The sequence below is a fragment of the Polyodon spathula genome, chromosome 18 (assembly GCF_017654505.1).
Source record: "Polyodon spathula isolate WHYD16114869_AA chromosome 18, ASM1765450v1, whole genome shotgun sequence".
NCBI lineage: Eukaryota > Metazoa > Chordata > Actinopteri > Acipenseriformes > Polyodontidae > Polyodon > Polyodon spathula.
The window spans coordinates 26,461,666-26,605,844 of record NC_054551.1 but is presented as its reverse complement, the minus strand read 5'-3'; the positions used below and the strand labels follow the sequence as shown (position 1 = coordinate 26,605,844).

Below are 144,179 nucleotides of genomic sequence, written 5' to 3'. Positions count from 1 at the left end.
CTTGAACAAGGGGTCTGTTTTTAAATGAGCCTTAAGATTGAAAGTTTTCTGGCTAGGTATGTCAATGGATGGGGGGCAGGAGAGTCTGCAGCAAGTAGAGCTTCAGTAGTTTGGTGTGGATCTTCATGGGGTTGATCTTCCTCTGTGACAGAGGCTGATGCAAAATCTTCATCAGTGAAAATAGTTGCATCATATGGCCACAAACCACAGGTCTGAAAACCGTTGTCTGCTTTTTCTGGTCCAGCTGTTCACAGGAAAGCCTTGGAAAATATGGCAGCGAATGGTAATATGTCTCCCTGGATTTGACACCATCCAGTTGTCAGCAGCTGCATTGTATGCACTTTTCAAAGACTTGAAGTATGTGCGATCTAGTGGTTGCATTTTGTGTGTGCTGTGAGGTGGCAATGTAAGTCGATGAATGCCATGTTCACTAGCATAGTTTCTTGTGGCTATAATGACCACCCAACACAGTAATGTGTGGACTTTCTGTGGATGCATTTATGAAGTTTACAAAGTGTTGCAACCCCTTAAAAAACAATTCTGCATCAGTCCATCCACTGGGAATACCAACTGATGGGGTGGTGCTCCATTTATTAGTGCTTCTGTCATCCACTTGCAGGGGAAAATAAACATTGGAGGCAGGTAGATGCCTGCAGTACTCATCGCACAGAGCACTGTAATTGTAGTTCCCTGTTCACCACTGGTCATTTTTCCTACCTGGCGTACATCCTTGGAAGGAACAATTCCAGTTTCATCCATGTTCAAAACACGGGCAGGTGAGAAGGTAACTGTTTCCGATCCTTCTTTATATAGATCAAAAAACTGTTGCACCTTTGGCCTGTTGAAGGCCACTGCCCGGGATAAGTTATTTTCTTGTGGTTCTCTAATGCTTAGATCTTGATGATGGGAAAAGAAGCCAGGGAGACTGTCTTTGCCTGCTATTGTGCCTACTATTTGTGTTTACCAGAGCATTTATACTTCTAAAAAACATAGAAACATCATACTTCACCAAAACAAGAAGTTGTAAACAGCAAAGATCATGAGCAACACAAAGAGACTCAATCAAAATCTTGCGTGCATACAGGTGGAAAATGTGGACATGATAGATTCTGTGGGGTTTTTTTGTTTTCCATTAGTGGTTCACTTTGATCTGCTAAACAAAGACTAAATAAACATATACAGTGGTTTAGGGAATATATAATATCTCTAAAAAAAAATTCAAGATCATTATTTTCTGTTACTTTAATTTTTATTTGTGCATTTCTGAGTTGTCCTGCACACACCCCATTAGCCCTTAGAAGTACCCCCAGGGGTACGCGTACCCCCAGTTGAAAACCACTGCTGTAAGGGGTATGTCAACAGATTGAATGGGTTGTAAACATGAATACAACGGAAATGTGAAAAAGAGGTGAAAAACAATGTACCACTGAAAAAGTTAATGTTCACTGAGCACCACTTGTAATGTAACACGAGTGGAAAAATATGGGCCCTTTTGGACAGCATTGGGAAAGAATTACAATAGCACAAGTTGTTCTCTAGATATACACTGTGCAGGTCTGGCATATTCAGAAATGTGTCTTCTTGGGTTTCTTCCCCATTAGTTTTGGCCATCATGTTACCATGTAGTCCTTGTACCATGTAGCCGTTTGTAATACTGCATCTTTTTTTTTTTTTTTCGTCACCACCACCACCAAGGATAGTTGTATTACTGTAAGCATGGCAACAGCTACAATAAGTGAATACTCTTCTGATTTCTCCTGACTTGCTAACCTGACAAAAATAAATTCATTAATAAAAGATGACAAATATACAGCACTTTGTTCACCAAAAATTCACAGTTAGCCCAGCTCCATTCCCCAAATGAATGCAGATAAAGACTTCTCTAGACAGACAGTGATTAAATGGTCTTTTGAAAATGAAGGTGATGTTGTGGTCTCAGCTGCTGCTTGTCAATAGCATGAGTTTGCCTCAATATGAATGGACAGAGAAAACCAGAGAAGACAGTCTTCCAAAGATTGTTCTGTTAAGCTGAATATATTGTATATTAGAAAATTAGTTCACTCATTCCTGAAGGATCACTGACAATGGTAAATAGAAAAGCTTTAAAGCTTAATCAAGGACAAACCTAACATATTGTCTTAACTTAAATGACATAAGAAGTAAGAAATGCAGTGATGGGCATCTCAGCAGAGAGCTTGGATATTGCACTATTCTTGTGATTTGCTCATTCAAGCCAAGTTAATATTGCTCCACATTTTCTCTATTCATTGCCTGAACTTTCTTAGCTAAAAGGTTAATTGAGTTGAGACCAAAGGTAGGAATATGCACACTTGCTATTATTTAGAACTGGTGATCTGCATAGTCTACTGATTTTTTTTCTCCAACTCATCAACAATAGTGGGCCTCATTTACAAAAGGGCATTAAGTAGTGAGCCTAACGTACACCATAAATCAAAATTTACTGTCCCATTTACTAACAGAGAATGCATTAATTTATGAGCTCACTATTTGGCTAATTTACATACCATAGTGTGCACACTACATGTATTGTGAGCAATAATTTAATGTGCACGATATCGACCAAGACTTACCCGTGACCACCATGATATAAAAAGGCCCAGCAGCCCAGGCATATCTTTTGGTTAGTGGCTTATTGTGAAAGGTGGAAGTGGCTTACATTGACCAAAAATGAGCGATCAACGGATGCAGCCCTACGACAGGCAGAAGCAACGCAAACTAAAACTGCATGCAGAGGGAGGTTGTTTTAAATTATAATTCCTTGTTTGGTCCAGTGTTTTATTTAACCACTCTATTATTTGTACCAATGTAATGAACTATAAAATTAAATCTAAGCAATTATAACATTCATTCATGTTTATTCATGCTTGCACACTAATTGGAATTAATGTGCACCATAATGTTTAGTGGCCTTTCGTAAATGAGGCCCTATGATCCAATAAAAATCTTAAATTTCATTCTGTTCAATATTAAGGATAGAATGAAAAGGAACCCTCCTTTACATAAATGTTAATTCTAATATAAAGCATCTTGGTGTTGGAATTCATTCACATTTTTTAAGCATCCTCAATCCTTCTAACTTCAAAATCTTGCTGTAGATCAAGATGTCTTTCAAAATTACTTCCAAGAGTCTTTGGCATTTCAAGCTCCCAGTTTTTAATAACTGTTGACTATGCAGATCATCCTGAATTCATCCATTATTTATTTTAGCTGCAAGCTTTTTTATACTTTCTACAAAGCCCTCCACTCCAAACTCTTTCCCAAGTGGTTATACTGTATTAGTTTAATGCTTTAAGATATTTTCAGCTGACACATTCTAAAATCAGTACATCATAAACAAAGCCTTTCTTTAAAACAGTGTTCCTTCTGGAATGTTAAGGCTGTGTTTTCTATAATAACGCTGTCAACTCCAGCTGTGGCATTGCTACTAGCTATTGTCAAGTTCTGTAGCTACATTTATGGAGCTGGCAAATTATTTAGTATTAAAACCTGTGGTCTGGCATATCCATGATAACACAACATTAGTGGTAATCAGTACCCGGAAAGAATCAATGGTTTTAATCAGATGCTGTCATAGAATGCTATTACAGTTTTTCTGACAGGTGTTAGGTCACCATGCAGTTGGAATGTGCAGTTTCATTATACTAGTGGCTATGCCCCAATATGCTTGTCTCAGTAGATCAGTGAGATAATATCTGTTAATTGTATTTTTCCCAAAATCTGTAATTTCTGTCATGGTTCGTACACCTTTATGCGTGTCACTATTCTCTGCCAGGATACGTACTTTCTGAGATTTATAGTTTTACAGCTGTCCAGTGAATTGCATGTAAGGATTATTCTATCTCAACTACATAGAACTGGTAGCTTCCCTGACAGAGATTTATTAATTGTCATAGAGAAGCTAACCTTGTTTAAAAACACTGCCAAACTTAAAAACAAAAAATATATACAGTTGTAGGGAAAACATACAATGGTGCAAGCAGGATCACATGCGAGCACCTCAAATCAATGGTCAGATAATACAGCAGTCTGTAAACAGTAAAAGGCAGGCAGTTGTATTCCCTAATGCTATATCCTTTCCCTAATTGTTTCCCTTGTCCAAACAAAACTTGAATATTTATACCTCTAGGAAGATGATTCCCCAAATTATAGATTTACCTTACACATAATTACTGCAGGAAAAACGTTGTGTTTCAGGTATTGTTGGTAGCCTAGTAGCAGGGCATAGAGAACTGGGCATAAGGTGCAGGGAAATAGATAAAAACAACAAACAACCAAAAAATATAAATATATTTGTTTTTGTTTGTTTCAAAAGAAAAGTAATCTATGCCCGAAACAAAATGATACTATGCATCACAATTTGACATCCAATCTAATTAAAAATAATGTTTTTAAATGTAATGTTTTAAACTTGAGTAAATAACAGCAACTCTTTCTCTCCTTTCTTCTTCTTAAAAGCCTTAAAGAGGTTTTGACAGGGTGGTATAAAAGCTGTTAGAAGAAAAATACATTTATATGCACAAGTTAAACCTCACGTTTACTCTCAGTTGGGTACTGTATTTCATTTTCCCAGTCTCACTTACAAAATAATAATATTCATCTGTTAGAGTTGATGATATAATAAGGAGCAAGTTTAACAAGTTTAGAATCCTTTGGGAGATTGAGTTGGGGTTTTTGATTATGTATTCATATTCAGCGAAAACATTTTCTCATTTAAAATGCAAAGTTAAAGTAAATGTGAGCCTTGGGACACCCCAAGGTAAACAGTATTTTATTAAAGTATACACACAAATATTCTTTAGTTTTCATCTGAATATGTTCATTTATATTATGATTATATTTATTCATTTTCATAGTCATGGTGAAGGAAAAGGATTACAGCTAACAATAATATTAAAAGTAAAGCATCAATCTTCAGTTTATTTATTAAAAATGATCAATAATGCTCCATTACTGAACATTAAACACAGTCAATGTTAATGTATTCAGGAAAAAAAAGGTTTTGTCAGTAATACATTTTAAATAACAATTCATTTTGATGTCATTTTTTATTTTTTAATGTCATGCTGCTTATACAGTATATCACATTTTATTTTCATCATAATATTACTGGTACAGATGTACTCCATCACAGTAATTCTTGGAATTCGTTCAACATTATTTATTTTCTTACTTCTTGACTTGGTTGTATTTGCTCTAATTTATTAATTTCTCCATCGGGCCCTGTAATGCAATTATAATACAATGCCTGTCATCTGTTAGTTTCTATATGAAACAGTACATGGACAGCAGTATTCTTTATAACTCTATATCACCAAGTCCTTTAATTAATAAAATAAATAATAATAATACAAATCATTACAGTACACCAGCTATGTATTTTAAAGAAAATGCACCACTATAAAAACAGGATACACTGGTGATCCTACTTTGTTTACACAAATATAATCAAGAAAAACAACTTGGTTGGTAATATCTTTCCTCAAACATATTTACATTTGTGTCAAGTACACAGTATAAATGACGCACTTAACACACCAACAGCTTAAACTGTCCATATTATTTAACCATGACTAATCTTATCACTTCTTTTTCATTTCCCGACTGTATTTCTTCAGAGCTGAGGTATCAGATCTCTTGAGCTGATTAAGTGTAAAACCGACATAGATATTGGAAAATACCAACCCAATTAATTATGCATTTATTAAGCCAAGGTACTGTATAAAGAACTACTAATGATAACCCAACATTAAAGCAACTGAACCCAGAATGAATGAACAGTGTAATCAGAACAATTGCAAACATCATTAAAAAAAATATATTCAAATGGCCCCTACAGCTACTATTATGCATATGCTTAAAAAGCAAGGGATTATTTTGATAGTCAAGTTACTCAATGAAAAATAATTGAAAGTGCTGGGTTAACAGGCAGTTAAAAAAAAGTGTGGCAGGGACAGGGTTAATGTCTCTGCCAGCAACCACAGGTGAGGCCACTCTCCAGTTAAGGCAGATTGATGCTAACTGGGGAGTGGCCACTTGCATAAAGCTGGCAAAAAGGGTGTGGCTTGGAGAGAGGAGTTTGATGAGTAAATCGTTGTTAAAATACAAGATGGTTGTCCAGTGAAGGCGAATGCCCATCCTGACATTTTGTTGGTGTGTTCTTAAACCTTTATTTTGGCCCGTGTGCCTTTTTGTTTGTATTTTTGTGTTATTCGGTGTATTAAAAGTGTGCTGTAGCATTTAAATTGCAGCCTTCCTTGCCTCTGAATCTCTGTCTCGCCGCTACCCTGCAACAATTGACAACCTGGCAAATGATCAAGTGACTCAAAATTGTCAAGCAAAGCAAGCATAATACTAGCTCATGAATGTGAAATGCAAATTAACTATGGTGAGGGCAGTGGGGGCACTTTTTTTAACAAAAAAGAAAGGAATTAATGAGGAAGGGGATTTAATGGTGTTGAAAAGAAGCATTGTAATTTCAATTCGCCAAGGACAGGTATGATTATATGGGTCGTATATTAAAGCTGCCTTTTATGTATACTTTACTGAGAACATGGCACCGTATGTGCAATGCCCAAAGGAATTGCTCCGACATTGTTTTTTTGTTTTGTTTTTTTTTTTTTTTTTTTAAATAAAAAGAACACCAGTTTTAGATGTGCGACCCAGCAATGCTCCATGAAACTGGTTTCCCTTTTCCTAATCTGTCAGGGGAAAATATATGCTTTTGTTCTGCGTTTGAGATTTTGTAAAGATCAGTTCTACATATTTAACCCATTTTGTCTGAAGAACATCACTGAAAAGCAACCTATAATTTCTTTAATTTATAGTGACTGGCCTTACAATTCCACACAGATAAAAAATATTTTGAATTTATTTTTGTTTTTATTTCCTTTTTGAAGGGTGTTTGTTGTATTGTGTTTATAGGTTATTTTTTCAAGTAAGCAATCTGGTAGCCCTTATGGAACAAACATATATTTTTATATATGGTAGAAAAGAGAAAACTGTGGTATTTTCTGGTATACTACCCGCACCTTGCAAAGGACCATATGGACAGCTGGAAATAATAAATCAAAACCAATGGTTGAAGACGTGGTGCACACGGGAAGGCTTCACCTATCTTGATCATTGGACCACTTTCTACAACGAGGACTATCTGTATAGACGGGATGGACTGCATTTAAATAACAAGGGAACTAGTCTACTTGGAGAAAAGATCCTCGAGCAGGTTCGGAAGCATTTAAACTAGAAAGGAAGGGGGGAGAAATCAACAAAAAAACAGAAGGGAGACCGCATCAAAACAAGAACAACAACTCAGGTAAGACAACCATTAAATGTATTTATCTAAATGCTAGAAGTATCAGAAACAAAATTCTAGAACTTGAAGCTACTGCACTAACAGGTAACTATGATGTGATAGGTGTTACAGAAACGTGGTTATCTGAGAGTGATGGGGACGAATATAATATTTGTGGGTATACACTGTATAGGAAAGACAGGCAGGACAGAAGAGGAGGAGGGGTAGCGCTATACATAAGAAACAGTCTTGAAGCCCAGGTGTTAAACCTGGACAAAGAAAATAAAACCGAATCAATATGGGTCAGAATAACAGACAAAAATTCAAAGGGCATAATAATAGGAGCATGCTATAGACCGCCAGATTCAGACGGTGAGCAAAATAATCTGTTATACAATGACATTAGAAATGTGTGTAGCAAAGGAGAAGCCATACTAATGGGGGATTTCAACTTCCCCCAAATAAAATGGGAAAACCCGGTGGGTAGCGCGAAGGATGAAATAGAAATGGTGGAAATGACAAATGACTGCTTCCTAACACAATTTGTGAAGGCACCCACTAGAGGGGAGGCATGCCTTGATTTAGTCTTTTCAAATAACGAAGATAGAATAACTAAAACAGAGGTCAGAGAACCACTGGCAAACTCAGACCACAACATGGTCTCATTTGAAGTGTTTTTTAAATCCTCAAAAGTAAAGACTAAAGCTAAGGTTTACAATTTTAGAAAAGCAAACTATGAAGGCATGAAACAGAGACTAACAGAAGTAGATTGGAGTAAAATAGAGAAAACACCCACAGAAGAAGGATGGTTGTTCTTCAAAAACGTAGTACTAGAGGCGCAAAACAATTATATCCCTAAAGTAGACAAATCTAAATGTAAAACTAAATTGCCAAAATGGTTTAATAGATCAATTAAAAAAAATATTCAGCGAAAAAAGGCACTTTACAGAGCATTAAAAAAGGACCAAAAAGAAAGTACACAGAAAGAGTACACAGAACTGCAAATGCAAGTCAAAAAGGAAGTTAGAAAGGCCAAGAGAGAAATAGAAATGAACATTGCTAAGGGAGCTAAAACCAATTCCAAAATGTTTTTCCAATATTACAACAGCAAGAGAACATTCAAAGAGGAGATTAAATGTTTAAGAGATACAAATGGCAAAATCGTAGATGAAGAAAAAAAAATAGCAAATATGTTAAATGATTACTTTTCACAAGTTTTTACAAAGGAAGATACTGACAACATGCCCCACATGTCATCCAGTTCCTATCCAGTTTTAAATAACTTTAGCATAACTGAGGCAGAAGTGTTAAAGGGACTAGGAGCTCTTAAAATAAACAAATCCCCTGGGCCGGATGAGATCCTCCCAGTAGTACTCAAAGAAATGAAAGAAGTAATTTACAAACCGCTAACCAAGATCATGCAGCAGTCTCTTGACACAGGGGTGGTACCGACAGACTGGAAAATTGCAAACGTAATACCGATCCACAAAAAGGGAAACAAAACTGAACCAGGTAACTACAGACCAGTAAGCCTGACTTCTATTATATGCAAACTTATGGAAACTATAATAAGAGCCAAAATGGAAAATTACCTATATGGTAACAGGGTCCTGGGAGACAGTCAACATGGTTTTAGGAAAGGGAGATCGTGCCTAACTAACTTGCTTGATTTTTTTGAGGATGCAACATCGATAATGGATAATTGCAAAGCATATGACATGGTTTATTTAGATTTCCAGAAAGCTTTTGACAAAGTCCCGCACAAAAGATTAATTCTCAAACTGAACGCAGTTGGGATTCAAGGAAACACATGTACATGGATTAGGGAGTGGTTAACTTGTAGAAAACAGAAAGTACTGATTAGAGGAAAAACCTCAGAATGGAGTGTGGTAACCAGCGGTGTACCACAGGGATCAGTATTAGGTCCTCTGCTATTCCTAATCTACATTAATGATTTAGATTCTGGTATAGTAAGCAAACTTGTTAAATTTGCAGACGACACAAAAGTAGGAGGAGTGGCAAACACTGTTGCAGCAGCAAAGGTCATTCAAAATGATCTAGACAAGATTCAGAACTGGGCAGATACATGGCAAATGACATTTAATAGAGAAAAGTGTAAGGTACTGCACGCAGGAAATAAAAATGTACATTATAAATATCATATGGGAGATATTGAAATTGGAGAAGGAATCTATGAAAAAGACCTAGGAGTTTTTGTTGACTCAGAAATGTCTTCATCTAGGCAATGTGGGGAAGCTATAAAAAAGGCTAACAAGATACTCGGATACATTGTGAAAAGTGTTGAATTTAAATCAAGGGAAGTAATGTTAAAACTGTACAATGCACTTGTAAGACCGCATCTTGAATATTGTGTGCAGTTCTGGTCACCTCGCTATAAAAAAGATATTGCTGCTCTAGAAAGAGTGCAAAGAAGAGCGACCAGAATTATTCCGGGCTTAAAAGGCATGTCATATGCAGACAGGCTAAAAGAATTGAATCTGTTCAGTCTTGAACAAAGAAGACTACGTGGCGACCTAATTCAAGCATTCAAAATTCTAAAAGGTATTGACAGTGTCGACGCAAGGGACTTTTTCAGCCTGAAAAAAGAAACAAGGACCAGGGGTCACAAATGGAGTTTAGAAAAAGGGGCATTCAGAACAGAAAATAGGAGACACTTTTTTACACAGAGAATTGTGAGGGTCTGGAATCAACTCCCCAGTAATGTTGTTGAAGCTGACACCCTGGGATCCTTCAAGAAGCTGCTTGATGAGATTTTGGGATCAATAAGCTACTAACAACCAAACGAGCAAGATGGGCCGAATGGCCTCCTCTCGTTTGTAAACTTTCTTATGTTCTTATGTTCTTAAAAGTATGATCCTTATACTTTTCATAAATAGAAATTGGTAAACCATATACTTTCAAAATATAAAATAAATATATGGATTACAGACTAAAATATATTTTAAATATATTCCATATATTTTAAATATATAAAAATGGGGGGGGGGGGGGGGGGATTTATATATACGAAGAATATAAGGAAGAATATAAGGATTATACTTTTAAATATGTATGTTTTTTCCATAAGGGAGAGGGACTATGCACAGAGTCATGTCAGAATTACAATAGGTAAAGACCTATGAAGTTTTTCTTCCACATTGGACCATTTGAAGTGGTGTTAATGCTTTTTTTAAACTGCTATACTGCTGTTAAGAACTTAAGAAGAACATAAGAAAGTTTACAAACGCGAGGAGGCCATTCGGCCCATCTCGCTAGTTTGGTTGTTAGTAGCTTATTGATCCCAGAATCTCATCAAGCAGCTTCTTGAAGGATCCCAGGGTGTCAGCGTCAACAACATTACTGGGGAGACGATTCCAGACCCTCACGATTCTCTGTGTAAAAAAGTGCCTCCTATTTTCTGTTCTGAATGCCCCTTTGTCTAATCTCCATTTGTGACCCCTGGTTCTTGTTTCTTTTTTCAAGTCGAAAAAGTCCCTTGGGTCGACACTGTCAATACCTTTTAGAATTGTAAATGGTTGAATTAGGTCGCAGCGTAGTCTTCTTTGTTCAAGGCTGAATAGATTCAATTCTTTTAGCCTGTCTGGATATGACATGACTTTTAAACCCGGAATAATTCTGGTCACTCTTCTTTGCACTCTTTTAAGAGCAGCATTATCCTTTTTGTAGCGAGGTGACCAGAACTGAACACGATATTCAAGATGAGGTCTTGCTAATGCATGTATAGTTTTAACATTACTTCCCTTGATTTAAATTCAACACCTTTTACAATGTATGCTATAACGTTACTCAGACTTTTAATGGCACATCGTATGCATAAACCTTGTATGAACTGTGCTAATTAATTACATGAGCAGAAGATACAAATGTATTTGGGAACTTAATAAACTTACGGGAGCACCAGAGCCAATGCTACACTCCTATCTGGAATCTCCAGTAAAGACCGGCAATTTCCCACAGCCAGGACTCAAACCTTTTTTTTACTTCTTAGCATCGTTTACATATTACAAAAGGAAAAATAAAGGCATGTTCCATTATATCAACCAGCATATGACCCCCTTTCAGATGTCGTGCCAACCTCACAACTTCTCGATTAACCTGTTCAATCAAAGTATTCAAGACTCAAGAGCCACTTATGGCAAGCACATAAATGGAGTAACAAGAGGATTTTACTAGTGAATGATTTCTTGGTTGCTTTCACTCCTGTGCCCCTTTGTATACCCTCTGCTGTATAAATGGCTTCAATCGCTTGTTTGGCATTAGCAACAGTAGGCACTGAACCTGGGCTGCATGCCCCAACAATTTAAGATAGCTCTCCAACAGTCATAATAAACGGTCTATGGTACACTTTTATCTGAAGTAAAACAAAATAATAAGTTTAGCAATATTGAACCAAATTATTCTACATGTTCTCAATATTCAGCAATACATCATGGCCAGGTTAATATAGAATGTAAATCACACTTATTTATCATTCTGTCACATGCTCTGTCCTTAAATAATGGATATAGTGAGTATACTGTATACTGCAAGCATAACTTGACTGGAAAGTTGTAGCAACTGTGTAACACTGTAATATAATATCCACATATGAATGGTCTTTAAAACTATTACGTTCTTTGACAGTTTTAGTCAGTGGATCATGATATATGTGTTTTAATAAATAATTAATCATAGTGAAATGAAATCCATTTCCCAGTTTGTGTTAGACTGGAAAGTTGTAGCAACTGTGTAACACTGTAAAAGCCCTCTTAGGTCCAGTCCCTTGCAGCAGGTGCAGATGCTAAATTAACATTGAAAGAAAGAAATACAAGCCTATACTTAGCTTTTTCCGATGCTGGAAAAACAGAAATCTGTATCCCCTGGGGCGCTGCGCATGCTTAAAATGCGATCGTCCCACTGGCACGTCTGATTTTTTCTTTTGTTCGTGTCCAAGGTAAAATACGAGTGATGAGCACTCGTTGAAAGGACCGTGAAAGTTTTCACAAATGTGAGAATTAATTTAATGTTGTTGCTCTGTGGCTGGTACTGTTATGTCTGCAATAAACACGAGTCGATTAAAATTAAAATAATAAAAATGCATAATGTATTACATATAACGTTATTGTTTACAGATATTTGTTTATATATTTCTTCTCTCTACAGTACACGCACAAGGTGTTTACAGTGAGAAACACAAGGGATACCAAATTATACAGTTGACAATAGCAGTAATAATAGTCTATGGCTTTATTATTTGGTATCCCCTGTGTATTTCAGGCAGTGGGGCTCCTAGACATGTCAAATTTGCGCAGTATGTCTACCTGTGCCCCATTATCACACACACACACAAAGGGTTTGACTGATATTTGGTGTATTTACAGAGAGAAACACAGTGGATATCAAATTAGACTCACTCCTATTTTACCTCAGACACGCGCAAAAGAAAAACCAGACGTGCTTTGTGGGACGATCTCATGTTACTCACGCTCAATGCGCTAGGGGATTACAGATTTCTGAGGGGGTACTGAATTGGTTATCACACCTGTACAGTACAAGGTAACTGCTGTGGCTAATAAGAATTCCCTGCAAAGCAGCTTCTTTCTACAGCACCAAGAGGATCACTTGGTGATGTCATTTCCGTTGTCCAGGTCTAAGCATCTCTTCTACAGTCAGTGGCTTTCTTTAGGTCAAAACTTTTACAGTGATATTGCTGAGCTGGGTGTTGTATTGATTGCACCGCAAACGCTCTTGGAGCGGTGTAATGAATGTGGATCTTGCCGTTTTGTTCCACTGGGGCGCTTTGATCGCCGGGCTTATAGTGAAGCTGTGGAGGTCCCGCAGTGAAGATATCGTGAATGATTGTGTGAAGTGAAACTGCTTCCAAACAAAATGCAGGCACTATTCAGCGCCCTGAACCTTCTGCTTTTACTAATGCTGTTCGGATTTTATCCGTCTATGGTGAGTTATTTTTTGTTGCTTTCATATTGTTTCCAATAATTACAATTATATGCGATTTTAAAGTGTGTTTGTTGTGGTCAGCGCTGCAGTCCTCCAATGATTGATTATAGGCATCTGTCTTGTTGTTTTGGTTGTCTTTGTCAGACCAAATTCAGCACATCATTTGATGTATGTTTGGAGAATATGGCAAGGAAGCCTGTTTAACCCTCCAGGATATTAAAGCAGTTGTATTCGTAGCTCGTACTATTTGCATCCTGTACTTGCAAACACAAAACATTATGCTGGGAGAATTCTATTGTGAATATGTATGTCGTATGTTTACCTGTTTTCCTTTGCAGTTATTGAAGGCAGGATAAGTGCTGCATATTTCTTAAGTACGAGCGATATATGCATATTATACCTCGACTGTGTTTAACTTTCGACGTTTCAGGAAAGAGAATAAAGAAATAATATGTGGATTATCATGTCCATCCCGTTATAGACCAGTATTAGCGCAAGATGTTTAACAGGCTCCAAAACGGGTGGGCAAAACAAGTCTACCACATATGAACAGACTTATGCTGTACTCGGTTGACCTGAAAGTATTTAATGTGTCTTGTGCTGAGCCGTAAAACCCATGCACTGTATATTATTTCTAATCAATTATTCGCTGTGGGGTTTTATCTTAAAACAAACCAAAAAAAAATCTAAAGAAATGGCGAAATATGTATTTTGTAGCATCATTTTCTGTTGTAAATCCTAAGCATACAATACATGCACATTCACAGTGTGTAGAATTTTACATAAAATGCAACCTAAAATATTAATGCAGTTGTTAGCATGGAGGTGTTAGTTACACGTATTTTATTTAATCGGAAGGCCAACTTTGTGAAATATCTGATCTAAAAATAATAAATGCAAAAAGATGGATAGCCCTGTGGGAGCTGACATGAATATTTGTGAAAACAAGTTTATATATATATATATATATATATATATATATATATATATATATATATATATATATATATATATATATATATATTATATAGGATAAGCTATAGTTTGCTACAGAATGGCTTCTGTAGGATTAACAGTAACATACACATATAGGAACATGTTAAGTAACGCAACTACAACGTAAAAGCTACATATAGGAGTTGCCAATCTATCTACATGTTCAGCAATGCAAAGCTTGCTTGCCTGTCGCCACCTTATGGATAATGTGATAAGATGCTCATAGATCTGAGTTATAAACAGCGCAAACCAAACTTGAAATAAATAAATAAACGCATTATGACATTATTCCGATGCTGTTGTGTTCTTGGGAAGGTCTTAGGGAAGTTTCTTTACAAAACTATTCCAATTGAGTTATTCAAATATAAATAGGCCATATTCTATGTGCCTTTTTTAAGTAAAAGGTACTTTTTGTAGAATTTCAATATACATTATTTGGGGGCTTGTGTTCCTGTCAATGGTGCTGAAATGTGAAACGCTACTGACAAGAGGGCGAATATGTTCTTGGTTTTGAAAAATGTTGTACAAGTGCTTTTTGTCACAAGTTGCTTTGGAGGTGTGTTGGTTAATGCTTGGTTGTTTTTGATTAAATTGTTAAATCTAAAAAAATATTTTTGATAACGGTTAAACGTATTAGAGTATTAATTGCAAGTAATATTTTATATGCGTTTTACAACAGCCGCTAATCGAGTCTAGTATTTAAATGTATATTTAACACGAATAGGTTCTTTGATAGTTTTAGTCAGATTACCATAATTTATGTGTTCTAATAAACTATTCATCAAAGTATTAAATCCATTACCAAGTTTGTGTTAGGCTACGTACCTGTTTTATAATTTGATACTCCTAGTGAATTAATTTACGTTGAACAATATGCACCCTGCATTACTATACTGGACGGATATGGTTCGATGTATTACCACCTTTTCTGTGTGACTATACGGTTATAACTTATTTTAAAATCAATTAATCTAGTAATCAAGTGGAGAGAGTCATTGTGTTCTCATCACCATTTACATGGATTTAGCCAAGAGGAGAGCACTGTTAGTAATGTTTTACATCCGCTGCTGTAAATTCGAGACTAGATATGCTTTTCCTAAGCCTTTCTGTAATTACATTATCGACTAATACAGCGCTATCCTTTAACTAGCTCATTTCCATGCTCTCTTTCAAATGGCTTTTGAGGCACTAGTGGGAGATAAATAGACATATACAGTACTTAAAGACACGTTTAAAATCGCCATTCATGAAATACTCCAATAGGGTGATACAGTATGCTGGTGTCTTTGTTACCTATTTCTTACATTTTAATTATGGCACTGCTACCCTTTTAAAAATGTATTTTAAAATGTGTGCAATCATTGTAACTGCATTTAACTGCATCTGTTGGGGTGGCAGAGTCAGACATTTAATCTTAGGGTTTGTCCCATTCAGACATTTAATCAAGTATTGACTTGGACAATTTTAAGTACAGTAATAACTTTGCCGTCAAGCAATAGATTCTCATTCATAGTGCATGGTAAGTTTACTGTACCCTACCCATGGGGCAAACAATTGAAATTGTTTTGGTGTTACATGTTGTTTTGTTAGAACCAGCGCAGTTTATGCTATTAAGACTGACACCAGAGAACTGTTTACTGTGAATGAATGACCTCCTCACAGTAAACGATGTTACCCTGTGGCCTGTTTATCAGTCAGTCTGTGAAGTACCCTACCTGGAATGCTGGCGTCATGGTTTTCTACTGCACTTTTTAAAATCTATTTGCATACCTCCAAATGTTTTACACCGCAAATGTAAAAGTCATACTGAATGAAATACTGGAAGACTGGAAACTTTGGTCAGGAAAGTATAATCTAGTAATTCAGTCATGGACATTGTAAGTATAATCTTAACATTTACAAGTGCACTGAATATCAGGGGAGTCTGTTCATTCATTGGTGTAAGAGGGTGCCTGTGGGTTAAATAGTGGGCCAGAGAAGAAAGGATATTCTGCAGTGTCAAGATAAGAAAGAAGGGTAGTCCAATGAGTTCTAGTAATCGGTTTATTATGTGACAAATACATTCACCCAATGTTCAGCTGCTCTCATGGCTAGATACTATAAGCCCTGGGCCAAGTCATATTCTGAAGGTAAAACTTTCCTGTTTTGGGTGGATTTGATCTAAAAAGATTGCACTTGTTCTTTCTGAAAACACACATTTCTTTGCTCGAAGAGACTCTGTCTAACATAATTGAACACATAGAGTGGGGGAGTAAGGATCCAATAAAATTAAATTTTAATTTGTGTTGTTGAAAGTTCAAATGTGCTGCTTGAAAATAAAGACATACAAGAGAACATTATTATTTTAGTCAGATCATGCAAAATATACCCCTGTAACTTATATTAATGAATAGATATTCCAGATGAAGTGTTGGTAAGATAACTGGTCCGTTAGATGTTGGTTAGTGGTGGAGATGCATTAAATAATGGCATGTTAGCAGGAGGCTACACCATACAATATTATGTCAGTGGTTGCAAAAGCAACTGCAGCATAAATCCACAAGCAACATCATGAACCCATTATCACCATGTACAAGTAACATTATTAACCTTTAGCAAAGTGGTCTCTGTGCAGGTTTGTACAAATCCAGACTGCGACCAATGTAAAGCAAGTACTTAAGTCATATCTCCCAGATAATGTGAACACATTTAGATGTTGATGATTTTTATTTAACTAAAACCAATGCTTGGAGGCAACAGCAAGTCGGGACAATAACAAATTATTATACACTGCTGCCTTCACCAGCTAATGGATCTTTACACACTACTACATATTTTCTGTTTCCTTTAGAATTATAGGGAATTTTTGCTTTAAAAGTCAGGTTTGGTAAAATTTCAGGTTTGTTCCTAATGTAATATTTAAATGGTGGCAGTATTTAGATTCCCCCCACCCATTTAAATTAATTCTGTCCTATCGTCACTGCTGTATGTTTAGGCTATAAGATAACACAAGCACAGACTTGATCTCTCTACACAAAGGTTGATTGTCTGACCTTTCAGCATTATCACACTCAATTTTGTAGATTTTCACAGCAACACGGTGAACACGCTAACTGCACTGACTGTTTCGTTTCATCTCCAGATGTTATGATCAAATGCAATACATACAACTGAAAATAGAGGGAGAAAAATAGAGGGTTTAAAATTGAATTATTTGAGTTTAATATGAACCTGCCTTTCAAATGGATTTGCTAACACCACTGGTCATGAATATTCACTTACTTTTACACAAATAACTTCTTTGTTGACAATTGCGCAAAACATTTTGCCTTGAAATACCTGAGGAGTATTTTTTATGTGGAAAAGTGGAGCAAACCGAGAAAGAACCTACGAAGCACGTTGAAATCCCAAAAGGCACAATCTGTCATTTGCTCAGTAAATGTGAAAGGGATATATTTAACAAAAGGGAAATAAAAAGGTTAAGGACATTTGCGAAAGATGAAATGGCTGGATAAAAAAATACATCAAAATAAAGTAAACACAATGGAAATGTACATTAAGACCAGTGGAAATAACATAACAGCAGCAAAAATATCAAGATGAACATAACCATCAGTATATTGGAAGATATAAGATATATACTATAATTATATTATATATAGATATATATATTATCTATATATATATATATATATATATATATATATATATGTGTGTGTGTGTGTGTATATATATATATATATATATATATGTGTGTGTGTGTGTGTATATATATATATATATATATATATATATATATATATATATATATATATATATATATATATATATATATTAGATATATATATATATATATATTATATATATAAGAGTTATGAGTACGCAGATATTGAAATCTTTAGATTGATGCCATTTTCCATAATCATACCTTGGTCATTGGTTTAATTTATGGAATCACAAAAGTGCAATATGACTATTTTTAGCATGGGCCACGTATGCATATGTATAACTTAAACTGTAAACTGTCAGTAAAGTACTCCTCCTTTTAAAACAAAACTCACATGCGCCTGTACTCTGTCTTCTGTAATGAAATGCTTAATCAGGAAGGATCCTTTCTGCAGGCAACACTACTGTATTGTAGTATATGGAACCATTTGCACAGCTGTGGGATAGAATAGTAATAGTAAAATAATCACATTTATGCAAAATAAAACACAAGATAAAGCATATTCTTCAACTAGAATGTTCTTAGAATACATCAATTTGCATTTACTGCTGTTTTAGGTCCAGATTCTAAGCTGGGAAAGCATTTTGTGATATAATCAGTTCTTCATACATTAAACTGAACTACTGTAAGTGATCGATATTGCTAAGGAATGTGAAAGGTTTGTTGAAGGTGTATGATGGAAGTGTTTATTGCTTGTGTTCCGGGCTGAGAGAAGTGATGATGTCTATGAGAATTGTTAGGAATCAATACATATTATAATGTAACTGTACATGATTTGACAAACTGTTTCCAAGTACCACAATGGAGAGAGCTGATTAACAAAATGTTATTGAACATGTTTTGGTTGTAATAGGGAAATTATATATGAGAAAATCCATGCGATCATTCAGTTAGCATATCATTTCTTTTATTTTAATAGTCACCAATTGATTTTTACCCCTTTTCTACCAATTTGAAATATCCAATTGTATTTCAGGTTCAGCTTACTGCTACCACCCCTGCGGTGACTTAGAAGCGGCAAAGACGAACACACGCTGTCCTCCGTCCACTTCTTTTCGCTCTGCAGGCCAGCCATGCAGCCAACCCAGAGCTACAGCGTCGGAGGACAATGCAGCTCAGGGCAGCTTACAGGCAAGCCTGCAGACACCCGGCCAGACTGCAGGGGTCACTGGTGAGCCGAGGACACCCTGGCCGACCTAAGTCAAACTTTAACATGTTGAGTTTTTGGGTTCTGAACTTTCAGATTTTAGATTCTGAAACAGTGGTGCCAAAGTTAAGATTCAGTTCACTGGAGGTTTTCCAAATCTCAAACTTTACTTGCAAACTTTAAAAGTGTTTCAGATGTGGATAACTGCTTTGTACACATACAAAAGTAGTCTGCAAGGGGCTAAAATAAAGAGACCCCTTTTACACCAGTCAGTGTATATGAATAAATACTGAGCATGATTGATGTTGTACAATATTTATATTAACTGATCCACACTGGGGCGCTTTATGGAGTTAGTAAACAACAAGCATTTGCATTATTGAAAACTGTTTTTTAAACTAGCAAATGCACTTACATTTTTACTTACTAGATTCTCAGAGCACCCTGGCAGTACCATAATTAGCAAGTTTAACTTTATCAGCCACTTTGCCTTCAGTATTTAATAATTCCTTTCTTTAAAGTGTGTTCATTTAAACAAGCAAGACCGTGTGTGTTCATATTACAGCTTTGAATACGTCACTAGATCTTACAGACCAAGTCCATAGTTAAGGGACGTTCCTTATATAAAATAGCACATCAAATGTTATTTAGTAGGTTTTGTTTTTATAACATGTTTTATGAAAACATGATTCTGTGTGTATTCTACAGTCTTTTTTATTAACGTAGTTGTAACTATTCATTAATTTGTCTCTACAATACAGAAATGTGTCTGAAAAAAAGTAATAATTGACTAGTCCTTTTACAGCTGACTATAATACGTACATAGTGACCTGGAATACAAACCAGTAAACCAGTAATATACAAAAGTTTCCATTTTGCTTTTGGATCAGTCCATCCCTGGGACTTTGTTGCTTCTGTGATTGCCTCAGAGCCAGGAATAAACTGTAAAATGTTCTAGAATGCATTAAAGTCTATCATCCCAGGAGTGTGTTGCTGTGTTCCTTTTATGGTATTGTCAGAAATTAATGTAAGAGTAGAATGGTTTCATATCAGCTGGCAAGGGAACATAACCTACAGTAGGTGGTATTCTTAGAACTATCCATGATTCTGAATTGTACAGCTGAGCCTCTACACTTGTATAGCCTATTGCAATGTTTTGCTTGTTAGATATATATTATAAATATAGCCAAAATTTTGATATCTTTATTCATTTTTGATACCTTTATTCCACCTGATACATATCCATTATCAATTACATCAGTGTGGGCTGAAATGTAATTAGTATGTTTATTGATGAGCAGTTAAATTTAAAAATCTTTGCAGCACATTTACTTGTTCTCATCATTTAGGGTGGAAACTATTTTAATTAAATTCCACCATTTTGATTTCCATGAACAAGTATAATCAGTTTTGAAGCTGTTTAAACTTAGCTTTCCAATTTACCAGAATTCAAGACTGCAATTGCAAAGAGGCATTAGGTATTTGTACTGGAAACAAATAATACAGCATGCAATGAAGTTCAGCAATTATTTGAAACAACTAGGTCCATAAGCGTAACATGTTTAGATAACTTTAGCTCTCAAACATAACATTTCCAGTTCTGTACATTTGAACATCAAACATTGATTAAGCCATTGATAAACTCTCAATTAACTAAATATGTGCTGGAATAATTTGTTAATTCAGTCACTAAATTAAATGCCCCCTAAGAGATTTTCTTTTACAATTAGGATCCAATGAAATTGTTTGGGTTTTTTTTTTGTTTGTTTTTTTACATAAAAACACAAACCTTTCAAATAAATTAATGCAATTCCACAGAGACGATTATTGGAAGTTAAGTAATGAGAGAAACCCAGATCAAGACACACAAAAAAAACTTTTTGTAACAGTTATAAGGATAACAAAATAAGAATTTTCAACTTCTTTTTTGTTTTTTTATTACTTTGTTTTTTTGGTGACAGAATTATTATGATGAAGTCTTGCTTGGTTTTACAATTTTTTTTTTTTTTTTGTGATTTTATTTTGCATTCAAACTGGCACTACTAGATATCTACACCCATTAACTTGAATACATTCTAAATAATACAATAATAAATACTATCAGTAAACAGTAAGTCTGTCTCAATTATATGTTGTTGTGATTTACAGGGTATATCTGTTAACTAAGTACAATCCCTTTTGCACCTAGACTATCGGTCCAAAGGAAGGCTGGCAGGTGTACAGTTCAGCTCAAGACCCAGATGGTCGCTGTATTTGTACAGTGGTGGCCCCTGAACAAAACCTCTGTTCCAGAGATGCAAAGAGCAAACAACTACGTCAGCTTCTGGAGAAGGTAACTGGCACTTACAGTAACTCTTGCTGTAGATAGATTATTGTGACAAAGACGGCTCTAGTGGGGACGTCAGACCAGAAGAAACACACAGTACTGCAAGATGAAATGATGAATGAATGCGCTGCTGCGTGGTTTATTATTATTAGAAAATAAAACAGTTGTACAAAAAAACAGGACTCGGCACTTGACGCCAAAATAAATGGACAAACAAAACGGACCAACACTTAAACAAACAGTGGGCTAACATACAAACACGGCGAGTCAAAACAACGATTATATATTTACTTTGTTTAGTTCTCGTTTTAAATTCTCTCCTCTCCACACCCGTTCTCCACTCACCGAACCCACAACCCCAGGTGAGTGAAAACATGCTGCTTTTATACAGCTGTACTGAGACTCGATTGATAATCAATCATTCAATTGAAGTCTCGTTACAACTGCACATGACTTAATAAAAGTGCAATTCCCTGTGCTCACATATTATTACGTTTTACCTGCACGTGAAGTGCTGTGCAATCCTTGTGCCTAAATACAAATATACATTTTAAACACTTGTGTGCAATCCCATATTATATCCCATGTACCAATTACTATACACCAACATTAACACACTACACGCAACATACAACACAGAAATATACACAGGGGCGGGGCAACATTGCCACAATCATCCACAACTATTAAACACTCCATAATGCTACGTTTAGAAATGCTAAAATAAACTAAAATTCAATGACAAACGTTAGCAGTCCTTTTTAATAACATGTTGAAGACATTCTAGTCTAATTGTTTGGCACTGAGTTTAACTATTAGTAACTCTTCCAACACCACAGACCTGATTCTGGGCAAATACATTTGGAAGCATGTGCGAGAATAACTGAACATAATTAACCATACATGCAAGCAAGAAGTGATTATATCACCCTGTTAATGTGCTTTCATGACAGAAAGTAAACAGTTATTCAATGTATTTGTTTTTTTACAGGTCCAGAATATGTCACAGTCCATAGAAGTATTAAACCTACGGACGCAGAGAGATTTTCAGTATGTTTTGAAAATGGAGACCCTGATGACAGGACTAAAAGACAAGTTTCGACAAATAGAGGATGACCGAAAAACACTCATGACAAAAAACTTTCAGGTATGGCACAGGAGCTTTATACAACAACTCGGAGTACTGCAGACACCAGACATATGTTTTTGTATTCATTCAGATACATAAGTTGAATTCTTCTTAACCATCTGTAAAGTTTAGACTGAAGTTGTATATTATATTAACTGGTTCTTCTCATACTACTGGAACTCTTAACAGGACCTTAAGGAAAAGATGGATGAACTGCAGCCTCTAATCCCAGTTTTGGAGCAGTATAAAACAGATGCCAAATTAATCGTGCAGTTCAAAGAGGAGATCCGGAATCTGACTGCAGTTCTCATTGCAATCCAGGAGGAGATTGGAGCATATGACTATGAAGAACTACACCAGCGCGTGATCAGTTTGGAAACAAGGCTACGAGGCTGTATGACAAAACTGAGTAAGATTTGTAATTTAAGTGTTAATAAACTAGCTGGTACCAAAACCATGAAATTGACTTGAAGAATCTAGAATCTTATCTTCTAGTGTTCCTTCATTTACAGCATGTGGAAAATTAATGAAAATCACTGGACCTATTACAATCAAGACATCTGGAACAAGATTTGGAGCATGGATGACTGACCCATTATCATCTGAAAGAAATAATCGGGCAAGTATTATTATTATTATTATTGTTAGATTTTTTTAATGCAAATGATTAAATGGGGGGGTATGGTTACACAGTTTTAAAGACTGCAAAAAAAAAAAACAATATTCTGTATTTTTCATAATTCAGAATTAGATATAAAAGACTGAAGCCCTATATGTGCAGCTGGCAACTAACTCGTACTTCTTCTTCCATATTGATACAGGTTTGGTACATGGACAGTTACACCAACAACAAAATCGTTCGAGAATTCAAGTCTATCTCAGACTTTGTGAGTGGGGCAGAGTCAAGGACCTACAACCTCCCGTTCAAATGGGCTGGCACAAACCACATTGTCTACAACGGCTCTCTGTACTATAACAAATACCAGAGCAACATTGTCATTAAGTACAGCTTCGACACCGGCAGGATCCTTGCCCAACGTGCCTTGGAGTATGCTGGATTCCAAAACGTCTACCCATACACCTGGGGAGGCTTCTCAGACATTGACCTTATGGCTGATGAGATAGGCCTTTGGGCTGTGTATGCTACCAACCAAAATGCTGGCAACATTGTCATTAGCCAGATTGATGCACACACACTGGAAGTGCTCCAGAGCTGGAGCACGGGCTATCCTAAAAGAAGTGCAGGAGAGTCATTTATGATCTGTGGAACACTGTATGTTACTAATTCCCATTTAACAGGAGCTAAGGTTTACTACTCCTACTCTACAAAGGCTTCAACGTATGAATATATAGATATTCCTTTCCATAACCAGTACTTTCACATTTCCATGCTAGATTACAACTCCAGGGACAGGGCTCTTTACGCCTGGAATAATGGACACCAGGTATTGTTCAACGTAACACTTTTTCACATCATTAAAACAGATGACATGTAGACCCCTTTTTTCTTTTTGCATAGCAAAAATTATTTGTGATAATAAGCAACTTTTTATTTTTTCCTAATTGGACAGTATGTACATTCTTGTTCCACGATGATGACAATGCCTTTTCTACTTATTTTTCAGCTCATAAAATATTAGAATCAAACAGTTCTCTACTTCAAATATGTTTAAATTAAAAGATTCTAATCATTGGAACCATGGTTTGAAAAACAAGCCTGCTTTATTTGTTTAAGCTAGAGGCTAATAATGACTTTTGTGTATGAGTGCCAAGGATTTTGTTGTTTTTACTTTTTTGCTTTTCTTTCTTCTAACAATCTATCCCTGTCTGCAGCTAACAATGTTTTTAGTAGTGGCTATTATGTTTTAGCTCAGAACCTTTGTTCTTCAGAATTATTTTGTTTAAGTGTAAAAATATTTAAGTCCAAAAAGTTGATCAATAGATTCTTCTCCAACATAAAAACATGTTTTCAGTCATTGCAGTAACCGTTGTATTTTGTCAATGCGTCTGTGAGAATCAACTCAGTATTATTTTTTTATAAAACATAGTGGAATTTAAGTGGCTTCCTAGTTTATTATGTATTTCTGGTCTTATGACTGCTTTCTAGCTTTAAGTATACATGTGGATAATATACTTCCCCACACATGCATTTACACACCAACAGAAATATACAGACTCATATTTACAAGACAGACTGAGTTAATTGCAAAACAGAGATCACATGCCAGCGATGCGGTTGCTGGTCTTAATTGCTTATTCTTTCATAAACTTTTCATGAAGGGTTTGATGTTCTGTACCATTATAGTACATGTGTTAGATTGACACCTGCCATAACATTGTTAATATGGTGTAGGGTCACCATGGGGCATGAATGAGGCTTGACATGACAGTTAAGTCTGCAAGGTATTTAAATTGTTCTAAAGGAATATATGATCACTCTTTAATTGTTTTTGTAATTTGATGAAGTTGGTGGTAGAAATGTATCTGTCCTAAAGAATAACCCTTAGATGCTGTGTGACAGGGATGGCTGAGTGATGACGTAAGGCCAGAGAGACACAAACAGAGTACTGCGGTGCAAAGGCGCTGCGGCACCGTTTTTAATTAAACACAAAAATAAAATAAATATTTAAACACAAAAACACGCTTGCTCACAGAGCGAAATAAAAAAAGCTCACACAAAACATGTCACAAACACTAAGCACACAGATCGGTCAGGCTGGGCAGTAGCCTTCACTGACACAGATTACTTTTAGTTTTCTTTTCAGTTTATCTCGCTCTTGTTCCTCCTTCCTAGAACACCCACCACATACTGAGAGCGCTGCTGGTTTATATACCATGGCCGAAGGGTTTAACTAGTTAGTAATTATTCTATTACCCCTCGGCCACAATCTGCACAAGTTTATTAATTAGTGTGACTGCCGGATAGTTTAACAATGTATTAGCTGACAGCCACACATTACCACAAGGTTTCCTTTTAATGTGGATGGGGCTTCCCATCCACACTATAAAACAATAACCAAACAAGACGCACATCTTTTCACCATCATTTAACATACATAAATTACAAAATAAATAAATCATAATACAAAATAATAAACTGCACAGGGGAGTAGAGGTACCCCATTCTAAAAATAAACAAATACATTTATGGCATGGCTTTGCCCTGCCTCCTTTTCATGTGCAGGGCTCCTCGCCCTGTCACATGCTCAATAACATTTAGGCCAAGGGGAAGAAAGAGTCCTTCAGTCTACTGTCATTAATAAACACTGCTACCATTTGACATATTGATAAGCTAGTTGATTGCCATGACTCTGACTACTTTGAATGTTGTTGCGCTTAAAAAGTAGTTAGTAGTACACAAATACAGTTCTGATGTTTAATGCTTTCAGCCATATAAACTGGTATTTGTGTAGTTTTGGATGAATAATTGGTTGCACAGTAAAGCTACATATGGCAACCCCTTAAACATTGTCATACAAGAACAATGTAAAAAAAATTTCCCACTTAATGCTGGTCTTAATATACATCTCCCTTTCTTTATTTCTATTTGTTCCTCTGTAAATCCCCCAATCGCCATACCCAGCAGAAAAAAAGTACAATTACTTTCCTTTTAAAATGACCTTATCTTACCGTTCTTTTTTCTTCTCATCTGTATCCACCTCTGGCTCCTCGCCCTGCCAAATGAATTCTAATGCACCATGCTCAAAGGGAAATTATAGTGCCCTTTATTTATTCCCCTGGCTCTGTAAAATTCACCCTAACCGCGAATTGCTTGTGAGACACTATTGATTTTTTGCTTTCCAGGGGTTGGGCTGCTAGTGTCATGTATTAGAAGGGGAAATTTCTTTCCATATTAACGTAGAAATTACTTTCTCTGAAGATTACAATTGATTTTTTTTGCTTCTGAAAGTTTCTATCTGTGTCACAGGTAATGTGTATTTCATGCAACAGTTCAAGGAGAATGACTCTCTCACTTCTGCCCTATCAAGGTGGACTGTTTATCTACAGTGCCGTGAAAAAGTATTTGCCCCCTGTCTGATTTTCTGCATTTTTGCATATTTTTGACACTGAATGTTATCAGATCTTCAACCAAAACCTAATATTAGATAAAACGGACCCTGAGTGAACAAATAACACAATTTTTTGATTCTACCATGAATCTAATTATTGCCCAGTGTCTTTCTGATGGTGGAATCACTGACCTTAGCCGAGGCAAGAGATGTCTGCAGATCCCTGGATTTTGTTCTAAGGTTCTTTGTGACTTCCTGGATGATTTTATGCCTTGCTCTTGAAGAGATTTTAGCAGGACGGCCACTCCTGGGAAGATTCATTACTGTCCCAAACTTTCTCCATTTGGGCAATATGGCTCTGACTGTGGTTTGGTGGAACCCCAGAGCTTTAGAAATGGCTTTGTAACCCTTTCCAGACTGATAGGCATTAACAACTTTTTTTTTTTTTTTCGGAGGTCTTCAGGAATTTCTTTTGATCGTGACATGATGTGCCTCTAGAACCTGTGTGCTGACAATTTAACTCTGATGGTAAGGGCCAAAGTTAGTCAAATTTGGCCCAAATCAGGCCTGATTGTTAACCAAAGTATTCAAACAGCTGAACCTAATTATCCCTTTAATTGGGTTGAGTTAACTAAGGGGGGGGGGGGGCAATACATTTTTCACACCTAAAGATTGCGTGTTTGATTACCTTGCACACCAAACAAATGAAAAAAACGCCCTCTATATACTACTACAACCCACAAAAAGATCTGAACAAATTCAATGTGAAAAATGTGCAAAAATGCAGAAACTCAGACAGGGGGCAAATACTTTTTCACAGCACTGCATATTCATCCTATGTCAAGCAATGTAAACCTTGTGTTACAGACATTTTATAACGCTTGCTCATTTTTGACAAGCTTTCTTTATCTTTACTTCCTGGGAGAATATTGATTAACCTTGACTTGGCATCATCCTTTTTATTTCAGCATTTAGCTTGAGAAATGGAAATCAAAAACATATAATGACCCAATCAAGACCATTGTGTCCTATTGAAAAAAGGATTGCATTTCACTGATGATAAAATAGACATTACTGTATGTACACTATACACTGGGTTGTATTCATACAGTATTATTGGACAATAATAATATTTCACAGTAAGAATATTTATTAAACATTTGTAGATAACAGAATTAAACAAAAAAAATCTAAAAAAATAGTTAATAATAAATATAAAATTCTCGGCTCACCGCGCACCAGCGACCCCCAGTAGTGTGGCCGGGCGTCTGCAGGCTTGTCTGTAAGCTTGTCTGTAAGCTGCCCAGAGCTGATTTGTCCTCCGACCCTGTAGCTCTGAGTTGGCTGGATGGTAAGTCTGCAGTGTGAAAAAAAAAATGGTCGGCTGACAGCACACGCTTCGGAGGACAGCATGTGTTCATCTTCGTCGCTCAGGGGTGGTAGCGGTGAGCTGAGCCTAAAAAAATAATTGGATATGCCAAATTGGAAGAAAATAATAAAATAATTGGTGAATACTAAAAAATAAAAAATAAAAATTACACTCTGCCCTTATTTATCTAAAATGATTGACATGTTGACAGTTTATTTACATTCCCAAAAGGTATTTTAATTTTTATTGAAAAAGCCCCCCCACCCCCCTTCCTGCCTACCACTGAGCCAGTCTTTGATCCAAATAGGCAACTTCAGCTTATTCTTGATGCAGTGATGGTTATAAGTTACATGGTCAAGTTCTATCATAGCTCACAAAGCAAAACAGAAATATAAATTGACTATCATTAGTTCTCAGAAGATGTCAACGTATTGTTTTAGCTGATGTTCCTTTTATCAAAAATACTGCATAAATGTTACAATCGTCAGTTTTAATGCAGCAAGAATTGCACAATCCAGACCAATTTTGTAAAATGTTTCTCGCCATGACAAGTTTCAGTCTGCTATAGGGTAAGACATGCAGTCAAAAGGTATGCTAGTAAGGAATGGGTTTCCTTAGCAACATGCTTAAATTCAATCAGGTGTAGACTTAATAAAAGGAACAAATGGTCTTCAAAAAATTGCATTTGAAAATGATTTTTAAGAGTTCCATGTAATAAAAAAAAACAATAAACCCTTATGAGGCCAATGGAAAAATCAATAAAAAAAGATCCAGATTAATTTCTAACAGTTTAATAAGAGTCAAAATATATTTTCCAGCCCCATAGCGTCTAATATAATTTGAGTTCTATTCTTTGAGTCGGCACCAACAAGAACGACAATAGTTTACTGATTTTACATAGTCTGGCAAACAATACATACAATCTAAATAGTTCACAATACATGCAAATGCTGCAGCCTATCCTCTTTTCACAAGTCTGGCTGTCTGACAAAGAGCCTATCCAGTAAGTTTTCCCAGAAGAAGATATACAAAAAAAATTCCAGATAGTTGCCTAGTTTGTAGATAGTTTGTCTTGACTTCATACAAGAGGGAGGCAATTTAATAATGCTATGGATCAAAATATATGTACAGGATAAAGTACACTATGTAATTTTAATTGGTGAAAGCCAGTTTGAAGTGATGTTAATGTTAACAGTGGACAAGACAGATTCACTGACTAACTGGAATCGTCATGGGAAATGATATGTTTTTGTGACAAACAGAACACACAATTACCAGCTTTATAAACATCTAATAATCAATAACATGTCATTCTATCAAAACCATTTTACTTAGTGTTGTTTTTTCAAATATTTACCATTTCACAGAGTGGAGCAAGGCCACCTGTTGTAGTGTTTTAGACATGGAGTTAGTAACATATAAAACATGTAGAGAGAGGGGCTCCACCTCTTCAAGGCCCAACATATAGAAGGGGGTTCCGTCATTGAGGAAACCCGACACACAGGAGGGGGGTTACTGTCTCTAGAGATAACCCACCATATGAAGATGGGTCACCGTCTCTGAGATTACCTGACATACAGAGGCTCGTCAACCAGAAAGAAAAACATAAAGTTAGTAGAGATCAGAACACATAGAGCAGGGTGTTCCGCCTCTTCAAAAAGCCCAACAGAATAGAAAGAGGGTTCTGTCACTGAGGAGACCCGATAGACAAGAGGGGTTCCACCGCTTTGGGAGGCATGGAGAGGCACCGGAACCTGAATGAGAAGAAGACAAAGAATCATACATGCTAAAGGAGGGGTCCCCTCTGACTCATGGTGAACCCTCCTCTATGAGGTAAATGAAGTGGCGCTTAACAAAGGGTTGGAGAAAGTGGAATCACTAACCCCCCCACAAAGGAGACCAAGGCAAAGGCAGTTGAGATTCTAGAGGAGGAGGGAGGAGGAGGAGGAAATGAAAAAAACACAAGACAGATAGGGGTGACTGATGGCTAAAAAAAGGTAGCTTTGATTGATGAAAGAAGATGATAGGATGCAGGTGGGCCTAGCTCCACCCCCCAAACCACAGGGAGGTTAACATTAATTACATTCAAATCAGCAAAGAGTCTACCTTAAAAACAGTTGCACTATAGATGACTTTTTTCCTCCAGATAACTGGACTAAGAAAAGAAAAACAAATCCTCTTAAAATGAGATTGCTCGTGTTGAATGTTCATAAATGTTAAGTATCAACAGTAACTGATTCCAAAGAAGATACATTCAAGTAAAATGGACTTACAAGGAAAATTGCCCTCCCTACTATATAAATATAACCCATTTGTTGTAATGTATTTTTACAGAATCGTGGTATTCTAAATGATTTACAAAAACTTAATATATATATATATATCTGATATATTCATATATATATATATATATATATATATATATATAATATATATATATAATGATATATAGTGGATTGACTCGTTCCATGTATACAGGAAGTTTCACGTGCAGTCTGTCTGAAAAAGACAAAATCCAAAAAATCCAGTCATCTCTGCTGTATAATTTGGTCTGCATAGCCCTTTAATGGTAAATTAGTCTTATAGCAGAGATAATTGAATATGTAATATGTTTAATTCACACTGTTGTGAAAATCCATCTGAGAAGAGAACGGTTACATTGATAAAACCATTAACGAATCTAGGGAAAAGTAAAGAGCTCTTGGCTTCTATTCTTTGTGAGGGAGCTTCAACACTTCAGAAGCCATCCACTTGTTGTATAATGGAAGTAAGAAACACTGATAGTTACCAAATTGCCAACATTGCATTAGCAATGAAAAAAGTTGTACATATAGTGGCAGACTAGGAGGTGAAAAGTCCAGGAGGGGCTAAAGGACTACATTCCCTGGAATGCCACCGGAGAGAGCGAGGATGAGAGTCACCAGTTACACAATACCCGGGTCTTGCTATTGATGCAGACTGCCCTCAGCAAACTTTTTTTCCTTGTGAAATACCTTCCTACAAATTACAGGCAGGTAACAATTGTTAAATATTAGAGCCAGGTGACTCTCATCCTGGCTCCATCCCATGGCATTCTTGGGAATGTAGTCCTTTACCCCCTCCTGGATTACAGAAATGTTAGCAAACACAAACACCCTTGGAACAAAGTGAACAAAAAAATGCCAAAATAGTTGCATATAAAAAAATGTTGATGTGCATAAATTTAACGTGCTCCCATGGAAACAAACAGCAATTCAAATTGATAATGAATATTAGCATAACATTTTATTTTAATGCAAATCTGTTTTGGTGCAAAAGAGAATGTAGCTGAGTCTCACAGGATGACACTGGAAGCCAACGGCTACTAAAATAAAACACTGGCTATAACTTAATCAGCAGCCCATTACACGCCCATTAATATCAGTATGCATTTACAACTAAGATGTTTCATAGTATTGCATTACTTATCTTCAAAGCAATGAAAGACTAATGATTGAATTAAGATTTATTTAATTTCTAAGGTTGCTGTTTCTCCAAATGTGAGTGGAGGGTGCTTTAAGTTCAAGTTAATAAATATAAATGAAAGAGGTAAGTAGAAAACTCTGAAATGCTTTTTTTTTTTTAATTAATAAAAACGCTCTTTTGTTTGTCAGTAAGCATTCTATAAGCATTTTTTACTAGGTTAATGTAGTTAATGTAATTCATAGGAAATAAATATTGCCTTCTCAGGTTCGACTAAATCTAAAAGAAGTGAAGGGTTTGCACAATGGTTATTTCTACTAAACGATGATATATGGATACAAGGGTGAAGACCTGTGTTAAGTAAGACTCCAGGGCAATAGGAAGAAGAGGAGAGAAAGAGAAAGCAGATCCTATGGAAATTAATATGGGAGGGAATTGACAGAGAACAAGAAATGAGATCGCCAATGTAATACATAATAGATTTATACAATACAACTTATATTTCTATAGAGCTCTCAATGCAAGCATCGCCAGAAGAGAAAGTCTGAACTACCCCGAGTCAGCATCACGTCTTTGAGAATCTAGCTTGATAGTCTTGGGGCACAGTTGGTAAAATCAATGGATTAAACCTTTTTTATTTTTTATTTTTTTTAAAGGTCAAAACTAAATGAGGTTTGTTGTTAATTGATTTGAAGACCAGCTGCAAAACAATACATAGCAAAACATTTCCTTCAAGTGAAATATCCTTCAGATAAAAGCTATAAGCTATACTACAGACAAAAAGACAAATATTTAAGCAAAAGTAATGAACTCATCATGGATCAGGGCAATGGAGTCCAGTGAGCTCTAGTTCACGGTTTATGGTACCTGTGACTGATTATTTCATGTGTGCATTAAACCCTAGAACAGAGTTGGCTCAGCATATTCATTATTGTTATTTTTATATTTCTGGCAGCCCTACCTGTAATGAAAAACATGTTTGTACAATCAAAGCTTAAGGCTTCAGGGCACTGAAATGCATCTGTTATATAGAGAATAATAAAGGATTTCAATATCGCTGTGGGGATAAATAGAAAATGTTCAATCTGATAGTGACATTAAGGCTACGATTAAAGTGAAAGTGAAAGGTTTGGCAGGAAGATTGTGATTTATTGTTAGATATATGTTTTATGTGTAGGTGTTGCTACCATTTTCCATAATTGTACCTTGTCATTGGTTTATTTTTTGAATTCCCAAAGGTGCAATACAACTTTTTTCACATCACTAAACCACCTCTTTTCTGTTAACAATTAATATGCCTTGAGCCAAGCTTAAACCTTAGTTATAGGTATCTGCCTCTGAATCTCCATTTGTATACCAGGTATCCGTAATAACATGTGGTTGATAATCAATAAACAACAGAAGAGATATACATATTAAAAATGTAGAGTCGCACAAACAAATCACATGCAGCATTAAAATCAATTTTTTAAGTGTCCCAGAGGCTCTCGAAGTGTTCACTTTTAAGTTTAATTTCAAGACTCCAACATAAAAAAAGTTGCAGTTCATATCCTATGATTTTCTCTATACTACAACTGTATTATCCAAAGTTATGACTTGCTCAAAACTTCTAACCCCAAGTTGACACAGAAGACCTTCTCAAGATACCTACCAAAGGCAGCCCTCCAGGCAAAACATGGTTCATGAATCACTAGACATTTGCAAGACCTTCTCAACATGGCTGCCCACTTACGTTGATGGTTGAACAAAGAAGAAACAACATAAATTCCAGCATCCTAAAATATCTGTTGTGCTCCCAAATTGGAAGCAATATAAATAAAAACATGGCTTAAATAAATCCTTTAATGAAATGCTCTTTCTTTGACTAGAATTATTGTCGATCAGCTCAGAATTGCTGATATGGAGTACATGGCAATGCTTTATACTGGACAGCCCCATTAGTCTATTCTTTATTCTTCTTTAAAGATTTGTTTTAACATCAATGTTTGGCTCAACATTACGCAGGTGCAATCAAGTTATACATTATAACCATCCATTAATCCCAATGACATGTAACATGTTCATTAATTTACAAAATATATCAATAGATAATGTTCATACAGACAAACAGTACATAGGTACATGTTAGCATATAGATCGTGATAAACAGTAACTCTGTAAAAGGATTTACCAAGGCAGGCAGCAAGCAGGCTGGGACCATGTGAGATGCTCGCAAAATAAATCCATTGACATAAATATAAAAGGGCAAAGCCTTCCAGGCCTAGCCTTTTTTAAGCACACTTCTTCACTCAACATTTTACAGTTTAGGCTTGTGCAGCTTCCCTTAGGGCGTCATTCACTATTCAATTTGCTTGGGTAAAATTAAGATATTTATTATTTATTCAACTGTTTCTTGCACTAGATTGTTTGTCTAATTAACTACAAAATTAACTTAGTTTCTAACAGTACTAAAGCATTGAAAATTAGTCAAATGTTCTAATGAATGTCCACTTGCCTGTTGTCTCTCTATTGTTGTTGCACGCGTGTTTGATGCAAGCCTTCTGCCATTTCTGTTTCTGATGCCAATACAGTCCATTTAGATATTTTATTGACCCTTGAGCATTTTTAAATAGAAAAAAATGGTTTAATGTATTAAAGGTTTCCTACTATTCTAAAGTTGAACCCGTTTTCTTCCTCATTGGTTTGACTCATGATGTTTCTTTCCTCCCCTTCCCCTTTGCCTCCTTTGCAGTTAGATCTCCCTTTCAGGGGTTGATGGCCCCATCACCCAGCCTTGGTTGACCTTTGACAACTGATAGCTCATAGGAGGGTGGCTTCTTTCAGGCTGATAGATGAGACACACCTATCATTTTGTCACTTTTCTTACTGACTCAAAACGTCAATACATATTAATGGTGATGCAATACCTGTTTTGAATATTTGATCTTGCAGGGTCAGTGAGATTGTATTTTTGAGAAAATAACCACAACAAATCAAATGCATTCTTGGTACATATTTACCAAATAGGATAAGGATGTCACAATAAGCTGCTAGGCTTCCCATCCTGCTTCTGTTAAGTATTCACATAAATCATCTTTTTTAAATTGATCACAGGCTGTAATCCATCAGCTTCTATTTCTTTTAGATTTGTTCATTCTATTGTTAACACTCATCTGAAAAGTATGAAGGTGGTTATTTAAAAACTCTTTGATTTCCAATAATTGCTTTTCACCCTACTCAGTTTTAATATTCTGGTTCCTTTTTGAAGTTGTTTTCTCCAGTCTTTGCCTCAGAAAATAACATTTTTTTTTTTTTTTTTTTTACATGGGAAAAATAATGTTGTAAAGATATATGGCCAAGTTTGGAGAACAATAGTTCACAGTTCACAGACAAAAGGCAAAGGCTGCATCCTATCCCAGGTTATCTCTTCTGCAGCCCTGCAGGTTTTGTTAAAAAAAGAAGTTTGTGAAGCTAAGTTTGCCATTTACAGATTAGTCAATACATTTTCCATGAAAAGTATCAGTTCAAAAATGTGCCAGAAGAACAATGTAACATCTAATCTATGTAAAACCTGTGAATATTGGACCAGGAATTGCAAAACATTATTTGGCATTTCCTGAATATGAATAAATACAATGGAGGCCATTGTTGGAAGCATTATTACCAGTATCTCAAGAATAACTAAAGCCTCCTTCTTTGCCTTTCTGATGATTTTCAATTATTGCATGTTGATGCATTATGCAAAGGTCACCTGCCGGGCTTAAGTTTGGAAATATAATTCAATAAAAACTAAGGTAAATGCCAAAGGAGGGGCCTGTCCTGGAATTAAGTTGAAGCAGATTTTCAGAATTAACAATTTCTTCACAACACTCTCATGGGGACGGTAAATCTTGCCACACCATTTAGCAATATGCACCGCTGGCTCCTAATGTACTTGATAAATGCAACCATGCCAACCACGGTGACATTTCTCAGGAGGAGTATGGATTTTTGACATGTGCCTTAGAGTCCCTGTTGCCGCTTTGTATTTACCATGAAAAAGTGCCGTTTGTCAGGTGTTTCTTCCAGATATTTAGGACAGTGAGTCCTGATGTCTCAGCCTCCAGGTCCCTTGTTACATTAATGTTTCTGAATCTGTCTCCATTCATATGTGCTTTGCTTTGTTGCTGACCTTTCCAGTGTACGGATAATGGAACTGCCCTACATTTGAGAAATTGATTATTTCTTTATTTTATACATGCTTTCTATTACTTCTTTTTAAAGTATAGGTTAACCAAAGGTATTTATTTACACTCTAATAGAACAGGGTTATCCTTTTTCAAGCTAAGCATAGAAAGATATCAAAGAGATGGTGACAAAGTAGGCCTGGAGCAATTTCAAAGCAAAAGCTCCCATGCCTCCTCCTCTTTGAATTGTGGTACAACACTCAAAGTAGTTTATTATTCTGACTGAAATCACAACCTGAAAATACTACATCTCTAAGTATTATAAACCTCACAGATCATCTCAGTTGATCAGGGTTCGTAGTAGAGCAATTAAAGGGTACATCAACACTGCAAGAAAAATAAAACATAAATTATCCCACCTTGTTCAGAATGTATTTGGTCATTGTATAATAATCTGTACAAGCCCAAACATCTACATAATGCCACATTGCTATGTCCAGAATTACTATTCTCAAGCATCTCTTCTGAGCCAAAAAACATGACTTCCGCATGTACCCTCACATGTGCTCTCAAACGTACTGGTGCATGCCCAATGAAGCGTTGTATAAGCTATATTACCTCCGTGTGGAAACACACTAGTCTGTGTGGTCTGTTTAATCTTTCATAAGGAAGGAAATTGTACCTGCTTTCATTTTGTGTAGTAGACGTCTTTCACAGTGTATACGTTTCCTACGCATGTTGTATTTTGATGTATTATTATGATTACTGTTTCTGTGTAAGTGGTTGAGGGGAAAAGAAAACCCAAGACGGTGTTCTCCTTTCCAACTGATGAAGGGACCTACCCACAATTATTGCAGCAGTGTGTTACTTCAATATATGTCCCCGGTCTTAGATACAGCTCCAGCTGATTCAGAATGTTTGCAGAATGGACACGTATTAAATAAACTAGCAAATTCGGAAACGTTGTATTTCCTTTAGGAATGAGATCTTTGAGGATGATCCGACCTAAAAAAAAAAAATTTTTGCAAAATTCACTTTGAACTGCAATATGCATTTCAATCAGCCTATGCAATCCAGTCCAAAAAAAAATAAATTGGTTTATAGTGCCTTTAATATCATCTGTATGTAACTGACTATAGGCTTGGGACACCTAACTGTCACCACAGTCAATTGTCTATCAGGTAATGTCTACTTCAACAGACATTAATGTTTAATTAAAAATGTTATATTTCTAATAGAATGCCAGCCTACTGTATCTGTGACCATACAGTGAAGCTATATATATATATATAATATATATATATATATATGGTTTCTATGGTGGCAGGGAGCTCATAGGAGGGGGCATCCACACAAGCATACTGAAAAAAACTCTCAACTCTGTTATATATATATATATTCAAGCAGCTTCGTTTGTTTGTTAGTAGCTTAGAGACCTGTTATTTAATCTGACTATAGTGCTAGTGTGGTTTACATGGACTACTAATGGAAACAGTACAGGCCTACAGATTATGCTTTCTGTTATATTAATGCACCTATAGTGAAGATAACATACAGTGAAGCTATGTATAGTAAATAACAATATTCCGTGTAGCTAGTCCCCATTGTTATAAGATATTTTCTAATATTTTAAGCAGTCTGTGCTACTTACACTGAAAGCATGGTTTCTATGGTGGCAGGGAGCTCATAGGAGGGGGCATCCACACAAGCATACTGAAAAAAACTCTCAACTCTGTTCTGGCAAAAGAGAAATAACTGTCACTGATGCTCAGAGCCTACAGGTCTGTGGCTTGGAGAGGATCCAGATAAATCCCTCTGACACTTCACTAGACTCGATGCATTCAGCTGGCAAACTGTGATATTTCCATACAGTCTTCATGTAAATGGTCTTGATAACTCATCCAGTAAAATGTATTTCCACATAGTTACATAAGCAATCCAAACCCTCAGAACACTGCTAGAGGAAGAATCTTTGGTTAACATTCATTACTGAATATTCAGATATTCAGACAGGCTTTTTATCTCTGTCTTTGCTCGTTCCTCTAGGTTCCCACTAATATATTTAGCATCCTTTGTACTATTGTGATGGTGTTTTCAGAAGGTTTTGAGGTCATTTTAAGGTCAAATAGGCATACACTACAAATATATTATCATAAAGGATCTAATTCAAATGTTATTGCTGACAAACATGTGTATGATTTACTGTTCAGTTCAAATGAAGTAAACAATGCTTACATCAAATTAATTTAAAAAAGTAAATGACAGCTTCAGGAAAGTTTAAACCTTTTCTTAGTTTTTCTACAAATGTAAAACTAATGTTAAAGCCAAGATCCAACAATTGATCAATTTCACAATAAGTGAGTCTAGAGTCAGGAATAGATCACCAGACAATGAGCAAAATGCAGTTACTTTTAAGAACTTTACAGCAGTTCAACTGTGATCAATTCTTCTGAAAAGGCACCATGAATCATAGTCTCATTAGTTCAAGGAACTTTCAGTAAGAAAAGATGAATTGCTGCAGGGTTTTAAAAAAGAGAAGAAACAGAGACCCTGTTATATAGTTTGTCTCTATTGGGTAGGTAAAATCGGCATTATCAGAAGTTGTCTGTGGTGTTCCACAGGGCTCCATTATAGGTCCCTTGCTGTTTTCATTATATGTGCTACTGTTAGGTGACATTATCCGCATACATGGAGTGAACTTTGATTGCAATGCTGATGATACCCAGCTATATTTCTTCCTAAAGCCAGGAAATTCTTCTGCCTGAGTGCTATTAGCTACTTACCTTACAGACATCAAGCATTTTCTAATGTTAAATTCAGATAAAACAGAGGTTATGCTAGTGGGCTCACAGAACCAACTGAAAGGAAATGTGGGATTACATAAGCTTGACCCTTGTAGTATCCCATCAAAACTTAAACTAGAAATGAAGAGTTTGGGGGTTATCTTTGATCCTGATCTATCATTTGAGACTCATTTTAGGGAAGTTGCTAAAGTATGTTTTTACCATTTGAGAAATATAACCAAACTTAGACCAATTGTTTCCTGATGTGATGCCAAGAGACTTATGCATGTCTTTGTTTCATCTAGAATTAATTATTGTAATGCACTTCTTTCTGGTACCCCAAAACGTGTGGTATCCTGCTTGCAGCTATATTTCTTTCAGAATACTTCTGCCTGAGTGCTATTAGCTACTTACCTTACAGACATCAAGCATTTTCTAATGTTAAATTCAGATAAAACAGAGGTTATGCTAGTGGGCTCACAGAACCAACTGAAAGGAAATGTGGGATTACATAAGCTTGACCCTTGCAGTATCTCATCAAAACTTAAACTAGAAATGAAGAGTTTGGGGGTCATCTTTTTTACTAGAGAATTCTGACTAAAACTAGGAAAAGTGAACATGTTACCCCTGTTTTGGCTCCTTACACTGGCTTCCTTGTGCACTATATAATTGATTTTAAGATTTTGCTGTTAATTTGCAAGGCCCGGAATGGATTAGCACCGAATTATTTGCAGGAGTTACTGAGCCTGTATCTTCCAAACCGCACTCTGAGATCACAGGATGCGGGGCTGCTGGTTATTCTTAGGGTCAGCAACAGGAAGGAGGTAGGGCTTTTTCTTGTAGAGAGCCTGAATTATGGAATGCTCTGCCTTCATTTGTCAGGGAAGCTGGGACCTTTACAGTTTTTAAGTCAAGACTAAAAATGCACTTTTATAAAATGGCTTTCTTATCTTAGTGGGTTTTAATGTAACTTTAAAATTGTTGCTTTTGTATGATTATTGTGTATCCTGTTATTTAAATCTGTTATTTAAATCTGTTGTTTAAATGGTCTGATTGTGGTAGTTGTATGTGTGACATGCTACACAAGTATTGTGGTTTGTTCTTTTTTTCTGCTATATACTGTACAGTGCTTTGCAATGCTTTTATATAAAAAGCACTACATGAATGCAATAAATAAATAAATAAATATAAAGAGATAAGCAGGTAAATCTCAAATACCAAAAAAAAAAAAGAAACGTTGAGCCATGTAACCCTTAACAAAATCTTGGTCCCTCACATATCATCTCGTTTAGCATAGTGCATATCATTGCATCTGTATAGAACTTTGCAAACTTTGCAGAAAGCAGATTAATGATATGTTACTGTGTCTGCTCGGCGCCAGACAAACAGCTATGTAAATGATGAGGGAGGTTAATGGGGTTCAGATCACAATCTTTCATTAAGGAAAGATGGTTTGCGACACTGAGTACAACAATGGAGATCAACACAAGAACAATTATTAAATTAAACATGGACTAGATGCTTATCAGAAGGTTCATGGGACCTCATTCCAGCTCATGAAAGCAAATATCGGCCAACAATTGACTATACTCTAAGGAAAATGGATCACACCAGCTTATAGGATCAAAATAGCTGCTCATGGGCATGCACAATGGGCTTGGGCCAGCTGCATTATAAATGTCCCACCAATATGTGACATGTTCTCTGGAGTAATATTCAGATCTATGTTCCCTACTACCAATATGTTAACTCACAAGTTACCAAAATACTTTTGCCTAAGTTTATTACAATGAATTAAATAAAGTTTGTCTTTCATTATAGATTTTGAAACTCTTGTTAAAGTAACTAATCATTTTAAATAATGAATATGGCTTGTATTTCTCCTAGTCTTACATTTTTTTTTACAAAATCAGTGGGATTTTCAATTCTGTAGATTTTACAGAATTTTACTTTATAGTTCTGTAAAGAAATGTCTTGATAGCAACAACTGAATACATAAATAAATAAACACAGAAGCAATGTCAAAATACGCAGTAAATTGTCTGAAGTCATAAACTGCTTGCTAGTTTTGTTTAACTACTAAAATTATCTGGCTCCACTAAAATATACTACCTGCTAGTTCCTTCTAAGCCTGCTGTGTATAAATATAGAACGACATCAATACTCCAGCTGAGCTTTCACTGAAAATAATTGTTGAAACAACACAGGTAGAATGCATAAGAAAGGTACTTTGCATAAAAGCCAACAAAACCCCATCTGCTGGACAAAAAAACCTTGCACAACTCCCCCTGGTGGTTAAAATGATACCTCTTAATTCAGGCTAACACCCAGGTATAACCTGACAAACAGTTTTATACCTAATTAACCATGATGCATATTGGGGGTTATTATTTTGAAAATACAATTAGTAAATAACAAGAACTATGAAGATTGTAAACTGTCAATAGTTAAAGTAGAACATTGTCAAAATGCTTGAGCTAATGCCTTCATTACCGGTGTTTGAGATATAATTAATTGAGTGTGAGGCTCCTTGATGTTATGAACCAACCTGTGGTCTATACAGATAGATAGATAGATAGATAGATAGATAGATAGATAGATAGATAGATAGATTAATGTATATGTTTATGATCTATCACAACTTCTTTATTCACTGAAATTTGAAAAATAGAACTTAAACAAAAGTATTAGTAGTACCAGCAGTAGCAGTAGTAGTGCCAGCAGTAGCAGTAGTAGTGCCAGCAGTAGCAGTACCAGCAGTAGCAGTAGCAGTAGTAGCAGTAGTGCCAGCAGTAGCAGTAGTAGTGCCAGCAGTAGCAGTAGTAGTACCAGCAGTAGCAGTACCAGCAGTAGCAGTAGTAGTGCCAGCAGTAGCAGTAGTAGTACCAGCAGTAGCAGTAGTAGTGCCAGCAGTAGCAGTAGTAGTACCAGCAGTAGCAGTACCAGCAGTAGCAGTAGTAGTGCCAGCAGTAGCAGTAGTAGTACCAGCAGTAGCAGTAGTAGTGCCAGCAGTAGCAGTAGTAGTACCAGCAGTAGCAGTAGTAGTGCCAGCAGTAGCAGTAGCAGTAGCAGTGCCAGCAGTAGCAGTAGTAGTACCAGCAGTAGCAGTAGTAGTGCCAGCAGTAGCAGTAGTAGTAGTATAAACAAACTATATTTAAGTACACATTTGGAAAATTGAAAACATCTGGTATTTTCTAAAGCGCTGGCTGCCTCGATTACCTTTGCCAATGTGAAAACAGCAACATGAAAAGCTATTAGAATGAGCAAACTGTAAATTACTGTGATGGTAATTAGAGTGTAAAAAAAAAAAAACTGTGAGCATTTTTTCAGAAGCAAATGTTACGCCACAAGAGGGCGCTTGTGTCCTACTGAACCCCCAAACACCAGTTCAGACCATCTTAACACCAATGAGTGTTGACTCTACAGTCTCCTTCACACGGCCACATAACTCAGTATTTGTACAGAGTTGGTGTTTTATTGAATTACCCTAAATTCGAAACTCATAAACTCTGGCAGCAGTTCTTGCTAAGGTTCAAGGTGGGTATTTCAAATTCTGCCCAATCTAAGAAATTGATTTGAAAGGTTTGTATAACCTTGTAGAAGCTATAGTAAATGAAAATAAAAGCTTAGTAAAATAACTGTAATATCTCTAATTCGAGTTCAAATCTCCATTAACATGTAAAGATCCCTTCAGCAATGCCCATGCATCCCATATTTTTGTATTCCCATGTAACTGGAGGACTGTAAATACAGAAAGGAAGCTGTCGATCCAACGCACAGGTTTGAATTTCTACATGCATGCCTTCATGACAGTTTATACCTCTGCTAAACTGAGAGCTGCACAGCACGCCACACTTAAGTGCATGAGTTAAAAATGAGGAGCAGTCAATCTGTGAGCATATTTTTTAAAGTACTGCTTGGTGAATTCAAACATATTACTTCATGACTTCGATTTTATATGAGGGTTAACAGTATTGCTGTTGCATGAGGCATAAAGGAGTTCTGTTATTACAGAGGAAAGCACTACAACAACATTTAATTATTCATGTATTAACCATTTCTGCGTTTCAAGAGAGGTGAGAATGGACAGTAGTTCTGAGCTGCGTAGGGGGCATTGGGAAGTGTTTTTGAGAAACAACAGAATGGTGGATATCCATATAACTGGCGACCAATCAGTTTTTCCACAATTTATGACTTAACGCTAATAAAACAATGATTAGATGCATATTTGTATGTGTGTGTTTTTTTTTGCCCACGTTCACAAATTTTTTAAAGGATGTAACACTAGTTCTAGAACAATTACAACAATTTGAGATAATCACTAAGCCTCCTAATTAAATGTATCAGTTTAACTCTGGTTTGTTTATTAAAGCTTTTCTTTCTCAAAAAATTGTGATGATAATTTAGATTTAAAAAGATAATCTAGCATGTGATGTTTGGGGTTTTCGCATTACAATTATATGGGTCACCTCAAATAATAGCATTGTTGTTCATACAAATATGTAAACTGCATAAGGATCGAGGTAAAGGGAAGCCGTAAGTTGTATCACATGTAGGCACTGAGATACAAGTAGAAAATCCCATTTTAACAATGCAATATTTACTATACAGAGGACTGAAAGAAAGGTTAAGCAATTAATGAGCACAATATCTATCAATTATTTACTGCCTTGTCTTTTAAAAAATGGACACAGCATTTGAAGAAATTACATTTTTAACTAGAGTAGTTAGTAAGCCTGGTAAAAGATGATCCAAGACAGGCTAAAAGAATTGAATCTTCAGTCTTAAACAAAGAAGACTACGTGGCAATCTGATTCAAGCATTCAAAATTCTAAAAGGTATTGACAATGTTGACCCAAGTGACTTTTTCGACCTGAAAAAAGCAACAAGGAACAGAATCATTCAGAACAGAAAATAGGAGGCACTGTTTTTTAAAATAGGAGGCACTTTTTTACAGAGAATTGTGTGGGTCTGGAACCAACTACCCTGTAATGTTGATGAGTCTGACACCCTGGTATCCTTCAAAAAGCTGCTTGATGAGATTCTGGGATCAATAAGCTACTAACAACCAAACGAGCAAGATGGGCCGAATGGTCTTCTCTCGTTTGTAAACCTTTTTATGTTCTTATGTAAACCTTTTACTACAACTGTACATACTGTGTGTGTGTGTGTGTGTGTGTGTAAATATATATATATATATATATATGTGTGACAAGTTTTTTAAAAATGTACACAAAAAGTTTAAAAGATTAAAAAATCTTTTCTTTTCAGGATGTTTCGGGCAAAAGCCCTTCAGCTGTTTAAAAAGAAAAGTAAACACAGTGCAGTAAACTGTAAAAGTGCAGTTATTCAAGAATTGTAATTGTACTGAAATTCTGTGGGTGGTGTTATGATTATTAGAATAGAATGTTCATTTCCAGAGGTTCCAAAGTTCCCAGTTTGAAGATAAACTCAAAATTCCTTTTGTTTCCCAGCAACTTATGTTCCATAGCACTGATTGATCACACAGACTGTGATGTCTTCAGCAGTGTGATCATCACTGTTGAAGTGACGGGCTACTGGAAATGCAGTGGTGTTAATGCGAATGCTTCTTAAGTGTTCTACAAACCGGTCTGTTAAACGCCTTTTAGTTTCCCCGATATACAATTTGTTGCATTTCTTGCAGATAATGCAGTAGACCATTCCTTTAGATGTACATGTAAAATGTTCATGAATGCTGAATGAAGATTTAATGCCTCTAATCTATCTATCTATCTATCTATCTATCTATCTATCTATCTATCTATCTATCTATCTATCTATCTATCTATCTATATATATACATATACACACATATATACACAGACACTGCCATTGCATTTATTTTATGTTGGTTATTTAGTAGCATGTATCAGCTTAACATTACAAGTTCATTGCCTACATGTGTGAAATGATTATCATTCATGGAGGCACGGAATATGAAAAATAATCCTAGTCATTTAGTTTCTATTCACTCCAGGCTATTTGCAAGTCGAGTTAGGTTCGTGAAAAAGTATTTTCCAAAATAAAAAGTTTTGTGTAGATCAATAGATCAAAACAGTAATATAGCTTTATTTGTTTGTCCACTTGATGTAATTAAATTGCTGATTGGGTTTAAAAAAGAAAGTATAATTTCAAACAAAAGTTGTTCTTTCCATTAATTTATAACATCTGACTTTATTTTGTTTGGTAAACAAATTACAAGAAGGGCAGCATATGAAAAGGACAAGGGTATAAAAGACAAGAATGTGTCCTATAAGTGGCAGCCAAAACTTCAATATCAATCAATTTTTTTTTTACTACTTTGCATCCGTTTTTAATTTTAGCACTGTTTTTAATCAATATATGTCTAAAAATATTTATCACATCTCATAATCCTAAACAACATGAGGTCGATGTTCGACAATGCTAAGTAGGGAAAATTACCTTAAAATAAGCGAAATTGCACAAGAGTACCTTCATTGGATTCAATACACATGCAATAAATAAGAATCTCAGCAAATATAATCTACGTTAGTGCCATTAATGGTGAAACAACTTCAATAGTAAAGCATCACTTGTAGACAAAATGAAAACTTTACAGACAAAATGTAAGTGGGGAAAACACAAGTCACAACACAAAATTGATTTCATATCATAATAAAGAGGGAGTTTGTCATGCACAAAGCATTAATGTTCTTGGAGCTATGCTGGTGTTTAGTACTTCAACACATTAAGAGCTGTGATGTCAGTCTATTGACAGTGCCCATGAGCGCCTAACAATAGAATCCCTGCAGACAAGTGTGTTATATATCTGTTCACACTTGCTTGCATATGCTGGGGGAGGGGTGGAGGGGGTTTTATCAAAACTGTAATTGCTTCCCTAAGGTTATGTTTATATTCAAAAGGGGAGATCAAGACCTCTGAATGGAAACCTTGTGACATCTAAAAGCCACTTGGATAATTTTACCTGAAAAGTCAATATTGATTAATGCAACGCTGACAAAATTCTTCTTGGGCTTGGTCAACCCAACAGTGAGATTTATGGCCCATGACCTTGCCAGGGAAGTTTTTCAATAGCAATGATCCAGCCAGGTTATCCAGGCCAGCCCCATTCTTCAAGAGGAACCAACATTTGATTGGACCCTTGACAATAAAAGGATCCTTTTATATCATCTACTGTACATTTTCATAAGATTAGATTTCTTACCTGTAGAAGCGGGTCTATCAGAGATGTTGCTTTAGTAAGAAATGTACTCTGAACTTGTCTGTGGGGAAAAAAGTCCAAGGAGTCCTGTAGTTTTGCTAGTCTAGCAGGGTTAGATTAAATTCTAACCCCCTTTGTCACCAAATCCCTTTTATAGGAATCAAAACTTGAGAGTGCTGGCTGCCTTATAACCAAAAAAACATATAGCACAAAACATCTCTTTTCTTCAGGTTGGTAGCAGAAATTAATTCTGGAGGGCTCTGCTTAATTTTGCCCCTGTACTGTATGACATAGACTGAGTGTTTGCAAGTGTACAACCAGTAACACTTTACACACCTACATGGATAAGGGAGCAATTCACTTTCTGCCAGGGCTGCAAAGATTATTCTGTGTCTGTTTTCTGTATGAAAGGGTTCACAGCTGCTTCCCTTAATGGGAGTCGTTTTTTGCTGACACAGCTACTGTAATTGGTAAAGGATTAATGTGATAAATTTCCCTGCTGAAATCAAAGAAGGGGAGGCTGACTCAATTAATCTCCCCAAAAATATAGTCACAGACTGTGCTATGCATGTGCTTATTGTGAAGCAGTCTCTTTTCTGTGTCACTACTTGTCACTACACTGGGAGCTGGTGCTGTTCCGAGCACATTCCTTACCATAACTTACTTTGCATTTCTATTTTAACAGCCTCACCCAGTGGAGGGCTTCCCCTCTCCCCAGTGGAGACATGAATGAGAGTGTCAGGTTTCCTCATCGCTGGTGCTTGGAGGGAGGATGTAAGCTGAAAGAAATCTCTGACTCAGTGATTGTCAGGAAAGGGAAAGAGCTGCTGCGATTCACTCCACTGTGAGGGGAAAAAACACCAAAAAAAGAATGAGCAGGGTCACTTTCTTTGAGGTAAAACCATCACTAACCTGGACAATGATTACAAATGCACATGCTCACTTTAGTTCAAGTTCAGTGTGTATGATTTTCGTAGTGTACAATAAGTAATTTTATTTTGTCAGCATGAGTAATATGGGTATCTACTGTTGTGTAGTGGTAAAATGCACGTAGAGATCCGTTACCCAAAGTAATCTGAGCTAATTGGTAATCTGGGCTAATTGCCTATTCTGTGGTAGTTTAATATTCCAGTTATAATACTTTGTAGTATTGATGAATGGTGTCAACTCGGCTAGGGTAAAGTTATTCCTCTAAACTGAAGAGTCCTTTGGTTATTTTCTGAACTTCATTGTTTACACTGATAATTGCTGGTTTTGATGTTTTTACTCCTGATAAGGCATTGTAGTTGTTTAGTTTGTCACTTTAAAATATGGTTATGAGGTATGAAAATGTTTTTCCAATTCATCATAAAATAACTAAACATACAGCCTATGAAGGGAGTTGAATTGCCATAGTCACATATTCAGTGTGCAGCATACTGTATGCACAGTACAGTACAGTATATAAGATTGTTTAATGAAATGTATTTAGTGGTTTAAAGGATGTCCCCATTCTGTGGAGTTGGATATTGGAAGCATGAGCCTTGTCTAAACAATTTAGGGTGCCAGCTGTTGTCATAGTTACAGAGTTTTCTTATTTCCCCTTTTTAACCTGTAATGAAGGTGTTAAACAAACTATTGTCTGCTTCTTAAACTATTGTCTGCATATTGTCTGTTTCAGCTTTTTTTTTTTTTTCTGTTTTCTTAAATACCAAAGACTCCAAAATGCATATCTTTCAAAAAGACAGTCAGGTAGTTGTGTGCTAAATGTTTTAAAAACCCAGGGGAGAGAAGAATACGCAAGTTAAGCCGTGATGCCTAAATATGATCCAAGAACAGATTATAACGTTTTTTTATTGATAATTTAGTTTATTGATTTATGAAGCATGTGCATAGATACAGCACCTGCTTTTTGGCAGCAGGATTTCTTTCATGCACTGTACTTATAGGCACAGTTAATTTCCACGCTTCCTATTGTGAAAGATAAATGCGATTAGTTTAACTGGTCTAAGAGATAACTCCACTCAGAACTGCAGGATGCTTTAATAGCACAGTCGAAATAACTTCACTCAAAACAGCAGACCTAATCTAATATTCTAATCTATGTCTCATATATCTCTGTCCATTTTAATTTATTCTTCAATATAAGACTGAATCAAATTAGTAGGTATTCAGTTTTTCTTTTATATTTTAGGTTATTCTATCGTATCCACTTTAAATGCTGTTATCAATCCACATTTAAAAAAAAAAAAAACATATTTAGGCTGCTGTCCTACCATTGTAAACTTTACATTTCATGTACACTTCTTATTTGTACCTGCTTTCATAAATACACTCTGAAAACATGCTATACACACTTAACACGTGCTATACATATTGTTAATGACACAGCATCGCAATTGTTGTGCCTTAGGCCTTAAGCTTAAGAAGGTCTGCACTGATGGAGGCACTAGCTAAAATGTCTGTCTGGTTGATTACAGTGCAGGTGTAGATTTTAGAACAGTTAACAAAGAGTTCCAACTTGTGCAGGCTGAAAGTGCAATTAACAGGGCATGCAGGGACAGGGAGTTTTGTGATCTCAAGGCCACTCTGCTGACCCTTGTTGTTGACTGACAAGCAAGAGTCAAATAACAGAGAGAGCATACGTAGTGCTTTCTCCTGCCACTCTATAAATGCCTCAAAAACAGCTCCAAAAGTTGAATATATCTTAAGAGTAGACAACAAAATCATTAGGAACACCATGATTTAGCCCTCCCTACCCAGGGCAGTGCTCAACCAATAGTGTGCTGCCCCCTGGGAACCCCTGGTCACTGTGGGCAATGACATAAACTGGATTTGAACCTGCGACCTCCAGGCTATAGGGTGCATCCTGCACTCTACGCGGAGTGCCTTTGCTGGATGCACCACTCGGGAGCCCCTTATATGTGTGTTTTTTATTTAATTTTTTTAAGAAAACCTGTTTGTTTTTTTGTTTTCTAAAGTTTTGGCAACACCAATTTAAAATGGAGTTAACAGTGAATGACATCTACTGTACACCAAACCAAAGGGTTTCAAAGCACAGTGTCACTGTTCAAATGCACATATTAAATCGGAACTGTTTTTGTAAAAATAGAAGTAATTGGGTAAATGTAGTTGTTGCTGTGTGTTTGCTGAGTATTCAGCAAACCTTTAGGCATCCATCAGAAGGTTATTACACTATCCAGTAAAAGAGCAATTTAAAAAGTGGCAGCTCTGCTGAGCTGTATTGGTAAAAGTGCTTTCAGAGCAAATTGCAGCTCGCAGCTACTGTGTGTGTCCTGTAGATCAAGGCTGACACAGAGTAATTAAGATTGAAAGAGCAGCAATGAAACAAAAAACACAGAGTCGATATGGATTCAAAAGTTTGCGTTTGTACTGTACTGTTTTTTGTTTTTTTTACACTGTATCATTAAGTGATGATTTAAAGCTAGTTTATTTTTTTAAAAATGCAGTACAGGCAGGCTACCAGTCACTAGTGGCGCTGCTGGGCCCAAATTCTTGACCTTTATCAGCGGCTTCTAAAACTTCATGTGTCCCAATGCATTAAAACTAAATACATGGTGACCCGACATCCTGATTTCCACAGGATTGACCTCTGGCTTCAGCTTATGATAGCTGGTGAGGATTATTGGCTTACAGCCTTTCACATTAGGCTTGTGATTCCATCAGAAACTAGGCCATGTTAAGCCTGTTCAGAATTGCAGTGAATATCAGGTGTTGCAGGAAGTGGTGCTGGTGGCTCATTATAGCAACCTTTCAGCTGCCTAATGCTGCCATGCTCTGGTGCCTGCTCGTATAGTGCTTGTGTGCCCGAAATGAAAGATGAAGATTTAATATTTAGAGACCAGTGCTGAGAATTGTCAATTGTGTTTAACATTGTATTTTAAAATCAACTGTAATATACCTTAATTGACCAGACACAGTGATACACTATGATAATTAGAATGAAATTAGAGAGCACTGTTGAAAGGGCCATCCTTTGGATAAGACCAGAAACTAAGTTCCCATTTATACTAAAGGTGACTATAATAAATATAGTATTGCCACTTTTACCTCTAAAATTTGGCTGGTCAGAAATAAACACTTACTGTATTTTAATTGAATTACATATTTTAGATGTTTTATTTTTGTCACAAGATATAACTTGATTGGTATCGGGCTGACAATGACTTTGGATTGATTGGCTGTTGTTTTGCATTGCAGTGTGTGTAAGTGACTGGTTATTTGTGATTCAGTAGCTTTATAAAGATCTTTCTAGTGAAACAAATTATGGTAATGGGGTCATGTGGTCGATATGTTGGAACCAGGACAACAGGAAGGGGAAGAATCAAATGTAAAAAGAAAGACATAGAGAAAATATCGGACTTGCAGTATGGACAAGCCATCACTTTGCTGCTGTCTTGTGCCTAGTGGTGAGGTGATGAAAGAAAACCTAGAGGTTATACAGACAAAGACCAAAAATAAATACGATAACATTTTCAAGATCTTGACATGCTTTAACTAATCCTTGGAGGACATCTTTTAAGAGGTGTGCAGATTGTGTAGATTTTCCTTTAAACATCCCATGATAAACTTTATCAATGTCAGTGTCCTGTACTGATTTAGATTTGACTTTGCCTGAAATTCATAGCTTATGGATAAAAGGCACTACACTGTATACTAGCATAGCTGTATATAACACAGTTCAAGGATCAAGGTACCCTGCATTTTTTAATTGCCGTTTGTTGTGATTATGCAAGATAGGTGTCTTGAATTTGTGCTGTTACATTGACTGCAGCGACACTGTAGACCTGGGTGCTAAGCCTTTAGAGACATTACGTATGGTAGCAAAATGTTATGAATCCCAAGTGTAGCTTTACATTATCCTAAATTTCCATATATATATATATAGAGACACACACACAACAATGTTTAGCAACGTCACCAGCAAGCAATGCATCAGACGACCCGGAAGAAAAGGCTGGTTAAAATCTGTATATATGATTCCTTTTGAAGGCCAAGAACTATTACTGTCGTGCACCATATGAAATACTTAGTATATTACCCAGTTCTCCTCGAAGAGCCTTTAAAACAGTTGTTTATTTTAATAAATAAATAAATAAATAAATACAAAACCGTACCTTGCATTGAAGTCTAGAACAGTGACAAAATGTGTGTGTCAACTGGATCACTCACCAAAACGTTCATAGCGTGAAAGTGTGTTAATATTTTTACGGATTAAATGTTAGTCTTTTCATAGCTCGGCTAATGTATAAAAACTCACTGGAAGGCAACATTTTTCATATCAAATATTGTCTCGTGCTTTATTTAAATAATGCTTTAGTTTAATTGTGCTTGGTAAGAATCACCAGCATGCTGCTTCAGTGCAAAGTTATCTCTACTCAACCTTACTTATGAAACTTAAACTCAAATAGTTACTTTTTGGTTTGTTATTTCTATAAAGGCACATTTTGATGCAGTAAAAATAATTCCTGTTTGAGTTGTTGGTAGTCTTATAATACTAACACTTTTAACCATTCATATATTCATCAACCGCTAGGGGGAGCCCATCATATTACCATGGTTGTTATGATTATACGGGGGAGGCTATTTATGTCCCTGCAACTAAAGACTGAGGAACATTCCAGTAATTACACCAACAGCAAGTCAGCCTTGACGGAAAACTGTAAAACACACAAATCGGGTGTATTCAATACTGCACTACATTGGTCCTAGTGAAGCACCTAATGTAAAACCATCCTACAACTTACAATTATAGATGCATGACGGTTTGCAGATTGAGGGTGTTACAATATTAGGTTTGCTTTAGCTTAATTCTAAATTTGCATAACTGGTTTCCCAGCATTGTACTAATATAATTTGTATTTCAAATTAGGCTAAGGTCCATCTAAAATCATTCCCATTAATAAATACAATCAGCACAAGCAACATACAACTTTTTAAAAGCAAAGCAACAGTTTGAATATATGCTTAAACATTGCGTATATTCCAGCACATTGTAATTACTAAAGACATGAATATAATTTGTTCAACTGTGTTTATACAAAATGTGTATGCAAAGGAATGAATCAATATAAAGTTCCCAAATGCCTTCTCTTTTGTGTCTGATGAATTTAAAGCAATGTTCTAGTTTCTTCTGGTGCAGAGCCTATTCTTTTGCGAAGGGGATACTGTTTGGCACACATATAGCCAGAATATAAAGATAGCATCAACTTGACACTGCGTTTATTCAGGCAACTTTGAAACCAGAGAGGTCTCAGATTAATTTTGTTGAAATTAAAATGCTATTTTACTGTCAAACAAGAAGAAACTTGCATTGCATGGTTCCCTAAGCAATGTAGCGCTGTTAAGAAGACAAGTGCAGGGTTTTTAAGATGGTTTTATTTCTGGCAAAGTTTGGAAACTAGTGATTCTGTTGTGCTTCGTTCTTCAGTTGCAAAGCTTATATGTCAGTGAGGTCACTATCAACATTCCGATCCCATATCCTTGGCTGACTGCTTCCTTGAGACGGCCAACAACACAGCATTATGTTATTAGCATCTACAAAACTGCACCTTTGCAGAGATAACTGTTTCTTCCTAATGCTTTAGTCGCTAAAAGGGAATATGGCCTCTCAACAGTCTGTGGAGTTAAGGAATTTATTCTGTGTTGCCCATTTTATTAAGAAGGCATGTGCACAGGGCATGGCAGAGTTGGGTGAGCCTGCTAAAATTAAAAATTATGTTTTCTTTGAGGTGGAGATCCTTGATCCGAAGACAAAGGACCAGCTATGTTTTCTGGACAAGGTAAGAACATAGAGCAATACTTTATGAGATCAAGCAATGACTTTACTGTACCTTGATTTATGTGTTGCGCGAGTTAACAGGATTTAAAGTGAGTGACCAAATATCAAAAAAGTGTGAATCCAGTTTAAAAAAACATGGGGTGGATAACAATAGAGCAGCTTGTATTAATAACTTGAATTGTGAGCGTTTCAGTGAGATACGGACACTTGCAAGTGATTGAGCAGGATCACTGTCGTGACATTTTAGTAGTCTATGTTTTAGGATTTATTACATGTCATTATTCCATTCAATACAAGGTGCTGGGCTTGTGTTACTTTTCTGTAAGAACATTTTATTGCAGACTTCGTGTAAGTGGTTGTATGGTTGACGTTATTACAGTTGTGGGCTGGACAAGCAATGTGACTGAGCCAGGGTACCCTAGCTAGAAGCTCATGTATATCATATTGCTATGTTATATCAATCTTCACAGCTGTTTACATGTTTATGAAATCTATCATTTTAGCTTGCAGATCTGCAAGTGTGGGGGTTGCAAATTAATTTTCTAAAATAAACTTGGTAAATGATTTTAACATTATGAATAACACTGAATGTAAACACTAATGATGCTACTATAGTATGCATAGCCCCAGATAAAACATATGAACCAGACAGAACACATCCCAGTCTCAAATGAACGTTCTCATCTCCCACACCCTGACATATACCATTCGTCTTTGACAGGTGGAACCTCATGCCACTATTGGAGAAATCAAGTCCTTGTTTCATAAAGCGTGTAAGTGCAGAACAATGCCTTTAGTGTTTTCTTTATTTATTATTGTCAAAATTAAGGATTAATGTCAAAATAAAAAGTACTCGATAATGGTGTGATTGCCATGGACACTAGTACAGGCCTGATATTTGATCTCTGAGTGCCTGCATACAAATGCTTAATACTCATTGTCCATTATCCATGCATTATTTGGTCTAGTGCAGTTTCTGTTTGACAATTCTGAACATGTTTAAATATCTGCACAGCGCCTACTGCACTTTCAGTCAGAATACGGTGAGCACAATTAAAAATAAAGATGATAACAAGTCATTCAAAATTATAGCTGTTAGTTAATAGTGTTTGCCTATATTTCAGCAGACGATTTATCAGAAATAGTACTGTGATATTAAACAATATGTTGTGTTACTGTAGCCTATAAATCTTGTTTTACAGACTCTCAGTGGTACCCATCAAGACAGGCCCTTAAGCTTGATCCAAGTAAGCGTGTACCAGAAGCTGCCTCTGAATGCCACTTGCATATGCACATTATATTGTTATGGCCAGCATCCATTTCTAGAAAATGTACAGTGGTTCATTCAAGCACAAACATTTCCTTAGCTGCTGCCTAACTTTCAATTCCACCCAACCCCATTGATCTTCTAGGCGGAGCAGATGACTATGAATGATTTAAAACACTACCTGATTATTTATGTAAAAAATGTAACATGTTGTAATCTTATATTTTTTTTAAATCAACAGTATATGTCAAATATTGCTATTATTTGGAGACCCCCGCCAAAAAAATAAATTAAAAAAATCTATCGACCATTTCATGTGGGTGGTCTGTAGGCATGTTTATATATAGATCTACCCTCATGCCATAACCTGTAACTCCATCTCCATTTTAGACTGAGGCCCCTATTAAAGAGACTTCTTTATAAATTAATGTTACTAATGGGCAAAGGGATCCCAAAATCTATATATTTTCTTATTAAGCAACATGCGAACGCAGCATTATTGTTAACTGATAATTAAATAGAACAGTTTTGCTGGAAGAAAAATATTGACTGGGTGGCTTGAACTAGATAGTTTTGAACCCCTACTGTCAGTACTGCTATAAACAGTGTAACTAATCACTGAACAGCTGAAGCTGTCCAGGTTGTCAGCCTGCCAGACACTAGTTCTAAGATCTAAGCATTAGCAAACATGTTCCAGTTAGTAGTGACAAAAGATAATGTTCAGTAGCAAAGGTAAACTGTTAGAACTTACAGATAACATTTAGCACTGATCAGCGTATGATAATAAATTGAATCTTCAATCTGTTATGTGTAACCTGAAAACATTTATCAGGTTAGTTTTAATCCCTGTAGCATCGACACGTGTCTCTGGTATAACATGTCAGTCCTCATACTCCAGGATTTAAATAGAGCCTGCTGTGTATAACTTGTTAGACATATATATATATATATATATATATATATATATATATATATATATATATATATATCGTACTGTTGTCATATACACACGTCCTGCATTATAACACAAAGCAAATCCACTTGCTGATTCAGTTGTTAGTTTAGCCAGCGAGGTGTTCGAGTGCGTAGCAAAAGCCACAAGGCAGTGACGTCAGCTCCCTAGCAACAAGCCTCCTATGTTTGGGAATCGGATTCTTTCAATGCTGCGGGTTTGTGCATTTGAGAAAGGAGAAGAAGATTCATTAAATTAATAGCAGACTGAAGTTGATGAGAAGCAGTTACCCTCCGCTGTACGATTTAAAACGGTGTGCTGCTGCTTATACAAAAAATGAGAAAAAACGGGTTGCGTAGAGAATTTATATTGGACCATGACGCCCCCGATAAAACGAGAGAGTGGTTGAGCCGTATTTATATGTTAGACTATTTGTTTTTTTATGGGTCTCTCGCTATATGGCGGATTTATTTTGGACACTGACACCCGTGATATATCGAGTGTGTATATATATATATATATATATATATATATATATATATATATATATATATATATATATATATATATATATATATATATATATTGTGTTTATATTAGTTTGAAGTTATTTCCCTAAATTTAACCGTTTGTTCACTGCTCACCATATCACTTCAGAGTTAATGACAAGTATTTATTTTTGAAGGATATAGAAGGACTTATTCAGTCATTGAGTGTGTGTGTTGGCCATGTTAGGATTGTGCTTATAAATAGTAATGGCTCCCCTGCTTTAATGTCATTTTACAGTGATTTAACCTAAAATCTAATTTTCATATTCATTGCTTATGCTCAGTATGTGTCACCCTAGTATATTTCACTCAGATGAGTCATTGCACATTGCTTAGATGTCATTAACTGTGCCTTACAATACATTGTTTGCCTCCAGAGGGGAAAGCATTAAAGGATGATGAGATCTTGCAGAATCTCCCCGTAGGTACAACAGCTACTCTCTATTTCAAAGACTTAGGTCCCCAAGTTGGCTGGACAATGGTGAGTATCACCACAGGTGGTCCTATTGATAAATCAGGTTCTGTTTTAGTATTAATGTCTATCTTGCCAACATTGTTGTATTTTAAATTAAGCATTAATTGCACTGTAATTGCATTGTGTCTACATCAGTACTACATCAAGGAATCATAAGTCCCGAGGCCAGGAACTTCAATGTGGGGATAGTTCTGTACGATTTCAAATATGTCTTTTAATTCCAAGTTGAGCTCATGGAAAGTTAGCCACCGACGAGAAGCAGCGAATCCAAATAAAGGGAACTAGTCTTATGTCTTACGACAGAACTATTGTAACATTTGACCAATACACTTTATTACCAGGAGTTTTTAGTTCCCGCAATTTCACAGTACAAGGCCTTCAATCTTTCCTTATCTGTTTTGTTTCCATCTTTCATAGGTGTTTCTCTGTGAATATGCAGGTCCACTCTTTATATATCTACTGTTCTATTTCCGACTTCCATATATCTATCACCATAAGCACGCGTTCACCTCCAGCCCGTACCCTGCAGTGACGTAAGTCTTGTACCCTTTCTAGTACCTCCATTAGCTTCATCTTCACCCACAACTCTAACTGGTACTGCTCTTCTCTCCCTCCAGCCTGGCCTGTGTATGTCACTCAATCCATTATATCAAGCGCTTGGTCGAAACGATATTCGTGCATCGTTTCTCCCATGGTACAATGCCACTCCGAAATATTGTGAGGGTAAGTTTTTTTGTTGTTTGTTTTTGTTTCTCCTTATAATTTAAAAATACATTTGAGGTTCTTTTTTTCATTTAAACAGTTGACTGCACATTATTCTGTCAATCCATATTAGATGATCAAATAATTTGTCTGGCCTGAATTCATATATTGTGCAACAAAACATTCCTTCATCCTTCCTAAACTGCATGATATATTATTCAAAAACCTTTAACTCATTTGAACATGTATAATTGTCATGAAACTGTTATATACTTGTGTTGGGCAAAATATTTCAGATTATTTATTTATTACATAACTCATGGGTTAAAATGTTGTATATAATTATCACATTCTTAAATTGTGTTTTTAATATCTGTTAGATGTAGATGTTTGTCATCATTTAGACATTTAGTGGGCAATGCTAATGTACATAATAAATGTGGTCAAAGCAGCAATAGACAAATAGCAATCGTATGTATCTCCAAAAACTTGAAATATTGTACATATGCAGAGCCATTTTTTCCTGTGGCTATACAAATTTATTGTGACATATAACAGTATCTTTCCTAGAAGTTATTTGGCACCAAACCTCAATACCCCTAGTCAGCAGGGGCCCTGCTATTTAAAATCACTCTGAAGAGAATGCTTCACAACGCACTTTAAGATCCTCTGATCATGCAGTCTGTCAGCATCCAAATCATGCCCTGAATCTGTCATGACTACTATTATTTACAGAGAAACACTGTCCTTGAATTTTCTACTCCTATACAGTGGGGCTTAGAAGTATTGGCAAATCTCAAAGCGGTTTCAATAATAAAGCATTGCTATTGTAATCTAGTTGAAGTTTTATGGTTATAAAAGTCACACATTCATATAATAATGTTATTATTTTTTTCAACAGAACTGTATATATTACTGGGGATTTGCAGCATGGCTTGCCTATTACATCAACCACCCTCTTTACACTCCACCTTGTAGGTATTACCTGAAAACATACAATCTTAACTAAGCTGAAAGACATGTGCAACACACGACTGTCCACTGTACAGTTATGAATTGTAAAATAATGTTCTTTGTGTACTTTGATTTTTCAGATTACGGAAATAAGCAAGTCAACTACGCACTGGCAATGTTTGTGGTATGTATTTTGTACGGCTACTGAAAATCAATCAAGAACAAAATCTGTTTTTTTTTGGTTAACTACACTACCTTACACCTTGAAGATACCCTATTAAATATGTGTTTAGCAAACATCAAGAACATGTTACATATTGCAAGCATTTTTATTTCACTTGGAGGTTTCCGCTATGAGATTTATTAAAAATGAATAGTACATATTACTAACATGATGACTGTCTTATTGTCTCTCTCTCAGATATGTCAAGCTGGCAACTTTTCTATCCACTTAGCTCTCAATAATTTGAGAAGTGATGGTAAGCTTGATAAAATGGTTTTGTATCTCCCACTCTAGCTTTGGTTGTGGACTGTACATACAAGCCACAGGAAATAATACAAAACTGACTTTAAAGCTCTCTGTTAGATTTGTCCCAGACATTTTGTTATTAAAGCACCAATTACATGCATGTCCTTTGACTCATGGGGAATGTCTCCATAGTCAGTGGAATGCTTTTGTCTCGCCAATAGGATCCAAGGCTAGAAAGATTCCCTACCCAACCAAAAACCCCTTCACGTGGCTCTTCTTCTTTGTGTCATGCCCCAATTATACCTATGAGGTAAGTTTACATACTGAGTTACAGATCCCTTTCACAATAAAGCCCAGTATTTTTGTCAGCTGTATATTGACCTAAATAGTATGTTGCTCAATTAGTCATCTGTGAGATGAAACAAAGTTCTAACAATAGCACAGGGTGCGTTATTAGGATTAGAAAACAGCTTTATATCAATTGCCAGCCGAGCAAGTGCAAGAGTTGTTGGCGGAGCCTCAGTCTAATACATGTTTTTGTCTTCGTAGGCTGGAGCCTGGTTCAGCTTTACAATCATGACACAATGTGTGCCAGGTAGGGTCCTTAATTTATTCCACATATAGTCAGTATAAATAATTCCATTTTAAATACTGTTTCTCTTATGAACAAAACAGTTTTATCACAGCATACAACATGGAAGCTTGTGTTACATACTTTCTTTCTTCTTAATTAGTGGGTCTGTTTACACTCATCGGCTTCATTCAGATGACCATCTGGGCGAAGGGCAAGCACTACACCTACATAAGAGACTTTAAAGAGTATCCCGACCTCAGGATGGCAATTATTCCTTTCTTGTTGTAAGGAAATTACTAGCTTTTTGATGGAATGAGAGATGCAACATAAATTTCAATTTCAATCCAGGTGTATGCACTTTATGTGTTTTTGGTTTAGTTAACATGGGAGAGCTATAATTGCTTTTAGGACAGCATGGTGCAGCTCTATTCAGTTTACCCCAAACAGATATTATATTGGTCACATTTGAGAGACCACAAATGCATGACTTATGGAAGCAGTGGCTCAGTGTACCATCTGTACTGAATTAGCCAAGCAGCCATGCAGTGTTACGTGTTTGTTTCCCCCATTCATCATTCCTTAATTCACTGTTATTGTGCTGCCAGAATTTTTCTTTCTGGTTTTGACACTCAGTCTATCAACTTTTTCCTTCCTAACCTCTACTTCTTAAATAATGGATACTTCTACCAGGTGTGTGTCTTTAAAAATTTTGCTATCATGTGTTCTGTAAAGAGAAAGAATTGCCAAGAACTGTAGCATGGTTACCATGTTGAAAAAAGGTCATACAAGTGTTTGCAAAACCTGATTTTGACTACAAAACATGCGTTCTACAAATAGATGTTCATTAAAACTGATCTGTTACCACTTTTATAAGCAAGACTCAGAATTTGGCCCAGCATGTAAATGCTGTTTTTCCATCCCTCCCTCCCAGTATTCCTCCTGATGATTTACCAACAAAACAAGAAATTAATTATATGCACAGATTTCTTCTTGAACACTAATACACTTTCCAATCATCCAGTACAGACATTAAAATAAAAGGCCTTGCTTATAAAATACAAATGGAGTTATTTGGTGACCTAAATCAGTTTTTTTTTCCTTTTGCAGCCTAGTATTTTGTCTCTTTTAAAACCATGCTGTTAATGCAGCTGTAGTCTATTACAGACAAGAGTGATGCAACATGTTTCCATCAATTAAAATTTGTAATTCATAAAATACTCATCAAGAATGAATTGAGGGTCATAATGAAAGGTTTACTCATCTATGTACTCCCCTTGGAGTAGGGCTAGAACAAACATCAAGAACTAACTCAGCTGCTTTAGAGTACTTATGAATTAAGTACAGTAATGAAGTAGGAAAAGGTGACGTTGCAGAGAAATGAGAGTCTTAAGGCTGAGAGGCAAAAGAAATTATGCTAAAAAAATGAAAATGGAGTGCAAGTGTTTAAAGAACGAGAAATGCGTTGATTTAAAAGTAATCTAAAAAACATGGCAATGATGGTTAAACCGAGTGTTATCTGCTCATAAGTGGTAAGTGTTTATCATTACCACTCACAACCTTTGTATTGGAATGTGTGACATAACAGCATAACAATATACTGAAGAGCTCTTTTCTTCTCAGATGCAAGCCTCTTGTGTAGTTCTCGGTTTCCGGTGAATGTAGCCATACATTTCAGGTGCTATTACTCTTGACTTTTTGTATCCAATGTGTACATTTTGAATAAACTATTTCAATTATAATTCTGAAAACAATGTGCTTTGGAATCTGTTCAATATACCGTGTTAATGTCAATAACAAACAAAACAATCAACAAACATTTCAACAAAAGTGCAATGAATAATGTTGACGTGCACTGCAACATACTACTTTAAATTATAGCTTTATTGTTTTTTCATGTACAGTATGCATTTTCTTCTAACTAAACTAAAGAAATCTGTACATGCTTCATAGATTTTGGTCACAAATTCACAGGTAAGTTACCATTTGCATTGGTGATATTAGAGCAAGAGTTTTGCTACTGATGTATTTACCCAGCAAATATGTTGGGTATTTTTTAAGTTGGAGTCAAAAATAATTACTAATCCAATTAGTGAGATCCAGCAAATATCTGCATTACCTGTGTTTGATTATTTGCAAAGTCCTATCTGTTAGCAATGTAATGTGAAAACATTTCTGAGCATTAAACACACATTCAAAGCAAAGCAAAAAATAAAATCAAGGTGCATTGCATAGGGTTAAAAGATAATTTCGTTTTTCAGTGAAGTGACTAGTTCTTTCACTGTTCAGGTGCCATTCCTATTGTATATTACATGCATTATATTACATACTGCAGTAGTATCGTTTTACCATTTTAATCAAATCTGTAAAAAGCAATGAGAAATTAATTTGTTAAAAGAAGTAAATACTGCACTGTATGATATGTAGGTTATTAGCCATGATTAGTTTTTTCAGTTTTCTTTGATGAAGGCTGTTGAATTAAACATTTATTTTAAGTGCCATTAAATCACGCATTCAGTTTATTAGACGATTGTTTTCAAAATAGTTTTTTTTTTTTTTTTTTTTTTTTTAATTTCTTTACTCGAATATTACTCTGTACCCAGTTTTGGTTTTCTTATTTAAACAAATTCCTAAATTGATTTTTTTTTTTTTGGTGACTGAACATTAAAAAAAAGGATTGTATTTTTTTTATGCAAGTGTTCTGTGACAAGGGACGACACAGGATAAGCTGTATTGTCATTTTGTCAACTCTGTAACAGTGATTGGCTATTACTTAGATGCTATGCATAATGCCACTTGAAGTGCTACCAATCAGACAAATTGAATACTTCCGTCCATTTGCATGTGCGGTTGGCACATCCTCTTTATGATTTTGCAGTGGTGTTGACTGGAGATACCTTTATGTCCCTCCTCGCCCCAGCAGCTCTGGGGTGCAGAGTAAGATCCTCATCCTCACCTGTCTGCTGCTTGGCAAAGTTCACAAACACCTGAGAAAACAGAGAGGAGCAGAGCAATAATCAAGGTTGTCTGTAATTTAGCTCTTAAAGTTGAAAAGTTCAACTGCTCAGGGATAAAGGGAGCAGTGACTCATACAGAAAGCGTGTTGCAAAGATAAGATTCCCCAGGCCCATCCAAATGTATTACTTGTATTTGGCAGTCCACTTGTTCACACTATACAGGCCATTTTACCTCTTATGAGCCTAGTCTCTCACATGTCTGCCTTAAAAGACAATTATCTCAATAACAATGTATTTTAAGAAGTCAGCTGTTCACAACAGCTGTAGGACATGGTTTGTACATTCCTATCTAACTTATTAAACATCATGTCTGGCTGCTAGAGACATTGCAAATGAGGTAAGCCAAGCTTTTACAGTTCTATATCAAATGCATTTAGTAGTGTCCTGAATCTACTTTTATTAAAATGTGAAGGTTTGATTACTTTTCCAGCCATTCACAATCTAGGCCCTAAATGTATCTGCGTACCTGGTTGAGCGTGGTCTGTGAGACTGAGTAATCCTCAATGTTGAGTTTCTCCTTGTTGGACACAACAAGCTGGAAGATCTTGGCCAGGGACTAGGATGGGATCTGGTACTGTAATGTGTTGTAGTGTTTCTCTCTCTGAAGGCAGCCCGGAAAGTTTGCCTCTATAAAGCTTTCAGCTGAGTTCAGGTCCGGAGGAGCTCCAGACTAAACTGCCTTTATTTTCATGGTAACAACATAACCGTCCCCAGATCTGAAATAAAAGCAAGACGATTGATCAAATTTGATTTCTTAGACCTTTATACTGGTCTGCAACTTGAAATTATAATAAAATATGACCTACATGTATTTGAGACGCTGGATAGACCCTAGACACTTGAATGTCCCATTAACCATTATAGCCAGACGGGTGTAGAGGGCTTCACATTCTTCCATACTGTGAACAGAGATAAGGCGGTGAAGCAAACCAGTTTCCATATAAAGCATGTGAAGAAATGAGTAGGAAGCAAGTCCAGTTCTGTTTGTCTGCTTCATTATTAAATGCTGTTTCTTTTAAAATGACATTTTAATGCACATTCAGAGTCACTAATGTAAAAAAATTGGCCAATGAGCGCATGGGTAATAACTTCTTAAAACAAATGTACGCTGGAGTTTTTCATTAATTAGTCCGGTAATCAGAAGCCAAAACTTGAGGTCATAAGAATGCCAAAACCTTAAATTACTGGTTATGTATGGCCATCAGAGTTTGAGGAAAAGTCTTTAAGTTACTTACCAAAATAAAAAACATGTGACATATGACCAAGGATATGCCACCATGCAGGGTAGAATATCTCTTCAAATAAATACATCTCTCTGATGACTGGTCAGCCTTACCTGTGTGATGTAAGCACCACAGCTCTCCTATCTCGAATGACACTCATAATGGAATTCCACAAGAAACATCATCAAGTTACTGATGAATACAGAAATACAACTAGAACACATTTCTTTACTCACACATACAGCATTGACTGAAAATACTAAAATAGGACATGGTTATACAATTGCTGCACCTACCAAGAGAACTAGGGGAGGACAGCCTATCAGAGCAATAGCAGTGTAGAGTTTGCATTTGTTTCCACCGCTGTACGTCCTAGAACAGCGTTCAGCATAGTCAACGAGACCCAGCTTCTGGATGCCCCACTCTGCCATCTGAAATGCACAGGGGGATTGGAGAAGGAGGTTCTTAACATTTATCAGGAATATTCAAGTTCTTCACATTTCACATTTCAAATTTTCTTTAGCAATTTGTATTACCAGCTTCACCCAGTCCTATTGATAATCAAATGCTGCAGGTAAAAACAGACTAAAAGTCATATTCTTTATTTATAGTTATGATTAAAATGGACTGGCTGGAGAAGTCTGGGTATAATTGGTGAATAATTTAAAACCATTCCACTCAACAGAACTACCTTGTTATTTTACTTGCTGACTTCCAGCAGTGAATTAGTGAAGGGCCTGTAGAAAGTAAAGTATAGTAGCTGAAAATGAAGGATGTCCACACCATGGGTTACAAGGGAACTGTAAACAACCAGTACAGGCAAAAACACCTTCAGCTCAGAGATGACCCATAGTGGTGGCCCTGGGATCTTGTGATCTGTCAGGTTTTATTGCTCCGCAGTAAATATTTTCAACCATATTTTTCTATGTTTCTCTGTACTGTGCCTTAATGGCTCTATAGCTCTATTTTTGTTCTATTTAGTGTGCAGCCAAGATTACCATGAACACCACAGGCAATGAGGACTTCTCTGAAGCCAGTTGATCTACAGAAATGGCATTTTTAAGTGCAATTATTTGGGGTCTCACAACATTGCAGGTGTATTTATGAGTGGAATATACTGTAGTATGTTGGTAAAGACCAAGGATACAGCTCACCCATTATTTATCATTCTGTCTATCATGAAAGAATAAACAGAAAATCAGCAGGCTATTCACATTTTCCAAGGCCACCATTACTTCAGGGATCATCCCCTTGCCCATGTGAAGTGGACTATCCAGAAATTGTAAAAATATATTCCTTCAATGCCTACAATGGCAATGACAGGGACATAATGTCAACGATCCCTTGAAAAAATGGATGCCAGATCAACTAAACAAATCCATGGACTTATGCTAAAGACAACTTTGCGCAGACAACAGGAGCCAGCATATTATCCAGGTATGTGGTGGAACTCCAGAGATGGCTAACCTGAAGGTCCTCAGTCATTTTAAGGAAATCCTGGCTGGTAAGTGCACTTAACCCCAGTCTCCTAATCTGGCCTCAGAGCAGTCTCTTTTTTGTAATGTTTATTGTAATCCTGGTGTGGATCAGTGATTCTCTTTGTTTCTCCGGGTTCAGCTCTAGTAGTAGCAGAGATTTGCATTGCTTTCTTTCACCTTCTGCAGCTTCAGCGTCAACAACAGTGACCTTGTTCTGTCCTGCAACACTTGTTCGCAACTTTCTGTGCCTCAACATCCACTCTTCTACAGTTTGGGTTAACAAAACACACACACTGTGCATAAATCAAACACATGCATGCTAAAGAAAACACCACACTATTAGAAATTATCATAACACCAACAGAAACTGAACTATTTCATTAAACCTCTACACAGCACGTAAATTGTTTACACTAGTTTTGTCACACTAAGATTTCCCTTTCCCTTCAATGTGAATTTATTAAAAAACAGTTGAATTACCACTTTGAATATTATCACACAAATCTGGATTTGTGGTTTGAAATTGGATATAACATGTTTTTATTTGCCTGGAGCGCACAATCCATTAAACACAGTTGTATGGTTACCTGGGTTCCCCACACCTGTGATTCTTTCAGCATCAGCAGTAACCTTGAATAAAATCTGAAAAAGATAAACATGTATATAACTATAAGTTTAAAAAAAAATAAAATAAAATTAAACCTAGAAGTTTTTTTTGTTTTTTTGTTTTTTTTAAATGTTTTTCCCCCTACCTCTTCAAGTGAGGTATCAGACATACCAAAGCTGCTGAGTCCCATGCCACCCATTGTCTCCTCCAGCTCCCGGAACAGGATAGCATAGGCCCAGTGCTTGAAGTCTTTGTTGAGCAGAAAATATGTCAACTCCTGACCAATCATCTCAATCAGCTTTGGTGAATCAGGCTGGTTATACTCTCTATGTCACCCTCAAAAAAAGAGTGGGGCAGACAGGCTAGCATACGATTCAACTGCTTTATCGTTATAATGTTTATGAAATTTAAACTTCTCCCTTTGTCACAATTGTTGAACATGCCACAGGAAAGTTTATTATGAGGCATCTTTGAAGTCAGCTTATCAGTTTAAGTTAGCATTCAGTGATTAGACAGCATATTACCATCCATCTCCTGTTCGAAGGTATGGGTTTGGGTTTGGGTATGACGATCTTCCTTGAATTTGGTACAAGTAGATCTACTGTATGCCATCCAAAGCTATGTATTATATAACATGTGGATGAAGAAACTGTAAATAAATCATTGTAAAGACCTCCTTCTTCTTGTCTTGTTTGACGCATCTCATCCTGCGCACCAGGGTGAGGTAGAAGCCGATGCCGAAGCAGTTCTTCGGGAATAGGGGAGCCGCAGCAGAGCATCTTCCCCTTGGAGATGATGGCCACCCTGTCCCCAAGGAGGTCTTTGTGTTTATTCTTTATTAAAAAATGAGAGCAGTGGGAACCTGATACATACAATTCACAAATCTTTAGGGATGTTTTTTAAGGACTTTTTTGAAGGGTGTAATAAATTATAAAGATTTGCTATGTTTAACAGTGCTTTGAAAAATGAATACACCTTTTCAATATTTTGAAAAAGGTTTAATGAACTGCAAGCTTCATTAAATGAATCATCATGGGCTTGAAAAACAACAAAATCCCCAAAACATTATAAGAATAAGGCCCTGTACTTACCAAACACCACCACTTATTTCTGTGCTGAATTTTTATTTAATCTGCCACTAGAGGTAGCTGCTGAGCTATGCATTTTACCTGAGCGGTACTTGAGCAGCAGATCCCAGCTGGATCTCATTGAATAAGGATCTACTACAGAAGTGGGTTCATCCAAAATGACCACCTTTGCTCCCCCAACAAAGGTCATGGCTACAGACAACTTCTTCTGCATGCCACCTGAAAAATGCCATTACACTAAATCTGTTAAATGCAAAAAAAGTGAACAAAAATAATAGCATGATAATCAAACAGTAAACAGAATTACTGAAACAATTTCACAAAAAATCACAAAAAAAAAAAATCACATGTAAAAAAAAAATAGTAAGAATTTTACTGTGTCACTTAAAGCAATTGAATTCCCAAACCTTAAGAGCTTTTAGGGTTCTTTGAAACTCTGAATGATATTAAACCTATATGAACTGCATTTGTGGGGCTCATCTTTGACTGGGGGGAAAACAAAGTGGTAATTAGTGCTATGAGGAGCTGAGTACTGTACCTGACAGGTTCTGTGCCTCTTCATTCTTCTTGTGAGGGAGGCCAACGTCTTCTAACATTTCCTCCACCTTCTTCTCAGATTCTGCCTTCGTCTTCCCTTTCAGTTGGGCATAAAACAGAATGTCTTCAGCTACTGTTAGGTTATGGAAAAATAGTAAAACAGCCAACTGTATTTAGCAGCTACATGTGTTATATAAAACAAAGTGCACCTAACACTAAATCTGTTTTCAATTGTTATGGCAATTTAGAAGAATAGGCTGTGGACACTTGATTAAAACACCTAAAGTTAATATGCTTTTTCCCCTTTAGTGTTTATTGAATTTAAAAGTGTTGTCGATGCATTCAGGTTACCAACTTATAAAGGGGGCAATGTGTGTCAGGTCTAAATGTAATGCTTTATGCAACCTGCCGCTCCATAGTTTCACTATAATGTAGCATTGTATATTACAGTATGCAGTATTAATAGCTTGTATTATTCTAGCCTAGGAATTCTAGTATTACGTAAAGTGTCTTGTATTTAATAATATTTAATAATGAAAAAGTTTACACCTAGAATGCCAGTGGACAATTTTCATAAACAGAACTGTAGTGTTTATTTGTTTCTGTTTCAACTAAGGTCACTACATCACATCAGTACATATATAAATCGAGAATGCCGTCCATTAACCCTTAACCAGCACACATACTGGTGGAAGAGGATGTTTATCTGTGGGCACACACCCAGAGACTGTCAAATGGAGTCAATGTCTGCCCTGGTGTCCTTCCCTTTGATGATGGCAGTGCCAGAGGTTGGGGGGTACAAACCAGTGAGGACCGACCTAAACAACAGCAATGTATTATAACACAAATCATCCAACTACAGTATTCTTCTATTTTATTGTCAAAGGAAATTCAGGGAAACATACATGTCTTAATACATGGAGCGTAGCACACGAACAAACTTTTCACTGGTCCCCATCATTAAGGATTTATGTGGTTTTATCAGTGATGTAAGGAGGGAGCGGTTTATCACGTCTGTTTTTGTGCATTATCACAGGGTGCTGACTCTGTGTGTTTGTGCTGTAATCATTCAATCACAAATAAAAGTGATAAACCACCCAGACAGAGCCAAGCCTTTAAAAGTGAAACTATCTGCAAGCAACGCAAAGTATTTGTTTACTTTGACTGCCCATATCTTGGACTGTGTAAATTAACTTGTTTAAAATGTTCCACCAATCATGAAGCAAAGAGTGAATGTTTAACAATCTTTCAGTAAAATAGCCATGCCAGTCCATCTGTTGAGCAATGGTAAACCACATTAGACAACCCATATTGTAATAAGAAGCAGAAACTCAATACAAATAGTATTTTTTTTTTCTTTCTTGGCAGTCAACATCTCACTTCAAACCATGTACAAATAAAAAAAATACAATAAAATGTAAAAGAAAAGACCCATTTTTGAATACTCTGAAAAATGATGATGAAACTTCATATTCAGTCAAAATATAAAAATGAGAACTGACATGGTTGTTGTTTTTCCAGCTCCATTGTGTCCCAGGAAATAAGTGATCTGCCCTAGAAGGTTATGTTCAACCTGTTCACCGCTGGCCTGCTGCAGCCATCAAAAGACTTCACCAGGTTCTGAACCTCCACTCCGACCACCAGGCCTGCTGGCTCAGCCTCGAGGAAAGGGTTACCTGTGAAGCACACAAGAGATCAAGACAACCTAGTCTGTTATGTGTCTGAATAATTTTATTTATTGTCCACCAAATTGATGTGTGGTGCTAACCCACTTGCTAAAATGGATTCCTTGTTCACTCTTATTGCATAAAATCACTTTTGTTGGTGTGGGTAAAAAATTGTTAAAATAAAACAAACAGCATACATGCCAACAGTCCCTACAGTAACCATTTCCGAGCAAATGAAAACGGCGTCTATCAAAGCAACAAAGAAAGAGCGTGCTCGTTTAACAGTGACTGGAGTAAGAAACTATTCATTTATTCTGGGAGAGAAAGAGGTTGTAATAAGCGGAAAGACAAATTGAATCAGAGGAAAGGAATGCATTTTATCATAACTGTACAGTAAACATTAACCAAAGTTCGATTTTCACATTTGCGTTCAAACAAAGTCAAGGACATTGCTAAAAACATGGAATGGGAACAGGAGCACAAAAAAAAACAAAAAAAACAGGAGCGTTTTGGCTCCAATCTTTACCACAGCGAGACAATTTGGACTAACATCCAAAGCACCTTGATTAAAAATATGAACAATAATTTATCATTCATTCACTGACTTCACCAACCTGTTAATGTCGTCTATTGGTCTTTAGCCAGGTTACCTGGAATAGTTTCAGAATCCTTTTTTTCTTTCTTTTCCTGCTTCTCTTTGTGCTTGCACGGTTTCTTCTCCAGTTCTTTGCTCTCGGTTTTGTTCTCGGTCATCGGCTTCTCTGATGACTTCTGGCTCTTCTCTTGCTCTTTTCCATCCTGAGGTCTCCTGTATCTTTCCATTATCTTTCAAAGAAAAAATATATAATTTAAAATGATTGGAAAAGGCTGTGAGAAAAATACAACTGAAATTGAAAAAAACTAGTATTAAAAGGAAAGAGGTTCCCATCAACTTACTTTCTGTGGGGGCTGGTTTCTCAGGCAGAGAAAGTTACTATTTATGATTCTAATAATTTACCCAGGTTAGCCAAATTGGGAATTTTGATACATTCAAATGATGATTGACTAAAACAGACTTGACATCATGTGAGCATATAGATTTACCAGAGTGGTCACAATGATTGATACTTTATTCATCCATGAGTAAGCTATTAGGGCAAATAATGTTATCTAGGAAACTTTCTGTAGTCAATATAGTGAATGTAAAACTCATATAAAAAATAGGACAAAATTCTACATAAACCAATTCAAATTTTAACAAATTAAAATGCAATTCGTAACAGCCTTACATGAGAATTTATTAGGCTTTCAATTTGCAGTTTCCAGATTGTTAACCTTTGAAGGGGTATGTGTAAACATCACAGATCACAACACAAAAGCATAGACATTTGTATCTCACTAGCAGGAATTTCCTGTGTTTTTCTACCAAAACAATAAATACAAACCTTGAAGCTGCCAGACAAAATAACATTTATATATTTATTTATTTTTCTGTTTCTGACAATGACCATATATAATAAGAGGGGATGGGGTACCCCTTATCGAGAGTTAGAAATGAAAGAGAAAGATAGGTACTAATGAACCAGGCATGAGGGCTAATTGAATTCCTCAAGAAGATAATTTCTTAAAATGTACACTTTAAATCAAATTTCCAGACCTCTTCATGCATAAGTTTGAACCACGAGCTGGAGTGAATCTACCTTGGACCCTCTTACCTCTGCATATTGGTTAAAGAGGAGGATGACCTGATCAGTCACATTAAAGATGTTTCTCCAATCAAAGTCCAGCCTGTCTTCTGGTCGACTGCTCGGGGGTCCATTGTAGAGAAAGTTAAGAATATCTTTGGATGAAAATTCTGTATCTGTCTGTCAATGATGTCTGTCAATGAAACCGCTCACTGTAGGGTTTTTAATTGTATCCTGGGAATAAAAGAGTCAAAATAAAATGCATTTGTTAAAGCAGATTTAAAAAACAAAAGGTCCACATTTTAAAATATTTGTCCACTGTAGTTTTTGTTTTTTTTAAGGTTAGACTGAAGACGAACAATATGGTTCTCTTCAATTACTAACGGTATGCAATTTGCCATCACGCTGAAAATACAACAGAAATTAACTAACTCTAGAATTATATTTCAAATGGGAAAATTGAGATTTTGACTCAAACACTCAATAGCATAGTTTGTGTTCAGTTATGTCACTATGTCTTACTATCAGAAACAGTTGAATAGCAGGAAGGAGGCTTATTTTAAACAAAGACTCGGATCATATTCATTTGTACACTGCTCTGAAAGAAGTTCCACACTTGAGGACCCACTTCTTCCCAGGCCAGACCCATGTTCCTCAGTCTCTCCAGCTCCTCAAATGTGGTGTTAGCCTGTGCGGAAGATATAAGCACCACCACAGCTTATTCTTACATTGTCTGTTATCTTAATCATACATAACATGAGTGAAAGTATGAAGTTAAGAAGAATATGATTTTGGTTATAGTTTGGTTTTAACTTTATGGTGTGGAAGGATACAAATGACAGATATTTCCATTTAAGACCATTTTAAACATCTCTGTTCTTTGTGAATGGCAACCTTTGTTAAGGACGCAATGTTGAAACTAATACCTTTTCCCCAGGGTATCTTAAAATAAGTAGATTAATGTTTTTACAGTGAGATGCCTTCAATACATTAGGGGAGGAGTGAACTACACTGCCTTAAAAAAAAACTAAAAAAAAAAAACTACAAAACAACTGATAAGATAAATAGGTTCCACTTCAAAATAAGTGTTTCTTTTTCAAGCTGAATTGTGTTTCATATTAGGGTTTCATTTGAACTACTGTTGCAACGCCAGACAAAAGATATGTCAAACATAAACTTTCACATTTTTAAATATGTATAATAAACATCTATTTTTACATGACCTACACTGGTACAATCAACTGTCCTTGCTTGATATATGAGAACAGAAGTCTTTTCTTGAGAAAACTGTGCTATGTAGATTAAAACAGAAGGGAAATGCAAAACAAAATGTGTTGAAAACTCCCAAAGTTATTTTCATAACTGTGTTATTTGTTTTCTGTAGTTGAACTGTCTATTAAAATGCAGAGAACACACACACACACACAAGGGATGGTTATCAGGTACAACAGTTTTTGAAGAGGGGTTTTTGACTGCCCAATAAATCAAGCTGTAAGGTGTTTGTGATTAATGTTCAGGTTCCTTATAGTTCTTTTCTCACTGTAGGGTTAAATACTCTCTGAACACTACAGGCCTATATAAGAGAAAGATAATGATATTCAAAACTATTAACCGCTATAGGTATAGGAAAGACAACTTCTCAAAACAGTACAGCTGTAAACTATCCAAGTGCATTCAATTTAGTTTTTCAGTTGAAGGCATTTTTAATTGGTTATTTTAGGATTGTCTTTCTGTTTACTTAGTGCTAAAATACAGCTACCACTCAGTTCCATGACGCTGGGATTAGTTAGACTTGGTGACCGTGTGACTCGATATATATATATATATATATATATATATATATATATATATATATATATATATATATATATATATATATATATAGTGGTGTTAACATGTGACTAACAGACGAAAGAGGGAGTGAAGTGAGTGAGATATTTTCAGCCTCCTTGCCACAGTTAAAACTTCTGCAAACTCAACATCTCTACTTGGCATTATTCTCATGACTTTACCAAACACTGGCAAGTGTGTTTCCTTACATTTTTTAATATCTGCCACACAGCAGGAGAGTCAGGAGCATATGGGATCTTTCCCATCAGCAGGGGTTTCATGGAATTCCAGGCTATTTTGGTAATGGGGTTAGACTCTAGGTTCTGGATCAGTGAATTGCAGAATGGGCCTGAAGGAAGTTTAAAAATGTTTTAAAAAAAGCACACACACACTTGTTAAAACTAATGGTCTTCCATCAAAAAAAATTAAAAATTATAAAATCAATTGTAAAATTGTAATGCTCTGCGTTCGCAATCATACAGTACTCTTTCAACTACTCTGACAGAAACTTCACTCATTAAATTTAGCTTTTATATAGGTGTTCTATCTGCTGTATTTTACAAGTCAATTGTACATCTTTTAAAGCTAATTGTACATTATACAATTTTCTACATAGATTCAGGGTATTCATTTAAATTGTCAGTTTTCTCTTTATCATGCTGGTAATATTCAATATTTATACTGGCAAGCTTTGTATGCATATGCCCGTTTTCCCATTGGAAATAGTGATATTTTGAAATATCACTGTCCTGATCACAAAAGCAAAGTTTGTGGGGAATAATAGCCATTTTCTATACTTTTGAGGCATAAGCAATTAGGAAATAACACTTACTACCCAGGAACAAAAATTGTGTTACATAGTGTAATCAGTTTAACAAAGCTTGAACTACAATAGTTAGTTGGATGTTATGTTTGGAAAGGGCTATATGGACTTTGTACTATGTTTCTGTTAACACAGCTCTACAATAATAATAATAATAATAATAATAATAATAATAATAATAATAATAATAATAATAATAATAATAATTTGCATTTCCAAATAATTTATAAAATTGGTACAGTAGTCCAGGTCAGACTTTTAGGTCTGTGTTTGAAATATGGTAGGGCACTGCAATTAACTACCAATGTATTCTTCTAAAGCTTGCCTTGGGCTCTTGGGAGTGTAGACAGGATGCACATTTAACATCTCATCTGAAGAATAGCAACTCCCTAGAAGCTAAGTACCCCTGCAACCGTACGGGCCTTTGATTGTTTAGGGCCACAGGGTAGATTGCCTCCAACTGAACCACATACACCATTTCAAACACAGCGTTGCCAAGAGTTCCTTAGATTTCCATAGCAGTATGGCTGCAGGCATTTTAAATGTGATTGGGACAGAGCATGTCAACAGATCAGTAACATTTTATGATAGTGTTCGTAATTTTGATTACTGGAATGGTTTTACTGTTGGTTGTGGAAGGGTGTTTGTTTGAGCTTCTGACTGAGCAGGTAACTTATTAAAGAATTGCAATGCAGGTAACTTATTAAAGAATTGCAATGCAAAGGCGTCTTGCTAGCCATGCTCCCACAGATTCTAGCCCTAAATGCCACCGGAACATCCACATGATTAGAACCATTTAAATTAACCCACTGGGGGAATGAATAGCAATTTTGCAATTTGACAGGGCCTTTAAGGTTAAATTAAAGGTCTGGGGTAAACTTGTGGTTTAAAGTTAGGGTTAAGTTTATGAGTATTTTGGCTCAAGATAAATCAGCAACATGTTATATGAGTAACTGGGACATTCTTTGATTAAATTACAGTTGAACTGCATCGGTTACACTAATGTCTTACCTCTTGAAACAAATCAAAAACATTTGACAGTACTTGGCCCCAGAACCGTAGGTCCACACCAGAGGAGTGATTATCCAACACTGAAGGAAGCTGAAAATACAAGACATTTCATATACTAATGGTACAATATACCAATGGCACAAATAAGATTGAAATATAGATCACAGATTTTATTATATGTAACTCTGTACTTTTGTTGTTAGTGTTAGTAATGTTAGTATGGGGTGTCAGGATATTCACATCACATATAGAGATGCTACACATTCCAATTTTTCGACAAATTGCAAAGTAATACAATAGCCTGGAAATACCTATTGCACAGCTGAGAAAGAAAATCAGCATCATTTTATTTGGGGTGAATTGTTATTTTTATGTTTTTATTCCTAATTTCTTTCCCCTTAAGCACGCACTGTGCTACCCACACTCAAGCTAGCTAGCTCATAATACAGCAGACAGAGGTTCAGGAAACACTGTGTGGTAACATAAACTCAAAAATAAGACACCCTTCCTGTGACATTCCATGCTATCTCAAAAGATCAGACTTGTTTAACACATTAAACAAGTTACTGACATGCCAGCATGGCCCCATAGTCTCCCAAAGACTGGAACCCCCAGGCCGAGATTTAAAAAAAAAAAAAAAAAAGGTATTGTCAGTCGTTAACAGGAATTTGTGTAATTGTGTGAACCTCTAATTCAGAACGACATGATTGTTAGTCAATTGTCTTTATGTAAAGCTTCATCCAAAAGGTGTGTCTTCACTGATCTCATTATAGAACTAGGCCAAGCTTTCCTTGTCCCATAATGGCAGGAAGAACCAGCCTACTCCTGTTACTCCAGAGCCTGACTTTATTGTGACAGTTCAGAGGGGCTGAGGAAGTTATAGGGTATTAATCCATAATGGTGGTATTAACCTCAATAGAAAATAATTAATTGGAATAGTTAGCATAGAACAATACAAAATCCTAGGTTACAATCAGGGGTGGAATTTTCAACAAAAAAGTGCAGGTACTTATATAAACACTGGGTGTAAACAGTTTTAAAATGCAGACAATTTGATGCCAATGAATAAATACTTTTAAAAATGTATACATATCGGTACACAATAGATTTATGAATACAAACAAAGCCTTAAAAAGTGATCAAATATAGCCAATTTTGTGTTGCGTTGTGCACTGCATGCAGACCACGTCGGCTGGGGAAGGTGGTGAAGAGCTCCAGCAGGGTTTGGCTGCAGGCAATGTCCTTCAGGGTTAAGTCAGGGACCCTGAATGCAAACTAAAGAAAAAGAAAAGGAGAACTTGTTTTAGGACTTTCCAAACACTGGAATCTGTTGTGACTTGAAATAAAATACTGTGCTTTTGGAATCCACATACCCTGCATTAGGTCGTGCAAATCAGAACGATGGCCACATGTAATATACATGTTATATTAAATATATCATATTTTCAGGACTTGATTTTTAGCTCATGTACCGTACTTTAGAGAGTTTTGACTACTTTGCAGTCTATTCAAGCCCACATCTCAATCAAGACACACAGGAGTACATTCATAAAGTATTTGATTGCCAGGAAGCGAATAGCAATCTCTTGCATTTACTGGTGATACTTTATGAAAAATACAGCCCAATGAACCTTTGCCAACCAGTATCCCACACAACAGCGGTCAAGATTCCAAGATAAGGAACAGGAAGACGAACAACACTGCTGCTTCTGTTTATTACAAATATTGGGTGTTCCGACAATAGAGTTCAATTAAGAGTGAGAGTCGTTCAGAAATACTGGAAGCATGGAAAATGTGTAGGTGAAATTTCTTTTAAATCACATGGGTAGATAAGTGCTACAAAACATGTTTGCTTCTGATGACTGCATTTAAAAATGTAATTTGTTTGCACAGTATGAAATCTAGTTTAGGCATTTAGTCACAGTTTGTTATGTTGCATATTAACACGCGAGTGACTTGAGTGTCTGATAAATCATTTAGTACAAGTTTGGCTCTTGAATAATCATTGGCGTGCATTACATAATTCTTTATTGGACATACAGTAGATAGATAGATAGATAGATAGATAGATAGATAGATAGATAGATAGATAGATAGATAGATAGATAGATAGATAGATAGATAGATAGATAGATAGATAGATAGATAGATAGATAGATAGATAGATAGATTTTTTAAAACTGCTTTTGAGTAAGTCTGTGTCAGATGATGAGAGATGATATATTTTTAATGTTAAAACCAATTATTCAGATACAACTTGGCCAGCCACTGCCAATTGGTGTGGCAAGACCTATGTTGCTTAGCTCTAGAACACAAATCATTAGCAGAGTAAAAGTCCATTCAAATCTTAGTTAAATCTTCTTAAGCACCATGTCTCACAGAAGCTGTTGAAAACATTGAAACTAAAATCATTAGACAACATATCTGACCTGTTTACACAAGTCAAGGCTAAAAGTGTGAGCTTTACTTTAGTTCTACAAACCTGTCTAAACAACAGATATCACCATATCTGGCAAAGTAATTATTAAACAGCAACTCTGGCATTTACCATTCCTGCTGTCATTCAGTAAATAAACAACTAAGAAAAGGATTAAGTGGCTACTTTAGTTATGTATTACTATACTTCTATGTACAGTATTGCATTGTAAATACAAAAAAGCACAACAATTCTTATCCATATATCTCATTTAATCATCATACTCGGATCTCCTGGAGTGGGCAGGGAGGCTGCTTAATTAGTAATAACTTTACAATTAAATACTAAAACATATATATAATTTCTGTAGCTGTAGAACTGTAGCATCGCTTACTTTTTTATAATACATTTTAATTCAGATAGCATTGGTCTTCATTTCACCTTCAGTTTTGTTACAATAATACAATTTTCTGATCTCAAAGAACAACTAGAAATATATGGTTGGTAGTTCTTGGAGATAGGATGGACCTAATCCATGAAGGATCTTCTAAGTTATTACAACAACTTTAAAATCAATTCAGTAGATCACTGGCAACCAATGTAAGGACCTCAGCACTGGAATAATGTGTTGAGAACTACGAGTATGAGAAAGCAGTCTGGCAGCTGTGTTCTGAACAAGCTGAAGCCTTCTGAGTTTAGTGGCAGGTATATCAGCAAACAAAGAACTGCAATAATCAAGACGAGAAGTTATAAATGCACGTATCAGCATTTCTGAATCCTTCACCTCCAGTACATATTTTAATCTGTCAACATTTCTCAAATGATAAAAAGCTATTCTGATAACAGAATTAATATGGAAATCAAAAAAAAGCTCTGGATCTGGACACCCAGGTTCCTCACTCTAGCGGAAGGTAAAATGGAATGGCCATCAAAAATAACATTGATTGGATTACATTTCGTAAAACCCATTTTAGAACCAATTAACAAAACCTTAGTTTTATCTTGGTTTATTTGAAACCAATTTGTGGCCACCCATGATTGGATCTCAGTTAAACACTTTATAAGAGTATTTATTGCCATATCTTCATACATAGGAAATGATGCATAGATTTGTATATCAATAGTATAAAAATGTAATGTAAGATAAATTGGCGACAATGAGATAGACAGGAAACAAACCAATCTAGAACTTTCTCAGAAAGACCAAGTTGAGACTGCAGCCGACTTAACAGAATCTCATGATCAAAGGTATCAAATGCTGCAAAGAGATCTAACAAAACAAGAATTGAAAGCATTCCAGAGTTTGTAGCCATATGAAGATGATTGCAAATGCTCGATAATTTTTTCCAGCAAATCATTGTATTTTAGAAATAGGACGGTATTTTTCCAAACAACTCTGGGGAGAGGTCTTGTTTCTTAAGACGAGGTCTCAAATTAAAGTGGAATTCACTATGTTAATTAAGACAGGACCAAGGGTCTAAACTGCGTGAAGTAGAATGGAGCTTCGAGAGTACTTTATCAATTCCGTCATTAGAAACCGCTTTGAAAGTAGCCAATAGTTGTGGTGATTTAAAATAGCTAGTAGTAGAAGTAAAATGGTAATGTAGTAGGAATGTTTACATTTTGCATAGTTACCAATTTTGGATTTAGTAGTTTATCAATTATACTAAACAGAGCAGCAGACCAGGTTTTTCTATTATAAATCAACTCAGAAAAGCAGGTGGCTTTAGCTTTATTGAAGGTATCTTTATATTGTTTTACTTGAATTTTTCTAAATCTCTAGGTCAATACAAAGCCTGGTTATCCTCCACTGTTGCTCTAACCTGCGACCTACAACAGATATCATATCACCAATTTATAGTGTGCATTACTTTACAGCATCTCAACTTTGAAAAACAGTTCCCCTCACTCAAGTTGGCTAATAAAAAAAATAAAAAATAAAAAAGCACTTTAAAAACATTGAATTCAATTGAATTCCCTAAATAAGCAGCATCGAGTTTCAAAGTGATTTGGCAGACAGAGATAGCTGTTCTATAACACTCATGGAGAGAAATCTAAAAGTCAACAGGATAGGATTGTTTTGTGCTGATCACAGTCATTCTCATGCTCACTCACTTCTGTATGATAATAGAATGTATGGTATAATATTCTGGCATCATAGGGATGTAGTATTTCCTTTATCTACACTACATCAATAGCTGTAGCAGTCGGGTGCATGTAGCTGTGTTAACTTTAAATATAGGATGTAACCCTTTCTGTAGCATGAACATGTACAAGGTTAAAGCACTGTTTTTAACCTCACACAGAGTTCACAGTACAAAAACAAATTGAAGTTTGCACAGATAACAAGTATCACAAATAATCTGCAATATACTTGGAGCTCTGGACTGTTACACAATGTAGTGGCTGTCTCCTGTAATTTACTCTTTCAGTACTTTACAGAAAGATTGAAAGAGTCTTATTTTTTTGTTTTCTTCTTAAACAATGAAAGCAGATTTTACAATTGTGGCTGGATAGAGTATATACAAATTCCTAACCTCCTCCCTCTAGAATGGCTGTGAACAAACTGGTTGAGGGTGATTCAGTCTGAAACCTGGCATCAGTTCACACCACAACAAACATGTTTAAAAATAGAAAGGGAAATGGGGTTACAAGGCCTGCTGCTCCCTGGCTGTGCTGAAACCACACACATTCCAGCAATCACACCCAACGTGAGCAGCACACTATCTATAACAACACAGCACAGCTGAATAGGCTTCTTAGTATTGAAGGCTTTTTACTAAACCATCTTTGAAATGGCCTTTAAAGAGCTGGTGAGCTCTTAGCAATGTCATCATTACCACCAAGGCGGCAAGGTGTACAAATAGCTGTGAATCACTGCCACAGCCTCTGATTAGTTAAAGGAGTTATCTAACTAGCATAAATCTTCAAAATGCATTTTAAAGTAACAATTAAGTCTAAGGCAGGCCAAATCAATGAAAGGTTTGCACCCTTTTTAATCAATTTACATATGAAAGCATGTTGATCAACCATTCACAAAATGATGTAATCCCATGACTTTTTCTGAAGACAGCCAATGCTGCATGCCTTTACTTCCCACACAAGAAGTCTCACACACCGATGAAACACACACTTTTAGATCAAGGAGAACTCAGCATCTGATTCAGAAGCTTCTTTGAATTTCTTGTCCAGTTTATTGTTCCCGAATGAACAAGTCTCAGCGCTGTAATTACTACTAAAATAATAATAGAGCCAGCAGTGTTCACTGTTATCATCATTGCAAGCATTACTCACGATGGGTTATACAAATGAAATTGTTGTAAAAACCTTGACTGGGTAATTACACACATGGAGAGGGCAAATATATATATATATATATATATATATATATATATATATATATATATATATATATATATATATATATATATATATATATAAAAAGGAAACAATCATGTCCAGCATATATTGAAATGCTGCAGGTACTATATCCATAAACTTCAGTGAAATAATAAAATGAGTAATGAAAATGTAAACATTAGCACCCCCCTGCTCAATGCACACTTGGGCCTGAATCAGCTGAGTAACAACAGAGTCAGAGAATCTACAGTCCCTTAACAAAAACCCAGTGAGAGTTTCATCGTCCTTCAGCATGTCTTCAATTTTGACCCCTCGACTTAGACATATAAAGAGAATAAGACTTTTACATCTGGATTCGGAATTTGCTTTTAGAAACACATTTTATCTCCAGTGTACAGTGTTCCCTTAGGAATTATCTGTTTCAGATATTACACAGTTGCCTTTAAAGTCACGGTAATTAATGCATATTGTCACTTATCTGCCCACAACTTAGTAGTAAGATACTAGAGGCTTTACAACATGATTATACTGTATGTGTATTGCTTGGTTCTGGACATATATATGCTTTATGTAGAGCTATTCTCCAACTCTTTACCAACCCTTCAGTTAGTAGGGTACTCTGCTGTTCCAGCCTTCACTAATGATATCTGATCACAATGGGCTGAAGAGCAGGTCACTGACCGTTGCAATTAAAACTTTATTTACCCAAGAAGATGATGGGACCTTTAAACCCAGACCTTGTCATAAGGACCGACAGGAGTGTAATTGACTGCATTGACACTATCATATTCTTAAAATTGTCAAAGTATCAGAATCTAAAGTTTAACCTAAAACTGAGAAACAGAAAAAATACACTGACTTAAGTTGGGCACACTACATTTTCCAATAAATGTAATTGTCTTTTTTATATCAATCATATATAACCCAAAGAGAACCCAAGGAGCTGCTCCCTGTCAATGAGGTGGAAAACAAACATTAACTGTATTCTTGTTAGAGTTTAAATCTTACCTGAAATTCTAGCGGGGTTGGTTCTGATTGAGTCTATGAAATCAGACATGACACCCAGTTCTTCCCAGACCTTTTCTAGCTGTTGGAATTCTGGCTCTGAGAAAAGCAGTTCTTGTGAATTGGCATAGAACCTCGCTAAACTGAAAAATAACAGTAGATATATCTATTAGTGCACATGACCACCTAACTTGATAGGGATGTAAAACGTATTGGATTTGATTTTACGCAGGATCATATAGACAAAATATGCAGATGTACTTAAGGTCACACAGAACCCAGAGAGAGGGCAGTTTGTGGAGGTTGATTACTGTAGTGATGGTGCCGGTATCACACTGTGATTCAAGCATTGCTAAACAACTACCAGGAAACGCAATGGGTTTGCTGACAAAAGATCAAAAATGGGCAATGCACGCATTTGTAGAAAACCAACTTCAGAACAAGCATGGAAAAAGGTCGACTGCCGGCAGAACTTGGATATTGCAGTCGTCTCCACTCCATTGTCAGCTTTACAAATCACAACTATTACAAAAAGGAAACTGAGTAAAGTCTTTACTCAGTCTTCACTTAATCCTTAGGGTTCTCTCTCTCTTAAAGACATTCAAACAATGTCCTCATATGGAGTTGTTCTAGCTCGAGACGACACCAGCGGATTCTCCACGCGTTGTGTGTTGGAAGCAGGGGTTGCTGGCATTACAGAACATTCCCTGTAACCAGGGCAAGACTCCTGCAGATGGCATGGCCTTGTTGGGAAAATGACCTGTTTTCTAGGGAAAGAAATAACAAAACTCAGATTTTCGGTAAACTAATAACATGCATATTATAATGAATGATTTATGCTTTTTATATTTTACGAACATAATAAAAAAGGTCCCATAGCATGCTAGTATAACTGGGGATGTGGGGATTATATCATGATCACGATATACATTATCAAGTTCTATTGCTTACAAATTATCCTGTAATATTTTGTTTATTTTGTAACAAGCCGCAGCACGCATCAAACACTCAATGTGACTCAATGTGTACTTCTAGGGTGCTCACTTTCACAGTGGAACTTCAAATAACCTGTTCCAATTGAACCAAACCTTGCATCATCAATGGAACCCCTTCAAGCTCTATTATTAACACATGTACTTTTAATTACATGTGCCATTACACATTCTGGGAAGAAGTGTAGGTACAAAAATAACCTAGTAATAAATGCCACTGAAGAGTTACAAAACCTTTTCTGTTCCAAAATGATCATACATGTTGCTGATATAGCGGGTTCGCCTTTCTCAGCCAAACCAAGACAATAAACAGGGCCAGTGGCCATAAAAGCTATAGCAATAAACCGAAGCTGCCAAGAAAAGAAATAAAAGTTAGAGAGAAAATCCACACAGGATAGTAAAACAAACGTACTGTTTTTTTTTTATGTTATCAGATACAGTCTTTCATTTGCACACTGTGGAATGCTCAACGTGCAGTTATTTTTTAAAATTAGTTTTCCGTTAAGTATATGGGAAAACTGCAAAGCGGTGTGTATAAAATATGTTCTATAATGCTCCCTAGACCTAAAACCGGATGGGTGGCTGAACTTTAACAATGGGGTGAATTGTAGGGTCACTGCACTTAGTCTGTTCCAGTCTAAACTCATTTGTATCCATGAGTGAGAAGCACTGTGTATAAACTGGTTTACAGGGTTTAAATATGTCCACCACTGATTGTGAGCTGTCAAACAGATTGAGTAGCAATGTGTTGATCCTTAAGAGTGTCGACCTTCTGTTTTCTAGTTCTGGAATAGAATGATGTTAGAACCCTGCCAGGCTTGCAATTTCACAGGGTCCAGTTTTTCCACAGCAGCAGCCAAATCGGACTGCCGGTCTCCATGTCTCCCCCTTTCTTCCACAAATTTGGTTAACAAGCAGGTCATAAACCTGAACGCATAAAAAAAACAGGTGACAGTAAATGACACTAACCTGTTCACTTTACAGTGGACCAACATCTGTTTTTTTACAAAAAACAAAATCGGTCCAAAATCACCATCCAGGATTCATGCTTGTGCACACAGATAAAATTGGTTATCGTCAATAAAAAGGACTCCAGCAGCAACTCTTTGGTAGCTATACACGAGGCATGTGTTAATTCAGACAAGCGATAGCTGTTTAATATTAATCTTTAGAATTGGATTATCGCTTAGATGTATGAAGCGGAGCTCTTCTCTGCTTAATCATATTGCAGAAGAGTTATCTGGTACTGTTTTAAATATACAGAAAGTTTTTTGTAGTATATATATATATATATATATATATATATATATATATATATATATAGAAGAGAGAGAAACATGTGCTGTGCTCTCTTTGAAGCAGTGCATAGTCCTTTGTATACCACGACATAAGATTTTATAAAGAATAAACAAGATGTGGTTCAAGCTCCAAAAGTAAAAACGTTTATTCATCTACACCAGGATACAAAGAATGATTATTCTCCTGCATCAAGCAAGCTCAGATAAAAGCACAATGTTTTTTGGCAGTGCTACTCTAAGAATGTAAACTTATAAAAAGAACATTATGTAGTGTATCAGCAGTAGAGAACGCATAATGCAGTAGCTAATTGGTTATAGAAAGAGAAATCCAGGACAAGTCAACATGGGATTATGAAACTAATACAGTTTAAACTTTGAATGAGCATCTCCGGCATATTTATTTATTTATTTTAATAATAAATAAAATAGAAAAAATAAACTTACCTCAGAATGGAACTGTCAAAGTTGAACAACATTTAGGAATAAAAGATAGTTTGGCCAGAGATTTGACAGTCGTCAAAGGGCTGCGTATCAGTATCATAGCTGCCTGCTCCAACTACACCGGCTAAAACTTGTAATGAGCTTGCTTTAATCCTCTTCAACAACATGAAGAACCTCTTTCAAACAACACCACATTCATCCATCTTGTTTCAGAAACCCTCGACGTGCTAAAATTGTAAATGTTTTAACATAAGCAACATTCTGCGGCCATGTTTGAGTTCTTTAAAACAAAATTCTATATTGCTAGATTTCCCTTTCCTTAAACCAGATCTTGAGAAGTACATCCTCATTAAGTAACACATGCCGTGTGTAAAGTTGTCAAAATTAATTAAGACAGGAAGTTGTAAAGGCCTTGCCGGTGCAGATTTGTAATCACTTCACAAATCTGATGTTTAGAAATAATAATAGGGTCAATGGAAATTAAATGGAAAGTAGTATGGCAAACCGTGAATTTCCATGCAGGTACACCATGTTAGAAAATCAGAAATGACAAGTTTAGCCCATTCTGGACTCTCATTATTTCTACTAGTAGTACAGTATTTTAGCATACTCATATATCTTTGAGAATAAGAAAATATGTCTTCTATTACTATAAAGGAATGTTAAAAGTTGCCTTAAATAGCTATAGTAATAGTTAAAACACAGAAATAACAAACTAATGTAACAGAAAATATTAATTAAATTGTCCATGAAAATAATGGCTTTGAGCATGTTTAATAGTTTCCCCTTGAACCACAGCTTCGGGTCTTGGTCCGCAGTTTGTGAATGCACTGCATTTTACATCTGGTGTGCATCTTGATCAATGAATGCATCAGCTAGAGTCTGAATCTGAACAGGTCACAGTTAACTTTTTTTTTTTTTTTTTTTTTTAAACACATATTGTAATTTTCAAGTGCAATACGTGACTCAGGGTATACTAACCGATGTTAATATACTTTAAAATTAAATGTAATTATTACTATTATTGCAACAAAACATATTCTCTGATGTCCGTCTATTGATTGGGGTTGAAAATGATACTTACGATCATGCATTAATACCAGCTATCTTCTATGAACAATACCTGCCACTGATGGTAGGGGTGTTACAGAACTTGTAATGTATGCTTTAACATTGCTCTGTAAATAAATATTGGCCATACAAGGTCCGAGTGTATTCTTAGTTTTTTTTTTTTTTTTTTTATTGTTTCCACAACAGTTCATAAAACCAAAAGCCACAAAAAATGAATGTGTAATAATAATAATAATAATAATAATAATAATAATAATAATACAATACCCTAATGCTATGTGATACATGTTGCTTGAAATAAAATGAATCTTTGGTTTAAAGAACAACTTGGAATGAAATATCCCATTTATTTATTTGTATATCTGTTTACTGTTTCAGCCATCACATTCTGATCACCTTTTGGTACACATGATACACAAAGTGAGTCTGACATAGCAAGTTTCTCTTATACCTTTTTAAATACTCTACCAAGGACACAGATCCTTCCATTCTGGTTACTAATGCAGTCTCAGATCTGCCAGAGACCTACTCTTTTTTTTCTGTTATTTGTTTTTTCAGCTTTGCATGCGATCACCACCACAGACTGTACTGTAATAAGTTACTGGAATAATGCCCCACATTTACAGTATCAAAGAACATTTGTTTTGTTCACTGTGAATGCTTTTATTATAACAGCTAATATTAAAGAGACCTCCAACACTAAAACATTGAAAAAACAAACACGTTCGAAATTGTATTCAAACTCAGGAGCACATTGCCTTTAAATCATTAAATAACAAGCAATAATACTGACCTTTTTAATGTTTGTGAACTGGCATCTATACTAAAGTGGTGAAACTTTCTCAGGGATGGTTTGAAATAAGCAGAAAAGTTAATATATTCAATACAGCAACATTAACTTGTTTAGGTTTTATAAATATAACCAACATTTCATAGATAAAGAGTTCACATAAACTATGTGATGCACTTACTAAGGCTTAGTTAAAATATTACATACTGTATATAGAGACTTAAGCTTGTGTCAACTAAGAAGCAAATAATTATATTAAAAATACCCTGTTTCTTTTACATTAAAAGCAGAGTATCCATCATAGTCTGAATTTCATAATTATCAACATTATAAGAAACAATATTGCTGCATTTGTTTTAACCTATTGTCTATGGCAGTTATGAAGATAAATTGAGTATGTAATATGGGTGTCTTAACGTGCAACTGCTATGACTAGACTAAGGGCCCACTATACACCAGACACAATGCAACAAGTGAATAATGTGCAGCGATGCGATCAAATGACTAGAACCTATACTTTTGATAAGTATCTTTCACAGGACAGGCGACACGGGGGCAACATGAAATAAACATGACTGAATCCTATTTTTTGCGTTTTCTTCTTGAGACAACTAGGGAATTAAGCAATCAGAGAACAGCTTCGTGCACATGGTCAAGCAGTTTGAAGCAGTATCCAAAATGACAAAGAGGAAATAATATTGTGGAAGAATACCCAGAGCTTTATGACAAAGACCATCACAATTATAAACAGAGATGAAAGATAATATATTGGAGTCAAAGGAACTGGATATGTCTGGTTTGTATGATTTATTGCCATACATATCGAAATACCGTCAGAAAAGACACTCTGATTTCCATATGATGTTGATGAATATGTACCAGTCTTGATCGCATAGTTTTGTCAATAGCAATTTTCAATAATTGTTTGGATCTGGCAGTTTTCCAATCTGTGGCATCTTCTATGTTAATTCGGGTGTGTATAGTCATGTCATTTCGAAAGTATCTTGTCGCCCGATGAAAAATCGTATTGCGTCTGGTGTGTAATGGCATTGAGGCTGCGGATTATGAGCTAGACCCTGCAAGTGCATCACACTGGTCATAAAGATAAAGTGACAATACATACACAGTTATAACAAATGTAACAAACACTGGCATGAAAACATACAAAAACCTTTATACAACAACTCTGTTCTGCTGGAGTTTTGTTCAGTATTACCTTTAATGTATTAAAGTGAAAGATCAATTGCACAGCATTAAAATAGACAAGCTCAAAATTTCAACTTGCCCAGCTTGCTTTAAAAAAGGTTATATGAGCCTTACAAAATTAAATGTGTCCTTTACAATGTTCTTTTATAATGTACAATTTACAGTTTGCAATGAAAAAGAAGAAAATAGTTATGAAATTACATAAAAACATTTTTCAGGTAACCAAAAGAGAAAAACAGCCAAGTGTTAAATAACCAACAAATATACAATTTTCTACACTAAGTGCGCCCTGCTTGAAATCAGAAGCTGCTATTGTTCCAAACAGCACCAACTGCTGTATAATAATATAACTCAAAAGATATCAAGGAATATATTATAGATTTAACACTTCCCACTGCTAAATTCACAGTTTTTTTGCAAACTTTCTCCAAGAAATAATAAAAGTAGTCCATTTCATATACAATATGGCACAAAACTGCATTCATATAAAAATGTATTTGCAAAAAAATGTATTTCACTAACAGTTAGACAAAATGTGCTTCCCTGTTTTCTAACTCTTGCAGGCGCCTGGGCCGCAGTCTTTGATAAACCGGCCTGGTATCGCTTTGGCTCAGATCTTCAGGGCTGGAGTTGGGAGAGGGCAGCTGGGCAGATGAAACACTGGATGTGGTGTCACAGTCGTTTGGGTTTTTCACAGAGTCACCCTGCCCAGTCTTAGAGTTACTTGTGGCTGCAGCATATGTTTTTGGCACTAAATCTGCAGCTTGTTTATCTCGGTTAATAGGAGGTTTGTAGAAAGTCCCTGGAGGAGGCTGCAAGGTTCTCGGTGCTCTGAAGCCAGAAGAAGCAGGATAGCCATCGAAAGAACTAGCCTCTTTTTTTGCTGTCTGTACTGGCCTAATGGCTGCAGTGTATGGCTTATTGGAGCGCATAGTATTCCCAGAAGTGCTCCCAAGATTGTAGCTTGCTGATGAAGAGACAGAGAGGGTGTCATTTTGCCGACTTTCCTTGGGTACATTTGCCATAATCATAGCAGTCCTGGGTGTGATATTATAATGTTTGTACTGCCTGTCCCATGTTCTCCTCAGAGACTGAGTGTCATAGTAAGAATTCCGGCAGTATGTAGAACATGCCTTTGTTCTGTCTAAAGTTTCCTCAATTGTGGGGCTCCTGTCTCGCTCATTTACATTTCTGGAATTCTTCTCATTTAGCTGAGAAGGATTTAATAGTCTTTCTCCCGGCATGCTAATGGGTCGAGAAGCTAGTTTGGATCGTGCAGGTCTCATTTGAACTTTGGCTACATTGTGATTCGATTTGCTAAAAGCCGATTTCTGCCCCTCTTGAAGACTGGGCTCTGATGGGAATTTCTCAGAATTCTCAAACATAGCTGCAAGTAAAAGAAAACAAAAATGTTAGCAAAGTGAAAACCACACACACACATTTTTAATGAAATGAGTTTGATCATTTAGTCAATTTGCACATGTGTTTCCTCTGTGTCATTTGAACAATAAGCTTGTGACTTAAATATTGCTGCTTTCTCAATGTCAAGATGTTATGTATTGCTAAACATATGTATATGTTTCATCACATCAAGGAACCCATTCCACTTGAGTCAACTTGTGTTAGTGTTACGAAGAGTTGTACAACTATGTATAGCTGAACAACCATATCAAGAAAAAAAGGTTCCCACACAGCAGAATGTATGCTGGGGGGACCATTTATAATGACAAGAAGAACTTGGCATCTTTATCAACTGTTTCGGGGGGCAAATATAAGTGAAAAGTCATTTGAGTCAATTTGTCAGAAGCTGTGGAGTAAAATGCTGGAGGAGGAAAGGTGATGTACTAGGACAAACAATATCAGATGTTTGCAATTTTGTACTCCATGGATAAGTGGAGTTGAGAATTAATTTCTGATAATGAGGTAGTATTTAAAAATGACAGTGTGGTGAGAGGATGCTGTTTTGCAATAACCTTACACAGCAGTCACAATACTAACCAGCAGAAGAATCTCTTGCACCTGGTTTGTATTTCACATCCTTTACTTCATCCGTCAAATGAGTAGATGGGATTATAGAAGAATGCCTTTTATATACTTTAGAGCTCTGCTGTAATAAAACAGGGAGAACAAAAAATGTAATTCTAATCTCCACTGATTTAACAACAGAAAATCAAGCAATTCAAAATCACAGCAGTACACTGCAGAGGCGCCCACACTTACTTCTTTGATGTCCACTAATGATTTGGAGTGCCTCTTTAGATGTTGTTCTTTTTCCTCTGCTGAGAAGTTCGTTCTTTTCAGCTCAAATGGTGAGCTCTCTCCAGCTGGAGGCGAGGCTGACAAAGGGCTTAAAGAGAGATCGAAGATTTTTCCATAGTGCAAAATGAGCAGTTCCACAATCCGAGCCTGGTAGGGGTAGTCCACAAGGGAAGAGAGTGAAACCTCGGCATCCGTCTGCCTTGGCTTGATTAACGTGGGCCCAAAAATGATTCCCAGATTGCTGGCTGTCATTTTGTTTTCTTCCTGTTTTTCTGCCACTCTGTAAAACACGCACATATTATATTATATTATATTATCCTTCTTAAGGTATATACAGCATACAGCATAGTAAGTTAAGATACTTTGTGTTACATGTACTCCTTACATTTTTTTGTGATTGGCAATTGATCTCTTTGTTGTGTAAACACTACAGGGCAGTTTTAGCTGACTCATTAGAAAGACTAAAACCTGTGTGAATGGGATCTCTCACCTGCACAGGTGTCCTATGAGGTACTGCAGAGTGTTGTAGTGGGACCGGGGCAGCTGCCTCAACATGTCTCGGATTTTGAAGATAATTCGGTTCAACTCAATGCTCAGGTAAGGCTCCTCTGCGCCAGGGCTGTTCATTCGCCCATCTACATCCTCAGTGTTGACCTGCTGGCTCTCTTTGGCCAGGCCAATAAATTCATTATAATGACGAAACAAAATTAATGGCTCTGGGAGCTGCAAGGGGGGAAAAAAAGTTCTTGGCTTAGATACAAAGGCATTGCACTTGAAATTGAAGTCAAGTGTATCCAAAAATCTACATAGTGTAAAAGCCTGTACACCTGTCCTGGAAAAAACAGATCTTGGTCAGTAAATTACTAAATCTACTATCTAATAAATTAGTTCTCCCTCCAATGCAAATATGTTATACCCATTCCGACCTCTGATTCTTTCAATATCCCAACAACAAGTATATGGCACATGTACACACCTGTCGCAGGTACAGTTTTAGCACATTGCTGATGTCATGTGGATATAGATCAGAAAGCTCCACCAAATCCTTCCCGTTCTCAAATGCCTGGCAAAGCTTCTCAACCCTTGACTTAGCTCCATTTACCCGATAAACACCCTGCAGAGAAATAATAAAACAAATCAGGTTACAGGCATTCAGACACATTCGTGACCACCATCAAAAAAAACAGCACAGAATAGTACAGCAAGTTCATCCAAACACACTGCTTTGCTTGTCTAAATTTAAAGGAATATTAAGCTGTACAAGTTAGAATTGAGGAATCTGATGAAAATGAGCTTACCTTTATGTTGAGAGCCCTGTTTTCAATTTCAGTGATGCACTTTTTGATTATAAAGGGTATTCCATCTGGGTTATTTTTGGTAGCAAGAGCAAAATCAACCCCAAACAGATGGAGGCGACCATGCAGTTTCTTGTGGCCGCACTGAATAGCTAGGGTCTCCAAGCATTTCTTGTGACAAGCGAGCGAACACTGGAACATAGAACAGGAACAACGATGTTTTAAATATACTCCCACAACCACTAATACATGGCTTCATTCTCCTGCCTCTTACTAGATTTAAAAATAGTTTTGACCAATACTCTAATGTTGAATTAGTCTTTTTAAAATGTTTTGGATGGCATTAAAAGTAACTATGTAACCTAGTTCACATGTGAAACATCTGTATGGTTTTATAAGCACAGAGAAACATCACATAGAAAACGGCTTCATTTTAAATATGCTTGACTAGAAAGGTCTTACCTCCTCACACTCTGCCCCCTGAAACACCACAAGGCTGTCACACTCCCTGCACTTTGAAGGAGCTCTCAGCTTTCTGAGCTTGTGGGTTTGTGCGGCCTTGGACAGGAGCACATTCCGGAAGGGTCCTGGGGAGCGTGTCATTTCAGATATAATATCGTTTATACCTAAAGCAATACAATAAAGTAAATACAGTGTCTTAGCCTGGTCAACAGCATTGCCAATGTTGGAAGCCCTATAGAAGACTTGGAAGTCTAGGGATCAATAAACCCAACAGGGCAATGAAAAACTCAAACATTTTTGCACCTAAACTATGTAAAAGCAAAGGTCTCACCATTGTCTGAAGGAGAAGGTGGCGCTCTCTCATCAAGGTCATCTGCCGAGGACATGGTGCCTGTGGATGGGGTTCTTGGCAGCCTTCTTTTAAAAGCTCCTGTAGATTAAATTAAGTTTCTTTAAAAGCAAATAAACTGCAGTTAGCAAAGAGTTAACTGTAAACTGGTTTTCAACAAAATGAACAGGATAGCTTAAGTGGAGTCCATTTTATACCAGCCCCTAAATGGGTGTTGACTGTATGACATGTTCACCTCATGATCACGGGTGATTAACACCTCAAATACACATTATTTTCTTATTTTTTGTGATGAATGTAATCTTTACTATTAAAACTCCAAGAAATCAATAAAAAAAAGGTAAAAACACAGGATTTAAATATCAACATTTCAGGTAAGTCATTTATTCAGTGTAAACTATTTATTAAGCACCTTAAAAGTCTATAGACATCGTCTTTATATTAATTAGATAGTTAATTTTAATTAACTATATTAGTTAATTTTAAATGTGAATTAATGGCTGTGGTCACTATAAAACAAACTGTTCTTTCACACAGCTCTAACTGCAGACTGCAATTCCTCTACAGCTGGTGTTGATCGTAAACAGCACTCTAATCCCCAGTTAGATTGTGTACCTGGGCTGGTGGTAGGGGAGTCCATGGATCTGGACTCACTGCTCCCACCTGCACTTTCTGAGTCACTGCACATCCCCCCTCCCTGACTGCCAGTCGGCCAGGCGCGGAACGGCCCTTGCCCCCTTAGTGCTGTCAAAGGGGGAGAAGAACATCATTTATTAGTATTATCGAAAGCCAACAAAATTTATACAAGTAAAACACCACTGTGGAAAGAAAGCACCCTGTCCTTGAGCTGTAAAATCAGCCTGTTTCAATCATTTATTTTTTTAAAACATATTCTATGTTCAATTTTATTAACAAAAAATACACTTTTAATAACCTAGGTAGTACAAGGTATAAATAACGTTTTCACTATAAAATATAAATTATTACACAAATGGCAGAAGAAAACAAACTAATCATATACCTTTAGCTTGAATGAGCAATAGGATTATGTACTTAATGGAATTACACAAACTTGGGAAAGAGATGTCCAAATTCAGTCTGATATAGAAGCTTGTTATTTATTACTTGAAAGGAAAACATATAATATAAAGATTTAAAAAACATGGACCCAACATTTAAAACAAAAGGTTTGTTCTTTAAAAAATGCAGTGTTTTTAGTCAGGATTGCAATCCACAAATAGGCCCAAACCTAATAAACAACGTCCTTGGTAATTATCTCATTAGAAGCACCAAACAAGAAGATTGCCTTTCAAGTGAGAGGCTATAAAATAAACAAACGCTTTAACTATTTAATTCCTGAAGGACTTGGTGGTCCCCATACACATGTCAGAGTACTGGAGGGCTTGACAGAAAATCACAATCACAAAATAGCCTAATTAAATCCATTTTGGATACTGAAGACAGCATCAGCAACCATGGCTTAATGTGCTGATGGGACTGTTACTACCGTCTGTGCTTTTTACAATGCGATTTACTTTTATTTGCTTTCTGTAAGCAATGATGAGCAATAGAAAACTCAATGGCCCCAGTGTTAACTTTAATAAAAACGAGTTAGATGTCAACAAATACCTAAAAAAAAAAGCGATCTGTCAAAAACAGAGTAATGCTGTCAACTGAAAAATTATAGTTAAAAGAACTCAACTAAACGTAACTGGGATAATATATCTAGGGAGAAATACTTAACATTTATCTAGGAGTTCTTAGATATGAACATACCATGTGTATAGATTTTTTTTTTCTTTGTTTTATTTTCACCAGAATCAAATGTTTTGTTACTGTAATCTGACCCAGTGTTTTCATCCATAAAACTTTCGGTTTGACCTGTGGCTAAACTATTTAAAGTCCACCCTTAAGTCAATTGTGCTGTAAATGTGTTTGTTTTGTACAATACAGGGAGGTCTAAAGCAGCCAGACATGACACCGTCCACATTGGCCTGTTGTGTACTCAAGTCATATAAAACAGGCATTAAGTACTTATCACAATAAGCGTTCAAGGCTGGAAAGTTGTGTTAGTTCTGTGGTGCCTCTACCTTGGATGTCAGTGCTGCTGTTGGATCTCGTTTCTCCTATCTTCCCTGTGCGCATGTAGACTGGAATATCTACGTCATCGACAGACTGAAAATCTCCAGAGGTGACCGACATCTGCGACAGGTTTCCATGTGAAGAATGCGCACTGTTCACTGTTCTTTTACCAAACTGCAGCCTGTGGAAAGTGTTCAGAAATAAAAATACATTATTAAAACATGTCCTTTTAAATACAGACCCAAAGGTATGTGAAGGCAGTTTAAGGAAAGAATAGACACACTTCAAACAAGGGCTAAAAATCCAAAATGTCAGCACAGACAGCAACTAGCAAAAACAAAACCTCACATCACAGATATTTCCTGAGGAAGACCTGTTAGCTCACGCATTACTATTACTTTTTCTTTCAGCAATGCTGGTGCTCGGCAGCATGTGCAAGATAAGCTTCTAACACTGCGGGTGGTTTCAACCCTGCCTGGAGTTGACTCCTCTCTGCTAGTTTTTCTGTTACCTTTTATCTGAACAGGACCCCCTGCCCAACAACACGCGCATCTATCTCAAATCAAATCTCAGTCTTCACATTCCGAAGTGATCACTGAAATATGTATTTTTTGTTTAAATTTAGAGTCTTCAATTATTTTACCCCCAACGTTCTCCCCAATTTAGAATGGTCTGTCACCGCAGCAATTCCTCACAGCTCAGGAGAAGTGAAGGTTCAGTGGGTGTCCTTCAATCCTACAACCAAGCGAATGACCTATTTTACAACCAGGATTTTGAGAGCTAGCAACTTACCAGCCTCTGGAGGACAAAGACCAGCTCTAGTCGCGACAGAGCCAATGCAACACTCCCTCTAGAATCCCCAGCGAACAGTTCCAACTTTACACAGCTAGGACGTAAACCTGTGCTGTACACTGTATGACTCACCCTGCACAACACACAGCTGTGCTTTTACAAGGTAAAAAGCCACCCCAGCAGCTATTCTTACCCTCCAGTCTGGGACATCTGTGTCTCAAAAGAGAAGGACTCCAGCGTGCTTTCTTCCTTTGGCAGGCTCTTGACAAACTCAGAGTAGCACTGCCCAGGTTCATACAGCTTGGCACTTTCACACAGGGACTGGTAGTTCACTGGAAGAGAAACCACCTGCCCCTGCTGCATCTGGAACAAGTTGACCGTCACCTGTGAAAGAAAGTAACCCATTACACCAAGTACAAATATTTTAAGTGTATGTAGTTAAGACAGGATGAAGGCACAGGCAAGTTATGGATCACCATCAGCAATATGGAGACGGTTAAAATGTGAAAAACTGTTTAAATAAACGCATACAAAAGAAAAGAAAAAGATTGTAATTTGTAAAGTGTATTTTTTATGTGACCTCTGAGACGTTTTTACTGCCTGAAGTTCAGCCAATGATGCATTTTCAAATACTGTATATTTTATGTTTACTCGTGTGGATTTGGGTGCCTTTTATTTGACTGCAATGTATGTTGTGTTTCAAATTGTTAGAATTTCACAAAGCACCATTACTACTGGAAAGTAACCTCTTACCGCTTTCAAAGTGAGATCACACTGGAAGACCAGTTCCCGGAGTTGTGTCAAGATTTCACTTTTCACATTTTCCAGATTGATTTTCTTCTCACTGCAATCAGCTTTGCAGTTTTTATATTGCTCACTGGCTTCATCAGCCTTAAATAAGAAAAAAAAAATAAAGAAAAAAAAATTCACACAAGCATGCTACTTCCATACATCACCCACCACAGCTCTAAACACAACAGAAAGATCACCATAACCTACATGAACACCTAAAACAAAATGTGACAATCTAAATATCTCAAAGGTATTTTGTTACAGTACTGCCAGGTGCTTGTAATTACACTGAACTACAACCTGGGCTCAGACCAGTTCACAGAGAATGTGGTAGTGTCAACCAACATCTCTATAAACATCCCCTGGATCAGTACTGGACAAGCAGCTACTGCTGAACCATCTTACTTTCTGAAGAGCCTCTTCCTCTAAGCGACGCCTCTTCTCCAGCACTTTGCTGCCATCTTTACTAAGGCCTCCATTCAAACCAAGCTGCTCCTCCTCTGCCCGAATTGTCAAGAATTTGGCCTTTTCATATTCTTCGTGACGCTGGTCGTACAAAAGCTTGGCCTTTCTCAAAGCTGAATCTGCTTCTTGCTGTGAAATAAAACATTTTGTTAAAGAAACTAGAAGTGAAAGTGCAGTTGACGACTAACCCTTCAGCAGCAAGGGGTGCAAATACAAATACTAAAGATGACGGGCTCTCCTTACATGTGGTGAAATGTTACATTAGCTTTTTTCTGATACTAGGCGTGTCCTTGTCGGACTCGGGGAACAGGATTCATTCGAAGTGCACATGATACACTGTCAGGGTGCCTTTGCAAACCCTTTCTGCCCTTCATTTGTTACAGAAATATATACATTTTTTACATTACACAAATCACAGCTCCTCCTTAGGTCCTGGTCCGATATTACAATTTTCCCTTTCCAGTCCGATATCATCAAATAGATGTCAAGCACAGGTCTCTAGTCATTTTTCTCTGGAAAAAACTAAGAAAACCTTTCAATGGCCGAGTAAGACCGACAGGAGCCGGAGAGTGATCAGGAGAGGATTTATCAGTATGCACGACTATGCAGAAAACACAGCAAACGAGGTGGGACTTCGCTGACAGATGCAGTACTGATGTCCTTTTGCTATGCAGTGCCTTTTAAACCTGTTTTACTCTGAAATAAAATACATTAAACAGCATATGTAAAATACACAGCGTGTGTGAAAATAAATTGGACCCAACGCACCTGACAAGGTATACATCATGTAGTCTATTATAAGGTTTATCTAATAATCTAAGACCGTGGTTTTTTGAGACATCAAAGACAACAGAACACAATAATCTTAAAAAATACATTAACAAACCACAAAAGACACCTGTTCCAATGTTTGTAAGCTAGCTGCATAAGTACACTTAACTGTTAATAATCTAAAAAAAAAGAAAAGAAAAAAAGGACCACTACTGTAAAGTAGGACCAAATAATAATAATAATAATAATAATAATAATAATAAAAGAGCAAAACCAACCATTTTCTTTTGTTCCCTCTGCCATTGTTCTTTGATTTCTTTGCGTAGTTTATCTAGCTCATTCCTTCTGGCCAAAAGAGGCTGAAATTGTAAATGAAGTTAGTTTTTATTTTCTTACAAAAAATCTTACAGAAAAATAGAAACCAAAGACTTTCTCTGTAATATCAGTAAAGGAAAGAGACAAACTCAACTGAAGGAGTAGCCCATTATCTTGGCATTCTTACCTGAATGAATCTGTTTGTTTGGAGAGCAGTAGCTGTTTGCAGTAGGAGCTGGCTGTATTCAATGTCATTTTGAAAGGCAGAGGTGTAGATTTCACGGAATGGCATGTGTTCCTATTGAATATATGAAAATAAACAATTATTAATTTCCTATTGCAAAAAAGGATTAATTCATTTACGCACAGATGTCATTTCCCCAAACTCTGCCTGTAGCTTAAAATGTATAGTATGATGTATATGAAAATGTATAGTAAACTTGCTTAGAATTAAAAAAAAAAAAAAAAAAAAAAAACATGCGATATTGTTCTAAACATCTCAATGTGTCCATTCAGTTTGTGACAATTAATTAATTAGCCAATTATACAGTCAAAACCCAGAATTGTGTAGTTATTATACAGAAGTATAAGCCCTCAAAGACCATTAAGAAGCAATCTTGCAAAGTACTAATGTTTTTTTAATATATCTAATAGGCCATTCAATGAAAATGAAACATTTGGATAAATATTAGACTGCTGGCTAGATATTTTGGTAATCAAATGTCTGTGTACTATGATCTAAGATCTAGGGCTTGCCTTCAGTCTGATATCATTGACTTATTAGTATAACAAAAGTAGCATTTCAAAAATTCTAAACAATATCAAAAAAGTGTACAGGGACTGTACACACATTGTTTAACTGGATTGATTCAGAACTAAAAGTGCAAAAAGATTACCTGCTGACCCACAAGGGCTTTTGCCGATTCAGCCATTTTTACAAAGTTCTTTGCACACTCCATATCTGTAAACACAAAGTTTGTCATAAGCAAATACATTGGTGACAGGATAACAAAACACTGAGCACTCAGTGTGTCGCAGTACAAACAGAAATGCAATGCCTGGTTACATCCAAGGCATATTATCAACAGATCCGCAGACTGGCCACACAGCCAAAACATACAAAAAAAAAGAGAAAGGGGGGGACTACATAGGCAGCTGTGTTGATTGGCACTGCAGTACAATTCCCAGTTTAAAAAGTGCACTGTCAATGGCCTATGCAGCAGAAGCCCAGCAACAACTTGAAATCCTTCATGACAAATTGGATCAGACAGCAAGACAATCACTCACCCAAGCTGAGCCGTTTTTCCACCCATGACAAAACATCTTTGGTATACTTGGACCAGGCCTTGGCGTACAGAAGGGCCGACTCGATCCCGCTGTCATTTTTCAGCAGCATGTTGTCAACTTCCTCTGCACGAAGATGACCTGAAAGAAAAAATGGAGAAAGGTAAAGAATTGGCCTTTTGACATTCTGTCGACCTGGATGACGGGCGCAGATCTGCCTTGCTCCCGCAAAGAAAAGCTCTCTGACCTTGTGGTATATCTTAATGCCAGCTGATGCCAAGTAAAAGTGATGGGGACTTTATAAATAAATAAATAAATAAAATAAACAAACAAACAAACAAACAAATAAATAAATAAATACCAGTGTAAGTTATTACACTACAGCAGGGCAACTACTAGAGATTTAGTTTTGATAACTAAATTAGCTACTGGTTCATTCCATTTAATTTAGTCACTGAATAAAATACTGTATTTGCGATTTGAATAAAATATACCAGACACAGCAGGCACTTCTACATAACAGGTTACAATGTTTACTAAATGCATTTAGCTTTACTGGGGAAATAATAAAAAAACAGATTCACTGTATTGCTTTTTTAAAAGATTACATATTTCACTTAGCTCAGTAGATTTCAGCACTGTAATTATAAAACTTCATTAAAGAAAATATACAAGAAAACTATGAAAAAAAAAAAAGCAAAACAGAACATTAATATTTCCAAGATCCAATTTTAAACAAAAGCATCTTAAAAATCACTTTTGAAAACTAAAATGCCCAGCAATGCCTTCCAATTTCATAAATGTATGCTTTTCACTTGAAACATTTACCTTGAAGATCATCCTTCTCAGCAAGTAATCCTCCCGACTCCACCGAGAGGTTCTCAAAAGACTTGCACATCCAGCAAAGAAAAGAAATACAGTATATTTATTTATACACACAACAATGCAACTTAAAACTTATGTCACTAAAAAACAATAACTGCGTTTTCTTCTTGGACAGAAGCCAAAGATGACAACGATCCTGAGTATATACATAAACAGATAGGGCTAGGCAAAGGACTTCATTTAAACAAACAGGTTTAGAAGGCAATGTGATTACAATGCGTTACTGTCACTGTCTGGCAAGGTTACAGCATATCAAAGCCTGTATTTCTGAATTAATCTTTCTTCAAAGGTTTAATTTGAAGTAATAATTCAAAGTTCAGAGTAATAATTAGTTTATCAGAAATTCAGAGACAGGCTTAGTGAAGGCGCAACACAACAGAACTGTTATCTACCAATGGAAATCTTACCTCTATGAGGATTGACCATAAAATCATTACTGATTTAAAAAAATATAATCACCATAGCACAATAAAACCACACTTATGTTAGATACCTTTCTGTGAATATGGACCCATGTAACTTAGACGTGCGATAAATCACGTACAGTACATTATCATTTTAAGGTGTGCTCTACGGCAGTAAATATCATTATATGTGCAGAAGCCTGGAAACCCCTTATTAAAAACCATCAAACCGTCATAAAAAAAAATTGAAAATAAAAACTTACCCGACTTCTCTGAGTCTGGGGAAGCCCCAATGCCGAACCGCTGTCCACATCGCCCATAAGGAAATCAGACACTCTGAAAGGTACAATACAACAGCCATGACATTAATGCAGAGGCTTCCTGGACTGCCTTTGTGAACATCAGCAGAGATGATGTAATGCCTTTGTGAACATCAGCAGAGACGTTGTAATGAAGAGGAATTTTAAAGCACAGGAACACCCTCATATTGCACCATGAAGCATGCTACTGAATCTACTCTTTTGGGTTTCCCACAAAGACCAGAAAAGAGTCTTGGTAATGCTTGTTCTGGTTCATATCTAAGACATGTTTCCATTCCGACTCATTGACAGGGGTGGGATCTGATACAATGCAGGTTTAGACTATCTACTACTTTAACATGCAGAGAAACTTTTCTGCCAAAGCATATAGTGTTTAAAAAAGTTATGATTCTCATTATACAGATTTACCTGAACACATAAAATATTGTTTGCAACATATTTGTTTTACTTAATTCAGAAAAAAATACTTTCATGCAGTTTCAACTTTATAATGGTATACAATGCAATGTTATTGCACCACCTTTATAATAGGACTCCACTGCTACAGTGTGAATATTGTACTCAGAATGCTGCAGTATACAGAAACTATATGAAGATTCAGGTACAGCATGAATGTCAAGGTTACTGAAATTAACTTCAATAGGTTATTTTGCTTGGTTATTGTATCTTTGGCTTTGTATTGTATCCTAAGAAAACAACAGCATTTCTCATTGATTAAAAGCTGTATTCTAGTTTTAACTATTATACTGTGCTGGTGATTTAAAACAATGCAGTTTACACATCCACTGCCCTATACATTAGTAGTATTCACAGTTGTTCAAGTAGAGAATTGTATTTAAAATAAATGGAAGTAAATATTTAAAGCTGTACTTACACATTGCCAAAGGTAAAAGCCAATGTGTCAATAGATGAAAATATTTCTCGTTTGTTGTCTTCATTCACTTCCTTGAAATTGACACCTGTAACAGAGTGATAAACCACAGGAGACCGAGAGAACCAACACAGCTTTACTTTCAAACAAAATAACACTCACAGCTACATCACTTTGGGTGGTAAAAATTCTTATAAAACACAGAAACAAAACCAGCTAACGTAACACAAAAACATCACCAGCATATTTTGGATACGGTTTGATTGAATGTGTATGGTATCTACCCTCATCTATAAAATACTTATCAGTCAAGAGGTGTAATCATGTTATTAAAAAGTCTGCTTCAGGTTTTACAATCACTGCTATCAGCTGTTTATTACAGGATATGAACACTCCACTGTTTTACAATCTAAAGAATTCAGTGAGTAGCACAGGTCACTATTAATATCAACACATTTGTGAAAAGAACTTAACATACTGGTGGGAATGTTAGCAAAACCCTAATGAGCAAAGGTTTGTTAATGGCATCACTTTTCATCTCCGGCTGCAATCTTGTAAAGCATCAATTTCCTGCCGAGATTTCAAATGCTAATGGGTAAATAAAAAAAAGTAACGTAAATAAATCTGCTATAATCAAATGCTCTTCAATAAACATCCTTTCTAGAAGAAAAAATAAAAACTACAATGAGCGAAAACAAAACAAAACAAAGCAACTGAAATGTTTTAATACAGAAGCAGCAGCATCAGACAGGAAGAAACTTGAAACAACCCCAGTGCTCGTGTGTGTCCTCACTCTTTTCCTTTCTGAAAACAAAGGGAGTGCTTTTTTGTGCAGACCACAAAATTATATGTGGCGCTTTTCTACTGAAACAAAGCTCCTCCTTGTCAGCAAAATGTAGGATATAAAAAGTAAAATAAAATAAACTATCTAAATATGGTAACTTTATGATTAGTCAAGTGTATACAGAAAAATGTCAAGTCTGTTTCACTTTTATACCTACAGTAGCAACAAATCAGGGTTGCTTTTATAAAACAGCTGAGTTTTCTTAATTTGTGAGTATTGTGCTATTTTCTATTTAAAAAAAAAAAAAATAGATAAAGGAAATGTTCAGGTAACAGAAAAAGAGATATTAAAGAAAATTAAAACCACACACTTTAAAAACCGCGAAGAAGGACACAGAAATAATAATAATTATGATTAATGGATTGATTCTCAATCGTGGAATTAGTTAAAAGGAGTAAATACACAGTTTAGCTATTCATTTCCTTCAAGTCCAATGCTTAGTGACGCAGAGGAAGCCAATTTTTTTTTCCTTTCCAATCTGCATTCCAAGCAGCTGTGATGATGTTTCAGCCTTTTGTAAAGAGAATTCTGCATAATCAAATTTCACAAATACATTTATTTTCATTAAATATTTTACTGAACAGGAACATACACCCATACGGCTTTCCAAGGAGCTTTACAATACCTTATCATCCACCCAGAAAAATCTACTTAACCAATTGCTTCCTGTCAATGTACTACACTGTCACAGGAAACACTAGTTCACCGCTTGCAGTCTAAAAGTCTAACATTAATATCTAGGGAGAAGAAACTGCTGCACTTACCAACTGTGCAACATGGTCCCTAAGTCAGTCAACCATAAGCACTTGTAAGCAGACCTTACTGGTAACTGAAGTGGATTTTGTGTGTTTGAATGTGTGTTTATGGAAGACGCAAGACCGCTTTCTTCATCTTGACTTCACTTTTCCTGTTGCAGGAAGGCGTGCTCTAAAACACTGAAGTCCTCAAAAACAAATTAGAGAAAAAAATAGGTTTCCTGCAGATTTCAGCGTCTTGTACATTTCCAACTCAAAGTTGCAAAATCCTCCAAGTTAAAATCCGAAAGCCTTTCTTTTTATGAATGTACTGCATCGGACAACCTCCGCTCCTTTTGAGTGACTGCACGGCCGAGAGCTGTTGCTACCGTGACGTCTTCCCCAGGACATCCTGAGGTTCACATCTTGTCTACACATAACAATGCTCTGCTCAAACTTCGCACTTCCAAATATGGTAACTGCATCATCAACATACAATCGCATGGTTTTTACATAAGGTCTTTTAATAACCCAGCAGAATGACTACAAATTGCTTTTAAAAATGCTCTTTGCCAGCTCAAATAAACAGCTTACTAACTTAAATCTCTGCTTGTAGGTGTTCAGATTAATACCTCACATTGTGTTTTAAAAAAAAATAACAACAGCATGGCAGATTACCTAAAGAAAATAACATTTTAAAAAAGCACCAAACTGGAAAAAAAAGGTCTGTAAATGCAACACCTGCTTGATGAGCCCAAGGCATTAAAAGGAGCTCAAAAACATAAAAATAGTCCCCTCCTTGATTACTGACATTACTTCAAGCTGAAACAGCAGGAAGATTAAATTATGACTCTAAGGCTTAACAAAATGGTAAGTCTGAATTAAATATAAATTAATTAGGGCTGTCAATTAATGGCAGTTACCTTCTGCGATTAACATGTATATTTTTTGGGAGATTAATTTTTTTAACGCACGTTAAATCGCCCTCCTGTCTTGTCCCTCTTAGCATACAGTAATTCATGCACCACCACTTTAGTGCATGCCAGGTGCAGTCATCGTGTAGCAAAGCACTCAAACTGAAGGACTTGGGAATGGGAATTCTTTCTCTTTTTTATACTTTGAAGGTTCACTGAATAGAAAGAGGGTTACTTGTATCTACTGTCAAAGCGAGTTCCAGCAATGCTGTCACAGAAGTACTGTCCCACCCACGTGCTAAACATGCTTTCACTTCTCAAAATACACTTCACAGAAGTTTTTCTGCTACAGACAACACCAACAACAACAACAACCACAAATTAAACCTGTCCGTTTCAAGAGAGTACCTCTTTTAGAAATGTAAGATCACAGCAAACCCATGAATCAAGCCAAGTATGATACTCTAACCTGCTGTTGGATAGCTATCGATTGCAGACCAGTTAACATTGTAGCTTTTACTTCAATAACCACATTTACTTTTTAAATTATATTATCTACAGTTATCGAGGATATAACCGTTACTCAGTGAATGTTTTGTTTTATTTAAGCAATTTCAAGTTATTAATAAAAGAGAATTTAATTATTATTTAAACAGCAATGAGAAACATGCTTTTGAGTAAAAGGTGAATAATAAACTGACTCCATTGGGATTTAGCAGTTGGTTCAAACAATTTAACAACAATGCTGGGTTGTAAATAAATATAAAACTGTAAAGAGAAACCAGAAATAGGAAATGATAATAATAATAATAATAATAATAATAATAATAATAATAATAATAATAATAATAATTAAATGAGATTGATGCAGTAATTGTATCAATTAAATAAACCAAGATTTTTTTTTAATCTCAAGATTATTATTATTATTTTTTTTTTTATCATTTGACAGCCCTAAAATTAATATTATAATGCAGCTCAGGACCCAAGTGCCATATTTCACAAAACGGTCAAAAAAATAGGCTACAGAAGAATACAATACATTTTATTGTACAAAGAAATGCAGGCAAATTTCAGCTTTTGTGATATCTGTAATGACCCTGACGTCGTTCCTCTGTTAATACACACTCACCACACAACTGTAGTCACATAACCAGCTGTGTGGCTTCAACTTGTGGATTGAGAACCACTAACCTATTTCAGCAGACAAATCTCTTTACATGCATATATGTAAAATGGCTACAGGACATTACTCAAAGGGGATTATTCTAACTTACAGTTTAATGCACCAGTAGCCTTTCAAAGCATTATCAATAATGTAACAAACATACCCACAGCTGCTTATAGGTGAAGCTTTCTTCTTGCTGCAAAATAAAACACTATATTTAAGCAGCCTATTGCATTCGGAAAATGAAACTAGCTTTTACTTAAATTAGAAAGATTAAGGTGAAACAGTCTTTACTCCACCAAAAACAAGTAGATCATATGCAACCTCGGAACCTCACAGCAAGACAAAATAAAAAATGTGCTCCTAAGGAGAGTTAATTTACTCGAATGAGGCTGCAGCCAGGGCACTGATCATAATATTCTTTCATCAGCACATGAGCTATAGAATATATCTCATATCTCCATGCTGCAAATTCAGAGTTTTGTTGTCAGTTTTGCATGATGTTTGTTTGTTGCCGAACAATCCAGGAATACTGAAACAAGATTATCCACCTCTATCTATAAATAGTGAAGTGTTTGCAAGCTTTCTCAAGGAAAGCTCCTAGCAATGCCCATCCCTGAGCAACAGTGACGTGTCATCACTGCACTGCACTGAACTGTACAGCATGTTGCAGGAGAGATGAGCAAGAATTAGACCCCTTGTGAAATGTATATTAATGGATCAAGCATTATTAAGGCTTGATCTCAGTGTCTGTCGACAGGTGCTGCTCAACACTACCCTGGCAATAATAATAATAATGAAAAAATAAATAAAAAAAAAACAGCTTAATTTAATACTCATTTTATCTGAAGAATCACATGCACAATTAGCAAACAGAACATACAATGAGATCCCAAATATCACATTCACTTTGACTGGTTAAAGTTGATTCCTGTATTGCAAAAAATATTTCTGCATTCAAAAGTGTCATAAATACTATACTATAAATAAAATACAGGTCACAGGACTCCTATACAAAAAACAAACAAACAAACAAACAAAAAACAAACATATCTGTAGCTGGTCCTAAATTTCTGTTAATTAGTTAGGACTTGTTAAATCAGCAATTCAAGGCCAGTTATGGACATCACTAATTAATTGCAGGTACTGTAGGTCCACATCTGGAAACTATAGTTTAAAGTCAACCAAGGTCAGTAAAACTAATTTAGATTGACCTTGAGTGTTCCAATGTTAATTCAAGCCATTCCAAAAAAAACACTCCAATCTTATCTATTTTGTTAACAGTACACTGAATTGTATATAAATGAACGTTAATGTAAAATGCAACACAAGTTATAATGAAGCTAGAGGAAAGCCAAAGACCCTAGAGGGTCATGAAGTCTGTGTATTTAATGAATAAACAGAGGCCAGGCACCTGTACATAACTGTTGCCAAAATGCAAACTGCTCTGGGGTAAGGTCCACTTTCAAATTCCTGCACCAAGGCCAAGCAAATTACCTTCCTCCGGAGATCAGATTTATAACACATGGCAAAACAACTTGCAAGTCTTAATGCATGTCTAACCCGAAATAAAAACACACTGGAAATGTTAAAAAATGCCAACTTATCAAAAGTGCCCAGCCATTTAAAGTGTAGGTATCAAAAACACAAGCCAAGTTTCAAGAAACCATTGGGGCAACCTTGGCCAGCACCTAGCAAATAGGCACAACTGTGCCCCAATTGTTTCTAGTAACTCGGCTTGTGCTTTTGAAGTTCAATCCGCTTTTACTGTACCTGAAAAACACCAGTCCCCAGGCTCATGCACCACCCTTACATAACCTTCTGTCATTTCCTGCCGATGTCCGGCTCATCAACCAGTCACATCCATGCTCTGCAACCCCGAAAATAACAACTTACATTCTCCCCACTCATTCACTCACTCCCCCTTCCCATGCAAAGTAAAACGGCATGACCCGTTCCCCTAACAATACATGTAACATATAAAAAACAGACGAGACAAACTGACCAGACAACCAATCCTGCAACAAAGCAATTGTCCGGGTAGTTACAATATAGTTTTAAATTTGAAAGTAAAAATATATGAAAGCATGATGACCTTTGTTTACAAAAATATTCACTAATATACAATTGAACAAAAACTGTTGAATATTTATTTTCATTTTATACAATATTAAATGGCTATGTTTACATAATCGTGAAAAACAAATAAATATTAAGCTAAAGAAAGAAAGAAAGAAACGTCTATGTATTGATTTACGTATTCATTTATTTCAATATTTATTAATGTTTTACTTTTACCAAATATACAGGCTATCCTTCAGCATAGTTAATTCTCAGAACAATTTACGTTCCTTTTTGTCCAGTGGGGACCACAAATAGCGTTACTCTCATCAACTAGTATCGAGAGGAATCGTACTTCCTTGCGCCAATAGGGACCACAATGAGCGTTACACTGACAGGAAACCAACATTTTCAGAGCTCAAGAGCAGAATCTCAGATTGATAATGATGATGATGAAGACAAAGATTTCTGACTCCAAAATATAACAAAGTCCTGAGAATTCTCACCTGGCTGACTTCATCTTTCAAAATACTGCTTGTCTCAACTAATCATGTATAACTGACAGTAACACAAAACGCTTGCAAACTGAAGGTTATAGTTGCAGGGAAATGTTCCATTTTAAAACAGAAATAAACAATTTAATATAAATGATATAGACATCACAGTAAGTATGCTCCCTAGTATATTTCCACGTTGACAAAACAAGTTCATTGTCATTAAACTCGGATGTCCTGTAATATACATATGGGTGGATAAAAGTGCCTGGGGTCTGCAAAGAAATACGCTGGGAGAAAAAGGAGGACATTTTTTCCTTACTTTGGCATCTTATTTCTCTTACTGTATGACAGGTATTGACTTTTTTATACATTTCAGCAAAAGGAAAATTGGCTTTTGGCTGATTTATGTTTGCTGCGCCAATACCCTGAAAACACATAAACTATCCTTGCCTTATAGAGAGGATGTCAGTTCTCGTGCTTCGCTGATGACTTGGCGCAAAGAACTACCTTTCCTCTCAATATCGCAAGTCTGTGCATCTGGAACATCCTTGGAGAATGTAACCTTCCTTAACGGACTTCCCAGCCACAACTTGCGTTACCCACATGCAACTTCTATATTTTTACAAAGAATACAGACCCTTAAGTCTTGTACATATAAACTGAGAAACTGAGGGATTTATTTGTAGAAAAATATTGTACAAAGTAGAATAATATAGTGAAAATAGCAGAATCTGTCTGTTTTGGGAAAAATCCCATGGCTCATTCTGTGGTTTACTCGATCATGCTGACAGGAAACGTTTGTTTTTACCTTCCTTTATCAGCAGTTATTGCTTAACCTATACTGTAACATCCTGTTGAAACACAGAGGAGAGAAGCTGTAGGTTTCGAATTAGTATTGTCTTGTGATCTGTGGGATACCGAGCTGTTAACTGATGAAAGCTGATTTACAGGAAACAATTAAAAATGCATTTTTGTTAGCAACTGGGAGACCTTCTGTTGCTCCCCGTCTAGCTTTTATACTTACCACAATGTAGTAACCCAGTGCCTTTCAAAAAGATCCAATTTTATGTATTTAGAAAGATAACCCTACCATACCAGTTAAATAAAGTATAATAAAAATGTAATTGGCATAGCGGTATATTGATTCCAGTCTATCATGTTAATTAATATTCTTTCCCAAAACTGCGTTTTCAGTGTGCTGCAGTTATCCAGTCTTCTATGTTGAGTTGAAGTCTCTCTAATTTACCTCGGGCAATGGTAACTAAAATGTAAGGCTTTCATATCATTATTTTGTTTAATATTCAAAATTATATTCTATTTTTAATGAGTAATTAAAATGAGTTATTGGGTCGTATTCTCCCACAGCTCTCAATTGTTTTGAGAGTGTTTACAATGGTTACCTACCAGTCATTAGAAAACGACTGAGTGCAAACAGCCAATCAGTTTCCAGATCTAGCGGGCTTCAACTTTGCATAGATGCCCACTGGAACACTGAAGTGCTTAACTGTGAATTCAATTTTAAAATCCATCCACACATAAATACTGGCTTCTAACCTTAACATTCTAATCTACAACTAATCTGATAACATAAAAAGCTACTTAAACATACTTTCTAACACTGGTCTACAGACAAGCGAAATTATGTCTGTGACAGGACACCGTAATGAAAGCTCAATTCGCAGCTACTGGACAGCAAATCAACAGGGAAGATATGATTGGTCCGTAATTCTGTCATCGGCTGGATCCAAACAATACCCTCCCTCCAAACCAGCCAGTCAAACTCCCAACCCTGTTTCAGGTCTTTACACACCAGGCAATCCACGCCCCACCTCCAACAAGTTTCGAGTCAGACTCAAAACTACACGGACTATTCAACAATTGTACGTGTCTAGATACATTATAATATGAAAGAGTAAGACCCCAATAAATAAATGTTAGCAATAATAATAATAATAATAATAACAATAATAATAATATGTTCTCTATGTGTATGTTGTTTTTCTATTCTACTTATGTTAGGTACTATTTTCCTCAGCGGAGTGTTACCTGACGAAATATCAGAAGTTCAAGGTAAATATAGGGTTTAAAGTTGTTTTGTTTTTTTAAAGAGAAAATAAAGAAATAAATCATTTTCTAATAGCGATAGAGCCCTCTTGATGCGGGCTCTATCATGTGGTAGATGTCCTTGACTTTTGTTAGCACCCTCGCCTACGGTTCGAGGCGCATAACTCCAGTTGCAGTCATCTACCACACGGTAGAGCCCGCATTGACGGGCTCCATCGCTTAATTAGGAGCCCTGGGAATATATGGCATTTAGGATGGAGAAGTGCTTTCTCTGCTGCCATTGTGTATGAAAAGATCAGGAGGACAACAGCACATGTCTGGAAAAGGAATACTTTAAAAGTATTTAACACAGCTGAGAAGACTGACAGTGAGGATGTAATTAAAAGTCTGCTGGACAGCTTATGGGAAGACAGAACCAAAAATATGGCAGGTAGTATTAAACTAAGAGTTAAAACATGTACAGTAAGAAATTATCTGATAGACAATACAGGCTGGTATTTAAATATTTGAAAAAAAAAATTACTCTTGCATTTACTGTGTAAGCAATATCAGGTTCTTCTTTGAGGATTCACTACTGAGGACGCTGGCAAATGTTCTGAAATCCAGCATATACTAATCAATTGACCCTGAATAATGAATGGCCATGACTGGTTAAAAATCCAGGACTTTACCCGGTTTTCAAGCACCTATATTAATCCTGATTTTTATATTTAAAACTTGTGGCATCAAGTACTTTTCCAGATAGTATCGCTAGCCAATAGTTATAAATTCCTTGACAGTAAATCGTAAGTATGAAAGTCCTAAGTATGACTTTTTTTGAGCAGTACTCTCTAGCAATTCAAAAAAAAACAATGTTCAGGAAATAATAATGAACATTAGAAACCTGAATAGAGTACATCATTTGGCTAAAACATATTGTTTAAAAAGAAAAGTAGGCTCTAAAATGTATCTTAACTTTTCCCTCAAATGTTTGAAATAAAAAAGTAAACAATACACCGAGCTAATACTGGGTTACATTCTCTCACCTTTCACTTTGGCAATGACGGTCCCGGCCGCCCCGAGGATGTCTACCGAGTTGAGCGTCTGGTGTTTGCTGATGACTGCCTTCAGGACTCGAAGCAGGTCGCCGAGCCTCTCGTGGACCACTTGATGTAAACAGTCTTGATTTTCTGAAAATGACAAAACCACAACACTTAGAGCCCGTAAGTGCAGAAACAGTTCTCCTTTACAAGAAGCAGAAATGAAATGACAAAGCACAGTGGATTCTGAACTACTGTGGTTTCTGTACAAAAAAAGGTCATCTATGCATGGAAGCAAGCTGTTCAACTGTGCTGTGCTGTACATCGGGTGGATTTGTACAATATGCATATCAAAACTTTGTAGCACGGTAATTATACAGCATATTTCTAGACCCCATTACAATAAACCAAGCCTAGTACAGCAATCATCTCCCCACATAACAAATCACATAAAAAGGTAATCTGTCGTTCCCCGTCCCCCCCCGTCCCCCCCCCAGAATTTAATAGGAGTTTGAGTAACTCAGGTTTAGTATTTGTAACAAATTTCAGAGATAACTTAAAAAAATGGCCAAGGATTAATAATGAGCACCACAGATATACTCGAGGTGGAAGTACACTTATTCATTCTGTCAAGGGAGGCACACTTTATACAAGATCTTCCACAGTTTTAGGGAAGTCTTCATCATAACGAATAGGGCAAATTTTTTACCAGAAATAAAATTACCCATGCAATTTTTGTCAGAAAAAATAATAAATGCACTACGATTGTATGCATGCCCACCTTCTTTTTTAACATAAAGTCACGTTTGATGACTTAAATCAGTACAAAGCTGGCACAGGCATATACCTCCTAACCCCAAGAGCCATAAAAATAATATCTATTTTTCAGCATTTGAAAACTTAGCAGTTGCAAGGTAGAGCATCACAAGCCTGCTCCCACAGGTTTCAAAGCTCCATTTATGCCGAGTCTGCACAGGATTACAGTGCTCATGGAAAAGGGGATCAGGGAGATTTTAGCAGTCTCACGTTTTTTTTGCCTTTCTTCGTTAAAGCACAAATAGGGCCTGTAGTGGAACTAATGCTATTAGGAAAATAGCTACCATGACAATGACAGCTGCACTTTGTACAGGAAATCCAATCATTTCTGTGCAAACTTGTTACATGCCTGTATGCAAGTGCAAATCAAAACACTACGGGGTTAGGAAATTGTTGTAATGCAGCAAGAGAGTGAGAAACTTGCGCAAAAGCACCACCGTTGGCACCCTGCAAAAACATCCACATCTTTCACCCCATTGCAATCAAATATCAGCGAATCTACCACATAACTGAGAAATTGTTTCTGCAACTATCTGGTACACTGTTCGTGCTGGGTGACAGTATTTTTTATAATACTTTTAACCTTGCCTTTCATTCTTACTGATTAATATTCTTACCCCCATACCTTAGTATGTCTTCACAGAAATGCCACAGTGTTGTGGGTTCAAAAGAGGCCATCTGATTCAAAGCTTATTTGAGGTACTGCAACATATTCTAGCCGAGATATTCGGACCTGGTCAGGTTTACTTTGAGTATGTTCAAGATCCCTGAAGATTCAAGGACTTGGTATACTGCTTAAATTGAAATACAGTGAGTTATGGCTGTCATAGCAAATAAAATATTCACGTTTTCTGACCATTGTTTCACAGGTTTTCAGTATAGAACAAAAAGCTTAAAAAAAAATATTTTCCTTTTACCTTAAAATAATTCTCTTTTTACTAATCAAAGTTTCAAAGGAGGGCTAAACAGTTATGCCAAAAAAAAAAAAAAAAAAGAAAAGGAAATAGAAAAACCTGCATCACTTGAACAGCATGTATTCTTGCCAATCAATGAAGTAATCTGCCTTTTGCTCGATCCAGTCACGGCAAAATCTGGACCACTCAGAGCGCTTATTGAATAAGTAAATGACTTTGGAACGGCAAGGATTCACACTTTCTATAATACACTCAGAAATGAGCACAAAAGACATTGTATTTAAGCTACACTGCCAGTGTACTATAGTAGTTTAACTTACTTAAACATTCTTTAAATTTGCCACATAGATGCAGATTCTGTGATCAGTAAGAATGACATCATAGCCCAGGAATACATTATCTTGAGGCAAAATTCATGCAAAAATTCTTAAGCTAAAAACATATTCCTGCAACCACAAAGTTTTCACTTTCCATGTGCCGTTTTGTAATGGGACCAGAGTGCTGATGGAGTCAGCACATTAACATCTACCCAGGAGTCTTTGCCAGACTCACAACAGGAACTCTGGAGTTTTACGCCACTCTATGGCAACTGTCTCCATCTGTCTTCATCAAATGTTAGCAAAATCGTCTTCCGGCACAGTTACCTGTTGTTTTCTCATTAAAAATACTTTTGGAGTTATTAGAAGAAAAAAAAATTGCAGCATACAGTAGCTTAACAGATCTGCAATGCATCCGAAATGAGTACTTTTGATTTAATGTATAATCCTGCCTGACAGCTGTAGAGCCACAGTACTTCCCATCAAGGCACTTCACTTGAGCTGGTTAAAACAGAGCATTGTTTGCCAGGTCTCCCTTTATTCGAGATAAAGACAAATACTACAGCATACTCTTATTATAAAGCAGGAATCACATTTTAATTTTTTTTTTTTTTTTAAATATTTTGTTTACTTTTCCTAAAGACAAATGGTACAATTTACTCAGAAGACTAACTAAATTAGAACAAACACAAATTAATACTAATAACAAGACAACCATAATAAGTTTATATGTGGGGGCATACTCAAGACTGTACTGTTGTCACCTATAGAAAGTTATCTTATCGAACCTTTGTCTCCAGGTTTAGACATCAGTGCATGTTGTCAGTCGCAAAACAGTGCTACAGTATATCGAGGCAGTAGGCTACATGTTCCGGTCGGCAGATTGTATAAAATGTCAGCATTTAATCTGTTTTATGGGGGTTTATTGAATGTATGTACTGTAAGAAACTGTGAAACTATGAAAAGGGGGCAGTTTGATACTGCTTCCTACAGCATTGGCTGGGTAAAGCAGGAGTTGATGGTTTCTTGGCAGCTGTATGAATGGTGTGACCCTCTGAGAGAGCCATTTTCTGCATGCCTGCATTACATGTTCCTGATGGAGGAGCTCATTCACTGGGATACAGCTGCACACCCCTGATGAGCCACTCTTTCCAAAACTTGACCTCAAAAACACTCAAGCACATGGACAGTATGGCAAAACAAGCAAAACCACAAACCGATGGACAGGAATAAAATACAGTACAGGATTACAGAGACAAGAAAATACTTACAATACTGCAAGTCATTAATTCATTTTGGCAATCCACCCTAATCTCATTAATTTCCACAAGGTTATGTTTTACAAAACATTATTGTCTTACTAACTAGAGCAACCACTGTGGCATTACTTACTCTAGCATGTGTCCAAGAAAGTATCCTCCACACTTCAGTGGACCTATATTCTTTCATCTCTGGATTCATATTTTAATATGGCACCTTAAAGGGTACATAAGGACCTTTTTATTTTATTGCATTACATGTTCCCATGTATTGCTACAACTGTTTACGTAAGGTGTGTGTATTGTTTTATTTATTTTACATTTTGACAACTTTTTTAAACTTTTAAATTCCACTCCCTGCCTCAAGATGACTTCACATATACCCGCATTGACCGCTCAGAACTACATTTCCCATCATCCTCCTGCTCACATATGTAATTGATACACATACCTTACGTAGCAACACATGGGAACATGTAACACAATAAAATAAAAAGGTCCTTATGTACCCTTTAAATTAATGAATGGTATATGTGTCAAATGATTATTTATAAAACATATATAAATCCAACTCAATGAAATCATAGCATGCCAAAGTAAACTGAACAAATGGCTACATTTTGTGAGATTCTTGGATTGCGTGGCTCAGTATTAAGCTGCAGCTGCTTTTACATAATAAAGATATTTATCAAGTCTGAAATAACACCTTCCTGTTACTGCAGCATCCACGGGTTTTGTATCCAAGCTGTGCAGCTGTTCAGCTTTAATGAATTAACCCCAGAATTGCACCAACCAATAAATAATCTGCAAATACAGCAGCTCTTTAAAATGTCTTTAAAACAGAAGACACCTCAATAAGGCCCCAGCCAAGAAGTCTGACTAATTAACGTTTCTACAGTATATGTATACCGCGGAGCTCTCATTGTGTCCATATACTTTGAACATCAATGTCTTAGAATCAATTAAGGTTATTTAACCCTTGGACATTTAGAGTGGTAGATTTAAGGAGATGCAATTTACCTGTGAAACTGAGAAATATATTTATACCTATCTTATAAAAATGTAAATTGTGAGATCATGAATGCAGCCTCATAAACAAATTAGCAAGCTATACACTGCCTTTGGATCCCAGCAGGACACACTGCATAATCAGCCAGCTATAAGATCATCACTTAACCTCGTGGCTCCTTTCATGGGTGCATACAATGGGCGAGGCCCCACTTCCATGTGAAAAAGCAACAGGAATTACTAAGTAAAACACACTTCATTCGAGGGACAAGAATGGCTATTTGACTAAGAAACCTTGGCTTTGTCCAGAAAGGCCATTTGCAAACAGTGGCCTGTCGTCTCCTCGACCTGAGAAATTGGGCATTAATAGGACCATAAATTGAGCTCTCACAAAGTGCAGACTTCTAAATAGGGCAGATAAAAAAAAAAAAAAAACTGCCTAGCTTTTGAGTGGAGGATGGGATTCTGAATCTCATTGATGAGCAGCTCAATATAAAATCCCAGCCTTTTACTTTGTGTCCTCCCCTGGTTTTTGTATTTCCACTGCCATTCAGCATAAAGCCTTAGAAATCTGAAAACCACCTGCTTTCATGTGTGAAAAATGAGTTGTCCTAAACAGCCACCATGCCTCGGGTCTGTCTCACTGATAAAAAGCATAAGCACTGCCTTTCTCAATGCCTCATTTTTAGTTCATTCGTGTCATGGAAACCCTGCATTCCTGCAAACTGTGTCCAACTTTAGAACCACACGTAGTTCCATTCACGTTCCCCAACCATTGTAATCAATCCTCTCTTCAGACAAAGAAACTCTCAAATCATCTCCACAGCTTTTCAGAGATTGTTAGTCTACTAATTAGAACATTTTTAGTAAAGGGACTGCTGTACAGTAAGTGGTGGGGTGGGGATACATGCACAAACAAGCCTGTCAGCTCATGGGACATGGGAGAATACCCTGCAGGTCATAAATAAAATGAGAGGGACGGATGTCCCTCAATGTTATACTTCATGTTGTATTAAAAGTACAACTAGGAAGGGTCTTTTCTATTTTCAGAATGCTACAGTTCAAACCTAATAGTACCAACACTGTTTCCATCTGGTGTCTAATAGATTTCCCAACCAACTACTTTTTTTTTTTTTTTACTTTGACTTTGTGTCACTTCATTGTCAGTTCTTTAAAAGCCTGTACAGTCTTCTTCAGCTGGCTCCTGGGCACCCAAGGTGGCGTTTTCTTCAAGCTGCTAGATTGCCATACCAGCAGCAGCCACTTCACGCCAGCCTACAATACACACCTGAAGAATTTGTGACCTACTGTACATGACCGATGAATGAATCAAGATTCTGTGCTCTGTGAAGTGTAATCAATTGCGAACTGTTTAAATATTTGTGGGGAAAAAAAGGTGATAAGCAAAATCACAGCGGGATAATATTAACTGTTTGAAACGTGTCCCCATGGTCATGCACCACTTACAGTATAGTATGGAGTTTAACTTACCTTGCTGTATATATATATATATATATATATATATATATATATATATATATATATATATATATATATATATATATATATATCATATATTAGTTTCTACTGAAGTGTCCATTGCCCGTTTAAATTAGTATTATGAATTTAGTTGAAATCTGTCTCCTTACAGCAAAGGATTCTAATAAATAACATGCTAAATTAATCTTCTGGTGGTTACATTCCATTCTCTGTGATCCTAGCTATGTTCACTCATGCACTTTAATCTTGGGAGGAATACATTATCTGGGCTCTAACAAATGTGATAACACGGCACATCAGTTTGTGAGCTTGACTGGCCGGTCTGAAGTGCTTCTACAGCAGTGTACAGTACATACTACACAGAAAAATGTGCCACTCATGATTTTACAGGAAATAAATTACGACAATTTAATTACAAAAAAAAAAAAAACACAAAAAAACACACACAATGTTACTACTAATCTCCAAGTCATAAATAACAAAGGGTCCCCATTCTGTTTATTGCATGAATTTGTAAAATCCCTTTTCACTCCAGATCAATATATTGAACAGTCCTCTTCCAGTAGTCTGTATAGCAAAGCAACAATGCAGGTCAGTAGAAAGTAAAGCAACAAAAAAGTGAACTTGTCATTCCAGCAAAATGTAGGCTAGTCATTGCGTGACTAATTTCATCCTTCTGCTTGGAGATTTGTGGATTCCTGACTGTAGTCCATGCAACCAAAGGAAATGCAAAGCACAACTCAGGGTATCACTGCTCCTTTAAAATTCTCTCCCATTCTCTCCAGCACATTCCTCTACCCACCCACACTTGGATAAGAATGCTGCCAGAGTGTGAAATCCAGAAACTTTCTTTCCCTGTGGGATGCTTGTAGAAATGATGTGCCATCATACACACTTAAAGCAATGCTGATTTTTTAAGGATTATCCCTACAACAACCAGCACAGTTATGGCTCTTCGTTTTCGGTTTTTAGTTTTGATCACATGGTATGCCTTTTTTGGGGGCCGACTCCATTCAATTAAACTGATGGCAATGCGTTGATAGTGAAACAAGTTCACTTTAAGTTAAGTTTTTTCTTCAGTAACTTAATTGAGACTACGATTCAGTTTCATTGATATGTGAAAAAAAGGCAGCTCCTTATTTTTTATTAACACATTATCAATTAAACAGAATCATTGTCCCAATCAAGTTAGTTGAGAAAAAAAACTAAAGTGAACTTGTTTCACAATCAACACTTTTCCAAGAGTTTAATTAAGAAACAGAGTTGGCTCAATATAACTTTAAAGAGGCATCACGTGACCAAGAATAATTAAAAAAAAAAAGAAAATGAAGAACCCTAAGTATAGTCTGGTACAGCAAAAAGCCAACAGCTTTTTTCAGTGGTCAGATAAGGAATTAGACAGCTCAACTCTCTCTATATTTAAGAACTCAAGGCTCATTTAAATGAACATCAGACTCAAAGAGCATGATTTGGGGGAGGCTTGTTGGAAAAAATGATGACATGTCCCAGTACTCCATGGCTGACGAAAACAGAACTCCCCCTTGATGGAGTTGGAAATGCAGTTTTTGTAAAATGTTTACAGGTTTTGTAATCTAGGGATTCAGTAGATTCTGCATTACATAACAACACTGTTGACATTTCTTGGAAAATTCTGGGCACACTGTAGCCATTACTAACACAGAAATGCTGTACTGAATTGTTTTTCATTTTTCTTCATGAAATCCTGCCTTCACGGTTCATGACTCCATTATGCAACATTGTAACACTGACAGTTAGAAAAAGTTGCTCTTAATTTTGCTTCCAGTGAACCCGGTTTACAGCTCCTGCAATTATGAAGTGATTTAAAGGATTAGCCATTGTGCACTCCCCTGACAGCGTGACCTAATGAATAGCGTTCGCAGCCTCTCAAAATAAATAAAATTAACCTCTAATGAATAGCGTTTGCAGCCTCTCAAAATAAATAAAATTAACCTCTATAGCCCTCCCTTAAAAGACGGCAGAAATTGAAAGCTTAACATTTAATTCTTCTCAGGCGTAATCGTCTGCATGATGCTCTGCAGTAGGTTCTTCCTCTCAGTGAATTAAGAAGCCACTTCCTTGTGGCAGCCCACCTAGGTACCAGCCCCGACCTGCAACCAGGCTTAGGAGATTACACGGCACTTGTAAAGAAGTGAACCTTGCCTCATGGACTTCCCCTGAAAAATCACCCCGCTGCTTCACCTTTGAAATGCCCTTTCCCATGACCACCAACAAAAGGCAACAATTAAACCCTGTCCCACTGAAGCCAACCTTCCGTGTAGGCCCAGGTCAAACCCTATGCACTGGCTTTGCATGAGAAAGCTACTGAACACAACCAACTAATAACAGCTGATGGGAGCTTCCATCAAATATGATGAAAGAACCGAAACTTAGAACAAATAAAAAAGGTTAATTACAGAAGGCTCTAAAACTCCAAAACAGCAGCAGCAGAAAGTTATTTAAACATACTTACAGTTTCACAGAATGCCCTTATCAGAGCTGCTTTACAGCATGTTCTGACTGCAGAGGGGAAACACAGGTTACATGTAAACAAGGTCATTTTTATTTTTTTAAGAGATACAGAGGAATTATAAAGCCACTCTGGCCACTATGCACTGTTAAAGGCAGATTTAACCAAAACCAAATGTTATACTGAAAGCTGTGATGAGGAGGGGATGCATCATCAATATGCACTTAGTAATCTGCACAGAGAAGGATCTCATTATTACAGTACATGTGTCAACCTACTTTGAAACTATAAACTAAATGAAACTATAAAAGCTCAGGCTCATTTAAAAACCATTGTGAATAATGAAGATTTTATCCTGTCATAAATTACTGCCCATGTAACCATGGGATCAAGGAACTCCCTTGGCATTTGCTGCACAGGCATTGTTTGCTCCAGGATAATCCTGAAGAGGGCCACACAGATTGTCCAAAGCAAGTATACACAAGCACTCCATCTCGTGCTCACTAATGTTTTTTCATGAGACGCCCCACGTCTTCCGTAACCCCCAGAGTCAGACACTATAGCTCCAGCAGCACGCTGTCAGACACACTATAGCCCCAGCCACGCTGTCAGACACACTACAGCTCCAGCCACGCTGTCAGACATACTATAGCTCCAGCCACGCTGTCAGACACACTACAGCAACACGCTGTCAGACACACTACAGCTCCAGTAGCACGCTGTCAGACACACTACAGCTCCAGCCACGCTGTCAGACACACTACAGCTCCAGCCAAGCTGTCAGACACACTATAGTTCCAGCCATTCTTCAAATAAGCGGGTTAGCATAATTCTGTATAAGAAGCCACTCGGTTACTACAGGTACTTTTCTATGAAAAAGCCTTATGAAAGGGTATACTGTACAGGGCTAATAGGCTATTAAACTGCAGTGATTTAAAAGTAATCTACTTACTCAATAGCAAAAAGCCCTGAAATATTTTGGTACTGATAAATATAAATGGCGAAATCTATACAGTGCCCTATTCTAGCCTTGAAACGCACTGTGGCAATTTTAATCAAACAGACAGGAATGTTTTTCGAAAGACTTATTTCACAACTACTAGTTTCACCTGTTACTGTAAATCTGTTGTAATGGACTGCCAATTTAATTTAATTAATAATATTGTTGTAGGGTTCATAAATAGCAAAGACTGTTAAAAGTATCCCACAGACCCGTACACTACACCACACAACTTTCCCAACAAGGTCCCCCCCGTCTCCCAGTATGCACTGTATGGACAACATTACCATAGCTTGTGATCAACTGTCATTATTATTCTTGAAAACTGATTCAAAACACTGGCTCAAGATCATTAAGCTTACATCAATGGGGGGAGAAAAAAAAATTCTAATTGTATAAATGCAGAATTCTCAGTTTGAATATGAAAACAATAAGGCCAACTCATGCATATCAACAATACAATAATGCCATCAATTACTGTAACACTCACACCCACCTGCACCAGTTTGTGCATGAGATATACTGTAATGTAAATGCCAATGATATGTGTGCAACCTTTTTGTTTATATATATATATATATATTAGATAGATAGATAGATAGATTTTTTGGAGAATGAAGGCTTAGACAAAAATAAACGAAAACAAAACTTTGCAATAGAGCGTTTTTTTTTAGTATCTGGTCCTATATTAATATACTACTGCACCTACACAAAACAGTCCCAGTGGTTATTCTGTGAGAAGTGTTTAGCTATCAGACAGGGTAGGGACCAGATAAGAAACAAAACAAAACAGAGAAGATATTTAGCATTTATAGCCTGTTCAGCTAGTGGGTGTAATGGTAGGGTCACATTGCCACCTGAAAAAACGCAAATCCTCTCTGACTAATTGGTGCTAAAGAAGCTGTGCTGGGTACTGTAGTAGGATATTGAAGAAAATCCGTCATTTTGCAATACAATATGAAATTCATATCAAGAAAATCCGTCATTTTGCAATACAATATGAAATTCATATCAAGAAAATCCGTCATTTTGCAATACAATATGTCTGGTGTGCTGTACGTTTCTGCCTTTATCTAAAAACTTAAAAAAAAGCTTTTTTATTAATCAATCCAAGACTAAATCATCATCAATTACTCACCCTGGTTAATGAAACCATTGTTTCAAGGTCCCCACTCAACCCTCATACAAGTCAGATGCCTGGACCATTACACAGTGTGTGTGCATGCAGTGACTCATGCACACTGCTGTTTTGCTGAGAAATGATTAAATGTGTTTACTTCTATTATGTAGCTCTATCACTGTACTCTCACTTTGATTAAAGAGGCAAGGTGATTACTTATTTTAGTTTCAAAGCAGGATAAAATAATTAAAACATCTGTTCGAGGGAAATAGCCTACTCTGGTTGACTCACGTGGCTTTCATTAGTAAAAGATTCAACAAAGTTTTTTTCAAATCTTGGGAACTTCAGTTCATCCAAATTAAGTTTAGGAACCGAAGTAAAACTGTGAATAACATATTCTGCATAAATACTTATACAGTATGGGCTCTACAATATTTAGCAATGAGTGAAATGGCAAAATCCAACTTTTGCATGCTGTACAACCTGCATAAAACAAACAACTTAAGCCCCTTTCACACTGGCATGTTCTACCTGTGTCAGAACCTACCCGGGTCAGGACTGGTGTCATGCGGGTTGGCTACGTGATTTCAAACTGCTTTTGATAAAGCAGGGTTGACCTGGGTGACAGACGCAAGTGCACAATGCGCGTATCAATGCCCCGGAAGCAGTTTGTTACAGATGCGCCCATCCAAGCGTCTCTTGAACTGTCGGCCCAAATGTTGATTATGCTTCTTCATCCCTGCTGCAATCTGTCTCATGCGTTGTCTCAAGCAACAAAAATACAGCTAAACAGAAACAAAAACGCTCCTTGCGGAAGTGAAACCTTCACGCAGGCGCAGCTGTTCGTTATTGCATCGGCTCATGAATGGCCATCATGCATTTTGTCTCACTCAACCCGGGTCAAAGCATGTTGACCCACAACCTGAGATGGGTTGCTGGGACCCGGGTATGAACCTGATACGTGGTTTCACACCATGTGGGATTGTGACCTGAGTAGCCAAAACTCGGGTCCAAGCCCAGGTAGGAGTGCCAGTGTGAAAGGTGCTAGCAACTAAGCTTTTCTAAATATTTTTTCTTGTCTATATTTCACAGTAATGTCAATGGTGCTTAGATGTACTGTAGACCTGTGCTTTAATGGTACATCTTAAAAAGTCTGGATACCGGTACTGTGTATTAATGTTATATTTAAAAATAATAATTATAATTATTATGATTATTATTACAACATGAAAACTGTGTTTTAGTACACCACTTTACACACACACACAACATGACATTTACTGACAGAGGTTGACGTAGATGTGGTTTCTACAACCATCTTATTGGTGACCCACATCCTACTTAATCTATCTGCAGCAGCCGTGTTTATGTTGCTGTGAGGAGATGCATGTCGTAAAGAACTCCTTTCTTCCTGACTGATAAGAACCCCAGTTTCTGTAAACATTACACAGAGACTTTAACCAAGCTATACACAAGATATTGGGGTTCAGACTGGTGCTCTTTATAAACAACCTTTTCTTATAATTATTTGCTTATTTAGCAAATGCCTTCATCCACGGCAATTTACAGTGACTCAGGTATGTGAACCGTGCATCAGCTGCAGAGTCGCTTACAACAACGTCTCACCCGAAAGATAGCACAAGGAGGTTAAGTGACTTGCTCAGGGTCACACAGCGAGTCAGTGAGCGAGCCAGGATTTGAACCGGGGACCTCCTGGTTACAAGCCCTTTTTAACCACTGGACCACACAGCCTCCCTGGCACTTGTAATCCACATTTACAGTTGTTTATGAGGCTATGTGTGACCCTACTACAATAATACTGCCCTGCCTTTATCACAGGTCAGCATGGTTCTGAACTCATTCAAAACTACAGCACTTAAAGGTCACAGAAAAAATATGAACAAGGTGGTTTGTTCAATAAACATTCTGCAGTTAAACAAGGCAAGTTATATATCCACTGTTGGTTCATCTGTACAGCTCTGGAGATTGAAAACAACACCTTCAGTACATAAGGCAATATAGGAGAAAACAGGAAGGCGAAAGTGATTTAATGAATACCCTCAAATTTTGCTTTGAGGTTACATAATGATTAGCTGTGCAGTATTGAAGGTTGCACCGTTCACATGCCAGTATTCAATTGGTTGGAAAACTTCCAAAAAGCCCTGCTAATCTAGAAGCAAACTTCCTACAAGCCACAGGAGAACAAATGACGAAATTAAGCTACAGTAAAAACTACTTTCCCCTAAATGGAGAAATCAAAACAAAATACAGCACAACAAAAAACATTCAAATATAATTGCAATAATCCCAGAGGAGGATTACCAGGCTTATCAGTGAATATCTGCCAATACAGTACTTGAAAACAGAAATTCAGTTACAGTACAGTAGTTGCACGGCTTGAAATACAATGGGTTTCTAAACCAGTCGATACAGATTACTATTACCAGTAGTATAGCGCTAACCATTCTCTTTTTTTCTTTGTTTAATTTGCTGACAATTACTGCTTATCCACGGTGATAAATTTGCCACACGCACAGTCACACACAGACGCTGGCTTGTCACCATGCTGGGTCAGGTTGCTAAGACACTTTCCTACTCCCTCCATAACTAATTCAACGAACTGCTGCAGTGCTCATAACCATAAATCCAGCCTCTAAGAAATAAACCGAGCTATCTGGGGCACAGGGAAGTCCATTATGTTGAAAAATAAAGCATATAAAAACTTGAATGTGGTAAGGCAGTCATTAAATGGTACAATTAAAAGAGGATATATTGCAGGCCTTGAAAGGAGCCACCCGCTACATCATTAGTTTGATGCTGGTTAAAAGGAACACTTTCAAAGATAAACCTGACATGGGGATTTAAAGCACACAACTGTACCTTGTTTTGTAAACAGCACTTCAATAACCTGTAGGTGCTTATAAAGGATGACTGCACTTGAAAAAATGAACCTAATTAAAACCAACGAGCTACTTAAAATGCTGAGACGATAAAAATCTAATCAAAACAACTTGTCATTAGTTAAATCACAGGGCATTTTCTCCCCTTTCTTACCAAGGATAAAAAGAGCAGTGTTGTTGTCTTTTCCTTTAGGGTATTTTACTGAACAACAAATATTATTTCTTAGCAGTATTACTTATTTCATAGCAGACAAACTTATCCAATTATTCAGAGCTCAGCAATGAGAAAGATGAAACACTTATCAGCTGTAAAAAGAAAAGAAAAATCTGAACACAGCCATGACTGGAAGCTTACCTTTCAGGCCCACCAAAGCGAAAAACTTGGCTTGATTCAATTCAAATAATACTTAAAAAAAATAAAAAAAAATAAAAACATAATGGTTACATTATTGTACTGCAGTGCCCATATACTATGTTAAAGCCATCAGAATTTACACACAAATACTAGAATACCGATCCATCAGCTTTTGTATTCTGTGACTTTTTTGCTCATACAATAAATAGAATGCTGGAATCATAGCTCCTCCTGAAATCAAAGCTCACACTAAAGATGGTGCACATCTTCCTGCAGGTCATTTCCTGTGGGGTCTTGCTAATATCCAGTTGTACAGCAGGGATATCCAACTTACGTCATTAGGATGGAGACAGACCGTCTGGCCCACTACTTGATGGCTCATATATTTGGTACAGAATATCTCATTTGACTCAAATAAATATTCCAAAAAAAGCTAACAAACAAGGGCCTTTTTTTTTTTTATTATTTATTACACATGTTCAGGGTCAGTCCTGCTCCACCTAGTCCCATTACAGGTTACAAATACACTGCTGGCTAATTCTTAATCCCAGAGGCTTCTTCAAATCAGTCCTGCTTGAAACAGCACTCATATTCTCTCAACACCTTACTAAGTATTAAGAGAGAGAAGTGAGTTCTAACACATTCCTGGACTTGTGCCATCCAGATTAGTTACATTACAGTCTGCTGGGAGCACCAACACAATGAACTGTCCCCTTCGCCTAGATACCCTCAACAGGTAACACCTTTTATGTCAGAGTATTAGACCAAATTTGGAAAAGTGTACAACACATACAGAAAAATGACTGTGCTCTAGTCAGCTTGCTAAAAAAAAAAAAAAATACAGTAGAAAATATAATACACAGTACAAACACCAGAACAAAAAACAAGTGGCGTGTGTGTGTGTGTGTGTGTGTGTGTGTGTGTGTGTGTGTGTGTGTGTGTGTGTGTAGAGGGGGGGGGGGGGGGGGGGGGGGTGGAGCAAATCGCAGTGTTAATCTAGTGTTTTTTTTTTTTTTTTATTAAACTACAGTATGCACCTGGTAAGTAAGTAGAAAAGCTGTACCTTACACAGGATGATTTTTTCACATCCCTCCACAGAGCTGTTCTTTGGAAGTGTGAATAAACACTATCCTATTGTCCCTTGAGGAAATCACAATTGCATATACTCTAAAGGCTCTAAAATAACAGACTCCATAGCTTACTGCTTGACACCTGTACTCTTGTACTGTTAGCTTAACAGAAAATGGTAAACAAATAGTTCAAGTAGGCTAGCAATACTCCACCTAGAGTAGACTGACTGGAAACAGAGTACCACTACTCTTACTCAGAAGTCCAGCTTGAATCTCTAATTATCACTTAATTTAGCTTAATCCTTCAATATGGTGAAATATAAGTATTTTTTAAGTGATGCCAAACTATTTTAAATAATAGCGCTTTAAGTAATGCTTAAGTAATGATATTTAGAAAGCATAATATTTTCCATTTCTTATGTTATAAAACACTCCTGCAAAAGTATTTATAATGTACTATTATATTATTACAGGAGTGGTATTTATAGTATTTATGTCTGGCTATTCTGCACTTTGACACACACAAACATGTAACGCCATAACTGTAGGCTAGTAGACACACTGAGAATTAGTGCCCTAACAGCAAATGTGCACAAAGAAATGCAATGAAAATTGTACAAGAATTGTACAATTTTCTAAACTGCATTTAGAATTCTCACACCTAGCAACAGTGGATCTAAGGGACTATAGCAACAAGTGAACATTTGTTCTAAAGGAATGCAGGGTATGCGAGTGGGGGAGGGGAGGCAACCAAAATTCCACTTTGGAAACTGAGGGGCTTTTATTTACTTGGACCAACATGATTAGCTGTGCCTTTAATAGAATCCTCTTAAAGGGTCAATATTGTTTATGCACTGTTAGAAATACACCAGAAATGTGTCTGTTCAAGGTTCTGCGGTAAAACAAGACACAAATAAGGACCCCATCTCTTCCTTCTCATCCCATGTGCACAGCAAGCCCACTGAATCAAACTGTGCTCAAAAACATCTTTTTGATTGCATTCCAGGAGAAACATACTGGTAAAAAATTTAAGCTATGCAGAGGTCAGCAGCTTTATAGAGAAGTTGGCCTACACTTTAATAAATGCTATTTATTTTGGTTATGTGTTGTCCTACACATTTTAGAGAGGGTATTCAAATATTCTATACACAACAAAGAAATAACTGCTCACAATAAGAATACACCCTATCATCTAGAAATAAGGCACCACCAGTTACTAGTGTAAACTAAACCTGTTAACAAAATAAAAAAGGATGATTCGTGTTGTTTTTGGTATTTTTTAAGTCTCTGTTTATGCACAAAAGATGGCATGTAGAATAAGAAAGTATTTTAGAATACAATTCAAACCAGAGCTTGGTTCGAAAAAGGCAGATAGGCCTTACTGCTGTAAGTGGGAGTCCACAGGTTGCTCCGATATGGTTAGCAGAGAGAGGGCCTCAACAGGGCAATGCAAGTAGACTGCAATGGAAGATTAGCAACAAAAGGGGGGAAAATAAATAAATAAATAAATCATTCTGTTCTATGAGAACTACTGTATGCAATATACTTTCACACACACACACCCAGCAAAACATAAAATACAATCAATAAAACCACAACCCTGCACCGCCCCCCATAAAAAAAGATTTTGCTCATCTTAAAACTTTTCGGAAATCTAAAATGCAGCTATACTATCACTTTATAGTGCATTCAACACTAACAGTTTTTTTTTTCAGCGCACTCTTATTTTTACAGTCACACAAAAGCAGTTTTTGTTCCAAAATGCAGGTACGCCCTAAACCTAGCATGCCTTTGTGCATAAGCAGTTAAAAAAAAAAAATAAGAATCACTAAACATGCGTCACCCATAATCAGATATAAACACCAAACCAGTTATGCAGATTGAACTTTTCTCCCACGCTGGGATGGCGAAAGAAAGCATCTTGGGTGGATCAGGCCTATGCACAGGGGGTTAGGAGTGCTGCAGCTTTATAAACAGCCATTGCAAGCACATCTCATCACCAAAGCACAGACTCAGGACACAGCAAATACTGTAGTGTAGGGACAGCCGTAATCCCAGAGAAACACAAATCCACGTATTACTGCACTCCTCCCAAACTCTGGCTCTCCTCTGTGCTCCGCTCAGCAAGAACCAAACTGCGCTCTGTTGAAAACTAATAGAAGAGAACAAAACTCCCTGCTGCCCTAGACCTCTACTGCTCCCTCCTCTCCTCCTTTTCCTCGACTAAACGCTCCCATTTCCAAAATATTATCCAATCCTCCACTAACAACCCCCAGAAACTATTCTCTACCTTCACCTCTGTCCTCCATCCTCCCCCCACCATATCCTCCGCAGACCTTGCTTCTTTCTTCTTCTCTAAAATCTCTGATATCTGCAAACTCCAACCCAACCCCTCCCGCTCCAACCCCAATACCCTGAGTCCCCCCTGCTAACTCACTTATCATTCTCTCCCCTCTCAGGCTGACCTCTCCACCCTCCTCTAGGGCCACAAACCCACCACGTGTGCCCTGGACCCCCTCCCCACTCACCTCTTTCAAGCTGCTGCTCCTACTCTAGTCCCCTTTGCCTCCTCCCTTCTCAACACCTCTTTCCTCTCTGGCCTCTTTCCCTCTGCCTTCAAACCAACCTTTGTCACCACCCTCCTCAAAAAACCTACCCTCGACCCCACCTCCCTCCAGTACTACTGCCCTGTCTCCCTCTTACCCTTCCTTTCTAAAACCCTCAAGCAGGCAGTACACCGCCCGCTCTCTGACTCCAATCTGCTTTCTGCTATGCTCACTCCACTGAAACTGCTCTCTGTCTGTTGGTCTCAATAAACTCATAATAAAACCAGGAATGCATCAAACAGCTATGCAATGGAAGTCTTATTTTCATTCAAGCACTAGGTCAAGGTCTGAAACCTGACCAGCCTCTTGAGCTTAGCATAGAGTCCACTGGCCCCAAACTGAACTTCAATTTCTATAAGAAAGCACCACTGCAGCTGTTTCTCTGCTAAATCTCAAACACATGAATTGTACCTCCGGCAAAACACAAAAGCTTGTATAAATAGGAACATGAGCTGCTGGGACCTCTGCAAAGGAAAATGCAGTGTGAATGTTTAAAGGCGCCTTTCTGGAGAAAAATAGAAACAAAGCTCCTGGCCTGCAGGAGCTGTGTCCACACTCTGCACCTTCGTCAGGGGAGGATCTCTTTCTGCTGAGTTTTTAATTCTTCAGCATGATGGAACGATTATGAGTTCTTGTTATTTTTCCCTTAAAAAGGGCTGACATGCTAACCATTATTCGGCTTGGCAGAGCAAAGAATGGAAGCAAAAAGGAAAAAAGCAATGCGGCTGGAGTATTGTAATCTTCTGAATTTTAACAGCATTGGCATTTTTCTTCCTTCTTCCAAATGCAGTGATGCCCACATTGTATCAATCTTTTGTACAGTGTAGAGCAGGGCTTCCCAACCCATGTGTCTTCTGGTTTTCATTCCAACTGAGCTCTCCATTACTTAACTAAACCTTTAATTGAACACACAACTTGCTTTTCTTTACTTGTTTTCAGCTCTTAAACAGTTGCAGGTTTCAAGTTAGCTATAACATTTAATAAGTGACTTGAACTCTGCAACATTTTAGGCACGAAGAACAATTAAAAAGGTCTAATTAAGCAAATTATTAGTTTAATTAAGGGTCTTGTTAAGTAATTGAGAGCCCAGAATGGGGTCCCCAGGACCAGGTTTGGGAAGCCCTGGTGTATATCGGTGCCAATCCTAAAAAAACTCCTTTTATTCAGTTTTGCTAGTTGACCGCTGACAGTACATAGATTAAAAAAAATACTACTAATAATAACAGTAACAACAATGATTGACTCCAATGCTGGCCATTTCTGGTCACTGGCATTTTTACTAGACTAAAGTCAGCTAGCAGTGCAGCGCTCTGTTGGGTTACAAGTTGTTGACAGTGAAAGCAGTTTCTGGCTTTGGTCCACAAAGCTCTGTGAAATGCATGCAATGACACTACAAATGGGTAGAGGTGTAAAAAACCCATCCTGTGATCCACCTGACCCCAGATAACTATTTATCCATATTACAGTAATGATCACCATTTAAGGTAAACGGACTGGAGCAAAAAGTAAATAATATAAAATGTTTCTTCTTGGAACTCTCCATGTAGTTCCATGGGGAATAATTATGAAATTCCTGCTATTCTTAGATGGGAAAGTGAAGTTTCAGTCAAAGGAGCCATTTCAAGTGTGGACCCTAAAGAGAAAGCCAGGTGTCAACTTGGGATTATTAAACCATGACTATGTGAAAGACATTGCTGCTAACGGAACAATCTCTTTTCTGAAATAATTGCTTTATTTTAAAAAGCTGCACCGACAAGGAAATTATTCAGCAGATTTAAACATTTTGGTTTCAGCATAACCATTGAAATAGTGAATTACCTTGAGCTTTATTATCTGGCAAGGCAATTTAACAATAAACTCTCTTGTTTGGTGAAATATCCTATCCCCAGGACCAACCCAGCTAAGTACCCCAAATTATACTTTGAAGACAGTTATCAGCCCATAACTTAATTAAACTCTGAACAAGATTGCTATCTTTCTGAAGTGCATGTCTGAGCCACCACGTCTAAAACACACTGTAAAAATATCCTGCTCATATTTAAAATGGTTTATACTGTCCAGGGACTGTACACCATCTCGTCCTTGACCTTTAAGTTATTAAATTGGCTGAACCTTTTTTTACATCTTAATTTGTAGCCATTAAAATTGAAAAGGTGTTCAAGGAAAAAAAAAAAAAAAAAAACAGTCAAACTAGGTTAAAGTCGCTAGATTTTGAAAATGTGTCGGTATTCTTATCCCTGGAGTACTTCAAATTTCTACTGCAAAATGAGGAAAATTAATAAATAAAAATAAACAACTAACAACTTATAAGTCCATGTACAGTAGAATTCAGAATTTGAACTTTAAACCGGACTGGGAAAAACAATGAGTTCAAATTAGGAGTAGTGTGTGCAACCAGTATTACAAACTGCAATGAATGTCAACTGCAGTATGGTAAAGTACCATATACCAGTCACAGGACATGCAACTTAACGTTTGATCGATCTACCACAGCGTTATTCCCTGTAACAATTCCTGCTGTATAATCGATCACCCTCAAGTTTCAAACTGCTACCGTATGTTATGGGACCATTATTTACCACCTTCAATTTGATCTACTTTACAGTAAAAGATTCCCAAACAGGACCCACCCTACTGACAGGCAGTCCTCTTCTGAGACCTGTGTCTCGTCAGAGTCAATCGTTTGTACCACCGCATCAATTGGTTGACATCCACAAACTGCAAACTACTAATAAAGCATTTCGAGAACAGCGTAATGCAATATTTAAAAATAAACAAAGCCTAATCCAGCTGGGCTGGACCACAAGGAATGTGATAATAACCATTACAGGAGATCAAACACCTTTTTGAATTTGAATTATATTTTTTTTGTTTTTTAATGTTCAGCTGTTTTATTAGAAAGGGTCTTGAGGACACACTTGTCTACTCATGTGGTATACTGTATATTTTTAAAACCAGATGGTTAAAGACACAGTACTTTTTTGTAGACACCCAAATTACACAGCGCAGGGAGGCAATTAACATAACTGTTTTCTGATGGAAGACAGCTTTTAACATCAGCACATTGTAATAAATAAGCAAACCTGCCCTTTTTTTATTTTTTTTTTACCGGTTCACTAAATCACTACTGTGAACTCCAGCAGGAATATTTATAGGCCCAAATTATTTTGCCACACATGTTGAAACTGTTTAGCTTCTTTTAAAAAATGTAAGCATTTACTCAAACTTTAATCTTTTAGTTTTTTTAAACAGAAAACAAATGAGATAATTTGGCAAATGGATGCATGTTTAATCAGGCGATCACTGTATATCAAAATAGGGCTGCTGTCGTTTCCGTCTGCAGTTGACAACCCTGAAACTCTATGTTTCACAAAGACTCAAGATCATCTAAATTCCTGTTGTCCCCAATAGTTTATGTTTTATACCAGCTTTAGAGTCCTTTAGATTGAACAACTATCTGATTATTTCCACCTTCGACAATATGGGAGAGAGACTTACACCATTCTGCAATCTTAAATCGTGGACGACATAATACTAACTATCCTGAAAATGGAATTAACAGGATCAAATCACTTTCAGTAAGTTGCAAATAGACATAGAATACGTGAACATAGAGGTCTGATTACCAGCAATAACTTATCTTGTAATAGTGGCCTTTTTGGGGAAGCATAAATCCTGCGGAATGACCTATCACCATAGACACACCTTTTGAGTTATGTAGTTAAGACTATAGGTTGCTCCTAAAATGCCTGCCAAAATACTATTTAACTCTGATCCAGTAAAGACAGGGTTAAGGCCTGTTTACTAGACATTTGTCATGTGGTTAAATTCATGTGAGCTGCGGTACAGCTAATAACTGCCAGACCGGAAGGTTAGATTTTACAGAGAGCTCAATCCTTCTTAATCCATTCACCCTCATCATTCATAAGGCCCTATGAAATCTGTTTTATTATTTTGCAATTTCGGATTTATCCTGATTTCAAATTTTTTCGGTTTTAAAAAGGTGTAATTTTTTATTTTTTATAACTACAAGTATTTGAAGCTAGAAATAATTTAAAAAAAAAACACCTTTCTAAATGGTTTTAATCCAAGTGTTTTCAGAAAAAAGGGTTCAAAATGGCACATTGAAATAGAAACAAACTAGCAGGAACATTGTAAATAAAATAAAAAATCAAAATGTAGGCTTTTTTAGTAGTTTTTCTTTTCAACACAAGCTGAACTATAACATTTCAAAATAGACTTAATGCTTTCATTAATAATTAATGACAAACCATGTAAATAAAAGCCTAACTATTTTGATTTATTCTAATTTAATAAAAAGTCACTTAGTAATATCTCCCTGAGAACTTTGGAGAAAAAATGCAGCAACTGGACACTACATTCTGCAGTAGTCATTACAGTACTATCTGCTCAGAATAACTTATAGGTAGTCGTTTTCCCCCAAGTGATAACGGTAGCTAGCAAGTGAAGTGGCACGAGAGCCAGCGCTTTTTTACAGTTAAAATCATGGTCCAGTATGGTGGCTGACAGGTGCAAAAATAGTTATTTCATGCGTTCCCATGATAGGCGTTTCTTCAAGCCTCTTTTCATACAAACATTGTGCTATTTCAATGTAATTTTTAAATTACATACATATATATTTTATTTGTTTAAACTGGTTTTGTGGTAATGTCCTCGGGTGCCTAATTCCGTTTTTTTTCTCAGAATTCCGCGATTTTGTCTGTGTTCTCCGTAACTCGGATTTCATAGGGCCCTGCATTCAGGTTTATTCAGAAAGCCTGACACTAAACAGATGTCTATCAGACTTTTAAGAAGGATCCGTAAACACTTGCATTAGTGATCAGAAACAGACCACTCTTAATACCAGGCTAGTGTCAACACTGCTGGGTTTCAAATCAATTCTCTCACGGTTATATTGTGCAGAAGACCTCCTTTTTTTTTGCACTGGGCTGCTAGGAGGGTTAAAGGATTTGCCCATTTGTTTTCTTAAATAAACACCACCCAACAGACACAGATTATAGCCTCACATTCTAACCTCAGGTTACCTGAAACCGTTCTAGGATTCTGATAGATAGTGATTGAACCAAGCAATTCACTCAACCTTTCCCACTTAAGAAGCTGTTCCACTTAAAGAGACCAGATCCCATTTGAAATAACCTCTCTTTGGCATCTCTTTCTTTTTAACAGAGCTGTCACTATTTCTTGACTTGAAACCTGACACTCAGTTTGATTCTAAGCAACAGTAAAGGATTATGCTTAAGATTACAGTAGTCAAACTGATGTAAGGAAATACAAAATAACAGACTGAGTTTCATTCAGAAGTACAAAAAAAATAAAAAGTACAATAACAAGTTTGTACCATTTATATCTAGTACAGTGGAAGCCTGCTCATTGTTTACTGCCGCTATCGTAATTTTGACTGGTTCTTACAGAAAGCACACTGAAGCAACAGGTCATCTTTGCATTCAATTGTAGTAGAAAGTTCTGCTGTTAGAACACACTCAAGGAATTCAGGAATTTAGGTTTAAATCAAATAAAAGCAGGATGTCTTGAAATCATTAAAAAGAAAGGCATATGCTTAAGATCATAATCCAACTACCAGGCCCACACTAATTCCAAGGAAAGCGGAAAGATTGCTCACACACCTTCAGCATGAAAGGCCTCTTTGAGATGCAGGAGCACATCTGCAAACCTGCGCACGTCGTTGACCAGCTGCATGATGTAGTCGGGGTCCACACCAGGGCTGTCCTGGCAGTCCGAGCTCGAGCTGATACTGCTCAGGGAGTTGCTCTTGGTGCTGCGGCCCATGTCCCGGGAACCGGTGGTGGCCGTCAGGGGGAAAAAGTGAGAGTTGGTGAGCCATGCAATGCCCAGAGAGAGCTTGTTGCCACCGCTGTTGTTGTTCTGTCGCAACATCCCAGCAGTGCTTGAGAAACCCCTGGCCGCGTTACCCTCGAACGCTGCTAGACTCCCATCTGAGAAAGGCTGTTCCTACAACCAATTAGAGAATTCATTTAGTAAACCAAGAGCTGTGGGGAAAAAATAAAAATAAAAAAAACAACTTCCTCCACTGCAAGTAGTTCTGACTAAAACTTGTTTTTTTACACCAAGAAAGACACGTCAGCATGTCTTTATGCAACAAATAAAAATACACAAGCAGGGGTAAACAAAAAAGAAAATGTATTGACTGCACAGTATCTGGACCAACCTTCCGAGATTACTGTATAACTCGTCACCAAATTAACTATAGTAGCTCAATGAACGCACTGGAATGACTCAATCCAGAATGTAAAGGGCCATGCCCACCATGATGTCTCTTTCAGTAATTATAACATTCACTGGCAGTGTATACTCTACTCCAACTCTAAATGCAAGTGTGCTGTTTTCTTAAAGCAACAGGAAACTAGAGTTTACAAGATACATTTGTTTTGAAATACCCAGTTACCGCTCAGTATTTTTGCTTAGTGAAATTAACCTGCTCAGTACGCTACTCACTCTAATCAGATTATTTAGGAATGTAGTCCTTTATGATCGATGCTAGAAATGTTTTTGATCATGTCAAATAGAACCTTAGTGAAACATATGTAAATACTCCGATATGTCTGGTTGATGATGCTAGATAAGTAAGCAGGGCGGTCAGTTTGATTGACAGTAGTCAAATGTTTTAGTACATGTCCTGCTTTTATCAGGCTCTCACTAGAAACCCCCATACTTCCAGCGAAATGCAGATGTTCTTTATTACTGTGGTGCAATAGCTATTAACAAGGTGTTAGGCAGTATTCTACTGTGTTCATGGTCTAACATTTGTGTCAACACTTGAATCTGATAAGTTACAAAACTGTTTATACTTTCCTGTAAATGTGAATTACACCTTGAGTTCAACAGCTGTATTTCACCAAGTCAAGCAAGGAAGGCTATCCTCTATGTTCATTATTGAAACAAAGCTTGAATATTGTGGCAGCTTTTAATTAACTCGCCCCGACCCTTCAGACCAAAACATAAATTAACAACTCAGTGGCAGACACCAAGAGACAAACCCCAATACAAAATTATGTAGAGGTGATGTGCAGAAGGCAGCTGCCAGACTGTCCCATACAAATGTTCTGTTTTCTTCTCAGGCCAATTATTTGAGGAATAATTGTACAATTACTAGAGCTCTGGAATTAAAATGCATTAAAATATATATAATTTTATATATATATATATTATTTTTTTTTTTTTTTTCATTTATCTAGACATCCTACACCACAACTTCCAAGTGAAAAAAAACATTCTAGAAATTTGTAGAAAATTAATTAAAAATAAAAACTGAAATAGCTTGGTATGATAAATGTCCACCACGTTTGTAATAGCAAACCTAAATTAGCTCAGTTGTAACCCATCGCCTTCAAAATCACACACCAAGTTAAGTGGCCTCCACCTGTGTTAAATTGTAGCGATTCACGTAAATTTCAGGATAAATTCAGCAGCTCCTGTAGGTTCCCTCTGCTGGGTAGTGCATCTCAAAGCAAAGACTCAACCATGAGCACCAAGGCTCTTTCAAAAGAACTCCGGGACAAAGTTGTTGAAAGGCACAGATCAGGGAATGGGTATAAAAAAATATCAAAGACCTTGAATATTCCTTGAAGCATGATCAAGACAGTTATTAAGAAGTGGAAGGTGTATGGCACCACCAAGACCCTGCCTAGATCAAGCCCTCCCTCCAAACTGAATGGCCAAGCAAGAAGGAGACTGAGAAGCTACCAAGAGGCCAATAGCAAATTTGCAAGAGCTACAGGATTTATGTCCAAGACTGGTCAAAGTGTGCATGTGACAACAATATCCCAAGCACTCCACAAATCTTGCCTGTATAGTAGGGTGGCAAGAAGGAAGCCATTACTCAAGAAAGCCCATCTTGAATCCCATTTGAAGTATACAAAAAAAACACTCAGGAGATTCTGTAGCCATGTGGCAAAAAGTTTCTGTGGTCTGACTAAACTAAAATGGAAGTTTTTGGCCTGAATGCAAAGTGTTATGTTTGGCGCAAACCAAACACTGCACATCACCCGAAGAACACCATCCCTACTGTGAAGCATGGTGGTGGCAGCATGATGTTATGGGGATGTTTCTCATCGGCAGGGACAGGCACACTTGCAGGATAGAAGAGAAAATGAATGGAGCAAAGTACAAAGAAGTCCTTAAGGAAAACCTGCTGCCCTCTGCAAGAAAGCTGAAACTGGGACGGAAGTTCACCTTTCTGCATGACAACGACCCAAAGCACACAGCCAAAGCTACACTGGAGTGGCCAAGGAACAAACAGGTAAATGTCCTCGAGTGGCCCAGTCAGAGCCCCGACCTAAATCCAATCGAAACTTCATGGCATGACTTGAAGATTGCTGTCCATCAATACTCCCCAAGGAACTTCACGAGCTTGAACAGTTTTGTAAAGAAGAATGGTCAAATACCCCCCCCCCCCCCTTAACAGTGTGGAGTATAGTGTGTAGATAAGTGGAAAAATTTAAATACATGAAACTCTGAGGCACTGACACAACAAAATGTGGAAAAAGTTCAAGGGGGTGTAGACTTTTTATAGGCACTGTGTGTATATCTATATAAATATATATATATATATATATATATATATATATATATATATATATATATATATATATATAGAACTGAATTGAATTAAACTTGATAAATTGTATTACATAGTGTGTGATGGTGTAACAACACTGTACATCACAGTGTCCTACGGTTACCGGAGATAATAGCAGTACAGTATTTCATGTTCAATTTTGAAACGCCACATTTTTCAAATTTCATTTTTTCATAAGTATATGGAAAACTAAAAGAATAAGAACAACAAGCAATATGTAATTCAATGTGTCAGCATAACATTGTTCAGCAAGTTTTATTTAACTTTATGAAGCAAATCTTTTGGCCATTGCGGAAGATGCAGTATCTGATTGTATATAGTTTCAGAATTTAGATCCCTCACTATTTAGATTCACTTTTGGATTTATTTTTTAATTTAGTTACTTATTCACGTGTCAGATTTCTTTAAACATGTTTTACTATTTTTTCAGTTATTACTTAGTGGCTCCACATATTGCAGATGGCTGTAATAGAGTTGGTGGACCTAAAATTATTGTTGTGAAGACCGTGTATGTGTTTCGTAATCTGTAATAATAGGGTAGTCAATTAAAATGTTTGTCAAACTGTCTACAGTGTTTGGGACACAGGGTGTAATTAAGAGATATGCTTTTTTCCATTCATCTTCAGTTTGACTAACGCATCCCTAATGTCATTACAGTATTCAGAGACATTTCTGTAAAGCTTGTCATTTGCCATAAATCACCATGGATTGTTTTTTGAGCTGACGCTTGACACGTTTTTGCACGCGCAACGACTAAATACGTTAGAACTCAAGCAGTCATTTCACAATTGTTTTCGGGGAATGAGACTTAGACTTCTAGCTCCAGTATTAAAATGCACCGCATTCATTCATTTTAACAAATGATCCATAAACGTGTAATCTCGGCAGTTAAGAGATGGCATTTGTCTAGTTATGATATCCAGTAAAAAAATAAAAATAAAAAAATTGTAAAAATAAAAAACACCTTACTTTTTCAATAGTAACATACACTGACAGTTTACTATTAATTACTAATGAGATTTCACTGGAACACGGAAAGGGCTTTAACAGTGATAAAATAAGAAATTAACAAACAATCCGACCATTTACATTTGCTTAGTGATCAAGTCACACAAGTCCACAATTATTCATTTCATGATCACAAATCTATTCAACTTAGGCAACGAATAATTTTTGGGGACGGGGATAACAGTTATCTCAAGTCAAAATGTTGTAATTCTGCTCAGTGGGTTGTGTACTTTAATTAAAATGACACTTTAAATCTATTCTTGTGAAACCGATCTCGTTTGAGATTACAAATTACTGTCTGTCTGTGTTTTCGTAACGATTGTTTTGAGACCTTCAAACCAAAAAACAAAACAAGAAACGGCGCTTTTTCCCCCAAAAACACACACATACACAATTTCCACTCGTACACTGCAGTTATCCAGGCAAAATGCCTTGGTCGCTCTAGCAAATATACCGCAGTCTTGTCTGATTTACCCACATCCCGTTAAAGTGCAAAAAAGGAAGCTTAAAATGATACTCACCTAGTTTATAATCCTGTACCATTGCACAGTACGAAAAACAAGAAACGTCTATTTTTCACATAAAGTCCCATACGTATCGTATGTAATCCTGTACAGTAAAGTACGTGCCACTCTCCCCCCGTTAAAGCTCAGACACACCGCGTTCTTTCTTTTTTCTCTCTCTCTCTCTCTCTCTCTCTCCTCCTCCTCCTCCCCTTCACTTGTGACACAACACACCACTTCTGATAGGGCAGTTAGAGCAGAGGGTTGGAATGTCTCGTTCGACTGCCCTCACAACAGCAACAGGTGGAAGAAAAATCGAAACTGCACTCTAGGGTTAACTAAACATCATACAATTTAGCCAGAGAGGAGCTGCTTATTTAGAAGTACAGTACTTGGTTATACTACCATAGTCTGCTTTTCAGAGCAATATCAACTGGTTGCTACTTTCACTGTGAATGATGTTAAATATGTAATGGACACACTGTACTTTTGCTATAGATGTTTCCTCAAACCTAGGAACATGCAACTTTTTAATTTTTTTAAAAAACTGGCTTTAAATGTACATCAGTGTATTTAAAAAAAAAAAAAAAAGTAGGCATAGCTGCAGTGCAGCATACACGCTAACCCCAGACTTCTTTGTATGGGTGTGATTTGGGTGTGGCTTTTAAAAATCTAAAAACTATTTCCAACAATCAGGGAAATACTCTCACTGATGCATGCCCATTACCGGCCATCTCTATGCCCCATAACCCTTTGGGGACCAGTAAAGGCGTAACACTAACATGTAATCAGTAAAAGGTAAGTAAAAAGTACGTCTCTTAAAGGTGTCTAATAGCTCATTACGTTTCTTTTTTTTTTTTTTTTTTTGTCATTTCTAAAACCTTTCTGCTATTGTGTCTTTATGTAACATTTGAAATGACCACATGCAGCTTACAGTTTTATAGACAATATTTTGTGAAAGGAAATTAGTTTTTTTTTGTTTGTTTGTTGGTTTTTAATAAATAGGGTAAATAATGATTAAAACACGATCAAGGTTTTGCTATGGTATACCTTGAGTCATTAGTTTAAAAGGTCTGCATATCACACAGCTGGTATTTCCGCTATTGTATTTACCACTTAGGTGATATGCCACACCTCACATCAAGACCTGTAATTTACTGGTCATTTTGGATTTATTTTAAAACTAGTTGAACAGGTAGGTGTGCTGTTCTCATTGATGGATTATCACCACAGTCCAGCCACAAGATGATGAGAATTAGCAATCACACTTCATATCTTTGATTTGGGTATTACATCATTGTGACAGAAGCAATTGTGGCATCTGTACCATAAATAAAAGAACACAGAATGCTGTTTATTAGTTTCAAGGGTTCAAAAAATATGTAATTGCATGTATATGCCCATGCATTGGGTTAACAATACCAGATATAAAGAAATAATATGTTTTCCCTGCCTATATGTTTGGGGGCAAGCATTAGGCATTTGTATGTATTTTTCATTAGAAAAGGTGGTTCCTCTTTCAATATTGTCCATTGTATTTATTCCCTGTATGATGAGCTTCTTTGAAATAAAATCTAATCATGTGTCTAGTTGAGTATGAGAAGCTAATTGAAACTACATTTTAAAAACCAAAGCTTATTGTGGAAAGCACAAATCATGTTGCTATGACAACAATAGTTCTCTCATTGTTGTCCCGAATGGATAATTAATAATAGACATGTTTGTTCTCAACAGAAATTATGTTTAAGAAAGACGTGCATCTTTGAATAAGCCACAACTCTGTAATCATAACCCTTTGAACTGAGCCATCTGAAGATCTTATACAGGTGCTCTAAGTACTGGAGCACTCAAGAACTGAAATTAAACAGGTGCTTGTGGGGGCTCCCAAGTGGCACATCCAGCAAAGGCGCTCTGCATGCAGTACAAGAAGTACCCTATAGCCTGGAGATTGCAGGTTCAAATCCAAGCTATGTCATTGCTGACCATGACTGATAGGGTGCCACTGCAGGTCTGTCCTGGAACCTTTCAGATCTGTGTTGTCTTCCAGCACCTATAGGTCCAATGGCTTTGCTGTGGATCTGCAGTGCAAAAAATGACAGCTTAGATAGAACACATTTCAGAGGACATGTGTTTCAACAATTTCCTTTTCACAATTTTTTTTTTTTTTTTTTTTTTTTTTTTTTTTTTTTTTTTTTTTCAGGTTGCAGAGATGAACCAGGATTTAAAAAAAAAAAACAACAGGTGATTGTGTGTGTGGGTGTTGGGTATGGATGCCACCTTGCTCACATAAGGGAATTGCCCTCTGCCAGCATCTTTGTACCTTCTCCCTTGTGGGTTGAAACAATCAAAAGAAGAATGTATTTGATAATGCATTGCTTTTGATCCTGAGAAGAACTAATTGTGAATCCTTAAATTCTCTAATTTCTAGGTTCCTTAAACTACCAAGACATTTTATTCTACTACCCTATTAGATTTTCTGACCCTATAACCCTCTTGCCAAATATACCATATTCAATAGGAAAAGAAACAATGACAGCTATACCAACATAGCTTTATACCATAATTATAGGCAATCTACCAAAAGCAATGGAATCTTATAGAACAGCAACCCCATGTGAAATAATACCTAAAGTACAACTCAAGACATCTATTCATTTTAAATGGTTTTCAATTGATTGTATTACTTTAACACTGTCAAATGTACATCATTTGAATTATGATAATATAGTTTATGTTTTAATAATAACAGTTGTCATCATCGTATCATTCTTGCTTGAACAAATTATTTCATCATCTTAATGCAGTTTGTAGTACCATCTAGTGTCATGTTTGTGAATTACAAAAAAAAAAAATACTTTTGAAGTTCAAAAACGTAATTTTTGTCTCTTTGTGTGCACCTGTTGCTTCTGCTGTGGTAGTTTGCAGTTATTTTACATGTTGGCTTGTTTACATATTATTCTGATACAACATGTTTTACATGAAAATTAGACAGAAAATGATCTTTGTGTGTCAACATTTTGCTGTTTTGATGATTTTTTAAATGTTTGCAATGTGGCAAAGTACTGAGTAGTGTGAACGGCTACATTACAAAGCAAGGCAACCAAACTAGTTTTTGGTTCAGATGGAGTAAAATCACAGACACCAATGACAATCAACAAAAATCACAGAATATTGGTCGTGTTACATACTGTAGAGACTTCAAATCAACATTGAAACTGACGTTTGACTGTAATCATTACTTTAAGTGCATTTGAAAGGCAATGGAATTTGAGATAGATCAATGCTAAATGTCTATAAAGCAATTTTGAAAGCCCCCAAAGGTAAAAATGTCTTTCCCCTTTTTTCTTTTTTCTCTCAACGTTTTTAGTGTTTTTTTTTTTTTGCAGGTGTTTGCAGACCCCAGGAACTTTTATTCATGCATAGAAACAAAAATATAATAATGTATTATGTTCTGCAAGATTTCATTTATCGGCTAATAACGTATTTTCATTCTCTTTCAACCTTTTTTGTGGCGCTGCGAGGCATAAATTAGGCCTTATTGAACGGTAGCGAACGTTGTGAAAAATGGCGGACGAAGTTGCAATGGGGTTAGTTTTGCAGGAGTGTCTGGAAGACAGACAGCGTCGTGCCTACGTGGCAATATCATCAGCAACGAATATCGCAGTGAATAAATATAGTCCAGTGAGGTTAGAAAATTACGTTGAGAATGTTGTGATATAGCTTACTACACTGATGCTGCATTAATTTTTGGATGGAGCAAACAACATTCGAGGTGGCCTACGCCATGTTTTATTTTAATAATACTAACAGTCATTGTAATATTTATAATAATAATAATAATAAAGTTGAAGTCACACCGCCTCATTTTTTTAATTTTTTTTTAAGAAACGTTATAACTGTGCAGGGGTAGCAAAACGAGGAGAATAATAACGATTAACATACCTATCTTTAGTAAAGTAATAAAAATACTACGGTATGTGGCCAGAAGTTTATATGTATTTACAGTAACATTTATAAATGTGTGCAGCCATTACAAAACATAAGACTGTTTACTTGTACGTGTGGAAACGTACGAAAAACGTCACTTTTTAAAAGCAAACAAGATGTACAAATTAACAATGACTACAAGCATAGACAATAATGTACTTAATACAGATATTTTGGTCAAATGTGAACTCAATTTGCACACTGGTAGTTCACCTCCACCATTTTTAGCTAACGTTCTGACACTCTCAGAGGCACATCTTATGGTGGTGATAGACAAGACCATGGCTCATTAGGCGAGGGTGATGGACCAAACACCACTACTTCCCTGTGCATTCATGGTAGTAACAGAAAAGTTTGTAGAAACTTTACCGCCTCACACAGTTATACCAATACATCTGAATAATCTGAATCAATATAATCTGTATTGATTCCAAAATAAATTATTTATATAACCTTTTTACTGTTGAACCAAGCTTCATTATTATATTTAACTTTCTGAGCAGTTGACCTTATCCATAGTGACTTTCAGTTGCTATAGTCGAGTACAAGAGTACAGCCATTTCGCAGTATATCAATTACTTACACACATATTTATATTTAAATTAGCTACAGCTTACCTGAAAATAGTTAACAGAAAAGTCTTAAACTGTACAGCTCCACAGCCATACACTAATGCAGTGTCTCTTAGAATAGATCAAGGTGAGTGTATACCAACATAATGTGTACTGGTAGCGCTATTGCACGCAAGTGTTCAGAAGTTACTGTGAATTCATTTACATTTGTCTTTGTTCAGTTCTAGAAAATCTGGAAAATTTGGAAATTTCAGTAAATGAAATAAAAAAAATGTTTAAAAAAAAAAAACAGATGATGATGAGGAAACAATGGAGAGCATCGAAGTCATCCTACCTGAAGGAAGAAAACGAGATTCCACAGACGCTCTGCAAAAAATTGATGGGCACCTGAATGTTAACACCAGGAAGAGAGTGGTAAATATTGCTCCATGCTATATTTCATAATTGTTTTTTTTTTTCATTTTAAAAACAAATCCAACAAGTGTTTAGAGGTGATATAATTCTTAAAAGAAAATACTATTACAATTATGTGACTGAATTTCCATGTATGAATTTAGACTTTAAATTCTGATGTCAAGGATAAATATCACATCTGTATCACCTTGATCCTGCATGTTCATAGGAACTGATCCATGCAAATTACACTCTTCTGCACAACCAAGTAAAACACAACCATGCTGTACCACTTCATATTTGACAGGTATAACTATTATACACAGGTGTGGATTCTACAATCAATGGAGGGAGGGAGCAACCTACCCAAGATCTGTCGGGTAATAATGAGGTCACTTTTGGTCATGAGGATGTGCAGTGTTGTTGGGCAAAAGGGAAAACTGCCTTTTAAAAATTTTCAAATAGCAAAAATAATCATGAGTAAGTATTGCCACCAACCTCCACCTCCATCTGAACAAAAACACATTGGAAATGTGAAAAAAAAAAACACCAAGCTATCAAAAGTGCCTAGCCATTGAAAGTAGAGCTATCAAAAAGAAACAATTGGGGCCTATAGAAAAACAAATAGGCTAACAAATAAATACTGAACAACCACTCCAACGTTTTATCGGGTGCGTCAGTGTCGAGTATAAATCCTCTACGCAACCTGCTTTATTATAATTTTTCGTATAAAAAGCATCATATCGTTTTAATTCGTACAGCGGAGGGTAATTGCTTCTCATCAACTTCAGTCTCGAATTAATTTCACGAGTCTTCCTCTTTCTCAAATGCACAAACTTGTTGCTCCAGGGAGCTGACGTCACTGCCTTGTGGCTTTTGCCAGTGTATTACTGCCACACGTGAACCGCTTCAGCAAGTATATTTAATTTGTTTTGCGTTATTGTGTAACACGTGTGTATATGATAACAGTACGATATTAATGCTTTGTTTGTAACCGTTTTGTATATTGTTGTTTGTGACATGCAGTACGAAATAAAACGAACAGTAATTGTAAGTGTGTATGTATATTGCAGCTAAGGCATACGCAGTTAGAAAGTAAAAATCGGTTGCCTACTCAAGGACCGCGATATAGCTGAATCCGCAGTATAGCGAGGTGTGCGTGTGTGTGTGTGTAATGATGCCTTTGTCCAATACTATATTATTAAATGCTTTCAATGAACAGGTACGCTACTCTAGGAACTTTGCTTGATGTTATAATAAATTGTCATGTAAATACACATAGTTTTCTTATATATCTTATTTAAATTGTCCATAGTGAGCAAGAGTATACTAACCCTATACAGAAATACAGTACGTTTGTTCTGTGTTACCAGTGAGTTCTGATTGCGTATGTCAAAGGGAGCTTTACCTCTCCCCATTGTCAACAGACACCACATTCCCAGCATGCTCCCTGCTAGTCCCTGACCGGCATAGACTGAAAACATGGCGGTTATCAGTAAATACTTGACAGCTAAAAATTCCTCAATAGCGAGCGCCGTCCTCATCGCCCTCTACCTCCTGAAGCGGAGACGCAATGCACAGATTTACCGAAGGTACGTTGCAACAGTTTCAGCTCTCTAAATGGCGGCCCTCGGTTACAGAACAGGTTGTTTTATGGGCCGGAGCCTGGTTTGCAAACAGGTGTAGAGGGGACTCGCGTCTCTGTCCGGCAGGTGGTGAAGGCTGGTCGGACTGAGGATGCAGAGATCAGATATTTTTGTACAAGGCCGTGATAACTTATATTATTTTTACAAAAAAGAGAATACAATTTTTAATTTGCCTGTAATTTTGTTTGTCTAGCTTAAACGAGGCAGTCATTTACATTCAGGTTACAAAGTGACAAAAGATTTGCATTGTCTGCAACATATTTTTTGCTACTACACAATGTGTAAGAAATATGTAAAATAGAGGTATAATGAAGGTTGTCCAAACATTGGACAGGTTATTTTAAAAATCTCATCTGATCAAACGTTTGTGAACCGAGCAACTATAATGATTGTGCAATGGTGATGGGAACGTAGTGCGTCATTGATACCGAATGTTAACATTTTGGTGTAATATCCGAACTCTTAATCAAATGGGTTCAAGAAAACATAGCTTAATAATAACGGGTATATATATATATATAATATTATATATATATATATATATATATATAGATATATATATATATATATATATTATGTAACATGAATCTAATGAGTATATTTGTGCATAATTGCATACATTCTCAACATTTATAAAGAGCATGTTGACTATTTTCTTTTGCAGTAAGAAAAGCGGATCAGACTCTTCTCTGTTAAATAATGATGTAAGTATAATCGTGTTTCAGCAAGCATAAAATGATGTGTCTTAAACAAAACCCTTAAAAGCTGTATTCAGTTTGTTTACCAATGTGAGTTGGTATTTCACATAACATGACATTAAATAGAAGTGATACAGAAAGCCTATTTTCTGAACTGTATAATTGTCTAATTTAAAAGAAAAAAAAGTGAGGTTTTAAATTATTTAAGAACATTGCCTTTATGAATGTATTAGAACTGGACAAAATATCTGAAGCATCAAACAGCACACTAGCCTACCTTTTTAGATCACCTGACTGTTTGTCCTTGGCTTCAGCCAGTAGTGTCAGTTATTATGACATATTAGAAAATGGATCAGAGATTTACTTTAACCTGATTGGTCAATACCAGGGCTTAAATCTCTGATTAAGGACCTTGAATGTTATTGTTCAAACTATGTTTAATCACTGTTCCAAAACATTCTGCCCGAAAATACATAAATACAGTATTTGTGTATTTTATCTTTTTTCTGCTTGTTGAAAGACAATTTATGTTCATGTACACGCCCTCTTGTAGATGATTCTGCTTCCTAGCTGGACTATCTATTTAAATTTAGTGAGGAAAAAAGTCAAAATAGTCAAGAATAGTTTGCTGTCAGCAGCAATACAATAACCACAGTACTACTGTTAAAGCAACTGGTCTCTGGTTTGAATGATGAGTTGAAATCAAACAACTGGACGCAGTCTAATTACTTTTAGCAACTTTATTTAAGCATATCACAGTAACAACACAGGCACATCTGAACAAACAGCATGATCAAGATTAACACATACTGCAGACAACTAGATCATTTAAATTACTAAAACGTATTGTTTTATTTATTTAACTGAATGGAATGGTCTTAATGGTAACTTAAATACTGAAACTTACACAAATACATGAACATGCACTCAAACCCAAATAATATATCCATTTTCTAATAGCAATA

At 36.5% G+C, this 144,179-nt stretch overlaps 4 protein-coding genes and 1 pseudogene across 9 annotated transcripts in view; 3 read left to right on the top strand and 2 right to left on the bottom strand.

Annotated features, from left to right (window-relative positions):
• The first annotated feature begins 12,838 nt into the window (after positions 1–12,838).
• Positions 12,839–24,612, top strand: LOC121330667 (noelin-3-like). Its single transcript, XM_041277357.1, has 6 exons — positions 12,839–13,270; positions 21,308–21,451; positions 22,437–22,592; positions 22,764–22,983; positions 23,087–23,193; positions 23,396–24,612. Exons 1-6 carry the CDS (start codon positions 13,202–13,204, stop codon positions 24,068–24,070), a joined length of 1,371 nt encoding a protein of 456 aa, XP_041133291.1. The 5' UTR covers positions 12,839–13,201; the 3' UTR covers positions 24,071–24,612.
• A 21,691-nt stretch (positions 24,613–46,303) lies between these two features.
• On the top strand, positions 46,304–59,996 carry LOC121330590 (very-long-chain enoyl-CoA reductase). Its single transcript, XM_041277217.1, has 13 exons — positions 46,304–46,421; positions 52,258–52,308; positions 53,029–53,080; positions 53,510–53,554; positions 55,452–55,555; positions 55,967–56,082; positions 56,167–56,272; positions 57,153–57,225; positions 57,346–57,389; positions 57,627–57,684; positions 57,896–57,984; positions 58,224–58,269; positions 58,409–59,996. The coding sequence occupies exons 1-13, from the start codon at positions 46,398–46,400 to the stop codon at positions 58,534–58,536; spliced, it is 936 nt and encodes a 311-aa protein (XP_041133151.1). The 5' UTR covers positions 46,304–46,397; the 3' UTR covers positions 58,537–59,996.
• A 905-nt stretch (positions 59,997–60,901) lies between these two features.
• Positions 60,902–81,843, bottom strand: LOC121330717 (annotated as a pseudogene).
• A 3,065-nt stretch (positions 81,844–84,908) lies between these two features.
• arhgap29a (Rho GTPase activating protein 29a) lies at positions 84,909–136,075 on the bottom strand. Of its 6 annotated transcripts, none has more exons than XM_041277510.1 (23): positions 135,937–136,075; positions 131,415–131,760; positions 108,423–108,566; positions 99,119–99,203; positions 98,188–98,260; positions 97,464–97,524; positions 96,639–96,776; positions 96,248–96,312; positions 95,539–95,649; positions 95,315–95,395; positions 94,206–94,394; positions 93,762–93,899; positions 93,202–93,392; positions 92,225–92,397; positions 90,750–90,878; positions 90,117–90,215; positions 89,786–89,949; positions 89,327–89,515; positions 89,005–89,142; positions 88,519–88,751; positions 87,990–88,308; positions 87,768–87,873; positions 84,909–87,156 (listed from the first exon to the last, which is right to left on the bottom strand). In XM_041277510.1, exons 2-23 carry the CDS (start codon positions 131,683–131,685, stop codon positions 86,294–86,296), a joined length of 3,960 nt encoding a protein of 1,319 aa, XP_041133444.1. In that variant the 5' UTR covers positions 131,686–131,760; positions 135,937–136,075; the 3' UTR covers positions 84,909–86,293. The 6 variants fall into 6 exon arrangements, with proteins under 6 accessions (XP_041133444.1, XP_041133443.1, XP_041133445.1 ...); XM_041277509.1 differs by having other exon boundaries at positions 87,768–87,876; positions 135,937–136,074; XM_041277511.1 differs by lacking the exon at positions 131,415–131,760 and having other exon boundaries at positions 87,768–87,876; positions 135,937–136,073.
• Positions 136,076–141,700: 5,625 nt separating this feature from the next.
• The window catches only part of LOC121331128 (ATP-binding cassette sub-family D member 3-like), a 12,767-nt gene continuing 10,288 nt past the window's right edge, over positions 141,701–144,179 (top strand). Inside the window, exons 1-3 of the mRNA XM_041278340.1 lie at positions 141,701–141,786; positions 142,298–142,462; positions 143,181–143,220. Coding sequence (XP_041134274.1) covers positions 142,353–142,462; positions 143,181–143,220 — 150 coding nt within the window. The 5' untranslated portion in view covers positions 141,701–141,786; positions 142,298–142,352. The remainder of the gene's footprint in view (positions 141,787–142,297; positions 142,463–143,180; positions 143,221–144,179) is intronic.

Bases quoted from the DNA above. Each gene is read 5' to 3' on its own strand.
- LOC121330667 (XM_041277357.1), top strand. From the start codon at position 13,202: ATGCAGGCACTATTCAGCGCCCTGAACCTTCTGCTTTTACTAATGCTG. The intron at 22,593-22,763 runs GTATGGCACAGG...AACTCTTAACAG, and splicing joins TCATGACAAAAAACTTTCAG to GACCTTAAGGAAAAGATGGA. The intron at 23,194-23,395 runs GCAAGTATTATT...ATATTGATACAG, and splicing joins CATCTGAAAGAAATAATCGG to GTTTGGTACATGGACAGTTA.
- LOC121330590 (XM_041277217.1), top strand. From the start codon at position 46,398: ATGAGCAGGGTCACTTTCTTTGAG. The intron at 52,309-53,028 runs GTAAGAACATAG...CGTCTTTGACAG, and splicing joins AGCTATGTTTTCTGGACAAG to GTGGAACCTCATGCCACTAT. The intron at 57,985-58,223 runs GTAAGTTTACAT...TTGTCTTCGTAG, and splicing joins GCCCCAATTATACCTATGAG to GCTGGAGCCTGGTTCAGCTT.
- arhgap29a (XM_041277509.1), bottom strand. From the start codon at position 131,685: ATGTTGCGACAGAACAACAACAGCGGTGGCAACAAGCTCTCTCTGGGC. The intron at 96,313-96,638 runs GTGAGTGATTGT...TTGTGTTTACAG, and splicing joins GGAAAAACGGCTCAGCTTGG to ATATGGAGTGTGCAAAGAAC. The intron at 93,900-94,205 runs GTAAGATGGTTC...TTCTTATTTAAG, and splicing joins AGGAAGAGGCTCTTCAGAAA to GCTGATGAAGCCAGTGAGCA.